This window comes from Haliotis cracherodii, unplaced genomic scaffold (genome assembly GCF_022045235.1).
Source record: "Haliotis cracherodii isolate W230 unplaced genomic scaffold, xgHalCrac1.p SCAF_36, whole genome shotgun sequence".
In the NCBI taxonomy this organism is placed as follows: Eukaryota; Metazoa; Mollusca; class Gastropoda; order Lepetellida; family Haliotidae; genus Haliotis; species Haliotis cracherodii.
Genome location: NW_027266293.1, coordinates 425,171 through 532,327, shown reverse-complemented (window position 1 = coordinate 532,327; position 107,157 = coordinate 425,171). Strand labels below are relative to the sequence as shown.

The following is a 107,157-nucleotide window of genomic DNA, read 5'->3' as shown; positions in this document are numbered from 1 at the left end:
ATCCAGTGATTGACATGATGAGCATCGACCCACTCATCTGTTTATATTTTCCATTATCCGGATTCCATTTGGACGTGTGGGTATGAGGGGTATATCAAAGGGTGTCAATTCCGGCACATGAAACGGTGAAATAGACAGCTTGTCACCACATCTGAAGAAGAAACACAATTTTGTTAATTTCAGAGACATTCAATACCCTTTATAAACGACCATGACGATAATTTCACATGTGTGTGTCCTTTTATTTGGTCGAAGGTGGAAATAAAGTATAAAAGGCATGAATATGTAAGAAACCTGTTGAATTTTAATTCCAACTATGATTACTCATGACCATGAGTGAGTGAATATGGTTTTATGCCGCTTTTAGCAATATTCCAGCAATATCACGCGGGGACACCAGAAATGGGCTTCACACATTGTACCCATGTTGGGAATCGAACCCGGGTCTTCGGCGTGACGATCGAACGCTTTAACCACTAGGCTACCCGACCGCCCCTGATTGCTCTCATGGCATATGGGTTGATACAGATACTGATGCAGACAATAATGACTATATTGGGAATTATATGAACCTTTTACACAAGAAGATGAAGTGTTTCCAGTTTAAGAAATATTAAAAATGGCAAATCAGCTGGTCAGGTTGGTTTAGCATGTGGATTTTTTAATCAACAAGGAACTATATAGCCCTTGTATAAACCAAGCTATATAAAAAACTGGTGACGTATTACCTCAGAGGTGGGGAAGAAACATTATTTGCCCTCTGTATAAATCTGGCACTAACCTTGGAGGCTTTAACGTTTGATTAAACAAGAACTGAAGAATCCCAAACATGCTGCGTTAAGGTTGAGGATTTATATATTACAATAAATCTGGAAAGGTTTGTTGACAGGAAAGTATTGCGACCACTGTGAGGTCGTTTGATGGTTAACATTGGAATCCCAGTGTAAACAGGGCAGACATATGAAGCTCTCGTACAATGTCTGCGTGCAGCCCTCGGTGGGGGTATCAGCAAACATTGCCTTGGTTGATAACCACAGGGGCCGCCCTAGTCCTGCACCATGACCGTGGAATATATTTATTTTATGAAAAAAAAATAATCTAGAAATGCATACAAAAGCAAGTCTAGCCAGCTCAAGCTAGCTCTATTCCACAGAAATCAGCATAGGGATTTTGTTTTTGTTTTTAGAGTTAAGAAGGAAATTGTGTAATATAATATTTCAGAGACTAAATGTTAGTCTAGGGCCGCCCTTGCATTTAGGCTGGCAAATCCTCAACATGGTAATTGCCGTTGTAAAATGTCCCAATGCAAGTAAACGTCCTGCAAATTGTCCATGAAGCAGCTGTTAGGTGTACAGTCTATAGTCACGAGAACAATGGAGAGCAGCTCTCAGCTTCATGTTGAACACGATGTATGACAAGCCAGTGGTGCCACAAATCGGTGTGCCAGGATACGGTGATCGTGCGTCCAGATACCTGATTACGATCCGTGATTTGTTAGCGCCATACACGTGTTCACGGGCTTCGCCACAGTGGTAAATGGGCCCTTTAAGGTTTTCTTCAGACACTAAGCCGACACGTTGTGATGGATGCTATACAGTCATATATGCGGCGTAAAACACAACTCACTCATTCGCTGAAACACATTGCAACTTGTTTTCGGATCTTGTATAAATAGTTTAGACCTGACTTCTACCAAGCTTTCGTCGTACCCATGAACATTTTGTAAGTTTATTAACGCAGATATGTGGCGGTCGGGTAGCCTAGTGGTTAAAGCGTTCGCTCGTCACGCCGAAGACCCGGGTTCGAATCCCGACATGGGTACAATGTGTGAAGCCCATTTCTGGTGTCCCCCGCCGTGATATTGCTGGAATATTGCTAAAAGCGGCGTTAAACCAAACTCAATCACTCACTAACGCAGATAGACCTCTTTTCAGGATGATGAAAATCTGTAAAAAGTCGATTTTGACGCCCACATAACCCATCTTATTTCGGGACCGCCTCCGTGGCGTTGTGGATAGTGCGTCTTTCAGGAGAGTGAAAGGTCGGGGTTCGATCCCCTTGCCGCGTCATATCAGACATCATAAGACGGTACTTGTTGTTACCCTGCCTGGCGTTCGGCATTAAAGACCAGCATCCAGATTATAATTATATCAGCACCATTATACGTTTTGGGAATTGAGCAAACAAGACAAACAAATGTGTTCAAACCACGCCTCATCAACGAAATGGGTGTGGGTGTGGATGTAGGTGTGGGTGTGGATGTAGGTGTGGGGTTGGTCACATCCACTATTGGGGCGGTCGGGTAGTCTACTGGTTAAAGCGTTCGCTCGTCACGCCGAAGACGCGGGTTCGATTCCCGACATTGGTACAATGTGTGAAGACGATTTCTGGTGTCCCCCGCCGTGATATTGCCGGAATATTGCTAGAAGCGGCATAAAACCATACTCACTCACCTGGCTGGTGTATGTCATCCTATCCCAATTACGTAGATCGATGCTCATGATGTCAACCAATGGACTGTCAGGTTCAGAATCGATTATTTACAGACGACCGTCATATGGCTGAAATATTGGTGACTGCGGCGTTAAACAACAAACAAATAAACAAAAACAAAACAAAAATGGCGTGAGGCTTTTGCCGATAGAAGGCAAGAACACCAGGACGTTTTACAAAGGGGAGAATTGAAAAAACAACTATTGTATATATATATATATAATATAATATAATATATATATATGATTAAATTTATAAAATTTATAAAATTAAATAATATTAATTAATATATATTGCGGTCGAAGGTGGTCAGTTGATCCAATTAAGTTAGACAAACAAGGGAGATAGTTCAATGGATATACAACTTCTTTATTACAATGAAGGAGACGTTTCGGTGTAGATACTAACACCGTTATCCAACATGTGATACAGAGAAATGTGAAGTAGCAAAGTTTCATACAGTGGATAATTAATGTTTGTACAATGATAATAGTGAGTGAGTTTGATTTTACAATATTCCATTGATATTTAGCAATGTTCCAGAAATATCACGGCGGGGGACATCTGAAATTAGCTTCACACATTGTACCCATGTCGGGAATAGAACCCGGGTTTTCGGCGTGACGAGCGAACGCTTTAACCACCAGGTTACCCGACTACCCCTGAATGATATTAGATTGATGTACACAACATACTAAGGTTGAACTATGAAGCCTGATGATGTACATGTATACTAATTAGAGTAGTAGAGTAGACAAATAGTAAAACAATACATTGATTGGTATGGACAAGTTTATTGGAAGCCGGTTTTGAAATGAGAAAGATATAATATCATAATATTTTTATAAGATAATATTAAGTTAAAAGAAATAGTTTATTTATGAATTGACTTCCATATTTTTACGTTTAACGAGATGAAACGTGAGACCATACAATTATGGTCTCTGGTGATCCCCCCCCCCCCCCCCCCCCTGGATTTTTATAGAAAACAGTTTTATTTAAATCATGAAAATACAAGTTGGGGACAAGAATAACGATGTTGTCGATGAAACCGTACACGAGTACAGACGAGGTACATTCTTCGTTTTAAATTAACCTCCACAAGTAATTGTTGCTGTTATTTTTCTTGTTTGTCGGTTTATAACGCCGAGCACAGTGATTAATGCACAGATTCCAAAGTCTGTTTTCTTGATCATGCATTCGTGAACCGGTGATTCACATCCCACGTGCGTTCGTCAATATCATATGACAGATGCTAGATAGGTTAAATAAGGTCACTTCGATCAATGTTCGCCTGAAAACAGCACACAAACGTTTGTCCATCACCGCGAACTTGTCAAGATCTCGCCCTCCGTGGTTCTGCTGTTGTCGGCAAGTGGTGCAACTCCGCTGCCAAAACTTACCAGAGCAGGCACCTGGCAGCCCTGACGTCACCGTGACGTCACGCATACCACCAACATGGCGTCATGAATGAAATCGGAAATACGAGGCAGGTCCATTCATAGTTAGCTCGCCTCGCGGACAGGATTAGGTTTTACTGGCTTGGGCTGTTGTCATCACATCGAAACACGGTAAATATTGTTTATCGCATGCTGTAGATGATTGTCGACAGTGCAAACAACCACAAGCGCTGTCTATGAACTGCAGACCAAGTTAACAGTTTTCAGTGTTTGGCTTATTTCGCATGACTGCACTCGTATTCACTCGCGGATGCGGGGCGAACCGTTGAGATGTACAACATCAGCATCTCATGCCAGATCTTGTGATCTGTTTTCATCTCATTCGTGATGCAGAAAGTCTGGATTGTTTTTCAGATTTATTTATATCTTTCAAGGAAATTCGTGTAACAAGTTAGCTTGACCTACAGTTAGGCGTAGTAATGACTCACAGCTGCTAAATGCGGTATACTACAATCCCGTCAACTGTTTTGGATGTAATTATTCCTTGTAGACGTCTGTCGGAAACTTCAGCAGTTGTATTTTCTTTTCAAAATGCGAGGTGAGTGGATGTGTTTTGATAAACATTGATTTTTTTGCAAAGAAAGGTGCAGTGTTTATTATTTAAAAATGATTGTGCAAATGATAAAATGTTTACGTGCTTATCTTTACATGCTTAAAAATAAATGCAGCAAAATTGTGTTCAGTTATCTAGTTCGGATTAAAATGATAACAGCACCACATTATCAGACTATAACAACAGAACTACCTTATTCGATGCAATAAGCCCCCCCCCCCCGCACTAATAAGAGCCCACGGCAATATTTGCTAATATTTTGGCTAGTGAACAATCCCAATTAGCACCCCTTCCGACTGATCAATGTACACAGACTTATTTATTCTTGTATAATATGCACTCGTGTGTTATATGAACCGTTAATTATGGGCAATTAAATTCTAGAAAAATATATCTGTCGTATATACTGTAAACAGGGATTTTTTTGCGACGGTTTTATTATTGCGAGTTTTGCGAACAAGACTCAATCGCAAAAATTAAAAACGCAAAAATAAGTATAAATAATACATACATACTTTATTCATTGCAACACGTCATCAAATGTTGAAATCATCAACCAGAACCACAAGTTACTCAAAAAAGTTAAAAACACAAATGAATGCAGAATGGTCACACAATAGATCACAAATGACAGTGTAAACAGACCAGTCAGTGTGAAGCCCATTTCTGGTGTCCCCCGCCGTGATATTGCTGGAATAATTGCTAAAAGCGGCGTAAAACCACATTCACTCACTCACTCACTCTTCCAACCTCGCTTGATTGCGTCAGTGTCCTTTGCAATTTTGTCCACAATTTTGTTTGCATTCAAACTCACAGTCATGACACTGAGTTGAGTCAATTATCGTATTTGATAATTGGTCGCAATCCCTACCGGTCAACTTTCCGGCCAACTCAGATTAACTAGCTTCGTAGAGAAGCTGTCTATTGTTTGGTAATCGAGGGGTCATCTCAACACGGCAACTCGCAAAAATATCTCGTCGCAGTATTGTCTTTAGTGTGGTATTCGCAATATTTTAACGGCGCAGAAATAAAGCTGTTTACAGTAAACATTTCAGGCTGTCAGCATAAACCACGAACATTTACGGTCTTTCAAATCAGTTTTTATCACCAAAATAATATTCTAATAAGAGCCCCCTATTTCTAATTATGAGAGCGCCCTGGGCGCTTATTACGTCGAAAACAGTATTCGAAAAGTAAGCCTCTACTGATTGGTGTATTGACTCTTTTCAGTGTTCAAAACTAAGTATGAGAGTCAAGGCAGTGGAAGAAATGTATGGTCCTCCCTGTTTAAATTATAATGCCACCTTTCGTCCAGTGGAAATTATGGCATTATAACCAGGTCGGCATTATAACCAGGTCGGCATAATAACCAGGTAGTAGAAAATCAGACCTTACTGACATAATATACAGACATATAAATAAGAACCAACATAATATACAGACAAATAAATAAGAACCAACATAATATACAGACAAATAAATACGAACCAACATAATATACAGACAAATAAATAAGAACCAACATAATATACAGACAAATAAATACGAACCAACATAATATACAGACAAATAAATAAGAACCAACATAATATACAGACAAATAAATAAGAACCAAGATACATCATATCAAAAGGATAATATCATTAACATCAAACTAATTTGTCAGTTATTTTAAGAAAGTGAATGGTTCTTTGTGTGAATATAAGCTGTGAAAATAACGGAGATCAATGCAATTAGTTTGTAGATTTAGAGGGATCTGTCTCCAAAAGATTAACTACATTGCCATTGTTTTTTGTCAAAATTAAAAAACAAAGTGGCGTTATAACCATGGAATTTGAATGTTCTGAAAAGAACATTGGCATTGGCATTATTACGAGGGTGGCATTATTACCATGGTATTTTGACTGTGGAATCTGTTCTAAGAAAAACATGGCATTATAACAAGGGTGGCATTAACCAAATTAACCCTTTGAAATTAAGACATGCCAACCAGGACAATACTTTTTATCCTTCAAACTTGGTAAATGTAATTTCACAAGGCTCGATTATTAGCAGTATCATTTTACCCCTTCCTTTTAGACTGATACCACCCAGAGTTATTTTGTGAATTTTATCCTGTGCATTAAGCACTCCCATATGGCCATTATTTTCCATGTGTTTGTCACATCCATTTGTGTGAAAGTACATTTATTGTTTCCTGTAATAATATTTGAAGTGTTACTTTCAGTTTCTGGTACCGGGAACATTAACCATGCTAGTACGATTTTAACTGCGCCATGTCCCATAGGCACGAAAGAGTGAGTGAGTGAGTTCGGTTTAACGCCGCTTTTAACATTATTCCAGTTATATCACGGCGTGTCAGCTTAATGTGGGAGGAAAGCCTGAAGTGATGCAGGTCTCAGACGTTTACCTCTTCAGTGGACACTAAAGAACAAGGCATTACAAAGGGGTCCTTGTCATGACCACAGTGTTGAAAAATCAATGAATTACGATAGTAGATGGTCCAAATACTAACCTTATGGGCCCTCTTGATTTTGAACACTGCAGATGATGTAGGTCAGCGAGCCTGGCCACCCGATCCCTTTACTCGCCTCTTACCACAAGCATTGTTGCCGTTTATGGCAAGCATGGGTTGCTGAAGACCGATTGTGACCTGGATCTTCACAGGTTCTAACATTGAGATCCCAGTCTATTATAGACTTAACGGCGCCTGAGCCTGTTCGGTGATATGGCATCAGTAAATTTCTTGGAAATCAAGTGAAGGGTGCCACAGGTTGCCAGCATGGAACCACCTTGGTCAAACCTGATACCCCCAAATATTATAACAAATTGATTCTTGGACTCGAAAATAGACCAGCTGGTTTATCTGGTCCAGGGCCCCGTTCCACAAAGAGATCTTAGAGCTACGACTGTCTTAAGCCTATGCTAAAGAATGGGACGAACGCTTTGGGGAACGGTCCCCAGACTTGATCATTTCAAGGCCATTATGAAATGGCTGAAATATTGCCGAGGGCTCTGGTTGGACAGCATTCACTCTCAGGACATACTGAACTTTGCTCTGAATCATCATTCAATATAGCCAGAGTAAATAAGAGCAAGCTGTGGGAGAAGCAGGAAATGAAATTTACCCGTTCTCCAACACAAAGAACATTACAAATATTTAAGTCCATATCGCATGAATAGGCTTTTGCAGGTCATTTATTAATAATGTGCACATTTGCTTTGAGGTATTGCTGTCCTTACTATGGTAATGATGTACCATAGTAACTGTATTAAACGCCCTGCTCTGTTCCTCCACACACACACACACACACACACACACACACACACACACACACACACACACACACACCCCGGACCAACTTCTGGACCAATTTGTAAGTAATCTTTATCATGTTTATAAGCTTCCCCCTACTACAAAGACCAATTTACTTGAATATCCATGTAATGTATATATTACAGATTTTGTTACTACTAACTGGATCGAGTGGTCATGCTTGCTGACTTGGTTGATGCATATCATCGTATCCCAATTGCATGGATCGATGCTCATGTTTGTTTCAATCACTGGATTGCCTGGTCCAGACTCGATTCTTTACAAACTGCTGTCATTTAGCTGGCATATTGCTGAGGCGGCATTAAACAACAAACAAACTTAAAATAACGGGTCAGAAGGGGTATAATAATTACCGTAGTTACTGCCATAATTGTCCCAGACACTTAGAAAGTTTACAAAAGGGATAGCTGTTTTTTTAAAACGTTTTAAGTTTGTTCACCATGTTCACTACTGTTTTATTTCAGTGTGTGATTTTAATAAGAGCCCCTTTTGGGAATTTTCTAAGTGTTCGATGTTGACAGGGTGTCATCATTTGAAGTGATGAATGTCATTGCTGTAACATAGTGAGTGAGTGAGTGAGTGTGGTTTTACGCCGCTTTTAGCAATATTCCAGCAATATCACGGCGGGGGACACCTGAAATGGGCTTCACACATTGTACCCATGTCGGGAATCCAACCCGGGTCTTTGGCGTTACGAGCGAACGCTTTAACCACTAGGCTACCCGACCGCCCCTTGCTGTAACATAACCAACATAGGGGGTTCTAAACTGGATCTAAATTGCTTGTTGATAGGTAAGTAGTTTGTATTTATCTCAGTCCAGGGATTTGCCGGTATCTATTCTTGAGTCAAGGGCGGGGCTTCTTTTCAGACCAAACACATGACACAAGCACAGCGCCAGATAACCTTTTGAGCAATTGAGTTTTTACTCTGGGTTTCTATTTTAATTGGGTTATTACATTTTTCATTGGGTTACCAATATTTTTTCACTCATCTATTCATCACTCTGTTGGGTATTTCCCCAAATTAGCAGTGAGTAGCATGATTAGTGAACATTTTGAGATTTATGAAAAATGAAATGATATTTTAGATGTATATAACTGTTCTAAATATATAGGCTTGACTTGGAAAGTAAATTAGCTTGTAATTGTGTTTTGGAAATTAGCTCCTTTGTACGCATGCTGAAAAAGCTTCATTGGGTATTTACACGAGCTGTTTTTAAACATTTGAGTTTTTCATTTAATGCATGCGTTTCTCTACACAAGTTAATTGAAAGTAATTGGATTTTTAATATTTGGGGGGGAGGGGGGGGTATTTTACGCAAATACGCTGCTTATCTGTAGCTCTGCACAAGTTAAATTTGTTTTTAAATTTCAGAGATCAAGTGATAGTGAACAAACTAAGGTCAAAAGTCGATGAAAATTAAAACATTTTCAACGATAGCTACAAGGCAGTTATTATCCCTTCTATGTTGTGGTTAGAAAATGGGAACTGTCATATGAATGTTCCGTCTTTATTGGGGTTTTGGGGGACACAGGTGGCCCAGTCATCTAAGGCCCCATGATTCGCTGTGCAGAGTTGCATCCCTTGGACAAGCCAGAAACCTATGTTTGTGGGTTCGAATCCAGGTTCGCCCCCATTATGTTTCTAGGTTTGTCAGCACCATACCCGTGCTTGTGGGTTTCACCGATGTGGTAAACGTCTGAGACCTGCATCACTTCGGGCTTTCCTCCCACATTAAGCTGACACGCCGTGATATAACTTGAATATTGTTAAAAGCGGCGTTAAACCAAACTCACTGACTCCTCTTAATTATTGGGGTTTCTCACAGATTGGTCTTGAAGTTGGTCAGGGAGCATTTATTGGAACAGGGTAGAAAATAACAGAATATGGAATGACTAATTACATGTGCATAATGGCGAATCAATTTCATAAGGTTTGCACAAGGGATAGCTGATGAAGATATTCAATAATTCTGTATTTACTGGTTGTCATGGCATCAGTGTAAACATGGTAATGATGCAGTAGTATAGTGTTGTATCATCATGCAAGACTTCTAGCTTGCCCAGATCTTGCTTCTGTCTAGATCTGCATCTGTCTAAGTCTGCAACTGTCTAAATCTGCAACTGTCTGATTTTGCCATGGTACAAAACATACCTTATGGATTTATGCTCAGAGCCCAATTTTCAGGTCCAAGTCTGCAGCAAGTGTCTGACAATTCCCAATTCATCTTAATCTATATTATTGATAACTAGTTTTGGCATTGAAGAGGCAACCTGCATTTCACCGATATGAGGACCAATATATAGGAAGAGGCTTTGTATTAATGCATTCAATAAAGTCTCAAAATACAATGTTAAAAAAAATCTGATTGCAAGAAAAAAGAACTTAAAATTATATCCCAATATTGAGCAAAATAACTGTATATTTTTCCCCAATTTGCCTGCCTGGGAGACTGAGTAAGATCCTGTATAAATCTGTGTACTTTGATCTCAGTCTCACACAGTGCCTCAGCTTCACACAGTGTCTCAGTCTCACACAGTATCTCAGTCTCACACAGTGCCTCAGTCTCACACAGTGTCTCAGTTTCAAACAGCGTTTCAGTCTCACACAGTGTCTCAGTTTCACACAGTGTCTCAGTCTCACACAGTATCTCAGTCTCACACCGTGTCTTAGTTTTACACAGTATCTCAGTTTCACACAGTGTCTCAGTTTCACACTGTGTCTCAGTCCTTCACAAGGTCTCAGTTTCACACAGTGTCTCAGTCTCACACAGTGTCTCAGTTTCAAACAGTGTCTCAGTTACACACGTCTCAGTCTCACACAGTGTCTCAGTTTCACACAGTGTCTGTTTCACACAGTGTCTCAGTCTCACACAGCGTCTCAGTCTCACACAGTGTCTCGGTTTCACACAATGTCTCAGTCTCACACAGTGTCTCAGTTTCACACTGTGTCTCAGTTTCACACTGTGTCTCAGTCTCACACAATGTCTCAGTCTCACACAGTATCTCAGTCTTACACAATATCTTATAGTCTCACACAGTGTCTCAGTCTCACACAGTGTCTCAGTTTCACACAGTATCTCAGTTTCACACAGTGTCTCAGTTTCACACTGTGTCTCAGTCCTTCACAAGGTCTCAGTTTCACAAAGTGTCTTAGTCTCACACAGTGTCTCAGTTTCACACAGTGTCTCAGTTACACACGTCTCAGTCTCACACGGTGTCTCAGTCTCACACAATGTCTCAGTTTCACACAGTGTCTGTTTCACACAGTGTCTCAGTCTCACACAGTGTCTCAGTCTCACACAATGTCTCAGTTTCACACAGTGTCTCAGTTTCACACAGTGTCTCAGTTTCACAGTGTCTCAGTCTCACACAGTGTCTCAGTCTTACACAATGTCTCAGTTTCACACAGTGTCTCAGTTTCACACAGTGTCTCAGTTTCACACAGTGTCTCAGTTTCACAGCGTCTCTGTCTCACACAATGTCTCCGTTTCACACAGTGTCTCAGTTTCACACAGTGTCTCAGTTACACACGTCTCAGTCTCACACGGTGTCTCAGTTTCACACAGTGTCTGTTTCACACAGTGTCTCAGTCTCACACAGTGTCTCAGTCTCACACAATGTCTCAGTTTCACACAGTGTCTCAGTTTCACACAGTGTCTCAGTTTCACAGTGTCTCAGTCTCACACAGTGTCTCAGTCTTACACAATGTCTCAGTTTCACACAGTGTCTCAGTTTCACACAGTGTCTCAGTTTCACACAGTGTCTGAGTTTCACAGCGTCTCTGTCTCACACAATGTCTCCGTTTCACACAGTGTCTCAGTTTCACACAGTGTCTCAGTTTCACACAGTGTCTGAGTTTCACACAGTGTCTCAGTTACACACAGTGTCTCAGTTTCACACAATGTCTCTGTCTCACACAATGTCTCAGTTTCACACATGTCTCAGTCTCACACAATGTCTCTGTTTCACACAGTGTCTCAGTTTCACACAATGTCTCAGTTTCACACAATGTCTCAGTTTCACACAGTATCTCAATTTCACACAGTATCTCAGTTTCACACAGTGTCTCAGTCTCACACAATGTCTCAGTTTCACACAGCGTCTCAGTTTTACACACAGTTCTATGGCATGAGATATCCTGGATCAGCCCTTGTGTAGGTCATGTCATTACATCCCTCGTTCCATGGTATGACATATCCTGGATCGGCCCTTGTGTAGGTCATATCATTACATCCCTAGTTCCATGGTATGACATATCATGCATCGGCCCTTGTGTAGGTCATGTACCAGTATGACGAATGTTCTTCAAGAAGATTCCTTAAGTCCAGCTATTCCACCCCCACGTTGTGATCATGGTGATATGTTTCTTGTGCATAACAATATGGGAGAGACCATAGGGCCATCTTCTATGGTTATTTACAGCACAATTGTTAACGACTGACAAATTTCTAAGATTAACATAAGGAAGTTGCGCACACAGTTTGAACCAAAGCCAAGGGAATGATAACAACAAAGCAGGCTAAGACGGAATAGATTCGACTCCCGGCTTCCCACCAGATTCCATCTCGCCTACTCGCATTCTCATTTGCGCTATTTTGAGACTTTGGGAGGGTGTATACCATGTATACAGTAGTGACACACATCATGCATGTTCATAGGTTAACATCAAACATGATATCCACCAGGGACATGCTACAATCATTATACTATTACCCAGGTCTCAACACAACTGTTCATCACATCCGGCACAAATGTTTGTCTTATTTCTCACTGACCATGCTGGTGCTGTAGAGGAAGCTTGGAAGACTTAGCAGGGTTCAATAAATATGTTATTTCCGGCAGCCAGTGAGGCCACTGCAAGACAAAACATCAGCTGCTCATAGAAAATTTGCTAGGCTGACACCATCCTTTTATTATCCTGTGCGTTATCTCATTTCTATTATCATAAGGGGCGGTCGGGTAGCCAAGTGGTTAAAGCGTTCGCTCGTCATGCCGAAGACCCGGGTTCGATTCCCGACATGGGTACAAGGTGTAAAGCCCATTTTTGGTGTCCCCCCGCCGTGATATTGCTGAAATATTGCTAAAAGCGGCGTTAAACCATTCTCTCTCACTCACTCACTCACTCACTCACTCACTCACTCACTTATTATGAATACCCAGGACCCATTTGCTACCATCAAGTTTCATGTCATGTCATATGGGAAGGGATGTCACAACATCAGCCTCTCAATATCAGTGACTTCCCACAGAATTTATCTTGCACTTGCGTGTAATTTGATTGGATGAGTATTTTTAGCATCATGTCATTCTGATCCAATTTAGTGGATCTATGGTAGCCAGTGGGTACAGGGTATTTATCAGAGTGTCATGCTACTTCTCGTCATGTATCGCGATACTTAATTTACATTATTTTGCATGAAATTCTCCTATTCTGTGTGGGCTGGCTTTTGCTATCAAGCTGATGTTGTGATGAACTGGCGTAGTTAATGCAGGCTCGTTCAAATTTTGTATTACGTAATCAGATTTAGCAGTTTGTTTCATGAAAGGCGAAGGGCTACCAGGAGACACTGTAGGAAACTGACTGTACACATTTCTCAATTACTGGAATGATTGAAGTTTACTGGCATCAAAGCTACAGATAAGCAGAGTAGTTGCGTAAAAAAAACACCAAAATATTCAAAACCCAATTACTTTCAATCAACTTGCGTACAGAAATGCATGCATTAAACGAAAAACTCAAATGTACAAAAACAGCTCCTGTAAATACCCAATGAAGCTTTTTCAGCATGCATACAAAGAAGCGAATTTCCGAAATACAATGACTGGCTAATTTACTTCCTGAGTCAAGCCTATATATTTAGAACAGTTATATACATCTAAAACATTATTTCATTTTTTTTAAATCTTAAAATGTTTACTAATTTTGAGAAAAACCCAACAGAGTGATGAATAGATGAGTGAAAAAATATTGGTTACCCAATAAAAAAAGTAATAACCCAATGAAAATAGAAACCCTAGAGTAAAAACTCAATTGCTCAAAACGTTTTCTGGAGCTCTGTGGCATTCAACCAGTGTATTTTTCAAGTCCTTCATTCAGTTTATTAAAAAAATGTGCTGTTGATGACACACAACAGTGGACAAGTCATAGTCACATTTTGGGCAGCGCTGGTGGAGGAGTCCGTTTCTTGACTATGCTTGTTGTAAACGGCGACTAATGGGATCAGGTGGTCAGGCTCGCTGACTTTGTTGATGCATGTCATCATATCCCAATTATGTGGATCGATGTTCATGATATTGATCACTGGATTGTCTGGTCCAGACTCAATATTTACAGACTGCCGCTATATGGCTAGATTATTGCTGAGTGCGGCGTTAAAACAACAAACCAACCAAACCAACCGTTTCTTTTATGCAGGGGATCTAGATGCTCCATGGTCTGTCGGTGTAGAAGGGCAGCGAAGGGGTAGCCTAGTGGTTAAAGCGTTTGCTTGGCATGCGGAAGACCCGAGTTCGATTCGCCACATTGGTACATTGTGTGAAGCTCATTCCTGGTGTGCCCTGCCATGATATTGCTGGAATACCATATTCAACGTAATAAGCGCCCCGTTCTAATAAACGCCCACGGCGATATTTGCTAATATATTGGCTAGTGAACAATCCCAATTAGCACCCCTTCTGATTGATTGATGTACACAAGACTTATTTATTCGCGTGTAATACGCACTCGTTATATGCACACTTAATTATGGGCAATTAAATTCGGGAAAAATATATAGATTCTGTCGTACATAAACATTTCAGGCTGTCAGCATAAACCACGAAATTAATCTTTCAACTCAACTTTTTTTTCACCAAAATAATATTCTAATTTTGAGAGCGCCCTGGGCGCTTATTACGTCGAATACGGTATTGCTAAAAGTGGCGTAAAAACACTCCGTGGAGAAGGGTCACAGAGAAGTGATCCCACAGATCCTTACCTTGTGTGCTTGCGACGGGTTAACTCTCTTGTCATGTGGACAAGGCATCCAACCTGGGATCAGACTGGATGATGTAACCCAGACATTTTGTGGCCACTACATCCGCCACATTTGTGGCCACTACATCCGCGACATGCTGGTGTGTTACCATGGTTACTAATTCGTGACTGAAGTGACCCTGCACACAGATTTATCATTAATGATTTGCATATGCCTTATTTTCGTGTTGCAGTTTATTGCAATAATGATTCACATGTTAACGCTGCACTCAGCAATATTCCAGCTGTATGACGGCGGTCTGTAAATAATCGAGTCTGGACCAGACAATCCAGTGATCAACATCATGAGCATCGATCCACGCAATTGGGATCGATGACATGCATCAAACAAGTCAGCGAGCCTGACCACCCGATCCCGTTAGTCGCCTCTTACTACAAGCATAGTCGCCTTTAATGGCAAGCATGGGTTGCTGTAGACCTATTCTACCCCGGATCTTCACGGATCCTGTAAATTTGAATCAGAAGTTTCCAAATTCATGTTGATTGTGTCTCAGCTAAACATGTGATGGTGTTGGAGAGGTGACTTGAATTTAACTGACAGGAATCAGGAGCAGGAGGAGGCATTAATTTACAATATTACATTGAATGCAATGCTCAAATACATCTGAACTTAAGAAATAAAACCTTTATTGAATTTCCTATTTCGAACAAAAAAAAGTTTTTTTCTCCAAATATGCCTGTCTAGGGCCCTTGGGATTTTGAAGTGTTCAAGTTGGTTGTTTGTTGTTGAATATTCCAGCCTGTTTATAATAAAAGTGTGAACAAGACTTCTGGTCACTGACAGTCTAAGCAATGATCCATGTTGTTGTGGTTTTATGTGGTATGGACTAGGGCTGGGACGGGTAACTCGGGTACCCGGGTCGGGTGGGTACTGTGAGGACCCGGGTACCCACAGGACTACCCGGACCCGTGGTTAGTGACGTGATGTATTGTTTCATGACAAAAAATCACTATAAAACTACATTGTTACACGACAATTTAAAGTCTCTAATGTTCGCAATTCTTCATGACTATGAACACGTTCCTTCCGACTTATATATGTTTGAACAAAGCTAAAACTTCAGTCAACTTCAGTGTGACCACATCGTTTTATTCGTTTATCTAAAAACATTCTGCCAGGGCTACTGCATGTCATACTATTCCTAATCGACATTTTGTACCTATCTCTTGACACCAACAGCGGGTACCCGGGTAGGGTCGGGTAATAGGGGTGTGGGTACCCGGATAGTAAATTTGCACTCGTCCCAGTATGGACCAGTTACCGTGCCTCTTTTGACCAGCATTGCTGGGGACGTATTCTAACCAAGAATCCCCAGACTATAACCATAATCACTGAAAATGAACATTACGACCCAACACTGAAAGCGTCAGCTGTACCAAGATCTGCTATCAGTGATTGGTGGCTGTAGTATACGATCACTCGTTGCATGTAATGACTAATCAGTAGGTACATTACGGAGGTAAATGGAGTGTGGAGCGTATGTATTGTGGTGTGTCTGGCAGGCTCCCAGGCTGACTTACTACTCACTCCAAGAATGCAGTTACACTCTGCCTGTGGGGAGGCACAACTGCCCAGCGTTGTATGCCAATGAGTCATTCACCAATATGCGTCTTAGTTACCGTAGTAACCATAATAATGTATGTGCTGTGAGACTGTGGCATGGAGTGCTGGGTAAGTACTGTCAGCGATGCAAACAGCAGTAATGGTGGTCAGTCAGGATTACCTCATGGTATTGGATGTGCTGCCTCTCAAGTAGGAAGATTTACATCCCAGAATACAGACAGACGGACAGATAGGTTATTCAGTATGTGAAGCCATATTGCCTATTGTACAGTTCAGTTTAAACAAGTACTTGAAAAGGAAGGGAATTTAATGAAGTCAGCGTCTTTTGGTATGAGGAATACAACTTGTTACTTCATCAGGTGAATGGTGTAAGCAATGGTAAGTATACAGCGATAGTAACTAACAGCGATAGAAACTAACAGTTTTAGTCCACTAGTCCTTATAATGATAACATAAAGCAAAACCCTTAAAAATGGCAAATTTCTACTAGGCATTATGAAAAGGACTGATACCTTAACTTAATTGGGCAGTTTGGCAAGGACTACAGGACTAGTGCCAATTTCTAACGCTGAGTATATACTCGAAACCTTGAATGTTCACCTGATGAAGGAGTAAGTATATACTCCGGGGTTTTAAACACCGCTTTTTACAGTATTCCAGTTATATCATGGCGTGTCAGCTTTATGTGGGAGGAAAGCCCGAAGTGATGCAGGTCTCAGATGTTTACCACTTTGGTGAAACCCACGAGCACGGGTATGGTGCTTACAAACCTAGAAACATAATGGGAGCGAACCGGGTTTCGAACCCACATTCACAGGTTTCTGGCGTGCCCGAGGGACGCAACTCTGCACAGCGCATTGCAGCACTTAGACGACACATGCCACCGAACTCTTTAAGAAGAGTATTGTGATTGGTTGTTGAGAGACAGCCTCTGGCCTACACTGCATTATTAAGGTATTGCGAGTATTCCTGCCTTTGAACTAAAAAAATTAATAATTAAATGATAACACTAGGACTGTTGACATAGAATTCCATGATACAGCATAGGTGATGGCAGCTCAATTGAATAATATCACTTGCTGTCTTGACTCCTTTAACGTTAACTGCTCAAGATGTGATGTAATGCGGGGTAGAATAGGGGCAGCAACCCATGCTTGCCGTAAAAGGCGACTGTGCTTGCCGTAAAAGGCAACTGTGCTTGCTGATCCCAATTGCGTGGATCGATACTCATGATGTCAATCACTGGATTGTCTGGTCCAGACTCGATTATTTACAGACCGCCGTCATATAGCTGGAATATAGCTGATTATACTCAACATATAGCTGAAATATTGCTAAGTGCAGCTTTAAACAACAAACAAAACAAAACAAGAAAAATCAGCTGAGAATATGTCAGTCACTGATGAAGACTGTACAAAGTACAGGTGTTATTTCACGAGTTCGCTGAATCCTTTGAAAGTAAATGACTGGTGTAGTGTATTCATCACGACTGCTGTTTTGGTACTCAACACCTTCACATCGTGGGTATGCAGTGTTTGACTTGTAATTATCAGATTATACACAAGGTTACCAAGAACAAAGATGTCATCAAAGACAGTTGGCCACTGTCACAAGAGCATGGTGTATACATACACCATGTACACAAACTGATCACTCTTGACACGGAAGCGCTGCCTAAATCTAGCACTCAGTTACATTGTTTATTTTGAGCTTTGTTATGTATGTCATTGTTTCTGCTCATGTGGAGTGAACCTGACATGACAATATACTCCCAATATGGCCAGACAAAAATGTGTCACTTGATTAATGTGAGCCAGGGACACTTGCATTTTGCAGATTAATTTCATGGTAAAATGAATTTCTTGAATTATAGTATGGCATAATGGAATGGAGATACTGGAAAATGCAAGATGAGTGCATGCACGTGATTGAATATCTTTGCTGCGATCTTTGTGAAAAAAACATGTAGAAATGCACACTGAACTGTCAACCCGATCAGTGCCTAGATTAACAGTGACAGGCATCAAGATTCATTGAGCAGTGGTTCAAGCACCTGCCACAAGTAGATACCGCCAAGTTCATTGATCATTGATACAAGCACCTGTCCCAAGTATGTACCCTATGTTCATTGACAAGTCCCCCATGTTTGTTTACACACTGGTACAAGCACCTGCCTCAAGTATGTCCCCCATTTTCGTTTAACACACTGGTACAAGCACCTGCCTCAAGTATGTCCCCCATGTTTGTTTACACACTGGTACAAGCACCTGCCTCAAGTATGTCCCCCATTTTCGTTTAACACACTGGTACAAGCACCTGCCTCAAGTATGTACCCCATGTTCGTTTAACACACTGGTACAAGCACCTGCCTCATGTATGTACACTATGTTCATTGACAAGCACCTGCCTCAAATATGTACCCCCATGTTCATTGAGCATTGATACAAGCACCTGCCTCAAGTATGTCCCCCATGTTCATTGAGCATTGATATAAGCACCTGCCTCAAATATGTATCCTATGTTCATTGATCATTGATACAAGCACCTGCCTCAAGTATGTCCCCCATGTTCATTGAGCATTGATACCAGCACCTGCCTCAAGTATGTCCCCCATGTTCATTGAGCATTGATACAAGCACCTGCCTCAAGTATGTACCCTATGTTCATTGACAAGCACCTGCCTCAAATATGTACCCCCAATTTCATTGAGCATTGATACAAGCACCTGCCTCAAGTATGTCCCCCATGTTCATTGAGCATTGATACAAGTACCTGCCTCAAGTATGTACCCCCATTTGCGTTTAACACACTGGTACAAGCACCTGCCTCAAGTATGTACCCTATGTTCATTGACAAGCAACTGCCTCAAATATGTACCTGTCATTGAGCATTGATACAAGCACCTGCCTCAAATATGTACCCCCATGTTTATTGAGCATTGATACAAGTACCTGCCTCAAGTATGTCCCCCATGTTTTTTTAACACTGGTACAAGCACCTGCCTCAAGTATGTCCCCCCATGTTCGTTTAACACATTGATACAAGCACCTGTCTCAAGTATGTACCCTATGTTCATTGATCATTGATACAAGCACCTGCCTCAAGTATGTCCCCCATGTTCGTTTAACACATTGATACAAGCACCTGCCTCAAGTATGTACCCCATGTTCCTTTAACACTGGTACAAGCACCTGCATCAAGTATGTCCCCTATGTTCGTTTAACACACTGGTACAAGCACCTGCCTCAAGTATGTACCCCATGTTCGTTAAACAATGGTACAAGCACCTGCCTCAAGTATGTCCCCAATGTTCATTGAGCATTGATACAAGCACCTGCTTTGAGTTTTTGCAACACATTTTTTTTATTTCATGGTGTGAGATATATTATCGTAACTGTTTCCTTTTCGCTCTTCACACCTATCAGTGAAGATGTAAGGTATTGCGCATCACACGAGAGACCAGGAAATTCCTCACTCACATCAGGAAAGCCCCTACATTGTCAGCACTCTGCTACATCCTGGACACTGACTCCAGCAGCCCCAGGAAGAGGTGACTCACAGTCATTGCCAGATCCCCTGTGGACTATGCAGCTATATTCTAGCCGATGTATGCGTTATTTAGACAAGTACAGTAACTCCCAGCTTGCAGTGGAGGTGTAGAATCAGCTCGGTCTATATATACCTAGTGTAGATAGATGCTGGCCTTCCTTATCACTCCCTGTAGTCAGAGGAACGGATTCCTTCATGTGAGTAACTAGATGCTCTGTGTGTCGTGTTGTGGCTTGAGGATCTCCTGGTTGCGGAGGCAGGCATCTGTGTACACTGACTGGCTCAGGTGAGGCATGAATTAATGAAGAATTAGGCCATAAGGTGATAATGCCTTACTTTGTTGATGGCTGTGACCTGGTGATGTTAACTTATTGCTGACTTACATGATAGGATTCTTGTTGATGAATGTCGTAGGGTATTTGATATGTTGTGTTATTGTGTTTCATTGGTTGTAATGAGGGTAGTAAGAATTCTGATTTGTGTCATCATTGATTTGTTGTGTTATTTTGTTTGATTGGTTATTAAGAATCTTTGATTTGTGTCATCTTTGTGTCATAGAATCTTGATTTGTTTGATTTATTTTGTTACATTGTTTTATGCTTTTGCATTGTTTAGTTTTTTGGGTAAATGATCTTGAGCTTATGATGTATTCATGATTTTGATAAAAAAAAATTAAAAATAGAACTATAATTATTTCCAGTATGATCAGTTACCGTGGTGATTGTTACTTTATTTCAAAAATGAAAAAAATTCAAGTTGAAAGGTACTTTATAAACACTGGATTTATGAGTACCAAAATTGTAAAAAAACATTTATGACCCGTATTTAATGATGAGGAAAGCTTGAGAAAGTTGGAGAAAGTAGGAACTATGGCCACTTGACATGTAAACCGACACAGGTCAGGATGTGCCCACTATGAAGTAACAAAGTGCAAGTGTGCCAACTTGTAAACTTCCGCCAGTCTGCTTATGTTTCAACACAGCTTCATCTACTCCCTGCTAGACATACCTCCACATCCTGGCCTCATGATGCCTTCATTAACAGGTCCTCCATCTTAAATTGTATATCATGTACCGTATTCGACGTAATAAGCGCCCCGCTCGAATAACGGCCCACAGCGATTTTTGCTAATATATTGGCTAGTGAACAATCCCAATTAGCACCCCTTCCGATTGATCAATGTACAGAAGACGTATTTATTCGCGTATAATACGCACTCGCGTGTTATATGCACCGTTAATTATGGGGAATTGAATTCTGGAAACTTAAACATTTCAGGCTGTCAGCATAAACCACAAAATTTATCTTTCACCAAAATAATATTCTAATTTTGAGAGCCCCCTGGGCGCTTATTATGTTGAATACGATATATATGAAGACATGTTGAGATATTGCTAGACTAACATGTAGTCTCTGAAATGAATACATCTTACAGAGAAAAAAAGTTGTTAAATTATCTTACTAAATATATTATTAAAAGGAACCCAGAGACCCTTCATTTTCAGAATGATACTGCAGTAAGCTAGACTTGGCAAACATTATAGACTTGCATGGGTTGTATTTGGTATCTTTGTTTCAGGGTCTGTATGACAGACTAAGATATTGCATTGATGTGTAGTAATTTGCTAGTGTTTTATGAATTGAACACGCTTATAACTAAGTGATGGATATTACAAACTGTTTTTTTTGTTTTGGCCATTTGCTGTATATGTTGTATATGCTTATAATGAACTTTGGTTAAAACGAACTAAAATAACAGTCCCTATGAGTTTGTTATAATTGTAGTATACTGTAGTGATGATGATGATGATGATGATGATGGGTGATGGGTGGAGCACGGGTGGCCCAAATGTCTTTAACTCTTTGTATTATCAACACTTCAAAGTCCTACCTGACACTCAATAACTTGAGGGGGGCACAGGTGTGATTTGCTGTGCAGAGTTGCGTCCCTTGGGCACGCCAGAAACCTATGATTATGCGTTTGAATCATGGTGCGCCCCGATTATGTTTCTAGGTTTGTCAGCACCGTACCCGTGCTCGTGGGTTTCACCTCGGGCTTTCCTCCCATTTTAAGATGACATGCAGTGATATAACTGGAATACTGTTAAAATCGAAGTTAAACCCTACTCACTCATCGGTCACTGCTTTCTGTGCATTACCATGAAGACATGATTACTTGGTGAAGACATGATTACCTGGAGAAGACTTGATTACCTGGTGAAGACTTGATTACCTGGTGAAGATCGCTATATAAGCGCAATAATCTTGGACGCGATGTTAAACCCCATTTCACCTCACCTCACCTCACCTCACCTGGTGTAGACTTGATTACCTGGTGAAGACATGATTGTTGACACGCCTCCATCACATAGCAGGCTTGTTCAACAACAAAATACACAGTAATTACCATGATAACTTTGTTTGTTTCTTTATGATTTCAGATGATGTGGACTGTGAGAGGGAGGAGCCCTCTGCACCCCTCAGCTCGTGAGTGTCGGCCAGCTGCAGTCCGCCACCGCCCTCATCGCCCCCCCACCACCTACTAATCAGTGAGTCACTACGGCTCATGTTGGAGCAGGGTTTTACACGATGCAGAAATGTGTGTCCAGTCCGCACAAATATATAGAATGGATGCAGAAATGTGTGTCCAGTCCGCACAAATATATAGAATGGATGCAGAAGTGTGTGTCAAGTCCGCACAAATATATAGAATGGATGCAGAAATGTGTTTCCAGTCCGCACAAATATATAGAATGGATGCAGAAGTGTGTGTCCAGTCCGCACAAATATATAGAATGGATGCAGAAATGTGTGTCCAGTCCTCACAAATATATAGAATGGATGCAGAAATGTGTGTCAAGTCCGCACAAATATATAGAATGGATGCAGAAATGTGTGTCCAGTCCGCACAAATATATAGAATGGATGCAGAAATGTGTGTCCAGTCTGCACAAATATATAGAATGGATGCAGAAATGTGTGTCCAGTCTGCACAAATATATAGAATGGATGCAGAAATGTATGTCCAGTCCGCACAAATATATAGAATGGATGCAGAAATGTGTGTCCAGTCCGCACAAATATATAGAATGGATGCAGAAATGTGTGTCCAGTCTGCACAAATATATAGAATGGATGCAGAAATGTGTGTCCAGTCCGCACAAATATATAGAATGGATGCAGAAATGTGTGTCCAGTCCGCACAAATATATAGAATGGATGCAGAAACAAATATATATTGCATCCCAATCTTGACAAGAAATATAAAGTTCCTGTAATACAAGTAAATATTAAATCTTGTAGTACACTATTTCATTAGTTTACAACCCGTGAAGATCCGGGGTAGAATAGGTCTTCAGGAACCCAAGCTTGCCGTAAAAGGTGACTATGCTTGTCGTAAGAGGCGACTAACGGGATCGGGTGGTCAGGCTCGCTGACTTTGTTGATTGCATGTCATCGATCCCAATTGCGTGGATTGATGCTCATGATATCAATCACTGGATTGTCTGGTCCAGACTTGATTATTCACAGACCGCCGTCATTTAGCTGGAATATGGCTGAGTGCGGCGTTAAACAACAAACAAACAAAAACATTACTTTACAGGACCCTCATATTTTCGGTAAGGACCTTTGAAATTAGTAATTGGGGGGTCATCTGGACCCCTAGTTTTGTAGGTGGAGCTGAAACCCTGCAGTAATTCTAAGTAAGCTCCCTCCCTCTTCTTGTCAAGCACCTGCTGAACGGACACCATTACTGGAGTATATATACATGTATATCATTAGGTATTAACCATTAAATAATCTGTCTGAAGGAGGCATGGGATTTTTCTGTGAGAAAAAAATATTTTTCTCGGCCAATGCTTCATATTTTTTTCTCCGAACTTGTGAAAGGAGATGTCGAGCAATTGCAATCTTTTGCAGAACACACCAGCATGCCCAGAGAACACTTATTTTTGTTATACCCGAGGCAAAATCAATTTTTTTCTATGATTTTCTGAAACATTATTTTTATAAAGAATCCCAGGCTTCTCTATGTCAAATCAAGCACTGCATGTCCACAGTGTTAGAAATTGGTCCTGTAGTCCTGTAGTCCTTGCCAAAGTGCCCAATAGTTAAGGTATCATAAGGACAAGAAGAAATTTGCCATGTTTAAGGGTTTTACTATGTGTTTTAATTGTAAGGACTAGTGGACTCAAAATGTTAGTTTCTACCGCTGTGTCCAGGACATCGAGTGGAAGGTTTATATAATGTCATTTGTTGAAGTTTTTTGCCCCCCTCCCTTCTCCCAAGGTTTATAGACCCGTGAAGATTCCAGGGTAGAATAGGTCTTCAGCAACCCATGTCTGCCGTAAAAGGTGACTATGCTTGTCGTAAAAGGCGACTAACGAGATCGGGTGGTCAGGCTTACTGACTTGGTTGATGCATGTCATCGTATCCCAGTTGAGTGGATCGATGTTCATGATATTAATCACTGGATTGTCTGGTCCAGACTCGATTATTTACAGACCGCGGTCATATAGCTGGAATGTTGCTGAGTGCGGCGTTAACCAACAAACCAACCAACCAACCCAAGGTTTATATAATGTCATAAGTTGAAGCTTTTTGTCCCCCCCCTTCTCCCAATCTTAGCATCAGAATGCTCACTATGGCTGACTGAGGTTGACTGTGGAGCGGACACATACATTATGTAACGTTGTTCACAGACTGGTTTGAAATCATAAACACAGAGGGGATTCCTTCCATCAGGGTGTGTTTGTTTCAATTTATTGCGTGAACAATTGCTCACAGCCGCAGGAAAATCTGTTTATTTTTTTGTTCAATTCTATAAAGTGTATGTGCTTACTAAGCTAGAAAGTTAACCCTATCGCTTTCATTGAGTTTTGTCATTTATTCTCTACTTCTACTTCAAACTCATCGTGCACTGTTCTGCAGAGTTGGTTTTTTAATTGTTTTGTGGTCTCACTATCGAAGAGACCGAAGACAAAGTCTCCGCTTAGGCAAAGGGAGGCAGTTATGGCTTATGATCTTGATTGGATTCAAGTGGAAAATTAATTTGTGGTCTGGTCCCTGGCAATTTAGTAACACTGTGACCTTTGGCTGCCTATGCTCCTCCCTGTAAACAATTTTGATACAGACTTTTGAGATGCTCCCTCTTTTATTTTTTTTATATCTTTATCGGTGTAGCGTCAAGTTGATATGAAAATTGTTTACAGGGAGCAGCACGGAGATATGGTTACCACAGCTGACCTTTGATCTGCTGACCTGTAACTGTATAAAGTTAAACGACCTCCATTTCAAAGTGCGTCAGCTCATCAAACTGAAATGTTATCAGTTCATATACAAGCCCAAATATCTTTTTGATCGACTGTAACAGAAAGTTGTCACCTGGTTATTAAGCAGTGAGACCCGTGAAGATCCGGGATAGAATAGGTCTGCAGCAACCCATGATTGCCGTAAAAGGCGACTATGCTTGTCGCAAGAGGCGACTAACGGGATAGGGTGGTCAGGCTCGCTGACTTGGTTGATGCATGTCAACGATCCCAATTGTGTGGATCGATGCTCATGATATCAATCACTGAATTGTCTGGTCCAGACTCCATGATTTACAGACCGTCGTCATAAAGCTGGAATATTGCTGAGTGTGGTGTTAAACAACTATTAAGCAGTGACCTTGACACAAAATTCTGTATATAAGTCAATGACTTGGACCCAAAAAATGTAAAAAATGTCATGGCAAAAGTCATTTAGTCAAATTAACAAAGTGGTGGAAGGACCATAGCAACAAATCAATGCAATACTTCTCCTGATTGGATGAATGTATACAATCTGGCCAATGAACGTCGCGATAAGAAAAACGCTTGACAAAGTCACTACAGCTCATTAAAGCGTTTCCCCATGATGCAGAAAGTAATGCAAAAACACAGAAAGTATGATGTAAAGACATCCGGTGCTTAGAATTTCAGGGGCGGCCGGGTAGCCTAGTGGTTACAGCGTTAGCTCGTCATGCCAAAGACCCGGGTTCAGTTCCCGACATGGGTACAATGTGTGAAGCCATTTCTGATGTCCCCCGCCGTGATATTGCTGGAATATTGCTAAAAAGTGGTGTAAAACCATACTCACTCACTCACTCACTCACTTAGAATTTCAATTACGATCTCTGACGGCTGTGCATTATTAGCATTTCTATCAGTCAAAAGTCTGACTACTTAAACAAACCATCTACCAAATTGAAATTTTATCTGTGACCAGTGACCGACGGCCATCTGGAACTCTGTTAAGGACTGATCATCACCAAGTTTGGGCACTTTTCTGCATTTTTTCATGCCATGTAATCGTTGCGGATGTAACTATTGGGATCAGTGTGATATTTTTTATATCAAATTTCAGATTATGGGTGCCACAACAAGCAAGAGAAGGAAAAACAAGAAAAGAAGGAAAGAAGACGATGACCTTGACCTTGACACATCACCTTATCAGGACCTTGAACGTCTGAGGACTTTGTCAAAAACCCGACTGAACAGACTATCGGCTGAAATGGACCGCCTGTCAGTCCCCACAAGCCAGTATTACTCCAGCGATTCCCTGCTCATCCAGGACACACAGAGAAGCACCATGTCTCTGAACAGGAATCTCATTGGACATCCAACATATCATGTGAAGGGGTCATTCAGTGCCGATAACCTAATTCTGGATGACCATCCTGTCCTTACGAAACTTCAAAACGAACAGAACGCTCGACTCGAGCACATGGAACAGAGGATCACGAAGATCCGTACAAACGCCATGCAGGCAGCTGAACGGAGAAAGTATGCTCACATGTTCCGCGCAAAGTCAGACGACTCAAGAACTGCTAAGCTTCTTAAAGAGGCAAGTGAGGCGCTTGAGGCATTAAAACGTGAGAAGAAATCTCAAACAACTCTCAGTGAGGAGAATGACAAAGGGGAGATAATCCCTGTCAGAATTTTGTGTGAAGAGCAGCAGAGGGAAAAGGAAGACTCCAAACAAACAGCGAAAGCATCAAAAAAGGAAGAACTGTGGCCGGCTCAACTACAAGCCTTGAACTTTGGTATGTGTCATGTTGCTCTGTATGTGTGGTGAGGGAGTTAGTTTTTGTGATGGTTTTAGCTACTGATTCAGACATTGTTGCAGGTTACATGGATTTGATACCTGTGAAGATCCGGGATAGAATAGGTTTTCAGCAACATATTTGCCATTAAAGGCGACTATGCTTGTCGTAAGAGGCGACTAACAGGATCAGGTGGTCAGGCTCGCTGACATGGTTGATTCATGTCATCGTATCCCAATTGCGTGGATCAATGCTCATGATGTCAGTCTCTGGATTGTCTGTTCCAGACTCGATTATTTACAGACCGCTGTCATATAGCTGGAATATTGCTGAGTGTGGCATTAAACAACAAACAAAGAAACAAAACATTTATTTGATGACGGCCTCCATTCACCCACACAACCCATCCTATCCACTCTTGCGTGCTTCCATGGTCTAGTGGATAGAGCATCTGTCTATGCAGGGAGCAGGTCGGTGGTTCGATCCCAGCCTGAGTCGTATCAAAAGACGTTAAGGTGTTACCCTGCCTGGCGCTCAGCCTTAAGGGTATAAGACAAGGACTGGTTGGCTTGGAGTCGACTGGTCGGTATGCTGTGCCTGAGTGCCTGTGCCTTGTTATTCTGTGGCATGGTATCTCAGTGGGCTAGCACTACAAAACAGGCATTAGCCTGTACTTGAAAACAAGCAGACAGGCACATGAACATTGCTATATACCGTACTCGACGTTATAAGCGCCCAGGGCGCTCTCAATATTAGGATTGGGGGGCTCGTATTAGAATATTATTTTGGTGAAAAAAAACAGAGTTGAAAGATAGGTTTCATGGTTATGCTGACAGCCTGAAATGTTTATGTACGACAGACATATTTTTCCATAATTTTATTGCCCATAATTAAGGGTGCATATTATACGCGAATAAATAAGTCTTGTGTACATTGATCAATCGGAAGGGGAGCTAATTAGGATTGTTCACCAGCGTCACCGTGGGCGCTTATTAGAGTGGGGCCCTTATTACGTCAAATACGGTAAGTGCAATAATGGATGTGAGATGTGAGAGGGTGTGGGGTTCTAGTTAGGGGGCAAATATCCACAGAGGTTTTGGGGTTTCTGCAGTCGGACCGGGGATCATTTGAGAACCTGGAAGGGCTGGATTTGCGTGTAGTGTTAACAATCTCACTTATTCCTTAACACTGTGTGTGATTCAATGGGTGATTCAATGGGGTTTTTTCTGATTCAGGTGAACCGGTCACATGGCTTCTGCTTCCATTTCTTCTTCCCCTTCTGCTCGTCATCTACCTCATCAGATCAGTGGGTAACCATGGCAACGGCAGACAAAAGAAGAGACAATGACAACTACTTAAGATCAAGACTTTGTGCCTTAAGTCAACCTTAAGACAACTCAACTCTCACCATGCACACGGCTAGTTCTGTTCTTCTCAAACATGGAATTGATACATTCACAGCTGTCGACGTAAAAACCTTCCTAAAATATTTCGAAGATGGTGGAAAATGGATATGCCAAGTTTTTAATTCTTTTGGAGACAAACCTTATATGATTCACAGCTCTGCAGCCCTTGTGCGTCATTACATCGAGGTGGTTGTGTTTAGTCATATCTTCACAGACAACACATCACCATGGATTCCATGCCAACAATGTAGAACCACACTCAGTTCTTCCAAAGCAAGAAGCATCCAAACAGGTGCTGTACAACCCAAGGATAAGCTTCTCAAAGGAAGGAATATATTGAACAAGTTGAAGGAATATAGTATTCAAGCAGATTGCGTTCATCAATGCTGAATACTTGGATATATAGTCTGTGATTCAGCACCTTCTGTGTCAAAATATCACATGGTGACATGAAAGTCTTTATACTGATGAAAAAAATTGTCAACAAATTTAGATTTAATTGACAAAATTTTAAATTTTCATTTTTTTAATTTCAGCATGCTTCTACCTTTCGTTTAATCACACTACTCATGGTTATCACCGATTTAAAAAAGAATAAATAATTCTTGTCCGTTTGTAGCATCCGACTACTTAAGGTCACATGACACGGCATGAAGGCTATACTTATACTGGGACGTGCTATCAGTTGATATGAACCAGGGATGAAGAGAGATCCCACGCCTATACACCACGGACATCTTGGAAGACGGACTGAAAAAGAAGTGTTATTCGAGACAAAACCATAGTGATATGAATGTCTTCACAGTTCATGGATATGATGTGTGATGAAGAGTGTGCATGAGAGTGGAAGTAGGGAACTAGCAGACAACCTGCTACTCTGCTGGTTGTTGTAATGAATGAAGGGATGACGATTGTCAGAATATATCGCCAGACATTGATATTCAAAATACTTCTTAAGGTAAACAATTCCAGGGTTAAAATGTCAACTTTGTTGGACACATTGGTATAGCAGTGTCGAGGTGGACGAGGTCCCTAAGGTTTGTTGGTATTGTATATGACTCTAGGGACACACTAAATGTGATCTTCCTGAGGCAAGCGTGTCCACTAGCTAATATCAAAGCCTAGTTTCTACCCTTGCCACATCAAGGCCACTCGGCTCGACCCTGGCGCCACCTCGCATACATCACAAGATGTGTCCCTTGTAATGAAAATGCGATATCCAATTAGATCGCTGTTCTTATCTCGTATTGCTTCACAAACATGGCGACTACCGTAGGTGACGACCTCGTCGATCAGATAACGAAAATATTCGTGAAACATCTGATTGGACTATCGATATGTGCGATAGTCCAATCATATTTAGCACAGGAAAGTGTTCTTGATGTGGCAAGAGTGGAAACAGGACTTTGATAAAAAGGCTAGTGGATGCTCTTGTCTCGGGAAGATGACTAAATGTCTACTTTAAAAATTCATGTTTCGACAATAATCCTGACATTCGTGCTAAGCTTCAGTCACTGTAAAGGACCTGTGTTTACATGGTGAAGAAAAGAGAGGTTTCCTTTCCTTTCATGTCTTCTTTTATAAGGCTTAAGAAAACAAAAGAATTGGTTCTCGGGCAATGATTTTTGAAAATATAGTGCGGGCGGGCGGTCGGTGCCTTTTTTTTGGGGTGGGGGGGTATGTAAGTATGTAACCAATAAACAGTTGTGTAATCAATAAGCAATCGTGTACAATCAGTCTGGGAAAGGCCTCCCTACATAAATGTATTCCTTGGTGAGTAAAATACTGGAATACAGTATTTGACAACTGTTGGACGTATGTTTATGGATGTATGGTGGGGTTTTAAAATGGAATTAAAAACGAAGCGTGCAGCGATGTTTATGATGATGCAGGCAGTGGTGCCTGAGAACCAATACAAGACTATTAGTTTTTTTAGCCTAAATGTGGACTTTTACAAAAGGATACTCAGGATTCTGAAAAGCTAGTCTCTGTATCGGAGTGTGGTGAGTGAATGCTGAATTGTCAGCCTAACTGTGTGCCTATCAGCACCTGATGACTACCAGACATAATACCTGATTTGTGATACTCTAACATGTGTTGACACCAGCCACAGTTAGGATCCTTCTGAGCGCATGTCCACAAATAATCTGCCTCTGTGGGTGTGGAAAATTGACAATCGCTCTGAAATCACTTGATCATGTTCGCGTCTTTATCCACGGCTGTGGACCAGATTATGTACCACTGGAAATTTACGATGTCATGTTACGATATGATGCTTATCATGATACAATGCTTGTCATGATATGATGTTTGTCATGATACAATGCTTTTCATGATGCAGTGCTTGTCATGATACAATGCTTGTCATGATACAAATGCTTGTCATGATACAATACTTGTCATGATACAATGCTTGTCATGATACAACGCTTGTCATGATACAATGCTTGTCTTGATACAAGGCTTGTCATGATACAAGGCTTGTCATGATAGGCGTTGTGAGTCTATTACCATTATGGCACATGCCTTTGGATCTGTACAAGAATTACATATGCATGATACTTGCATGGCGCCTAAAGGCACCATGTGTACTCCAAGATATTTACCGTTATTACACATGCCTTTGAATCAGACCAGGAACGGTATATGCATGAAACATGCATAGTTCCTGCCGCTAAGCACTGAGAGTACTCAGTAACTGGATATATAAACGTTATAACACGTACCTTCGGATCAGTGCAAGCAGTACGTTGTATATGCATGAAACATGCATAGTTCCTGCCGCTAAGCACTGAGAGTACTCAGTAACTGGATATATAAACGTTATAACACATACCTTCGGATCAGTGCAAGCAGTATGTTGTATATGCATGAAACATGCATAGTTCCTGACGCCAAGCACTGAGAGTACTCAGTAACTGGATATATAAACGTTATAACACATACCTTCGGATCAGTGCAAGCAGTATGTTGTATATGCATGAAACATGCATAGTTCCTGCCGCCAAGCACTGAGAGTACTCAGTAACTGGATATATAAACGTTATAACACATACCTTCGGATCAGTGCAAGCAGTACGTTGTATATGCATGGTGCCAAGTCACATGACTTACGCTGTACAACCGGAGGCAGTATGGACTGTAATTCCCCATGAACCATGTCGATATTCATTTTAATCAGCAAGTTAGGAACAGGACTTGATACAAGTCAAACACACAGTATTTAGAAAAAAGGGTTGGCGATGTTGCACCTATGTCACGTAGATGATCATAGGAATCAAACCTGATGATGTGTCTTGTGCCTCATCCAAGGGGCCACCCTGCCTCCTCTTTGTATAATATGCATGTAGTGTTGTTTTTATATACGAATCTTGATTTTTGTATTACCATGGTATTGAACTGATATTCAAGTGTATTGTACCAGTACCGTATGTTTCCAAAATAATGTCAACCAGTGGCTTTTGTGTCCATACATGACTCAGCTGAGAGTGACAAAATGTCCGACCACTTTCAACAGAAATCTGTGATTGCCAAAGATTTGTATTGTGATGACCCCCGTCTAGTCAGTGCTATATATTCATCACTGTTATACATTATACTTTATACTATAGCAGATATATCTACATTGTAGTTGGAACCAGTTTTGATGAAAAAATCAATCAAATTACTGTATTCAACGTAATAAGCACCCAGGCCACTCTCAAAATTAGTAATATTAGAATATTATTTTGGTGAAAAAAAATTGAAAGATAAATTTCGTGGTTTATGCTGACAGCCTGAAATGTTTATGTACGGAAGATATATTTAAGGTTGCCTATAACACACGAGTGCGTATTATACGCGAATAAATAAATCTTGTGTTCATTGATCAATCGGAAGGGGTGCTAATTGGTATTGTTCACTAGCCAATATATTAGCAAATATCACCGTGGGCGCTTATTACATTGAGTACGGTACTGTAGTGCTGTGGGCTTTGGTCCATCTTCCAGCACCAGCTCATTCAGGGTATTTTGTTTTGAACAGATGATTTTACAAGTTTATAAAATATTCAGATAATTGGTAGTTCAGGCTTCTCTTGATATTACTGTATTCACTGTAATGAGCACCCTGGGGGATTAGATTGTTGACAAGGGGCCCTTATTGAAACCATACATGAAAGTTCAATTTGTTTTCAGAGAAAGAGTGGTAGTGAACTGTAAACACTGTGGGGCAGTTTGGTAGCATAGCTACAGTGTTTGCTCGTCACATTGAAAACCGGGTTCGATTCCCAATATTGGTACAATGTGTGAAGCTTATTTCTGCTGTGGTATTGCTGGAATATTGCTTAAGGCAGTTTTAAACCGCCAAATTCATTCACTGAAGGCATTGTGTATTATGTAAACATGAGCAAATATGGACTGTCATGTATTGTTTTCAATCTTAGTAGGGGGCGCGGGTGGCCCAGTCGTCTAAGGCACCGCGATTTGCTGTGCAGAGTTGCGTCCCTTGGGCACGGCTGAAACCTATGATTGTGGGTTTGAATCCCGGTTCACCCCGATTATGTTTCTAGGTTTGTCAGCAACATACCCGTGCTCGTGGGTTTCACCGAAGTGGTAAACGTCTAAGACCTGCATCACTTTGGGGTTTCCTCCCACATTAAGCTGACATGCCGCGATATAACTGGAATACTGATAAAAGCGGCCTTAAACCCAACTCACTCACTCACAATTCAATCTTAGTAGCGGGTGCTTATAGAGATTATTTACGGATTGATCTAGAAGTTGATCGGGGTATGTTATTGGAACATCTTGTCTAATACAGTGACTACAGAAGATGTTTATCTTGTTTTTTCATCTCATACACAAAATGATCAGTATAGTTTTATAGAATATATAGAGTAACAAATTATAAAGTCTGTTATAGTATTCACCTCATCTGCAATCCATGGAAATAGAAAGATAAACACTGTTATGCAGCAATCTTTTATTTCTGATGTGTGGAATTTCTGAAAGCATTACATCACGTTATATTAGAATGTGTACAAGGTTTGACAGTATTGTGATCCTGCATTCAATATCTGACTGTATACACCATCAATATAAGGGTAACGTTATTTTTCAGGGCATTATCATTTGCAGAAGCCTGAGGTCTTCTATTAACTGCCCGTTGAAGGAGTGCAGTTGAAAAGACCGAGGGCTTCTGCAAATGATAATGCCCTGAAAAATAGCGTTACCGTTATTATAGCTAAAATGGATGGAATTTGTTATCCAATAAAGAGAAACAACAGTATTGGTTTTGAAACATTTACTGCAATCACGGACCTATATAAGTTATACAAGTCTGTGCTGCAATCAACACAAATGTCACTGACCTACTTTTACAAATATGGAAACGTCATAGAACAAACCGAATGACGTCACGTCACCTATCCCTTTCCTATGACGTCACCTAACAACGGGCGGGATAATGGCCAGTATTGTGATCCTGCAGTCAATATCTGACTGTATACACCATCCATGTGTGTTATACCACTTAGGTTATGGCACTGCTGAAAGGTTATACTAGAATATGTACAAGGTTTGACAGTATTGTGATCCTGCAGTCAATATCTGACTGTATACACCATCCATGTGTGTTATACCACTTAGGTTATGGCACTGCTGAAAGGTTATACTAGAATGTGTACAAGGTTTGACAGTATTGTGATCCTGCAGTCAGTATCTGACTGTATACACCATCCATGTGTGTTATACCACTTAGGTTATGGTACTGCTGAAAGGTAATATAATATTAGTAGTGAAATTATCTTCAGTTGTGCCTCATTTGACAGGTGATAACAGCAATGTTGTCTACTTCGACTGTGCCATTAGCCAGCTAGGGGAAATGGGTTGTGGGTGAGGTCATTCAGTACAGCTCAGGGGGAGATGAGTCACTCTCACTACTTTCCTTATCACTGGTTGAGAGTTGTGAGAAGTCTGCAGTGCAGATACGACATGCGTCATATCAGGCAGGAGCCTGCAGCTGGACACAGCTTGCCTCCTCCTCCTCCTCCTCCTCCTCCCATCCAGCGGGATACAATCACTGGCTTGTTATGTACACTATGAATCATCTAAGTATGGTGGCTCAGTCATAGTCAAGGTGATGTGTTAGACATGCAGGGTTCGAATTTAAGGATGTCCTGGCCTTGATGATTGCTAGTTTTTGTGCACCTTAAAGGGCAAGTTCACACGGAAATGAACCATTTTTTCTTGTACTTTTTCCACATTAAAAATGTTAACATAGAAGTGTCATAGACAAAAATATAAAAACATCATATTTAATTAACATATTTATTGCACTTAAACGATTTATATTTTTCACATTTACCAAGTGTTCTATTTCCATAACAAAAACACCATGGCTTATGCCCCTTGCAATATGACGTCATTGGTGCCAATTGATAAACATTATGACGTCATCATGCTTTGTTAGAGCCGCTTCACGTGGTGTAGGTACAGTTTTGTGATTCTATTATCTCAGATGCCAGCCAGAATTGTGTTATGCTGAGTCACCACTGCGCCGGAGTGTGTCGTAGACCATGTTGTTTTTACCGCAAACTGGTCCTTGATATCTTTTACGTTGAGAATAGACAGGGACCCAGTTGAATTGGCACCAATTACGTCATAATCTAAGGGGGATAACTCAGGCCTATTTCGCTCGTAAAACGAAGGCCTCATAATGGCATATCACTTTCACACTATTGTGAGCTTCCTACTTTCACTGTGAAAAAAATGAGTGTATATTTTCAAACACAGATACTAACTAATTCTAAAATTGCGTTTTGTTTAGAAAAAGAAAGAAAGTGACTTTTGCGTGTACACTTCCCCTTTAAGTATTTTTAACATTAGGCTTATGACATTTAGAACCCCTTGACTTCGATGCTTAATTTCGAACACTAGACATGCTAGTGTTGTTAGTCGTCAGTGTTGGAAAGTAAGGGAGGTCCTGGTTCCTTGAAATTTGTGCTTCTTTTGTAATCCTTGATGTCCTAAATTTGTAACTTTTACATTCAGGAACCCTCGACTTCCATGCTTAATTTCGAACACTAGACATGCTAGTGTTGTTAGTCGTCAGTGTTGGAAAGTAAGGGAGGTCCTGGTTCCTTGAGATTTGTGCTTATGTAGTAATCCCGGATCTCCTAAATTTGTATTCTTTTACATTCATGACCCTCGACTTCCATGCTTAATTTCGAAACAACCAGGTGTTTATACAGGGGATCTGAAATATCAAAATAGTTTGTGTATCAAGTGAATTTTTCAATTAATCAATATTGATGTTATAATAGTTTTTGTTGATTAGAGATTCTGTTTGACATAGGATATGTTTGCAGGAAGTTAAAGTATCAATATTATCAATTTTGTCTGTTTGATGTTTAAAATAGACTGGTACACATTGAAAAATGACATTCATGAGTTATATTTTCTTGACACAAAGTGTCTTACCTGTTCAAATAAGTATTCAAATTGTTATACATTATGCCATTTTCATGCGACATGTGACAATCTACTGATGCCTGAAGTTTCAAAAATAATATATTTTCATATATATATATAAGTGTACAGATAACAATGATGAAGAGAGGAAATGTCCATGAATTTAGTCTTTCACTTTTCCTTACATTTGAAGGTTCTGTCAACACCTTGTCATCCTCGATTCTCCAGCGTATTATTCCTCCACTTTCAAGTGATCAATGCCCCGGGCCCTGTTCCTCAAAGCGATCTTAGCACTAGGGTGATCGTAAGTCCCATACTTTAACATGGGCTTACGATCATCGCCGCGCTAAGATCGCTTTGAGGAACGGGGCCCTGGGCCCATTCACCACCATAGCTTTGTGTTGGAACAACTACATCATCTCCATCTGGGGGGCGGGGCGGTCGGGTAGCCTACTGGTTAAAGCGTTCGCTCGTTACGCCGAAGACCCGGGTTCGAATCCCAACATGGGTACAATGTGTGAGGCCCATTTCCAGTGTCCCCCGCCGTGATATTGCTGGTATATTGCTAAAAGCGGCGTAAAACCGTACTCACTCTCATCGGGGGGGCACGGGTGTCTAGGATTTTAGTCGTCTAACTCGCCGGGATTTGCTGTGAATCGTTCCGTCCCTTGGGCACACCAGAAACCTTTGATTGTGGGTTAGAATCCTGATTCATCCCGATAATGTTTCTAGGTTTGTCAGCATCATACCCGTGCTCGTGGGTTTCACCGAAATGATAAACGTCTGAAACCTGCATCACTTCGGGCTTTCCTCCCATATTAAGATGACACGCCGCGATATAACTGAAATACTGTTAAAAGCGGCGTTAAACCCAACTGTCTTATCACTAATTGAGAACAAAGTTCATAAGTTTGAAATCGACTATCAATGAAAATGCCCTTCTGTACGCGAGTTCAGCACAGATGTACACAGATGTAATGCTGCTTGTCGAAACAATCCCTTGATATATTTAATGGAACAAGAAAACTGACATGATCGAACCGTCAGCTCACAAACATGTTTCCTGAATACTAAGTCATGAGAGTTAAAATCCATTTGCTATGAGACGTTCTGGTTGAGACAGCATGCTAAAGTCCAATCGGACTCGGATGATAGTATTGATACTGCCCCTTGTTCAGTTTTGTTTGTTTGTTTGTTGTATAACGCCGCACTCAGCAATATTCCAGCTATATAACGGCAGTCTGTAAATAATCAAGTCTGGACCACACAATCAGGTGATTGACATCATGAACATCGATCCACGCAATTGAGATCGATGACATGCATCAACCAAGTCAGCAAGGCTGACCACCCGATCCCGTTAGTCGGCTCTTACAACAAGCATAGTCGCCTTTTACTGCAAGCACAGGTTGCTGAAGACTTATTCTACCCCGGATCTTCACGGGTCCCCCTTGTTCAGTAATAAAAGAACAATGTAAATTGATTGATGTAAATATAAGCATGGAGTGATTGGGTATATGAAAATGGAATTGGCACATGCTCGACTGGATCATCGAGGATGACAACATGTTTTCACAGTTCGTATCCTGCGAGAACCTCCACTACAGTAAACTGATATCTCTTCCAGGTGTCAAAGGGGGTGTCATGCGTGTGGTTATTACCTCAGATAAGCGGTTTATTTTACAGATAAAACCATAGCTGTAGCAATGCATGCTCTATGTGATATACCTGTCCATCAAAACCTGTACAGTTTGTCCCTAAACCACAGTATTCATGTAATACTTATAAATACTTCAATATAGGGCAGCAGCAAGACTATCAACTTTGCATTGTAAACCAGTCTTATTGAGTGTGATTTAGTGGTCACGCTGATTCTGTCTGCAATTATCAAGGTGCCACATGTTATATTGTAAAATTAAATCTTTGTTCTGCTTCATGTATTAATGCACCTCAAATTTCTATTTTTGAAATAGAATTATGTTATTTATATATGTTTATATGTGAAAGAACTATATGTAAATACATTAAATCATTGTGACATTTAAAGAATGTTTAGCTATTTGATAAGGCGATACTCAAACAAATACTAGTCACTCACAAACTGGAATACCGCATTTTGCTGAATCATAGCAGATGGAAACTTGTACATATATCGCAACAGAGGACATAAACTATTCTCCTCACAACTTATGATGGTACTTCTATTGTCATGAACCTCAGCCGAATGTGATGTTAATAGCTAGCTAATGAAAAGTATTGAATTTTTAGTCGGTACAGTATTCATGAATGTATTTTATTAGACATATTAGTCTAAATACTGCATGTGTATTGTGTCAATGTATCCTCTCGGACACCAATATGTCTATATTGTGCCAAATACTAGTCAAGATGTCACAAAATACTCATGAACCCATTATGTCTGTTTTTACTATCAGTGATATAACCTTGTATTTCATTTCATGCATTTATTTAAAACCGAGGATCAATATTGTGGGTGGAGAGGTAAGCTTTGGATGAGCATGGTATACAGCTGAGAAAAATTTGATTTCTTTGCTTAAAAAAATACTGCAAGCTTGCCATTGTCTGACAGTGAAACAAATGTTCAATTTCTTTTTTACATGACAGTTTTATGCGCTGTGGTAGAATCGTAATTGTTAGCCACATGAGGAGGCATTCATTTTGAAATATTATTGTTGTGATATTTTGAAACATCAATAGCCATGCCAATTTTGCAAATTGTAAAGGTCTTTTGGCCACGATGCAGGAAGCAAGTAAATAGAAAACAAATATTTAAGGTGCCCTGAAAACACCTTGAAATAATTAATGAAAAAACATTTCTGAATCAAACAGCATTCTTTCAATTTTGATGTATTTTCTTTTTAGAATTTGACTGAGGCTTTTTGGTAAAACAGGAAATGACATGGGTCAGGTGCCGCCATTGATCGACTTGGACATCTGTTTGATCAATGACAATTCTTTTGACTATTGAAGAATTTCTTTTCTTTGAATTTAATTTTTTGAAACTGAAGTCATGTTATAGTCTTTACATGTGATTGTGTCACTGTATCATATTTAGAAACAACTGTGTGTAAAGCTCATACCTAGGGCTTGCATCATTTAATTGTGAACATAGTTTTAACCAATGAATGAATTTTAGTGACCTCGAACAGATTGGCCCAGTGCATCTTAGACAACTGGCCCTGAACACTTTGGCCCAGAGCTTCTTGACTCATATGTCGGCCAGTCTGTGAACACTTTGGCCCAGTGCTTCTAGACTCGTGTGTCGGCCAGTCTGTGAACACTTTGGCCCAGTGCTTCTAGACTCGTGTGTAGGCCAACATCTGTGAACACTTTGGCCCAGTGCTTCTTGACTCGTATGTAGGCCAACGTCTGTGAACACTTTGGCCCAGTGCTTGACTCGTGTATAGGCCAACGTCTGTTAACACTTTGGCCCAGTGCATCTAGACTTGTGTATAGGCCACTATCCTTGACTAGATTTGCCTATTGTATCCAGCTGTTTTGTATGTGTTGACTGAAGGTGTTTTGCTGATGTGTGAGGTAGATCCCTGTAGCCATGATGCTACTTGTCATGCATAATATTGTAATAAGTTTTATTTTCATGCATAAAAATAAAGAAATATTAATCAATGATGTGTTTGTAATCATCATTTGGGTGTTGAATTGTCAACTCTTTGAATTATCAAGACTTCAAAGTCCCACCTGACACTCAATAACTTGAGGGGGGCACGAGTGGATTTGCTGTGCAGAGTTGCGTCCCTTGGGCACGCAAGAAACCTATCATTATGCGTTCGAATCCTTGTTCGCCCCGATTATGTTTCTAGGTTTGTCAGCACCATACCCGTGCTCGTGGGTTTCACGGAAGAGGTTAACGTCTGAGACCTGCATCACTTTGGGCTTTCCTCCCACATTAAGCAGACATGCCGTGATATAACTGGAATACTGTTAAAAGCGGCGTTATTCAGCGACATTTTTCGGTGAGAAGTACTCTCAGTATGGTATGGAGATTTAACATTTGTAGCACAAGCGACGTTTGCAACAAGCAGTGTAATCACATGCTATTAGATGGCATCGGTCAAGGTCACTCAATGTGAATTAGTCATCACAAAGCTTTACACACCGACTTTCATTAAGCCCCTCCTGACCAAATTCAATCTGAAAGTAATCTTTATAAGCACTCCCGACTAAGACAGAAAACCATCATATAACAGTCTGTATTTTATGTGCCTATTACAGAAAACAGTAGCGTAAAAGGCCGAATCAACTCTTATTGAAAATGTTTTAGTTTTACTTAAGTTTGTTCACTACCGCTCGATCTCTGGAAACAAATTGTGTATGGTTTTAATAAGCAGTGCTGTAAATTTTCTTCGTACCTTGGTGCGTATTACAGTATTATGATTGAAATTTGATGCAACTTAATATACAATATTCCTACAGTGGAATCTCAAAAGCATCGAATTTTGGCCTCAGTCCTTGTGAAACCCTCCATTGCTGAAGCCACACAAGCAGATATAGGAGGGAGGGAGAAAGTGTTGTTTAACACCTCAGTCCTTGTGAAACCCTCCTTTGCTGGAGCCACACACTTGTGTGAGTGAGTGAGTGAGTGAGTTGGGTTTAACCCGTTTAATGCCGCTTTTAACAGTATTCCAGTTATATCGTGACAGCTTAATGTGGGAGGAAAGCCCAAAGTGATGCAGGTCTCAGACGTTTAACACTTCGATGAAACCCACGAGCACGGGTATGGTGCTGACAAACCTAGAAACAAAATCGGGGCGAACCGGGATTCGAACCCAAAATCATAGGTTTCTGGCGTGCCCAAGGGACGCAACTCTGCTCAGCGAATCACGGCGCCTTTGACGACTGGGCCACCGGTGCCCCCCAACTTGTGTGAATGACATACAGATATGCCCAGTAATTTTCGAGAACATACCCTTAAGCCACACATTTTTTATAATTTTCGTTTCACGGCCCGCTGCCCCTACTGTGAAAAGCAGCCGGTCTGAGAAATAAGTTAAACATGAAAATATTTATTATTATTATGTCTCCTGCTACTAATATCATGAATATAGACCCACTTACACAATATAAAATGTCATATATAGATTTCATGTCTACATCACTATCAGTGATTCAAGAGGACACCTGCAACTCCACAGCATATTTTCCTATAAATAAATAATTGACATTTATTTTGATTTTGATTTGGACCGAAATTGTGTGGCAAAGCCGGAAAAAATCTGTGAAACATAAGATTAAAAAAGTGTGGCCTTATGAAGAGAGTTCACATCACAGACCAGCAAGGTGAAGACATCACAGACCAACAAGGTGCAGACATCACAGAACAGCAAGGTGAAGACATCACAGACCAGCAAGGTGCAGACATCACAGACCAGCAAGGTGCAGACATCACAGACCAGCAAGGTGAAGACATCACAGACCAGCAAGGTGCAGACATCACAGACCAACAAGGTGCAGACATCACAGACCAGCAAGGTGAAGACATCACAGACCAGCAAGGTGCAGACATCACAGACCAGCAAGGTGCAGACATCACAGACCAGCAAGGTGCAGACATCACAGACCAGCAGGATGCAGACATCACAGACCAGCAAGGTGAAGACATCACAGACCAGCAAGGTGCAGACATCACAGACCAGCAAGGTGCAGACATCACAGACCAGCAAGGTGCAGACATCACAGACCAGCAAGGTGCAGACATCACAGACCAGCAAGATGAAGACATCACAGACCAGCAAGGTGCAGACATCACATACCAGCAGGGTGCAGACATCACAGACCAGCAAGGTGCAGACATCACAGACCAGCAAGGTGCAGACATCACAGACCAGCAAGGTGCAGACATCACAGACCAGCAAGGTGCAGACATCACAGACCAACAAGGTGAAGACATCACAGACCAGCAAGGTGCAGACATCACAGACCAGCAAGGTGAAGACATCACAGACCAGCAAGGTGCAGACATCACAGACCAGCAAGGTGCAGACATCACAGACCAACAAGGTGCAGACATCACAGACCAGCAAGGTGCAGACATCACAGACCAACAAGGTGCAGACATCACAGACCAGCAAGGTGCAGACATCACAGACCAACAAGGTGCAGACATCACAGACCAGCAAGGTGCAGACATCACAGACCAACAAGGTGCAGACATCACAGACCAGCAGGGTGCAGACATCACAGACCAGCAAGGTGCAGACATCACAGACCAGCAGGGTGCAGACATCACAGACCAGCAAGGTGAAGACATCACAGACCAGCAAGGTGCAGACATCACAGACCAGCAAGGTGCAGACATCACAGACCAGCAAGGTGCAGACATCACAGACCAGCAAGGTGCAGACATCACAGACCAACAAGGTGCAGACATCACAGACCAGCAGGGTGCAGACATCACAGACCAGCAAGGTGCAGACATCACAGACCAGCAAGGTGCAGACATCACAGACCAACAAGGTGAAGACATCACAGACCAGCAAGGTGCAGACATCACAGACCAACAAGGTGCAGACATCACAGACCAGCAAGGTGCAGACATCACAGACCAGCAAGGTGAAGACATCACAGACCAGCAAGTTGCAGACATCACAGACCAGCAAGGTGCAGACATCACAGACCAGCAAGGTGCAGACATCACAGACCAGCAAGGTGAAGACATCACAGACCAGCAAGGTGCAGACATCACTTTCTTATGACAAGGACTCCTTGACTGTCATGCGTAACTTCTAACATTGGTCATGACAAGGACTCCTTTTATAACTACCAAATGTCGGGAATCCCAATATAACAGTCGAGGGAATTCCCTTTCTGCTCATGTGTATCATCATGCACAGGGCATTTAGTGAAATTCATGCATATTCATTGTCCAAACAACCCTTTGAAAGCGATAGCCGAGAAGGAATGAAACAGCAAACGTGCAGGCTCACTCGACTGTTTTTTCCCGCTTCGGGTTTCATTTCTAACTAGCATTTTTCCAACTGTGTCTTCTCATTCTCAGGGAACTAATGTTCAAATCTGGCGGCAACTGACCATGTCATTTGAAACAGCCGCCTTCTCCCAGACATATTTCTTCCGGTTCGTCAAGTCTGACTGTTGCAGTTCTTCTCGCCTCTTGCCTTGATTGACAGGTCCAATGAAATTTGTTTTGATTCTACTGTTTTGATTCTATGTGCATAAATTAAACAATCACCTGATTCATGTCAAGCCACAGTATGTATTCCAACACCGATAAATATTTATCAATCTCGTCATTTTTGACTGCTTTGATATAAACAACTTTTTTTTATTAAAGCTTCAGTCAACTTCAGTGTATGCATGACAAAAGGGCCTAGTTTATTTAAGTTTTTTCGAAACTATGTAAAACAGATTGTTAGATCGTGACTGTAGATACAGGGAACTGAAGAAAGAGTAATTCCTTAACCCTGACTAGAAGAATGAAATGAATAAACAAAATGTGGAAAGTGAAAATGTGAATACATAGAGTAACACGTTTGAATTCCTGATGGACAGTAAATAAGGTAACATTATGTAAGTTTTATGTCATATTCAAAAATATTTGTGTCCCCTGGTTTCATCAAACGTCCCCAACTCTTAGAAAGGTAGGGGTCATTGGTCCTGTTTCTTAAATTGAACACTGACCTAATGAGGACACGCTATCAGCGCCAGTAAGAAGTCCCCCCGAAACATACTGATTTGAGGACACGCTATCATCACCACAAAGAAGGAAGTACCCCCAACACATCACCAATTTGAGGACACTCTACAAGCACCATACAGCAGTCTCCCGACACATCACTGATTTCAGGACATGCTAACAGCACCATACAGCAGTGCCCCCTGCCCCCCCGACACATCACTGATTTGAGGACACGCTATCAGCACCATACAGCAAGCTCCCCGACACATCACTGATTTGAGGACACGCTATCAGCACCATACAGCAGTCTCCCGACACATCACTGATTTGAGGACACGCTATCAGCACCATACAGCAGTGCCCCCGGACACATCAACGATTTGAGGACACGCTATCAGCACCATACAGCAGTGCCCCCGACACATCACCGATTTGAGGACACGCTATCAGCTCCATACAGCAGTCCCCCGACAACATCACCGATTTGAGGACACACTATCAGCACCATACAGCAGTCCCCCCGACACATCACTGATTTGAGGACACACTACAGGCACCATACAGCAGTCCCCCCGACAACATCACCGATTTGAGGACACACTATCATCACTATACAGCAGTCCCCCCCAACACATCACTGATTTGAGGACACACTATCATCACCATACAGCAGTCCCCCCCAACACATCACTGATTTGAGGACACACTACAAGCACCATACAGCAGTCCCCCGACAACATCACCGATTTGAGGACACACTATCATCACCATACAGCAGTCTCCTGACACATCACTGATTTGAGGACACACTATCAGCACCATACAGCAGTCCCCCCCAACACATCACCGATTTGAGGACACACTATCATCACCATACAGCAGTCCCCCCCAACACATCACTGATTTGAGGACACACTACAAGCACCATACAGCAGTCCCCCCCAACACATCACTGATTTGAGGACACACTACAAGCACCATACAGCAGTCCCCCTCAACACATCACTGATTTGAGGACACACTACAAGCACCATACAGCAGTCCCCCCAACACATCACCGATTTGAGGACACACTACAAGCACCATACAGCAGTCCCCCCCAACACATCACTGATTTGAGGACACACTACAAGCACCATACAGCAGTCCCCCCGACAACATCACCGATTTGAGGACACACTATCAGCACCATACAGCAGTCCCCCCGACACATCACTGATTTGAGGACACACTACAGGCACCATACAGCAGTCCCCCCGACAACATCACCGATTTGAGGACACACTACAAGCACCAAACAGCAGTCCCCCCGACAACATCACCGATTTGAGGACACACTACAAGCACCAAACAGCAGTCCCCTACTGTACCAAAACCTAAAGAGTACAAGTTCTGGTTTCATGTGCAATTGTGAGAACACGATGTTCGTTTATTGTCATATCTAATACGGACAAAGCCAAGCTACACTATCTGCTGAATGACCATGTTCACTATTGTTGTGGCACAACATTACATGCTGTGTGGTGGTCACAGTTCATATGTACAAAAGAATAGGATAGTCACTGTTGCTCCAATTGCACAACCTCGTCACTGGCTCGGTAAATCGGGCACAGTACAAAATGTTCTTCTTCACAATTTCATTATAGCCTCAATATTGATAAATGGTTTCACTGAACATTGAGAGTTCAAACTGACACAATAAACTAAAGTTGAAAGTTTGTACAGTTCTGAAGCCTTAGGCAAGGCAAGGGTTATCTGCCCTTTGTCTGTTTCAGGTGTGTGGTCTTGAGACATCTGCTCTCAAGTGGTCTTGAGGCGTCTGCTCTCAAGTGCTCAACAAGTTGGTTCCCTGGAAGCCTCTCTCTGGTTTGGATGACCCTGCAACAAGAACCATGGTTGAGATACAGCTATAAACCACTGATGACATCACACTACAGTAGGCGAGGTGAGGTGAAATAGGGATTAACGTCGCGTCCAGGATTATTGCACTTATATAGTGACGTGCATACACATGTCTGTGTGTGTGTGTGTGTGTGTGTGTGTGTGTGTGTGTGGCTGCTTGTACTAGTCCGGACTGATGCCGATTTATAGTGCTAGCTCACTGAGATACCATGATGCAGATTAACATGAATACCCCACTCAGACACAGTATACTGACTCCAAGCCGACCAGTCCTTGTTTTAGCCCCTTGATGCCGGGCGCCAGACAGGGTAACAACAAGTACCATCTTTTAACGTCTTTTGGTATGACGCAGTCGGGATCGAACCCCGGACCTTCCGCTCTCCGGGGGGACGCTCTACCACTATAGACCACAGAGGCGGTCTCCACACTACAGTAACAAAAGGTCATTGCAAATGTTGGTCAACTTCCAAGGCAGGCAATTACAACAATACCCGGGGCGTTCCAGCAGAATGCCCGGGAATGACCGAATGAATACATTTCAATTGTAATTCTTAGGTTTTAAAATTAATATTTTCTAAACTTACCTCTTGATGTGAACACAGTTGTGTTTGAGGATTGGCTAAAAGTCAAATTTTCTTTTTTAACATGAAAATGCCATGACATGAATCGAACCTGCAACCTCACATATTGTGTTAACTTTTGTAACCCACTGTTTTCCCACTGAGCTACCGAGGCAGGTGATGAGAAGTTGTTCAGTTTATCATGTCATGACTCCAACCAGTCCATGCTGCACATGTTTTTTCTCTACAACGCTTTGTGAGAATTCCTTTTATTCCACAATACACTGTATTGTTTCACTATATAAGGTATGTCAATGTTTTCTTATTTTTTCTGGTATTTCTTGCATTTAAACGGTTCATAAGTTAGATAACACACACGTCCTCGGTTTTGGGTTTGGGTTGAAAATGTAAAACCTTGAGCTTGGGAAAAGCTCGCTCGCGTTTTTACATTTTCAACCAAAACCGAAGAGGTGTGTTTTATCCTATACAGAAGCTTCAAGGACGAGGATTCACTCATGTGAGACACTGCGTCTGAACCTGGGTTATGTTTTGCTTTGTTTGTTACAGAAGGAACCCGATGCTGGAGTCCTATCTTCTAACCCAGAATCCCCATGGACATTTCGCAAACATGATTAAAAGACAAAATGATGCTTTCTTCAGAAGATATTATTTCACCAATGTACTTGGTAAACTATAAGGAAAAAAAGGAAGTCTCTAAACAATTGACATCTATCCACATACATTAACTAAATAGATCTTATCTGATTGAGTAAACATCAAAATACCAAAAGTCATCCTTCCTTGACCCGTGAAGATTCCGGCGTAGAATAGGTCTTCAGCAACCCATGATTGCCGTAACATGTGACTATGCTTGTCGTAAAAGGCGACTAACGGGATCAGGTGGTCAGGTTCGCTGACTTGGTTGATGCATATCATCGATCCCAATTGCGTGGATTGAAGCTCATGAAGTCAATCACTGAATTGTCTGGCCCAGACTTGATTATTTACAGAACGCCGTCATATAGCTGGAATACTGCTGAGTGCGGCGTTAAACAACAAACCAACCAACCAATCATTTGACCACTAGGGATGACAACATGTCTAAAAGTATGTCTGTGCATTCACAATGCAATGGGAATGATCTGAACACTAATACCAACGGAGTTATGTCCCTTGTATGCATTCTGCTTTGTGTTGTGGCATAAGTGCCAGATGGAAGCAGGGTTTCATGCGATACATATGTGCGTCACAGAAAAGGAATGTACTGCATCCTGAGGGACGCACAATAGAATTAATTGTACCTACAGCACAACAAGGTGAATCGAGGGTGTCTATTTGTATTATTTCATCCATTAGTGATAACAATTGTCTACTTGATCACTGATTCCTGCCGGGTTCTAAAGTAATTACCTTAATGTACATACACTATATAATTTCATTACTTTACAGGACCCACATATTGCCTGCACAGACCCTTGAAATTAATTACTGGGGGTCCCCCAGCCCCGTTTTTTGTAAAGATAAAAGGTCAAGGTTAAGGCCTGCGGAAGTATCACAAAAGGAAGAGTGAGTGAGTGAGTGAGTGAGTGAGTGAGTGAGTGAGTTTGGTTTTACGCAGCTTTTAGCAATATTCCAGCAATATCACGGCGGGGGACACCAGAAATGGGCTTCACACAATGTACCCATGTCGGGAATCGAACCCGGGTCTTCGGCGTGACGAGCGAATGCTTTAACCACTAGGCTACCCGACTGCCCCCACTAAAGGAAGAGGACAGGAAGAAAAGGTGTATGCAAGAATATGGGTGGAGACAGAGTGAAAGCATGAGAGAGGAGTAGTGTTATAAAGAGAAAGAACATAAGACATGCATACTGTGCTACAGAGATTGAAGGGAGTAACATCAGGGTGAGGTCTAGCGCTACAGAGGGAAAGTGGTAGGATTAGGGATAGTGTCAGCATCTGATCGTATTCTCACTCAACCTAGGAACTGCCATGCTTAGATAATGGGACTGGTTGGGACTCCAAAAAGAGAAGAAAAAGAGTTGTAGCATAAGGTAAAAACGTCAAGTGGGGAAGAGAGATGGTGGAGTGAGTGAGTTGGGTTTAACACCGCTTTGAACAGCTTTCCAGTCATATCACAACGTGTCAGCTTAATGTGGGAGGAAAGCCCGAAGTGATGCAGGTGGCAGAGACATGAAAGACATGGGTATCACAAGAGAGGATGGGTGACAAAATGTCTCACCTCTATAAATTTCCTCAATGGGATAAGCTTCTTCAGATGGCTCGTCAGCCTAGAACAAAGTAATATACATGACAGAATGAAAATGCCATTCACTATCATTTTAACAAATCTTTACTTCAAATCACTACTTCCTCTTAGAATGATGACAAAAACACTTTTGACTGAACACTGTTCATAGCACTATAGCACACAAACTAACTTAAGACACAGCACATCCTTTGCATCCTTTGGTGAGTATGTATTAGGATGACATCTATGGACCATGTGGTTGTCTCACCTGAATTAGGATGACATATCTATGGGTGAAGCAGCTGACTCACCTGTTGAAGTGTGACACATCCAAGGAAGAAGCAGCAGACTCACCTGTTGTATTGTTATACATCCAAGGACGAAGCAGCAGACTCACCTGTTGTAGTGTGACACATGAAAAGATGAAGCAGCTGACTCACCTGTTGAAGTGTGACACATCCACTGATGAAGCAGCCGTTTCACCTGTTGTAGTGTGACACATCCAAGGATGACTCACCTGTTGTAGTGTTATACATCCAAGGATGAAGCAGCAGACTCACCTGTTGTAAAGTGACACATCCAAGGATGAAGCAGCATACTCACCTGTTGTAGTGTGACACACCCAAGGATGAAGCAGCTGACTCACCTGTTGTAGTGTGACACATCCAAGGATAAAGCAGCCGACTCACCTGTTGTAGTGTGTACATGAAAGGATGAAGCAGCAGACTCACCTGTTGTAGTGTGACACATCCAAGGATGAAGCAGCAGACTCACCTGTTGTAGTGTGACACATCCAAGGATGAAGCAGCGGACTCACCTGTTGTAGTGTGACACATCCACTGATGAAGCAGCTCACTCACCTGTTGTAGTGTGACACATCCAAGGATAAAGCAGCCGACTCACCTGTTGTAGTGTGACACATCCACTGATGAAGAAGCGGGCTCACCTGTTGTAGTGTTAAACATCCAAGAATGAAGCAGCCAACTCACCTGTTGTAGTGTGACACATCCAAGGATGAAGCAGCCGACTCACCTGTTGTAGTGTGACACATCCACTGATGAAGCAGCGGACTCACCTGTTGTAGCGTTAAACATCCAAGAATGAAGCAGCCAACTCACCTGTTGTAGTGTTATACATCCAAGGATGAAGCAGCTGACTCACCTGTTGTAGTGTGACACATCAACTGATGAAGCAGCTAACTTACCTGCAGTAGAATGACAGCACCAGGAGACACCTTTAAATCTTGTAGTGTGCGAGAGTCGTCACTTAAGTTCACTCCATCGAGAGACAGATTCTGGTCAAATGGTGGCACGGAGAACTGCTTCATTATCTGACAACAACGTAAAAATAGAAGATTACAACACAAAATACTTGATCAGATAACTGTCACTACATGCTGTCTGGTTATTTCTTCGAAAAACAAAGACAAAAGTATCAATGTCAGACAAAATCTTTCATCTTCTGCACATGGACTGACCTTTATTTTCAAGTCTTTGAGGGTCAGATCAGATGACACAAGCACCTCCTTCTCTCCACGCGTCTTCCGATGTCTCTGACTCTTCCTCCTGAGAGATCCCACCTCCTCCATCCTCACCATCTTCTCCATCGTCAACTCCTCATCCAACTTTTTCTTCTTGGCCTGGGACTGATGGAGAGAAGAGAATAATGTACATAAATAAGTAGGTCCCCTGTAACACCAGTGCTGCTGTTGTTTTAGTTTTAAGATCAGACACGGCATCTTAAATTGACATAATTGCTTCATTATGTCGAAATCGAGATTTTGGTTTTTTTTAGCATATATGACACATGTACTTAGTGATGCAACATGTTTTTTACAACATCGTGTACTTTTGCTGAATAAAAATCAATATTAAAATCATAATATGTGTTATAATATCTAAATATGTTCACAATCAAAATGGAAAAACCTGAACTTTCACCCAAGACGCCTCCTCAACTGTAACGAACCCTTTAATGTTATACATCGATAGAAGGCTAATTGTTTCCGCCATGTTTCTGCGCAAAAACATTCTAAAATAGGTATTCCACTTGAGGATATCGTCGCTTTTTCCCGCTAGTCATTCTGTACGAAAACTCCCATGTAAGGAAAAATATCCCCTAATGCCACATTCGGGAATATACGCTCAAAAAAAATAAAGTACAACATATCCCACAATGCACCATTCAGCTTAACAACGAAACTTCGTCCTTTTTCGGTCGGTATTCAAAATGGCGGCTGTCTAGCGAAAAGATTGACAGGTAAACATCGTTTTTATTATTTTCTTGACTGAAAATTGTTGTATTTTTTTATAATGAGGTCAAAACACAGGTCGAAACACCCCTATGGGAAGAATACAAGGCGAAGGACAAGGCAGTTGCAGCAGTTCAAAATGCGGTGTTAGAGTTACGACACGTGCTGACAGCACGATCAACCCTGCGTCAGATTCTGACAGCTTGGATGTTTCAGATTCATCGGAATCATCTGGGGACCACGCTGTTGAGGAAAACATCCCTGCTGGAGTCAATGAAGGTGAAATGTGAGTGGTGGTGTGTGTGTCATTGATGTGTGAGTGGTTGTGTATGTATCACTGGTGTGTGAGTGGTTGTGTGTGTATCACTGATGTGTGAGTGGTTGTGTGTGTGTGTCATTGATGTGTGAGTGGTGGTGTGTGTGTCATTGATGTGTGAGTGGTTGTGTGTGTATCACTAATGTGTGAGTGGTTGTGTGTGTGTGTGTCATTGATGTGTGAGTGGTGGTGTGTGTGTCATTGATGTGTGAGTGGTTGTGTGTGTATCACTGGTGTGTGAGTGGTTGTGTGTGTGTGTCATTGATTGGTGAGTGGTTGTGTGTGTGGTGTGTGAGTGGTTGTGTATGTATCACTGATGTGTGAGTGAGATGTGTGGTTGAGTGTGTGGTCTATGTGTGGCTGTGTAATGTGTGTGTGAGATGTGTGTGAGATGTGTGTGAAATGTGTGTGTGAGATGTGTGTGAGTGAGTGAGTGAGTGAGTGTGTGAGTGTGTGTGTGTGTGTGTGTGTGTGTGTGTGTGTGTGTGTGTGTGTGTGTGTGTGTGTGTGTGTGTGTGTGTGTGTGTGTGAGATGTGTGTGTAATGTGTGTGTGAGATGTGTGTGTGTGTGCGTGTGCGTGTGCGTGTGTGTATTACCTGTAGATAGTCAGGGTCCTCAGCTCTCTCCATGTTGCTGTTCTCTCCGTTCCCCAGCCCCCCTGGCATGATCTTCTCCACCGGTGCAGGACCCACCCCATTCTTCTTCTCAGGGGCTATCTTCCGGACATACACCACACAGTCTTTGAAAATAAACCGGTTGGATTCTTCTGTTGCTAATCTAAGAGACAGACAGTCCTGGCAGATTTCTGGAACAGAATGTTTGTCATTTTGTATCTACCTGCCAATTTTAAGAAGTACATCTACCTGGCACAGTAACAAGATTTATTCTGCCTCAAAGTCAGATTGACCAATCAGAGAGCAGAACTACTAACCCCATACGAGCCCGTATACCATCAGTAAAAATCCATGATGGTTGTTACTGACCTAATATGAGACCATATACCATCAGTAACAGCCATTTTGGATTTTGCAACTCACCTCACATATTTCACTTGAAAATTCTGGTACAGACATTCGTTTTCCGGCACTCTTTTGTGTCTTAATATAATTAAATGTGATGTGCAAAGAAATGAATTATTAAAGAAACCACGTTTGAGACTTTTTAGATAAAAAATATAGTGAGTGTGAGTGAGTTTGGTTTAACGCAGCTTTTAACAGTATTCCAGTTATATCGCGGCGTGTCAGCTTAATGTGGGAGGAAAGCCCGAAGTGATGCAGGTCACAGACGTTTACCACTTCGGTGAAACCCATGAGCACGGGTATGGTGCTGACAAACCTAGAAACATAATCGGGGCGAACCGGGATTCGAACCCACAATCATAGGTTTCTGGCTGGCCCAAGGGACGCAACCCTGCGCAGCGAATCGCGGCACCTTAGACGACTGGGCCACCCGTGCCCCCGATAAAAAATATAGAGAAAAAAAAGCTTACAACGGAGCTCACTGATTTACAAATAGCAATTCGTTGGACATAATATAGGATGACGTCACAAAGAAATTTGACGCCAATGACGTCACATAGCAATAGAATAGATAACAGCCCGTCGTTCAGGAAAAGCGGACTGCTATCAAGTTACAGTGGCCCACAGATTTACGATAACATGCTAGCAATTTTATGATAATTATATCCATTTAGCTATGATACTTGTTTTAACTTCCATATTTAATGCATTATGTATTCCACTGTTAACGTTTGTGTTTAAACCAAAGCATTGTATAGGAAACATATGTACTGGTCCTGACATTTATACTGGTTGTAAGTGTCACGTTTTCATATTGACATCACATGTGCGATGAAGATACCAAATAGTGTACACTTTTCGGCATAATAAATTCGTTATGGTGTCTTTAGTTATGGTGTCATATTAGGTTAGCCCAATATTTCTCTGTATAAGGCAGCTAAAGACACCATAGCTAAAGTTCAATATGGTTGTGAGTGAGTGAGTGAGTGAGTTTGATTTTACGCCGCTTTTAGCAATATTCCAGCAATATCACGGCGAGGGACACCAGAAATAGGCTTCACACATTGTACCCATGTCGGGAATCGAACCCGGGTCTTCGGCGTGACGAGCGAACGCTTTAACCACTAGGCTACCCGACCGCCCCTCAATATGGTTGTAACTCCAACCGTATACCATCAGTAACAACCATCTTGGATTTTCCAACACCCACCTCACATATTTCTCATGAAAATTTTGGTACAGAAAACTTTTATTCCACACTGTTTTGTGTTTTTCTATCATAAATTGTGATGTACAAGAACATTAATGTTTCTAGAAATCACGTTTGTAACATTGTTAATAAAAATTACAGGCATAAATTATAAACTGTATATCTACCTGGCAATGTAACAAGACTCCTGGAGCCATCAGCCTCCTCCAGCTGAACGGCAGTAATCTCCACATCAAACCCCATGTGTTGTGTTAACATCACCCACTCCGATGGCCACAGCAAACAAACACTACAACACAAGACACGAACAAAGCAGGGTTAGAATTTACCACTAGCCTGCTAGCCCGGGGCTAGTACAAACTCCTGAGGGCTAGACCCTACCCGGGCACCCATTCCCCTATTACTCGACCCTACCCGGGTTCACATCACCCTATTACCCGACCCTACCCGGGTACCCATTCCCCTATTACCCGACCCTACCCGGGTACCCATTCCCCTTTTACCCGACCCTACCCGGGTACCCATTCCCCTTTTACCCGACCCTACCCGGGTACCCATTCCCCTTTTACCCGACCCTACCCGGGTACCCATTCCCCTATTACCCGACCCTACCCAGGTACACATTCCCCGACCCTACCCGGGTACCCATTCCCCTATTACCCGACCCTACCTGGGTACCCATTCCCCTATTACCCGACACTACCCGGGTACCCATTCCCCTATTACCCGACCCTACCCGGGTACCCATTCCCCTATTACCCGACACTACCCGGGTACCCATTCCCCTATTACCCGACCCTACCCGGGTACCCATTCCCCTATTACCCGACCCTACCCGGGTACCCATTCCCCTATTACCCGACACTACCCGGGTACACATTGCCCTATTACCCGCCCCTACCTGGGTACACATCACCCTATTACCCGACACTACCCGGGTATCCATCCCCCTATTACCCGACCCTACCCGGGTACACATTGCCCTATTACCCGACCCTACCTGGGTACACATCACCCTATTACCCGACACTACCCGGGTATCCATCCCCCTATTACCCGACCCTACCCGGGTACACATTGCCCTATTACCCGACCCTACCTGGGTACACATCACCCTATTACCCGACACTACCCGGGTATCCATCCCCCTATTACCCGACCCTACCCGGGTACACATTGCCCTATTACCCGCCCCTACCTGGGTACACATCACCCTATTACCCGCCCCTACCCGGGTACCAATCCCCTATTACCCGCCCCTACCCGGGTTCACATCACCCTATTACCCGACCCTACCCGGGTACCCATTCCCCTATTACCTGACCCTACCCGGGTACCCATTCCCCTATTACCCGACCCTACCCGGGTACCCATTCCCCTATTACCCGACCCTACCCGGTACACATTCCCCTATTACCCGACCCTACCCGGGTACCCATTCCCCTATTACCCGACCCTACCCGGGTACACATTCCCCTATTACCCGACCCTACCCGGGTACACATTCCCCTATTACCCGACCCTACCCGGGTACCCATTCCCCTATTACCCGACCCTACCCTGATACCCATTCCCCGACCCTACCCGGGTACACATTCCCCTATTACCTGACCCTACCCGGGTACACATTGCCCTATTACCCGACCCTACCTGGGTACACATCACCCTATTACCCGACCCTACCCGGGTACCCATTCCCCTATTACCTGACCCTACCCTGGTACACATTCCCCTATTACCCGACCCTACCCTGGTACCCATTCCCCTATTACCCGACCCTACCCGGGTACCCATTCCACTATTACCCGACCCTACCCGGGTACCCACTCCTCTATTACCCGACCCTACCCGGATACCCACTATAGGTCTCAAGAGATACAAAATGTCCGTTGGAATTTCTTTTTACCACAGCACTTGCAAAACGTATTTAGATACATGTATTAAACGATCTGGTCATGCACACACTGAAGTTGACTTAAGTTATATCTTTATTCAAAGATATGAAAAGTCAGAAGGAATGGGTGCATAGTCATAAAGAAATGTGAACATTTATAGTGACTTGTAGTGTAACCATAGAGTTCTAAATAATTTTTGTCATTAAACAATATGTCACGTGACTAACCACGGGTCCGGGTAGTCCTGTGGGTACCCGGGTCCTACTCAGTACCCACCCGACCCAGCTAACCGAGTTACCCGTCCCAACCCTAGCTTCAACAGATATACACAAGTTTCCACTGCTTCTGTTTTATTCTCAGTCATGAGAAGATGTCAAACCTCTCTGATTTCAGTTGTTGAATGTCATATTATAGGCACCGATATATACGATAATGAAATATTTCATAATGAAAAATATAAGGACAGGCCTCAAAGTTTAAATTTTTACCAAGTAGCCATATGGCTACAAGTATTGTTTCCAGGTAGCCAGAGGTAAAATCAAGAAGTCAAGCCAATATTTTAGGTATCCAAAAACATTTGAACTTATCTTTTATCAAATAACTAATATATGTACAAGTCATTGCACTAGTCTTGGAATTGTATATTAGTGGAAACTGTACTTGATTTTTGTTACTTGTAACTCGAACAATGATGCAAATTATGCTACAAGATTATATAGGTATATCCTTGCTTATCCAATGAGCATTGTCAACTGAAATAAAATTCTAATAACTTTAATATATCTGTATTTCTGTTCATTGACTACTTAAGGGGGAATTATTTGCTAGTACAATTATCAACAGTGTCTTCCAAGATCAGCTGTTATTTATTTTTTTGTCTACCTATGTGTGGTAATAGAATTTAGTCGCCACAAGATATTTTTCAAGGTAGTCATTTGGCTACCTCTGAATTTTAGACAGTAGACAAATTGAAACTTAGGTCACATTGGCGACCGTTTTAGTTGCAACATTGTCATGCTCAGTTGCTTTAGCAAGCAAATCGACTCACAGCAGCTAGTGAGCCCCAGCGGCCAGTGTCAGACAGCCAAGAAGAAGCCAGAGATTAGTGCCCCTTTAAACAAAGAGGACATGTGTTTACGACTTAGCAGAAAGATCAGCTGCAGTATGATCATTGGTCATGTACAGACAGATTGTCACAAAGGAGCTCTGGCGTTCTTAAAGACCCTGAAGGATGACAACTGAACAATAACAGACAACAGATGCGAGATCTCTGATTTTCATTGACTATTCACATCTTCCCGAGGCAAGAGAGTTAACTGACTTTAAAAGTCCAGTTTCCATCCTTGGCGAACCAGGCTGGAATTACTGGGCTCGTTTGTAGAGCCACCAGTGGCTATTATCAGTTATGTCCCTTCTAAGCCTCTCCTATTGACCAATCAGATTCCACCTCTCATATCACTTGCATTTGTTTCAAACAAAATGGCGGCGCCCAGTCAAGACGATCTGATCGATAATTAAGATCTATATTGTGATGAAACGGGTCTTACATAGCGAAGTGCATCAAATCAAGAGAGCACATTGATTAAAAACATGAAAAGACTTGGAAAATATCTGTTGACGAGTTGGCGGTGCACATGCTTTGCAAATCCTGCAATCGACCGAAATCTGCATGACATTTCACGAACCGGATTTCAATATCGGTGCATGATTTTGATTGGACTATGCATAGATTCGTTACTCCAGCCAAAACTTCATAGTACCAGCCTAGTTCGGCAAGGGTGGAAACTGGACTTTTAAAGTCAGTTAACTCCCTTGCCTCGGGAAGATGGACTATTCAGTGCGATGTCCACCACTAGCAAGCAAGACCACAAATGTGTTTTCAAGTCAATCAGGAAGGACTAAATGGTTTCGTTACGGCCAATACTGCTACCTGAGTTTGAGATCACTCAGGGTCTTTAAGAATGTCAGAGCTCTTGTGTGACAATCTGTATATGACCAAGGCTTGTACTGCAGCTGATCTTACTGCTAAATCATAAACACATGTTCTCTATGTTTGAGCATTTAATGTTTGTTTGTTTTTTTGTTTAACGCCACACTCAGCAATATTTCATATCTATGATGGCAATCTGTAAATTATCGAGTCTGGACCACACAATCCAGTGATTGACATCATGAGCATTGATCCACACAATTGGGATAGGATGACATGCATCAACCAAGTCAGGGAGCCTGACCACCCAATCCTGTTAGTCGCCTCTTACAACAAGCATAGTCGGTTTTTACGGCAAGCATGGGTTGCTGAAGACCTTTTCTAACCCGGATCTTCACAGGTGGCATTTAATGAAGAACAGACTGAAGATATAACCACAGGGCATAAGCTATACATCAACATCGTCAATACTCTACAGGTAGCATGACACAAGCTTACATTTGTCGCCATTGGTAATAAAAACATGGGCATGGCTCTCTAATGACATATGAAGCTGACTAACCAATCTTGCAGTTCACCGTGGCCGTTGCATGTTGGGGGGTAGAGGAGACCTCCATGCTCGCACAGCAGAACAGAGTTAGTGATGGATGTGACTGGCTCTCGTCTACCGTTGTCTCTGGACACAACATATAACACACATGGCAAGTGATTCACACAAAGTTAGTTAGAATAATTCCACAGCCCTTCAGCATTGCTGCCTAAATGTAGACTCTGTTATTGATGTAATACAGATGCCATTGGTTCAAAATAGAAGACATATTCTTTAATGAAGGATGATAATAAAGTTTGGATATCAAGAAGTTGTTGACCGCCCGATATCCATCTGGTAAACTCTATCAACCAGCATAGATTGCTGGGCCCTATTCTAACCAGGAACCCCACAATAAGACCAGTGTAGGTTGCTGTGGACCTATTCTAACCCAGAACTCCACAGTGAGACCAATGTAGGTTGCTGTGGACCTATTCTAACCCACAACCCCACAGTGAGACCAGTGTAGGTTGCCGGGGCCCTATTCTAACCAGGAACCCCACAGTGAGACCAGTGTAGGTTGCCGGGGCCCTATTCTAACCAGGAACCCCACACTGAGACCAGTGTAGGTTGCTGGGGTCCTATTCTAACCCGGCACCCCACAGTGAGACCAATGTAGGTTGCTGGGGTCCTATTCTAACCAGGAACCCCACAGTGAGACCAGTGTAGTGTGCTGGGCCCTATTCTAACCAGGAACCCCACAGTGAGACCAGTGTAGGTTGCTGGGGTCCTATTCTAACCAGGAACCCCACAGTGAGACCAATGTAGGTTGCCGGGGTCCTATTCTAACCCAGAACCCCACAGTGAGACCAGTGTAGGTTGCTGGGGCCCTATTCTAACCAGGAACTCCACAGTGAGACCAGTGTAGGTTGCTGGGGCTCTATTCTAACCTGGAATCAAGGCAAGAGGTGAGTGTACCCCAACAGACTGATTAAGATTCAGCTCCTGCTCCCGGCACTCACTTGATGAACTTCCTCCACTCCTCCATGAACGCTGCACTGACCACGTTCGTCTGCATGCTCACATCTAACTTGGGACGGTTCCTCCCCGCGAATAGGTCAGCCAGCACAGACTTCTGTGTGAGAGCACTCTGTCGGTACAGTCCCTTGGTGTGCTCCTCCTCCGCTGTTAGTTGCTGCAACAAAAAAGGTTCAATTTGTTTGTTGTTTAACACTGCACACAGCAATATTCCAGCTATCTGCTGTCTGCAAATTATCACATGACTGACATCATGAGCATCGATCTATACAATTGAGACATGGTGACAATCATGCATCATAAAAGTCGGGGGCACGGGTGGCCCAGTCGTCTAAGGTGCCACGATTCGATGGCAGAGTTGCGTTCCTTGGGCACGCCAGAATCCTATGATTGTGGGTTCGAATCCCGGTTCACCCCGATTTTGTTTCTTGCTTTGTCAGCACCATACCCGTGCTCGTTGGTTTCACCGAAGTGGCAAATGTCTGAGACCTGCATCACTTAGGGCTTTCCTCCCACATTAAGCTGACACGCCGTGATATAACTGGAATACTGTTAAAAGCGGAGTTAAACCCAACTCAGTCAGTCCTAAAAATCACAGAGTCTGACCTCAAAGTCGCTTCACATATACATATAGATAGGAAGTAAATGATTGAAAAGGTGCCGCTGGAACAAGGGCTGATGATCAATATTACCAGGCATTTCTCACACACAGCATCGTCTCTCCTGTACTGGGGACACGTTGGAAAATATGTCTTCAACCGCTGCCATATTTCTTCAGGGATGAGACGACGACAGCTTTTGTCAGGATTGAGACAACCTGAAAACACAAGGGGTATGACACAAGGGGTATGACACAAGGGGTATGACACAAGGGGTATGACACAAGGGGTATGGTAGAGAAATGTCAGACAAAATCTGCAATTTTGTTTTCATGCATCACACAAACCGAGACATAACCATCGACACTTCCTCCTGCCGTCTTCACCTGCAATGTGAACAAAGCCTCTAATCTGTCACTTGTGTGTTCACTGTACAGGCTACCGACTTTGCAGTGTTTTTTTTACTTTCACTTCCTGGTTCGGCTTACCTGGGGGTCATATCCTTTTCTTTTGTATTTCAATGGTCAAGTTAATACCTCGGCTTATCTACGGGGTCGGCTTATCCTCGGTCATATATGGTAGTTGAAATGGGGTTCCACAACGCCTTCAAGGAATTGCACTTACATAGCAGCATGTGTGGCTGCTTGTACTAGTAAAAAATTATGCCAGATTTATAGTTCTAGCCCACTGAGATACCATGACACACATTAACATGGTTATCCCTTTCAGGTTTCTAGACAAACACTCTATCCACTTGACCTGAGCCACGTTTCACACAGTGATCATACCTCTATCACTGTCGTAAGAGTATGTTGAAGTTTTGGAGTTACAATCGTCTCCCTGCTACAATCTCTTCGTCAAATGGGAGCCAGGGAGGCGGTCTCACTGTATGGGATTAAGGAGGAATGCAAATTTTGAATTGGGTGATTAGAAGGCAATCAAAATCTACTGCTGAACAAACTTTAGAAAAAGCATTTTGAGACTTTTGAGCAATTGAGCTTTTACTCGAAGGTTTCTATTTTAATTGGGTTATTACATTTTTCATTGGGTAACCAATGTTTTTTCACTCATCTATTCGTCACTCTATTGGGTTATTCACAAAAAGAGTAAACGTTTTGAGATTTTTAAAAAAGTATGAAATAATGTTTTAGATAAAGGCTTGACTCGGGAAGTAAATTAGCTCATAATTGTGTTTCAGAAATTAGCTCCTTTGTACGCATGCTGAAAAAGTTTCATTGGGTATTTTAGCGTGCTGTTTCAAACAATTGAGATTTTCATTTAGTGCACGCATTTCTAATTGAAAGTAATTGGGTTTTGAATAGTTTTGGGGGGGTATGTTATGCAAATACGCAGCTTATCTGTAGCTCTGGAGGAGGCATTCGTTGAACTGGGAACTGGTGGACTGCCCATGTGGGTCATGCTGGAGGTCATGCTGGAGGTCATGCTGGAGGTCATGCTGTAGGTCATGCTGTAGGTCATGCTGTAGGTCATGTTTTCGTCAACACGCCACATCAACTCAACATCTGCCCTCTAGCATCTTCCCGGGGCAAGAGAGTTAACTGACTTTAAAAAAACAGTTTCCAGCCTTGGCGAACTAGGCTGGAATTACTGGGCTCGATTGTAGCGCCACCAGTGGCTATTACCAGCTATGTGCCTTCTAAGCCTCTCCTATGGACCAAACAGATTCCGCCCGGTCAGGACGATCTGATCAATAATCAAGATTCTTTTTTTGATAAAACGGGTCTTACATCACGAAATGCATCAAATCACGTGAGCACCTTGGTTAAAACATGAAAAGATTTGGAAACTATCTGCTGACAACGAGTTGGTGGTGCCCATGCTTTGCAAATCCTGCAATCAACCGAAATCTGCACGACAGTTTACGAACCGGATTTAGATTTCGGTGCGCGATTTTGATTGGACTATGCATAGACTTGTTAGTCCAGCCGAAATGTAACTCCATAATACCAGCCTAGTTCGGCAAGGGTGGAAACTGGACTTTCATAGTCAGTTAACTACCTTGCCTTGGGAAGATGGCTCTCTAGCTGTTCAAATTGGTGAAATGATTGAAAAGGTTTGCTGTCTGACAGTAATCGTCCTCGGAAGTTAAAGAAATGTCAAACCCTGAAACCTCGAACCCAAACCAGGGAAACCCTCCACCCCAGCTGTTTCTATCAGATCACATATAATGCAGATCCTCAGGTTCAGATATGATGTCACTGTGTTTCTTTATGTTTGCTAATCAGCAGAGATGACTATCAAATCATCTTCACTTCACATAACAGATGACAGCTTGTCATTAACATTAACGGGGGCACAGGTGGCCCAGTCATCTAAGGCGCCGCAATTCGCTGTGCAGAGTTGCCTCTCTTGGGTATGCCAGAAACCTATGATTGAGGATTTGAATCCCAGTTCGTGCCGATGATGTTTCTAGGTTTGTTAGCACCATACCCGTGCTCGTGGGTTTCACCGAAGTGATAAACATCTGAGACCTGCATCACTTCAGGCTTTCCTCCCACATTAAGCTGACAGGTTGTGATATAACTGGAATACTGTTAAAAGAGGCGTTAACATTAACTCAATATCTTCAAACGCATACTAAAATTTGATACTAATATTGTTAGGTGAGGTGAAATGGGTTTAACGTCGCACCCAAGATTACTGCAATCATATAGTGACGTGCATGTACGTGTGTGCGTTTGTGTGGCTGCTTGTACTAGTCTGGACTGATGCTGATTTATAGTGCTAGCCCACTGAGATACCATTTCGCAGTTTAACATTAATACCCCACTAAGACACAGTATACCGACTCCGAGCTGACCAGTCCTTGCTTTAGCCCCTTAATGCCGAGCGCCAGACAGGGTAACAACAAGTACCATCTTTTAACGTCTTTTGATATGACGCGTCTGGGGATCGAACCCTGGATCCTTCCGCTCTCCGTAATGTTGTCAGGAGACATATCGGAGACAATTACATACATGCAAATAAACTCTAAAACTCTCATAATCTTTAAATTAATCAATCCATGTTCTATGCACTGTAAATTGATCAATACTTTGCCTTGAAAGTAACAACTGTCCTTTTTACAATCAAGTTGGAGGTGGTGAGGTGAAATAGGGTTTAATGTCATGTCCAAGATTATTGCCCTTTTACAGCGACGTGCATGCACGTGTGTGTGTGGCTGCTTGTACTAGTCTGGACTAATGCCGATTTGTTAGTGCTAGCCCACTGAGATACCATGATGTAGTTTAACATGAATAGACCACTGAGACACAATATAGTAACTCTGAGCAGACCAGTCCTTGTTTTAGCCTCTAGATGCCATGCGCAAGGCAAGGTAACAACAAATACCATCTTTTTAAGATCTCTAGGTTTGATGCGGCTGGGGTTCGAACCCTGGACCTTCCACTCTCCGGGCGGATGCTCTACTACTAGACCACGGAGGCGGTCTCATCAAGTTTGAAGATGCAAAAAGGAATTACAATAGAGGCTAGTTTATTGCCATGGGAGCCTCACCGTGATCACAGAGCAGGTCTGTGTTAAACTGTAGTTCGCACTTCTGATCATCATCGTCATCTTGTTCCCCACTGTCTTCCTTGTCTGGGGATGGCTTCTGTTGCTCATCACCTGGCTTGTCTTTGGCCTCATCACCTGGCTTGTCCCCACCCTCATCACTTGGCTTGTCTTTGGCCTCATCAACTGGCTTCTCTTTTGCCTCATCACTTTGCTCATCCCCTAAAGAAGCAAAGACATCACAGCTGTACCAGAATGCCAAGTATAGCAAGGCCTTTATATTAGATCTCTGAGCATCTTCCCAAGGCAAGTGAGTTAACTGACAATATAAGAACAGTTTCCACTCTTGCCGAACTACGCTTGAAAAATGGAGTATTATTTTAGCTGGACTAACGAGGATATACATAGTCCAATCAAAATTGTGTAACGAAAGCAAATGCAAGTGATATGAGAGGTGGTATCTTGAATGGTCAACAGGAGGGACATATAAGGGACATAACTCATGATAGTCACTGGTAGCGCTACGATTGAGCTCAGAAATTCCAGTCTAGTTCGGCAAGGGGGGCAACTGGACTTTTGCAATCAGTTAACTCCCTTGCATCGGGAAGAAGATCTCTGAGTGGCATGATAGAAGTCGAACATGTAACCAAGGATATTGTTACTGGTTCGATAACTGTTAGAATCAACATGTCAGTACTCTTGTCATTAGTTGCCTTTGTACGACATGGTTCACAGAGCTGAGATTCATTGAAAGAATCTGTTTGTTTTCAAGTGTTATTAACATGAAATGAAAGTTTGTACCCACCATCCTCCTCCTCCCCCTCGTCTGTGACTTGGTGCGTGACCTGCTGTGAGTCTTGATGGAAGGTGGAGAGAGCCAGTTTCTTCCAGCTCCTCAGTGACGACCTCCCCACCCAGTAGCACAGCTCACTGCAACATACAGACATGACAGGGGGTGAGGCACAGCTCACTGTAACATACAGACATGACAGGGGGGTGAAGCACAGCTCACTGTAACATACAGACATGACAGGGGGGTGAAGCACAGCTCACTGTAACATACAGACATGACAGGGGGTGGAGCACAGCTCACTGTAACATACAGACATGACTGGGGGGTGTAGTGACCTCCCGCCCCAGTAGCACAGCTCACTGTAACATACAGACATGACTGGGAGGTGTAGTGACCTCCCGCCCCAGTAGCACAGCTCACTGTAACATACAGACATGACAGGGGGTGAAGCACAGCTCACTGTAACATACAGACATGACAGGGGGTGAAGCACAGCTCACTGTAACATACAGACATGACAGGGGGGTGTAGTGACCTCCTGCCCCAGTAGCACAGCTTGCTGTAACATACAGACATGACAGGGGCGAGGGTAGTGACATCCCTACCGAGTAACACAGGTCACTGTAACATACAGACATGACAGGGGCGAGGGTAGTGACATCCCTCACCAGTAGCACAGCTCACTGTAACATACAAACATGAGAGGGGCTGTAGTGACCTCCCCACCCAGTAGCACAGCTCACTGTAACATACAGACATGACAGGGGGTGTAGTGACCTCCCTCACCAGTAGCACAGCTAGCTGTAACATACAGACATGGCAGGGGGGTGTAGTGACGTCCCTCCCCAGTAGCACAGCTTTCTGTAACACACAGACATGGCAGGGGGGTGTAGTGACCTCCCTCCCCAGTAGCACAGCTTTCTGTAACACACAGACATGGCAGGGGGGTGTAGTGACCTCCCCACCCAGTAGCACAGCTCACTGTAACATACAGACATGACAGGGGGGTGTAGTGACCTCCCCACCCAGTAGCACAGCTTGCTGTAACATACAGACATGTCAGGGGGTGTAGTGACCTCCCTCCCCAGTAGCACAGCTCACTGTAACATACAGACATGACAGGGGGTGTAGTGACCTCCCTCCCCAGTAGCACAGCTCACTGTAACATACAGACATGACAGGGGGTGTAGTGACCTCCCCACCCAGTAGCACAGCTTGCTGTAACATACAGACATGTCAGGGGGTGTAGTGACCTCCCTCCCCAGTAGCACAGCTCACTGTAACATACAGACATGTCAGGGGGTGTAGTGACCTCCCTCCCCAGTAGCACAGCTTGCTGTAACATACAGACATGTCAGGGGGTGTAGTGACCTCCCTCCCCAGTAGCACAGCTCACTGTAACATACAGACATGTCAGGGGGTGTAGTGACCTCCCTCCCCAGTAGCACAGGTTGCTGTAACATACAGACATGTCAGGGGGTGTAGTGACCTCCCTCCCCAGTAGCACAGCTCACTGTAACATACAGACATGACAGGGGGTGTAGTGACCTCCCTCCCCAGTAGCACAGCTCACTGTAACATACAGACATGACAGGGGGTGTAGTGACCTCCCCACCCAGTAGCACAGCTTGCTGTAACATAAAGACATGACAGGGGGGTGAAGTGACCCAGTATCTGCTCAAATGCGGTTTTACTTGTTCCCTGACCAGTTGATCCTTTCAATGTAACAATACCAGAAACGTGTGGCTACATACCTATCATACGTAAACTTGGAGACAACGTTCACAGCTTTCTCATCACTGACCATCTGCTGCTTCATCCTCGTCACTCGACATCGGTTCCGCACACACTTCCAGCACAATGTCCCCTCCCTACAGGTACAAACAGCGGAGTCGATGTAGATGTACTGGCCAAATTCCAAAGACAGTTCACATGTTTGCTAAACAACATAACGCCACAATTCACACACTAGTACCCATGACTAGGTATGAGTGAGATGGGTTTAATGGAACTTTGAACAAAATTTAAGTCAAATAGCACTGTATCAGCTTGATGTGGGAGGAAAGCCCGAATTGATGCAGGCCTTAGACGTCTTAGACCTAAAAAAGTATCAGGCAGAACAGAGATTCAAACACACCATCAAAGGTTTCTTCTGGCACAACTCTTTTCTGGCTGACTCGACTCTGCACAGTGAATTCAGGAGCCTTAGATAACTGAGGCACCTTAGAGGACTGGGCACCTTAGAGATATGGGCACCTTCGACATCTGGACACCTTAGAGGACTGGGCACCTCAGACAACTGGGCACAGATGACAGGGCACCTTAGATGACTGGGCACCTTAGACAACTGGGCACCTTACACAACTGGGCACCTTAGAGGACAGGGCTCCTTAGACAACTTGGCACCCTCGACGACAGGGCACGTTAGAGGACTGGGCACCTTAGAGGACTGGGCACCTTAGAGGATAGGGCACCTTAGACAACTGGGCACCTTAGAGGACTGGGCACCTTAGACGACTGGGCACCTTAGAGGACTGGGCACCTTAGACAACTGGGCACATTAGAGGACTGGGCACCTTAGACAAACCTCAGGCTTTCTCATGCTTTACGGCACTATTTTCAAATTGGTGACAACACTTCGAAACATATTTTGACAAATTCTCCATTAAAAATTTGAAACCTGAACGAAAGAACATTCTGATATCGCTAATAGATGGTCTAGATTGTATGGATTCAGTCGTTAAACCCGTAAATTATCGTTTGGAACACCCCGTGTTAAAGTTTTCCAGGATGCATGATTAGAAATAACATTCCAACTGTCACCTTCATGATCTGGTAAGCGACGCTCGGATGAAAGGTCTTTCTGATGTGACCTCTACTGGGATGTCCTCAGATCTTTGTTTAGCAGTAGCGAGAACTAAGGTCTGATTTTAATGAGATTGAAGGTCATCTTACCCCTGTAGCCTCACGTCAGGCTTGTGTTTCTCTATCACTCTGGCTGCCTACAACACAAAAGTAACACTTACTTAATACACAACGATTAAAACAACAGGGCTCGGATGAAACATCAGCTATGCGATCCAATACTCATCACGATACCTTGTTCACGATCTGATACGTATCACGATACTATCTGTGGTGTGTAAGCCATCTTTTTCATAGACAGGATAGTCAAATACCTGGCACACTGACGATTTACAGTTGGCAGTGTCAAATATGGCACAGTGGATGAAAATATTTACTTTTTCACAACTAATTTTCACAACTAATTAGTGTTTGGTGTAACAGCCATTGAAGAGAACATTTAAGGTATGAATCTATATTTTTTACTTAGTGTGCGACTGTGATCGATACTTGAATTGGGAAGTTAAAAATCGCAATCAACCGACGCATCGGTGTATCGTCCCACGACTAAAAAAAATAAGTGTTTCCCATACACTGGTCTAAGGAAAGGACAAGGTACCGTGATGGTAGTTAAGGTCCCAGAACATGTATAATTCAAGAAATGTGCAAAATGTTAAGAATTCTAATGAGGAGAGGTGAATTAGGGTTTAACGTTGCGTCCAAGATTATTGCACTTATATAGCGACGTGCAGGCACGTATGTGTGGCTGCTTGTACTAGTCCCGACTGATGCCGATTTATAGTGCTAGCCCACTGAGATACCATGCCGCAGTTTAACATGGATACTCCACTCAGACACAGTATACTGATTCCGAGCCGACCAGTCCTTGTTTAAGATCCTTAATGCCGAGCGCCAGGCAGGGTAACAACAAATACCATCTTTTAACGTCTTTTGGTATGACGCGGCCGGGGATCGAACCCTGGACCTTCTCAAGACAATTTCTACATATTTTCCTAATTTCTTAAATCAGGCATATCCTGTTGGCCAAAAACTTGTTTATCTTGTTCTGCAAAGTATGTTTTATAAGTAGAGACTGACAAATAATCTACCGACAGAATTTCAATGCACTAAGTGTACAGCCTTCGACTACCGTGGTCAACTCACCCCTTGAGACCGGACACACTTCAACTTGGGCACCACATCAGGATCTAGCCTACAAGATACAGCTGACATATTGAGGGCATCTACACAGTGTTCAAAGTAGACATTGGCTCGTAGGCCTGCAATTGAGGCCGACAGATTTGTTCTCAGGCTGATAGTTATAAATTTTAGCAGGCTCTTACGGCCTGCAGTTTCTTCAAGTAATTATTTATTAAACATTTTTTAAGTAATGTGATAAACATAAATTTCATATCTATAAACAGTAGGATAAGAGCATTTAAAAATGTGTATGTTTTACAAGATGATAATTTCCTGATAAATGTAGGCCTCATCTATCACTGCCAAGTCTCTGGCAACTCGGTCAGATGGCTGCAAAAGATTCTGGTTGTGTTTTGTAGTTTATATTGCAAGAGTAGTCTCCCTGATTCAGCTAAAATGTTTTGGCCAACAGATTCTCCACAAGGCCTACAGTTTTTTCAGTGTGCCGGCCCATAAGGCTCTCAGTTTTCAGACTCTGCATCTACAATACATCCAGGCACTGTGATATGATGCATGTGATGAGTGAGTGAGTGAGTAAGTTGGGTCTAACGCCGCTTTTAACAGTATTCCAGTTACATCACGGCGTGTCGGCTTAATGTGGGAGGAAAGCCCGAAGTGATGCAGGTCTCAGACGTTTACCACTTCGGTGAAACCCACGAGCATGGGTATGGTGCTGACAAACCTAGAAAAATAATCGGGCGAACCGGGATTCGAACCCACAATCATAGGTTTATGGCGTGCCCAAGGGATGCAACTCTGCACAGCGAATCGCGGTGCCTTAGACAACTGGGCCACCCGTGCCCCCTGCATGTGATGAAGTAACTTTGGAAACTATGCACTTCTTACCAAACAACTTGGAATTTCCACATGTTCTCTAGAATACAAAGCATTGCGTCATCGGAGTTAGAATCTACACAAACACAGTGCTGTCATTGCAATGATGAAAGGAGTCAAATGGATTATCTCTAACTTACAACACTCTCAGAGCTCCAGATAAGTTTTTGGTATTGTGGGTATTTCACCCATGCATTTTAAAATCATTGGGTATCAGTAATTTTATCTGAGTATTCAAATTTCTGTTACCCACTAGTTTTTACACATGTGGGTATTTAAGTTAAATATTTAAAAACATTATTCATCTAGTCCCTGCAAACTGGTGTCATGTGGGTTCGAGAGCTTTATAGGACTCAAAATACCACGATACTTCCACAAGAAAGTGTGATGGCAAATGATCATGATGTAACTGTCATTGTGGAGTTTGGCAAGGTTGACGGAATGTCCGTTTATAATTTCAAAATAAGTTGCTGATTTGCTAATTGAATACCCAGGTTACTTCACAATATTTTGATGATACGCACAAGTATTTATTTTTGTAGCGTATCTGTAATGTTCGTTGCGTATTTAATACTCTTGGATTTGATTTTACTGCATATTTCTGCATTTTGTATGTGTATTTTACGCAGATACGCAGCTTATCTGAAGCTCTGACTCTTACCACTTACGTGTAGTTAACTATGGTGAGTCAAAATGACCTACTTTTGGTGCTGACACAAATATTGCTGGTTCTTGACTTTAGGAACTTTTGCTGGATCAGCCAGCCATTTGCTGATCCAGTCTATGCTCAGCCACTCATAATCACAGCCTGAAACAATGTACATATATCGTGAGTTTACAAGAGTCAAAGGCAATGGGACATTTTCACGATATTGTTCCATATCATTATCAAATTAATAAAAATTCTGAAGGACATCTTGAAGGACAATCAGTGAATGTCCAAGAAAATAAACTGATCTAAAACCATGTATTGTATTATCAAACATACTTGAAACATGATCACAGCAGAGGACAGATGCTCAACTGTCAGCGTCACTTGCCGAGGCCCAGGGTGACGTGATACAAAACAAACTTAGCGCTACGACTGTCGTAAGTCTATGTTAAGGTTGGGGAGTTACAATCACCTTAGCGCTAAGATCGCTTTGTACAATGGCACCCTGGTCTTCCAAGATGTCACACTCCTGGATCCTCTGGCACAAAGCGGTCTTAGTGCCAAGACCATCGTAACTCCCATGAGCTAACCGAGACTTACGCTAGCCGTAGCGCTAAGATCGCTTTGTACAACGGCACCCTGGTCTTCCAAGATGTCACACTCCTGGATCCTCTGGCACAAAGCAGTCTTAGTGCCAAGACCATCGTAACTCCCATGAGCTAACCGAGACTTACGTTAGCCGTAGCGCTAAGATCGCTTTGTACAACGGCAACCTGGTCTTCCAAGATGTCACACTCTTGGATCCTCTTGCACAAAGCGATCTTAGCGCTAAGACCATCCTAACTCCCATGCGTTAACATAAGACTTACTCATACAAGAGTAACCTCCCCTTAAATTGTCTCCCTTTATCGCAAGTGTCAAGCCGGTACACAAACTGTTGACTTTTTTTTCACACTAGTTTAACATTAGCAAGACAAAATATTGACATATGGTCATTTATGGAGTTAATATCACTTCATTGTAAACTGTAAATTTAGAGACTGTTCGTTTCTCAAAGCGCCATCTTTGTTACTTGATAATAGCATATTCTTTCGCTTCCAACAGCGGTCTTCTAGTTTTCAAGAATAATTTTGTCAAAGTTGATTTTGTATTTAATCATATCTAAATGTATGATAAAGAATTTTCGAGACCCTAAATACTTTTTGATAATTTTGTTTATATTGTTTAAGATTGTGCAAACACAGAACTACTTTTTAAGTCACAATTACAAGGGGTGGTGAACCGTCACTGTGTGTTCGGTAGGGAGAATTTACGTTTCAAGGTTATACATTTTTATAGCTAAAATGGATAGAATTATCATTAAACCGCCCGCACGTTATCAGAAATGAGCGGGCCACTGTATTTTGATAATGCCCTCATATTGCTTGACGACGGGCCATTATCAAGCCAGTTGTTAGGTGACGTCATAGGGTAGAGAAAATGACGTCACGTATTATAGTGACGTCATCTGGTTTGTTCTATGACGTTTCCATATTTGTAAAATGTGGTCAGTGACATTCGTGTTGATTGCAGTAAATGTTTCAAAACCGATGTTGTTTTTCTTTTTATTTGATAACAAATTCCATCCATTTTAGCTATAATAACGGTAACCCTCTTTTTCAGGGCATTATCATTTGCAGAAGCCCTCGGACTTTTCAACTGCCCTCCTTCGTCGGGCAGTTAATGGAAGACCTAGGGCTTCTGCAAATGATAATGCCCTGAAAAATAGCATTACCCTAATAGTAATGACATACAACGCCGGTACAAGATGACCCCCTAAAGCCACAGAGCACTCACTAGACATGGGACAGAAATACTCCCAACTTACCTGATTCATAAAACAGAGACAAGTATTTCTCTTTGACTTCTTCTTGTTCAAACTTCCCACTCAGAATTTTGTTTTCCTATTAAAAATAGATGCATTCACACAATGAGATGAAGTTATAAATAGTTTCTTGAAAAACCACAACAGATTTCATTCCGCCTCTCGAAAACAAACATCCACCAAATTAAAAAGGTTATTCATGCAGTAAAATAGGAAACATGGAATACTGTGACCAGCACATTGGGCATCTTCCTGAGGCAAGGGAGTTTACTGACTATAAAAGTCCATCTTCCCGAGGCAAGAGAGTTAACTGACTATAAAAGTCCATCTTCCCGAGGCAAGGGAGTTAACTGACTATAAAAGTCCATCTTCCCGAGGCAAGGGAGTTAACTGACTATAAAAGTCCATCTTCCCGAGGCAAGGGAGTTAACTGACTATAAAAGTCCATCTTCCCGAGGCAAGGGAGTTAACTGACTATAAAAGTCCATCTTCCCGAGGCAAGGGAGTTAACTGACTATAAAAGTCCATCTTCCCTAGGCAAGGGAGTTAACTGACTATAAAAGTCCATCTTCCCGAGGCAAGGGAGTTAGCTGACTATAAAAGTCCTGTTTCCACCCTTGCCGAACTAGGCTGGTATTATGGAGTTACATTTTGTCTGGACTAACGAGTCTATGCATAGTCCAATCAAAATCGCGCACCGAAATCAAAATCCGGTTCGTAAACTGTCGTGTAGATTTCGATCGATTGCAGGATTTGCAAAGCATGTGCACCGCTAATTCGTTGTCAACAGATATTTTCCAAATCTTTTCATGTTTTGAATCAAGGTGCTCACGTGATTTGATGCATTTCGCGATGTAAGACCCGTTTTATCAGAATATAGATCTTGCTTATCGATCAGATCGTCCTGACTGAGCGCCACCATTTTGTGTGAAGCAAAAGTAAGTGATAAGAGAAATGGAATCTGATTGGTCCATAGGAGAGGCTTAGAAGGGACATAATTGGTAATAGCCACTGGTGCCGCAACGATCGAGCCCAGCAATTCCAGCCTATTTCGGCAAGGGTGGAAACTGGACTTTTAAAGTCAGTTAACTCCTTTGCCTCGGGAAGATGCACATTGTGTGACCAATCCAAATATGGTCAGCTCTTGTATCTATGATGTTAAGCCTTAGAAATCAAATCACAAATAAACTGTTATCATGAATTTCTCAGCATGCTCAGTGTGAGAAGTGAAACGTAGTTTATGCTGACATATTTGATCACACCTTGGAGGCCAAATGCAACATCTCTCAGAATGGTGCTTAAATTGTACTTAAAGGTACTAAATTGACAAATGTAGCATATGTATGTTAGTGTTGTTAAATAAAACAAGACAAAAAGTGAGCGGGGCTCACTAATACCAACGACTTCGACTTCTAAGTTCAAAACATGAAAAAAGCAATATTTTCTCAGAAAATCAACTTATTGAAACCAAACTTTACACTGCATCTCTCCTATTGGTATAGAAACTGTAACCCCTATTGGAAAAGAATCCACAAAGTAGTTTTCAAATTATAGGTCGCACAAATGTTGAAGTAAAAAAAATATTCTACGTTCAAAACATGAAAAACATGATATTTTTTCAGAAAATAAACATATCACAATTAAACTTTGCACCGCACCTCTCCTTTTAGTAGAGAAACTGTTCCCTAAATTTGGAGTAAAAAACAGGTAGTAGCTTTCAAGTTATAGCACACACAAATTTTTAAGTAAAATCCTTCTAAGTCAAAAAATGAAAAAAAAACCAGCTGAATTTTATTTAGAAAATTCAAATACTGAAATCAGTCTTCACACTGCACCTCTCTTATAGGTATAATAAGTGTTCAACAAGTTTGAAAAGAATTTATGTATGTTGTGTCCTCGGAAGGACGGAGAGACAGACGGACGGAGTTCCTTGGTATAACTATATACCACCGCAGGGTTAGAAACTAACAGTTTCTGTCCACTAGTCCTTATAATGATAACATATAGCAAAACCCCTAAAATGGGCCAATTTCTACTAGTCCTTATGATCCCTTAACTATTGGGTAGTTTGGTAAGGACTACAGGACTAGTGCCAATTTTTCTAACGCTGCACCACCCTTTCAGGTTGGGGGTATAATAAATGTTTTCTTTGTGATCATTTGTACATCGCTGAAATTGCCTAATTCATATGTATTTGTAGGCACTGGTAAACATTTCATTTTCAGCTGCCTTCACATAGCATCTTACCCGGGCTGCGATCAAGTCTGTGATCCAGTCTTCAAACTTGTCATTATCTCGGAGGACATATTGCTGCACTCCTGGAGGAAGGAGGCCCTCCAGACTGCTGCACACCTCCTGGGGAGCTGAAACATGTGTCACACGTGTGATTCTCTCACACAACACCCTCACAGACCATAGGCGGATCCAGAATTTGGGTCCAGGGGGTCCGGACACCACATTTTGAAAACCGAATGTAGTATGTTTTGGCACTAAAATTATCTCAGATAGGATTTTGATACTTTGGACCCCTCCCCTTAAAAAAGCTGGATCTGCCCTTGCGGACACTCATGTTGTAGGTTGGTTTGTTGTTTTACGCCGCACTCAGCATTATTCTAGCTATATGACCGCGATCTATAAATAATTGAGTCTGGATCCAGTGATTGATATCATGAGCATCGGCCGATGCAATTGGGATAGATGACATGCTTCAACCAAGTCTACGAGCCTGACACCCAATCCCATTAGTCGCCTCTTATGACAAGCATAGTCGCCTTTTACGGCAAGTGTGTGTGAGTGAGTGAGTGAGTGAGTGAGTGAGTGAGTGAGTGAGTGTGTGTCTGTCTATGACTGAGGGAATAGTGAGTGTGTCTGTCTATGATTGAGGGAATAGTGAGTGTGTCTGTCTATGACTGAGGGAATAGTGAGTGTGTCTGTCTATGACTGAGGGAATACTGACTGTCTGTCTATGACTGAGGGAATACTGACTGTGTCTGTCTATGACTGAGGGAATAGTGAGTGTGTCTGTCTATGACTGAGGGTATAGTGAGTGTGTCTGTCTATGGCTGAGGGAATAGTGAGTGTGTCCGTCTATGACTGAGGTAATACTGACTGTGTCTGTCTATGACTGAGGGAATAGTGAGTGTGTCTGTCTATGAGTGAGGGAATAGTGAGTGAGTCGGTCTATGACTGAGGGAATAGTGAGTGTGTCTGTCTTTGACTGATGGAATAGTGAGTGTGTCGGTCTTTGACTGGGGTAATACTGACTGTGTCTGTCTATGACTGAGGGAATAGTGAGTGTGTCGGTCTATGACTGAGGGAATAGTGAGTGTGTCTGTCTTTGACTGATGGCATAGTGAGTGTGTCGGTCTTTGACTGGGGGAATACTGACTGTGTCTGTCTATGAGTGAGGGAATAGTGAGTGTGTCCATCTATGACTGAGGGAATAGTGAGTGTGTCTGTCTATGAGTGAGGGAATAGTGAATGTGTCTGTCTATGGCTGAGGGAATAGTGAATGTGTCTGTCTTTGACTGAGGGAATAGTGAATGTGTCTGTCTATAACTGAGGGAATAGTGAATGTGTTTCTCTATGACTGGGGGAATACTGACTGTGTCTGTCTATGGCTGAGGGAATAGTGAATGTGTCTGTCTATAACTGAGGGAATAGTGAGTGTGTCCATCTATGACTGAGGGAATAGTGAGTGTGTCGGTCTATGACTGAGGGAATAGTGAGTGTGTCGGTCTATGACTGAGGTAATAGTGAGTGTGTCTGTCTATGACTGAGGGAATAGTGAGTGTGTCTGTCTATGACCAAGGGAATAGTGAGTGTGTCTGTCTATGAGTGAGTGAATAGTGAGTGTGTTTGTCTATGACTGAGTGAATAGTGAGTGTGTCTGTCTATGATTGAGGGAATAGTGAGTGTGTCTGTCTATGAGGAGTGAGGGAATAGTGAGTGTGTCCGTCTATGACTGAGGGAATAGTGAGTGTGTCTGTCTATGAGTGAGAGAATAGTGAATGTGTCCGTCTATGACTGAGGGAATAGTGAGTGTGTCTGTCTTTTACTGAGGGAATAGTGAGTGTGTCCGTCTATGACTGAGGGAATAGTGAGTGTGTCTGTCTATGAGTGAGGGAATAGTGAGTGTGTCGGTCTATGACTGAGGGAATAGTGAGTGTGTCTGTCTATGAGTGAGGGAATAGTGAATGTGTCCGTCTATGACTGAGGGAATAGTGAGTGTGTCTGTCTTTTACTGAGGGAATAGTGAGTGTGTCCGTCTATGACTGAGGGTATAGTGAGTTTGTCTGTCTCTGCAGGGGGGAAGTAGTGCCAAGTGTTCACTGCAGGGTGCACAGAGGACAAGCTAAGCATCTTGTACCTCTAAGGTATCTCCTGTGTCTATCTCTGCAGTATGTAAGTAGAGCTGTAGGTGTTCACTGCAGGGGGCGCAGAGGAAAGGCTGAGCGTCTTGTACCTGTATCTCCTTCATACTATTGCACAGGACAAGGAAACGCACAAACCAGTGAGCATGAGCCGACCACCTTCAATCACACCAACTGTTATCCAGTCAGTGCTCACTGACAGTAAAGGTCAAGACACCACCATGTAGATTATTATTATCAGTATTTTTCTCCTGTTCTGTGCAATCATCACTTTCAAATATTTACATTATTTTCAGTTTGAATCCCTATTTGCCCAGACTAAGATCCAAGGTTGGTCATTACAACACCTGTGTTTGTGGAGTTAGTGTCCACACCATGCATAATTTCTTTACACATTCCAGAGCTCCAGATAAGCTTTTGGTGTTGTGGGTATTTTACCCATGCATTTTAAAATCATTGGGTATGAGTAATTCTATCTGGGTATTCAAATTTCTGTTACCCTCTACTTTTTACACATGTGGGTATTTAAGTTAAATATTTAAAAACACTATTCATCTAGTCCCTGCAAACTGGTGTCATGTGGGTTCGAGAGCTTTATAGGACCCAAAAATACCACGATACTTCCACAAGAAAGTGTGTTGGCAAATGATCATGATGTAACTGTCATCGTGGAGTTTGGCAAGGTTGACGGAATGCCTGTTTAAAAATTTGAAATAAGTTGCTGATTTGCTAATCGAATACGCAGGGTTAATTCACAATATTTTGATGATACGCACAAGTTTTATTTTTGTAGCGTATCTGTAATGTTCATTGCGTATTTGATACGCTTGGATTTTATTTTACTGCGTATTTCTGCATTTCTGATGCATATTTTACGCAGATACGCAGCTTATCTGGAGCTCTGACATTCAGATACAAGAAGTAGAAACCCACCTTCCGTCAATGTGCCTTGCCTCGTGTAGACCAACATGTAGGCATTCTTGGAAGAGTGGCAACCTTTAGCTACCCTGCCCTTCTTTTCCTTTGAGTTCTCTGATAACAGATAGGATATTTATGACACACAATCAGAGCTTGACACACAGACCTTGACACACAATCAGAGCTTGACACACAGACTTTGACACACAATCAGAGCTTGACACACAGACCTTGACACACAATCAGAGCTTGACACACAGACTTTGACACACAATCAGAGCTTGACACACAGACCTTGACGTGCATTTAGAGCTTGACACACAGACCTTGACACACAATCAGAGCTTGACACACAGACCTTGACCAACAATCAGAGCTTGACACACAGACCTTGACACACAATCAGAGCTTGACACACAGGCCTTGACCAACAATCAGAGCTTGACACACAGACCTTGACACACAATCAGAGCTTGACACACAGACTTTGACACACAATCAGAGCTTGACACACAGACCTTGACACACATCAGAGATTGACACACAGACCTTGACACACAATCAGATCTTGACACACAGACCTTGACACACAATTAGAGCTTGACACACTGGCCTTGACACACAATCAGAGCTTGACACACAGACCTTGACACACAATCAGAGCTTGACACACAGACCTTGACACACAATCAGAACTTGACACACAGACTTTGACACACAATCAGAGCTTGACACACAGACCTTGACACACAATTAGAGCTTGACACACAGATCTTGACACACAATTAGAACTTGACACACAGACCTTGACACACAATCATGACAATTAGAGCTTGAAAATATGCCACCAAATGGGTGATTCATAGTGTTGTTTTACCGTATTTTGAGTTTGACGTGTCAGGGTAAGTTTTCATATTTTTAACTCTTGGGATTCTAAACTGAGTTCGAGAAAACTGGAAATTTGACACATCCAAGAAAATATAGTGAATATAGAAAGAGTTTGCCAGGACCTGGCTGTGAGTTTGACACAACCGAGGATTCCACAAATCTGATGTTGAGACAATGGGGTTTGACTGAGGCTCACCCTGAATCTCTTCCTCGGACCCCAGGTGAAGGTTCCGTCCCTTCATCTCCTCGATGTCCTCATCATTAAACTTGTACCACGGATGCTGCTGACCCTTCCTGATGTGGGCGACATAGTGACCACTGTAGGCGCTGGGGCCGCGGTGTATCAACACAGCCGTCAGGTCGTACACGGCGGTGTTCTCTGCAATCAGAGCAGACTCACGAATCCATATCCTGATGAGTGAGTGAGTGAGTTGTGTTTAACGCCACTTTTAACAGTATTCCAGTTATATCACGGCATGTCAGCTTAATGTGGGAGGAAAGCCCGAAATGATGTCAGACGTTTACCACTTCTGTGAAACCCACGAGCATGGGTATGGTGCTGACAAACCAAGCAACATAATCGGGGCGAACTGGGATTCGAACCCACAATCATAGGTTTCTGGCATACCCAAGAGACGCAACTCTGCACAGCGAATCGTGGCGCCTTAGATGACTGGGCCACCCGTGCCCCCCATATCTTGATGAAGACATGAGTGAGTTGGGTTAAGAACACTCTGAGCAGTATTTCAGTCATATCAAATGATAGTGAGCCAGCAGTTGGGAAGAAATATAATATGTTGATATTTAACACTTTGTTGAACTAAATTGCATGGTGCTGACAAACCAAGGATGAAAAGAAAGACGATTTCGGGATTCAAACACACAAGAAGCAGATCCTGGCATTAGAAATGGCCATAACACTTCATGCATACTGATGAAATAAAAGGAATGGCTAATAAAGGAATTGTTTGTTTGTTTGTTTATTTGTTTGTTTGTTGTGTTGCACTAAGAAATATTCCAGCTATATGACGACAGTCTGAAAATAATGGAACAGACAATACAGTGACAGATATCGTGAACAATATCCAGGCCATCAGGGTACAATGGCACGCTATCAACCAAGTCACTGAGGTGAGGTGAGGTGAGGTGAAATGGGTTTTACTGTCGCATCCAAGATTGATGCACTTACATGGCGACGTGCATGGATGAGTGTGTGTGTGTGTGTGTCTGTTCGTACTAGTCCGGACTAATACTGATTTCTATAGTGCTATCCCACTGAGATGCCATGCCACAGTTCAACATGAATACCCACTAGACACAGTATACTGACTCCGATCCAACCAGTCCTTGTTTTAGCCCCTTGATGCCGAACCCCAGCCAGAGTAACAAGTACCAACTTTTCACTTCCTTAGCTATGACGTGTCCGAGGATCGAACCCCCGACCTTCCCCTCTCCGGACAGATGCCCTGACTAGACCACGGAGGAGGTCCAAGCCACAGAGTCTGACCACCCAATCAATTTGGTCACCTTTTATGACCAGAATAGGTTGCATAGGACCAGTTCTAACCTGTATTTCCCACAGAGGGAAGTGTGTGTTTGGTATGAAGTTTTGTATGTAACCATGGTAACCCAGAGAATTACAGTGACTATTTGGCAATGGAGTCAACAAATATGATTATCACACATAAAATTGGGAAATATTTTGTTGCCTGAACTTTAATCTTTAATATTTCTATATTTTCTTAATTTTGTTCTTTTTGTCAAAAGGTAATTGTATAAATCCACCACAGAAGCAAAATGGCCGCCTACCTGGTTTACGAAGATACCTGCTCATGTCCAGGGCTTCAGGGAACTGGACAAAACTGTTGATCTTCTTCTTGTGTCCTGTGTGTCTGACAAACATGAGGGAGGCAAACCGTCAACAAACATTCACAAACAAATTTTCAATATATATATGTTTCCGGTTTCATGCAGATAAATGGATTAACTTATGTGCATATTCAAATTTTTCAATTCGTTAGTTTTTATTATAACCCATGCTTGCCGTAAAAGGCGACTATGCTTGCCGTAAAAGGCGACTATGCTTGCCGTAAAAGGCGACTATGCTTGTCGTAAGAGGCAACTAACGGGATCGGGTGGTCAGGCTCGCTGACATGGTTGATGCATGTCATTGATCCCAATTGCATGGATCGATGACATGATATCAATCAATCACTGGATTGTCTGGTCCAGACTCGATTACAAACACTATCTATCTATATTCACAAACACTTCACAAACACAATGAGCAGGCCTGGAAGCCAATGTTCTCTCCGGGGAATCAAAGTGATGCTGCTTGAATGGGGGCCATTTTTGATTTTTCATGTTTGAGAATTTTGAAACGACACAACATGGAATAGTGTTGGTCATCCTGAAACTCTTACAAAGATGTAACAGGGATGCCAAGATTTGTGTCCACGTCATATTTACTGGGGTCTTCAGCATCTACTTCATCCCCATCAACAACAGTCATTGATCTATCATCTCTACATGCGATGTCACTGAATAAGCCCAGCCATGTTGAGAGTTTTCAGTATTTGTGGTGGCATATTTCATAGCAAGCGCCAGTTTATGAAAGCATTTGGATTTTCAATACATATATTTTTCCGTTTTCATGCAGATAAACGGATTAACTTATGTGCATATTCAAATTTTTCAATTCGTTAGTTCTTATTATTATTAACGGCCCCTGTGGCTCGCGGTAGAATAGGTCTTCAGTAACCCATGCTTGCCGTAAAAGGCGACTATGCTTGGTGTACGAGGCAACTAATGGGATTGAGTGGTCAGGCACGCTGACTTTGTTGATGCATGTCATTGATCCCAATTGCATGGATTGATGCTCATGATATCAATCACTGGATTGTCTGGTCCAGACTCGATTACTTACAGTCAGCCGTCATATAGCTGGAATAATGCTGAGTGCAGCGTAAAACAACAAACCAACCAACAAACAAATAAACAAACATTATTATTCACATGAATGCAGTTTATCATGTATTTATTTATTGATCATGCATGCATGTAAATGTTGCCGGTCAAACACTATCTATCTACCATGGGACTTATTTTGCAATAAGTCGATAAGATTTGTAATGACAAGGATGGATAGAAGGCCTTATGAGCTGTGTAGGGAGTCTAACAGGCTTGTAGACCCCCCTAATGCATTTTAGAGCATGGGAGCCAAAGACACGAAGCGTGTATAATGATGTGCAATCAACCAAGCACTAAAAGATTGTCATTAGTAAACAGTTATCAGTGAAGGTGAGGTGAGGTGAAATGGGGTTTAACGTCGCGTCCAAGATTATTGCACTTATATAGCAACGTACACGCGCGCGTGCGTGCCCGTGTGCGTGCGTGTGGCTGCTTGTACTAGTCCGGACTGATGCCGATTTATAGTGCTAGCCCACTGAGATACCATGCCGCAGTTCAACATGAATACCCCACTCAGACACAGTATACTGACTCCGAGCCGACCAGTCCTTGTTTTAGCCCCTTAATGCCGAGCGCCAGACAGGGTAACAACAAGTACCATCTTTTAACGTCTTCTGGTATGACGCGGCCGGGGATCGAACCCCGGACCTTAGGCCCTCCGGGCGAGCCCCCAATTGGTCTAAGGGGTCCTATTCTGTCCTGTAATATCCCTCAATGTGATAATACTAATACCAATCCTACTGTACTTTGTGCTGGCCATCTTGTTTGTAGGGCAGTACATTTACAGAAAGGACTACCAATGTAGGAACAGCAAAGTCAACTGAAGTACATGATGTCCCTGAAGATGAAGAGTCAGCTCACTTGTCAAACACAAATCTGAGCAGCTGAATGTTGAGGACAGGCGGCAAGGACTGTAGATGGATAGCCCTGGTGGCATTCTGCTTGCTCTCACATGACTCGCACATGTACTGGTTCTCCCCCTCCAGTTTCTCCTCCTGCAGACACACAAGTGTAGAACACATCAGACACACAACAGAACACATCAGACACACAACAGACCACACCAGACACACAACAGAACACATCAGACACACAACAGAACACATCAGACACACAACAGACACACATCAGACACACAAGTGTAGAATACATCAGACACACAACAGAACACATCAGACACACATCAGACACACTAGAAGAACAAATCAGACACACAACAGTAGAATACATCAGACACACAACAGAACACATCAGACACACAACAGAACACATCAGACACACAGCAGAACACATCAGACACACAACAGTAGAATACATCAGACACACAACACATCAGCTTACATAAGAATAGAACACATCAAACACACAACAGAACACATCAGACACACAACAGACCACATCAGACACACAACAGTAGAATACATCAGACACACAACAGAACACATCAGCTTACATAAGAATAGAACACATCAGACACACAACAATAAATCCCCTCATATATACTTCAACAAATAGCACAGAGGAACGCAACACTTGAACATGTACTACATCTGTCTGCAGAATGATGAATGTGTCTCTTGTACAAAAGATTATTAACATGTTAAAATAAACATAAATCTTCATGTGCTGGATTTTAACTTTTTTAAAGATTTTTAACTTTATTATGTTAACATCTGACAGTGAACAATGCCTAACCGCCTCGGGAAATACCATAAATCCGATTCACATACACCATGTATTGAGTAAGGTTTTTTCCCGTATATATTGTAAGCAATACATACATGTGTACAACGTGTTCAACTGACCTTGAGAAAATCCTCAATGCACTCTTTCAGTAACTTGTGTCCCTTGATATTCAAATCCAGCTCATAGAACATTGACCCCGTTCTTGACTCATTGCCACAGTTCTTGCATCTGACCAGAGAAGCCAAATTATATGTCAACACTTGAAGAAGTCAGTACAAAACAGAACACTCAACCAGAAAACCTCTAACATCAGAAGGTCTGACTGCATGGGAACTATACACACTACACAAGGGACTAAACTAAGACATACCGAGGACATACCTGAGACTTACAGGGACATACCTGAGACATACTTGGGTCTTACCCGAGACATACCCGGGTCTTGACTGAGACATACCTGGGTCTTACCTGAGACATACTTGGGACATACCTGAGTCATACCTTAGTCTTACCTGAGACATACCTGGATCTCACCTGAGACATACTTGGGACATACCTGAGTCATACCTTAGTCTTACCTGAGACATACCTGGATCTCACCTGAGACATACTTGGGACATACCTGAGTCATACCTTAGTCTTACCTGAGACATACCTGGATCTCACCTGAGACATACCTGGGACATGCCTGAGTCATACCTTAGTCTTACCTGAGACATACCTGGATCTCACCTGAGACATACTTGGGACATACCTGAGTCATACCTTAGTCTTACCTGAGACATACCTGGATCTCACCTGAGACATACCTGGGACATGCCTGAGTCATACCTTAGTCTTACCTGAGACATACCTGGATCTCACCTGAGACATACTTGGGACATACTTGGGACATACCTGAGTCATACCTTAGTCTTACCTGAGACATACCTGGATCTCACCTGAGACATACCTGGGACATGCCTGAGTCATACCTTAGTCTTACCTGAGATATACCCGAGACATACCAGGGACATACCTGAGTCATACCTTGGTCTTACCTGAGTCATACCTTGGTCTCACCTGAGACATACCTGGGTCTTACCTGAGACATACCTGGGTCTTACCCGAGACATACCAGGGACATACCTGAGTCATACCTTGGTCTCACCTGGACAGGTCTTATCTAGAACCTACCCGGGACCAGAGAGTTACCTGGGACTTACCTGGGACATAGCTGGGACATTCCTGGGACCTACCTAGGACTTACCTGGAACCTACCTGGAACCTACCCAGGACATTCCTGGGACATTACTAGGACTTACCTGGGACCTACCCGGGAGCTGGGACATACCTGGGACATTTTTGAAGTTCTTAGTCTCAAAATTCAAATCTATCTTAACATTCAAACTTAATACAAGTTGACTGTATTAGTCTTGTTATCAGAGATTTGCAAAACATAAACATGACTCCTAAATAATAACTTGAGTTGGCATACTTTTGATTCCCATGTTGGAATTTCCACTGACATTGTAGCAGACCTGGGGCTCGAACATTGGAATCTAAGAAAGCCCATATAAATATCGGTATGCACATACTGAGATTTTCAATCAAGCAGATTCAAAGTACGTAGAGCAACTCATGTGCATTCAAACGCCAAAGAAGCATTTACACTGTACACGGCTAAGACACCAGCTTTGTGGGAGGTTCACCTTGTGACGTAGCAGTACTCCCCGCGGAACTGTTCCTGCACGATGTTGGAGCTGCCGTGCGGCGCCTGGGCAGACATAGCATCCTCCAGCAGGGACAGGAACAACTTGGAGAACTCCTGGGCATCCTGCAACATCCCGACATACTCCTCTATGTATCTCGAAAGTTTTGTGCCATGAAATTACTGCTAGTGTCTAACACTAACCATGCTAACCTCAACTGTGTCTGGAAGCTTTTGCGACACCCTGTCAAGATTATCAAAGATACAAATGCACAAGTAGGATGCAGGTGCATAGTCACATGCATCTTCTTGAGGCAAGGGAGTTAACTGACTATAAAAGTCCAGTTTCCACCCTTGCCGAACTAGGCAGGAATTCTGGAGTTACATTTCGGCTGGACTAACGAGTCTATGACTAGTCCAATAAAAATTGCGTAACAAACTAGATGTCCAGTTTGTAAACAACATGGATTTTAAAATGCAGATTTCGGTCAACTGCAGTATTTGCAAAGCATGTGTACTGTCATCTGGGCGTAGAGAGATATTTTGCCAATCTTTTTAATATTTTTAATCAAGGTGCTAAAGTGATTTCAGGCACTTCGCGGCATAAGACCCGTTTCATTACAAAAAAGATCTTGATTATCGATGGAATCTAATTGGTCAATAGGAGGGATATAGAAGGGACATAACTCAAAATAGCCACTGGTGGCGCTACAATCGAGCCTTGAAATTCCAGCGTAATTCGGCAGGGGTGGAAACTGGACTTTTATAGTCAGTTAACGCCCTTGCCTCAGGAAGATGGTTCATATGAAAAGCTAGCAGCACCTGACAAAACCAGGCTGCACCCTGGTCCCACCAATGTATCAGTTGAAACACAGATCCATAAACGTGTCTAGACAAGTACAATCCTAGAGCTCTGATGACTGTGTCATGTGTCATGTGTCATGTGTCATGAATTACACACAACACAGGGAGTAGTGATGTAGTATGGTACACAATGCTTCAGAGCTCCAGATAACTTTTGAGCAATTGAGTTTTTACTCAAAGGTTTCTTTTTTAATTGTTATTACATTTTTCATTGGGGAACCAATATTTTTTCACTCATCTATTCATCACTCTGGTGGGTTTTCCCCCCAAATGAGCACAACTTTTTAGATTTAAATGATAAATAATGTGTTTTAGATATATATAACGGTTCTAAATATAGGCTTGACTCAGAAAATAACTCAGCTCGTAATTCTTTTTCGGAAATTAGCTCTGTTGTACGCATGCTGAAAAATCTTCATTGTGAATTTACGCATGCTGTTTTTATATTCGAGTTTTTCATTTAATGTATGCGTTTCCGTACACAAGTTTATTGAAAATAATTGGGTTTTGAATATTATTGGGGGGTATTTTAAGCAAATACGCAGCTTATCTGTAGCTCTGAAGCTTAAGTATTGAGTGTGCTCATAGATCAATGTCATGTGGACAAGTACCATATTTTCTTGAGTATAGTGTGCACCCATGTATAATGCGCACCCCACTCTAGCGGATTCAGTATTTCGAAGAAAAAAAAATTCAAATACCAAGCGCAGAAAAAAATTACACCGTGCCCCTTCAGCGAAGTCCGGCAAACGAACTGGTGAATTTGAGAAAAAAATTTTTGATTTACTATTTAAATAGTATTTTTTGTTCTGCTTGGCATTGTTTTATATCCAGGGATTAAGATTACCTTGTGAATTATCTTGTAAACTAAGCCGGACACAGCAATCAGCTGTACACACGTTTTCTTGGAATCTACTGGTGATTTCGGTCAAGACACACCCAATGATATAACTTTACAGGATTTTAATGCAAAGATCAGCAAAATTTGTATCTGAAACTATTTTTTTTATCAGGAATAATATATTCCAATATCTGTTTAATTTAGATGCAGCTTTTACTAAACATATTTAAAATAATAATAACCCTAAGCGAAGCAGCTGATTGCTATTCCCGGGTATTATTTTTTACATGGAACCAGTCTGACCAGTCACCGTCAAGGCTCCTGTGCACGTGATCGCGAGAATTACGTGTTGACATAGAATCGTAAAAAAAACCAAATATGACTTTTAATGAGTCAAAGTATGGCATTTATGATATATGTATCCATTCTCTATCAACTAAAGTTAGTTTCAAGGCGTCAATAGCAGTAATCTGACCGTGGTTGCTGTTAATAATGGTGAGTTGTGCGATCTTCCGATCGCTTCACACACGATTTCGCCGAAATTAATTAAAACAATATTAAAAGGAATTTTGAATAAAATTAATGAAATAAGTTACAAACATAAGTCCAGATATACAAAGAACGCTTTTTTGTAGCCAGACAGTGTAATTACATGATTAATTTGCGTACTTCAGTATGGATTTGTTGACATGGTATTTCCGGTGTTACGTGCTCACGGTAATGTCTTTCCATGGCTGAAAAAAACCATCAAAACTCATAATTCGGGTATAATGCGTACCCCCTCCTACACAGCTGTGTTTTTTGGAAAAAAAAGTGCGCACTATACACAAGAAAATATGGTAAGGGTGTTTTTTTACTTGAACTTGGTGCATGTGGACATAAATATTAGGTTGCAATTTTTCAATAATAGGTATCACTGGTCCAAAAAAGCTAAATCGAGCCCTGTTATTACTTCGCCAAGTGTGGCTACTATATGTCCCTTCTATCACATCGTTCTACCCCAGTGGAGTATAGAGGTGCCAGACCTTCCCAGGAGTGTGATACCTGACACATGGCTGGTCATTACCTGTTGTTGACCAGCGTCCAGGCCCAGGTGGTTGATGAACGAACTGGGATCAATGTATCTGGAGAAAACATGATTGCAAGCTATTACATCTTCCTTATGGAAAACAAACATGTTGCTGTTATACCTGTATATGACACATCCACTTTCATCTATTACTAAGATCTACCTGTAATTACACGCAAACTTTTATCTATTACTAAGATCTATCTGTAATGACACGCCAAAATTTCCTCTATTACTAAGATCTACCTATAGTGACACGCCCACTTTCATCTAATACTAAGATCTACCTGTAATGACACGCCCACTTTCATCTATTACTAAAGTCTACCTGTAGTGACACATCCACTTTCATCTAATACTAAGATCTACCTATAATGACACACCCACTTTCATCTAATACTAAGATCTACCTATAATGACACACCCACTTTCATCTATTACTAAGATCTACCTATAATGACACACCCACTTTCATCTATTACTAAGATCTACCTATAATGACACACCCACGTTCATCTATTACTAAGATCTACCTATAATGACACACCCACTTTCATCTATTACTAAGATCTACCTGCAGTGACACACCTACCTTCTAATACTGTACTGAAGCAGGGCAAAGATGACCTGAAGATGCCCACAGATTGTTGAAGGAGTCCAGTCATCACCTTCAGATAAAGAAACAGGATGAAGATCGATAAAAAACAAACAGTGACACATGGACAACTGACTCGGCTTTTAGACATGTGTCTGCTACTGCAATGACATTTATGATTGTAAACACACAAAAAAATTCCTAGTTCTAGTGCATGCAGTACTGTCTTAAGTCTGTATTAAAATCTTAGACCTACCTCTGTCTCAAGTCTAGGTTACATCTGATGTAAAAATAAAGATTTCTGAAACACAGCTGCAAACATGCAAAACATGAAAAACTTGAACTGGACACCCACACATCCAACACCTAGACAACTTGAACTGGACACCCACACATCCAACACCTAGACAACTTGAACTAGACACCCACACATCCAACACCTAGACAACTTGAACTAGACACCCACACATCCAACACCTGGACAACTTGAACTAGACACCCACACATCCAACACCTAGACAACTTGAACTAGACACCCACACATCCAACACCTAGACAACTTGAACTAGACACCCACACATCCAACACCTGGACAACTTGAACTAGACACCCACACATCCAACACCTAGACAACTTGAACTAGACACCCACACATCCAACACCTAGACAACTTGAACTAGACACCCACACATCCAACACCTGGACAACTTGAACTAGACACCCACACATCCAACACCTAGACAACTTGAACTAGACACCCACACATCCAACACCTAGACAACTTGAACTAGACACCCACACATCCAACACCTGGACAACTTGAACTAGACACCCACACATCCAACACCTAGACAACTTGAACTAGACACCCACACATCCAACACCTGGACAACTTGAACTAGACATCCACACATCCAACACCTCGACAACTTGAACTAGACACCCACACATCCAACACCTGGACAACTTGAACTAGACACCCACACATCCAACACCTGGACAACTTGAACTAGACACCCACACATCCAACACCTGGACAACTTGAACTAGACACCCACACATCCAACACCTAGACAACTTGAACTAGACACCCACACATCCAACACCTGGACAACTTGAACTAGACATCCACACATCCAACACCTCGACAACTTGAACTAGACACCCACACATCCAACACCTGGACAACTTGAACTAGACACCCACACATCCAACACCTGGACAACTTGAACTAGACACCCACACATCCAACACCTAGACAACTTGAACTACACACCCACACATCCAACACCTACACAACTTGAACTAGACACACACACATCCAACACCTAGACAACTTGAACTAGACACCCACACATCCAACACCTCGACAACTTGAACTACACACCCACACATCCAACACCTCGACAACTTGAACTAGACACCCACACATCCAACACCTAGACAACTTGAACTAGACACCCACACCTCCAACACCTAGACAACTTGAACTACACACCCACACATCCAACACCTAGACAACTTGAACTAGACACCCACACATCCAACACCTACACAACTTAAACTACACACCCACACATCCAACACCTAGACAACTTGAACTAGACACCCACACATCCAACACCTACACAACTTGAACTAGACACCCACACATCCAACACCTCGACAACTTGAACTAGACACCCACACATCCAACACCTAGACAACTTGAACTAGACACCCACACATCCAACACCTCGACAACTTGAACTAGACACCCACACATCCAACACCTAGACAACTTGAACTAGACACCCACACATCCAACACCTAGACAACTTGAACTAGACACCCACACATCCAACACCTTGACAACTTGAACTAGACACCCACACATCCAACACCTGGACAACTTGAACTAGACACCCACACATCCAACACCTAGACAACTTGAACTAGACACCCACACATCCAACACCTAGACAACTTGAACTACACACCCACACATCCAACACCTGGACAACTTGAACTAGACACCCACACATCCAACACCTGGACAACTTGAACTAGACACCCACACATCCAACACCTAGACAACTTGAACTAGACACCCACACATCCAACACCTAGACAACTTGAACTAGACACCCACACATCCAACACCTTGACAACTTGAACTAGACACCCACACATCCAACACCTGGACAACTTGAACTAGACACCCACACATCCAACACCTAGACAACTTGAACTAGACACCCACACATCCAACACCTAGACAACTTGAACTACACACCCACACATCCAACACCTGGACAACTTGAACTAGACACCCACACATCCAACACCTGGACAACTTGAACTAGACACCCACACATCCAACACCTGGACAACTTGAACTAGACACCCACACATCCAACACCTGGACAACTTGAACTAGACACCCACACATCCAACACCTACACAACTTGAACTAGACACCCACACATCCAATACCTAGACAACTTGAACTAGAAACCCACACATCCAACACCTAGACAACTTGAACTAGACACCCACACATCCAACACCTGGACAACTTGAACTAGACACCCACACATCCAACACCTGGACAACTTGAACTAGACACCCACACATCCAACACCATGACAACTTGAACTAGACACCCACACATCCAACACCTGGACAACTTGAACTAGACACCCACACATCCAACACCTAGACAACTTGAACTAGACACCCACACATCCAACACCTAGACAACTTGAACTAGACACCCACACATCCAACACCTAGACAACTTGAACTAGACACCCACACATCCAACACCTGGACAACTTGAACTAGACACCCACACATCCAACACCTGGACAACTTGAACTAGACACCCACACATCCAACACCTAGACAACTTGAACTACACACCCACACATCCAACACCTGGACAACTTGAACTAGACACCCACACATCCAACACCTGGACAACTTGAACTAGACACCCACACATCCAACACCTAGACAACTTGAACTAGACACCCACACATCCAACACCTGGACAACTTGAACTAGACACCCACACATCCAACACCTGGACAACTTGAACTAGACACCCACACATCCTACACCTAGACAACTTGAACTAGACACCCACACATCCAGCACCTGGACAACTTGAACTAGACACCCACACATCCAACACCTGGACAACTTGAACTAAACACCCACACATCCAACACCTGGACAACTTGAACTAGACACCCACACATCCAACACCTGGACAACTTGAACTAGACACCCACACATCCAACACCATGACAACTTGAACTAGACACCCACACATCCAACACCTGGACAACTTGAACTAGACACCCACACATCCAACACCTGGACAACTTGAACTAGACACCCACACATCCAACACCTGGACAACTTGAACTAGACACCTACACATCCAACACCTAGACAACTTGAACTAGACACCCACACATCCAACACCTGGACAACTTGAACTAGACACCCACACATCCAACACCATGACAACTAGAACTAGACACCCACACATCCAACACCTGGACAACTTGAACTAGACACCCACACATCCAACACCTAGACAACTTGAACTAGACACCCACACATCCAACACCTAGACAACTTGAACTAGACACCCACACATCCAACACCTGGACAGCTTAAACTAGACAGCCAGGTCCCAACATCCGACATCTAGAGAGGTTGAACCATACAACCAAAATCCAGGCAATTTGATGTCGTGGAGGTTGCCCTGACCATACATACTCAGGACATCGGGCATGTGGGTCTCCCTCCACTGGTACAGAGCTCTCCTCACAGGGAGGTTGTGGAACCACAGCTGCAGGAAGGTGTTCACATAGCAGGTGGCGCCAAGATTCTTCAGACCCACATAAGAACCCTGTCAAACATAAAACATGTGTTATGCTATCAAGCCATGAAACAGAACCAACATTCATGACACACATTAGTGAATGCTTCTCGTATCTGAATCTCAGCTTCTTCACTAGTGAGTGAGTGAGTTGCGTGAAATGCTCCTTTGATCAGTATTCCAGTCATATCACAGAGTGTCAGCTTGATGTGAGATGTGAGTGAGTTGGGTTTAACGCCGCTTTTAACAGTATTCCAGTTATATCACGGCGTGTCAGCTTAATGTGGGAGGAAAGCCTGAAGTGATGCAGGTCTCAGACGCTTACCACTTCGGTGAAACCCATGAGTACGGGTATGGTGCTGACAAACCTAGAAACATAATCAGGGCTAACAGGGATTCGAACCCACAATCATAGGTTTCTGGCTTGCCAAAGGGACGCAACTGTGCACAGGGAATCGCGGCGCCTTAGACGACTGGGTAACCCATGGCCCTCTTGGATATTGACTGATTGTAATTCATTTGGTAATCATTCAGAGGAATGTTCTATCATATAGTGGGAAAATCATTGAAATGTCTATGCCATGTGCCTCATACCTTGTCCCTCCTCTCTGTCTGGGGGTCGAAGTCATGCCATCGTCTCTCATCCAGCTTTGCAAACCAAGACTTTTCTCCTAATGCATTCAAACAAAATGGGTTTCCCCTACAGTTCCTCCTGAAACAAAAAGCTGAGGTGCAATTACTATGGCCAATGTCTTCAGAAATCTATCCAGGTGAAAATTTCAATTCAGTTTGGTTTTACAATATGTTGTACATATTAATCAGTTGAACCCGTTAAGATCCGGGGTAGACTAGGTCTTCAGCAACCCATGCTTGTCGTAAGAGGCGACTAATGGGATCGGGTGGTCCCAGTGGTCAGGCTCGCTGACTTGGTTGATGCATGTCATCGATCCCAAATGCATAGATCGATGCTCATGATATTAATCACTGGATTTTCTGGTCCAGACTCGATTATTTACAGGCCGCCGTCATATAGCTGGAATATTGCCGAGTGCAGAGTTAAACAACAAACCAACAACCAACTAATCAGTTGATACCATGACTATCTGGCTCAAGAGGTTTTCTACTGATTTCTTGTGTTAGTGATTAAAGAACCAGTCTGCAAGGTTAGCATTTTTTACATGCAGTAAACTATGTTGATAACGAACACTTATTACGAACTGACGGCCATTTGCTGTATGTTTTGTCATATAAAAATCATGGATATAGCGACCACAATTATGACGAAATAACGGATATAGCGAACTCACTTTGAGGTCCCGGGTGTACGCGGTCAACGACAATGTTTAAGTTTATAATAGACTGTAAATCCCTGAGCGAGCTGTTCACGTGTCACCAGTCTGTCTATCAAAAAATCTGCGGGCCTTGCACAGCTGTTCACAGCAGCAATAAACAATTGAAGGCAATTGATTTTCTCTTAAGTACTGACATTGTGTCCTCAAATTACACCCTCAATTAACAATAGTAACACAGTAACTAGGCCGCCACTGGTGGACAACTGCCCCGCCCACCCGGGCAATCTTCCCGAGGCAAGAGAGTTAACTGACTTTAAAAGTCCAGTTTCCACCCTTGCCGAACTAGGCTGGAATACCTGGGCTCGATCATAGCACCACCAGTGGCTATTACGAGGTATGTCCTTTCTATGCCTCTCCTATTGACCAATCAGATTCCACCTCTCGTATCACTTCCATTTGCTTCAAACAAAACGGTGGCGCCCAGTCAAGACGACCTGATCGATAATCAAGATCTATATTGTGATAAAATGAGTGTTACATCGCTAAGTGCATCAAATCATGTGAGCACCTTGATTAAAAACAGGAAAAGATTAAGAAAATATCTGTTGACAACGAGTGACAAATCCTGCAGTCGACCGAAATCTGCATGACACTTTACGAACCGGATTTCGATTTTGGCGTGCTATTTTGATTGGACTATGCATAAACTCGTTAGTCCAGCCAAAATGTAACTCCATAATACCAGCCTAATTCGGCAAGGGTGGAAACTGGACTTTTATAGTCGGTTAACTCTCTTGCCTCGGGAAGATGGCCCGGGTTTAACGAAGGCTCAAAGCAAAATAACAGTTTTCCTGAATGAAGGCAAGTGACACTTGTGTCTGTATGTCATTAAACAGAGTACTTGTTTTGTGCACACCTTTTTTAATTTATCAAGTAAATGATGTGGTCACATGACTTGATCAAAGATGTCTGACAGTCGAAATGCTTATAACAAACTACGGATATAAGAAACTAAAGTTTGTAAGCCCTTTAAGTTTGTATTAACCATAGTTTACTGTATTTATTTATAGGAATTGATTTCACTATATTTTTTGCAATAATTGGAGTTAAAACCACACAAAAACAGAGTGCAGACTTTTCATAAATCAGCTACACCGATTTACAAAGTGAGTGAAACGTGAAGATCCGGGTAAAGAATAGGTCTTCAGCAACCCATACTTGCCGTAAAAGATTACTATGCTTGTCATAAAAGGCGACTTATGGGATCGGGTGGTCAGGCTCGCTGACTTGGTTGATGCATGTCATCATATCCCAACTGCGTAGATCGATGCTCATGATGTCAATCACTGGATTGTCTGGTCCAGACTGAATTATTTCCAGACCGCTGTCATATCGCTGGAATATTGCTGAGTGCAGCGTTAAACAACAAACAAACAAACAAACATATCACAACATGCAGAATGTCAAGCAAACAATAATTAATTAATTAATTAACAAACAAAACAAAACAAACAAATCCAAGTGTGTACATTGGAGTTTCCATAAACGCAAAACCGGTTGGTTGGGTTTATTTGGTTTGTTTGTTGTTAAAGCTGCACTCAGCAATATTAGTTAGTCGCCTCTTACGACAAGCATAGTCGCCTTTTACGGCAAGCATGGGTTGCTGAAACCCTATTCTACCCCAGATAGTCACCAGATGGTCACGGGTCCAACATATTTTGAAGTCAAATCTCAATAATACTTGTACATGTATACTATAATCTGATAATGGCAATAGTTCAGTAGTTTTGTCAGTGAGTGTTGAAATGTTTCAATAATCATATAATTATTGTACCAGATTGTATATTAATTTTTCTCTATTCGTGGTTGCTTATCTTTCCACATCAGTCTGGGACAAACAGGCATTATCTGTGTCACCATATGGACTTCATATGGAGTTCACAGGAACAAACAGCATTTTACAAGACTCCGGCTTTAGACCTGTAAAAATAGGCTTGGACCGGTAATTCATGTGACTGCCAGTCCCTGTGGACGGACAAATAAAGCACCTTATAAATCTTTGTTGTTGAACAAAACATTAGGGATATTCATAAAAGTACATTATTCGAACAAAGTCATCGTCACGATTTGGCTGAAATATTGCCAATGTGACATTTAACTTTATCTCACTCACTCGAACAAAGTCAGCTTGTCTGTTGCCATCAGGGTTTCCCCCTGTCTGTTTCTAGGTTAAATACCCATTTGTAGCGACTTTGTCTCGAAATATTAAAAAAAAGAGAGTAAATTGTGTCTGAAGTTTGTGTAAATGACGTATAGATCTAACTAAGTTACTTCAGAAATAACATCTTTGCACTGAACATGAAGTTGAAAGAATTAAAACCAAATAATTTTCAAACGTTTGTTTATTTGTTGAAAGTTGGGACAGGCAAAAATAAGGGGGACTGGTAATTTTTAGAGTTGCCAGTCCACAAGCGAGCGGGAACTCTGCACGGTGGCGAGCAAAACCAAAGGGAAAACATTGGCGACGACGACCTACTTGCATGTTCCCTGTGAGCATGGCTTCAGATTGAGCCTGTACGCCATGTTCACGTGATCCTGTGTGACATTGTGTGGGTCTGTTGTGTCGGCCCACTGCCAGGCAGCCTTGTCAAGCTGTAACTTGGGGGGCATCCTCACGTCTCGAACAATCTGAAGAATAACAGTGTGTTGGGTTAAAGATATACGTCAACTTGCGTTTCAGTGAACGCTAAGAGTGATGCAAGCCAATAGACATTTACAACTGTTTTGCAAACCATCAACACAATATCTTGATATGTCAAAGCAATTTTGGACCCGTGGAGATCCGAATAGGTCTTCAGCAACCCATGTTTGCCGTAAAAGGTGACTATGCTAGTCGCAAGAGGCTACTTACAGGATAGGGTCAGTTGAATGAATGCTGGGATGCAGACAGGGGTGAAAACAACAAAAGTTATACGATAACAAAAGTGGATGGATATTCTGTAGGTGTTGAGAAAGGTATAAATGGAATGATACTTAGATCCATAACATATAGCAAAACCCTTAAAATGGTCCAATTTCTACTAGTCCTTAGGATACCTTTACTATTGGGCAGTTTGGTAAGGACTACAGGACTAGTGCCAATTTCTAACGCTGTAGATCCATATTTCTTACGCACATAGATTCATTGAAATGTAACCCAAAGAAAAGTCACCCAAGGCGTCAGCATGATAGGTTTTATATTTACCATTGTTTATCATATTATCATAACAACAAACGATTAACGATCCCAAACTTGCATTTGTTTTCTTCATAAAGAACCTTCAAAATAAGAACCCCAATGGAGGATTCATACTATAATTATGGCCGTAATCTTGCATACTGATACACACAGTGTCCGAATTAGACTAACATTTAGTCTCTGAAATCTTATATTACACAATATCCTTCTTGACACTAAAAATAAAAGAAAATCCCTATGCTGTGGAATAGAGCTAGCTTGAGCTGGCTAGACTTGCTTTTGTATGCATTTCTAGATTATTTATTTTTTCATAAAATAAATATATTCCACCGTCATGGTGCAGGACTATGTCCGAATGAGAAACACAGACTGGTAAATCGACCAAATTTGACCACACATATATAGTGAGTACATATGAATGTAAATTGTTGATGCGTTTTGATTCAGACTTGAATTGTTTTACCTACCACACGTAGATATACAGCATGGTCAACCGTTGAAATAAATGAGGGACATTTTGCTGAATAGCGTCCCAGAAAAAAAATACAACTTTCGATTTCGTTCAATTTCTTCGATTGAACTTCGCGCCTCTAGTTCAAGACATCTGTAAGGAAACGACATAAACGATAGCCCGTCCAAAATTACACAGCAACTGCATGAATTCAATACTTACATCTCTAGCTAATACATAACCAGTGTATGATACACACAAAATAGAAATAATGCTATGAAACCATTTCGCACATTCAAAATAATAAACTCTCTGTTGATGTTTGTTAACGTCCTATGCGAAATTACTGTTGAGCCCCTTATAACATGTCGAAGACAATGACACAGTTGTCTAGAGTGACCTCCCTTGCTTTTGCGACGGAACCCAACTTTCATAATTTTATATGTTGACGCTGTTTGTTTCAGGGTTTGGAAAGACCTGTTACGAGGCCATATCGACAGGGCGTATATATATATTGTATAGAAAGTAGTTACTTTTATTATTTCTGCGTTATGGTTGTATGTAGATCTATATGTTTTGCTGATAACAAATTGATTTTTTGATTATGCGTCTGGAACTTTCCCACTCTCCTACCCAGAGTTCCATGCGACCTGCATATAGATGTAGTACTCTGTGTTATGCTAAGTCGCCACTGCGCCGGAGTGTGGATCTTTCTCTTCCACGGGATATGGGGCCCAAAAAGGGTGGCATTTATAAATAAAAACATTTCCACTTTTGTTTTCTAAAAATTGGTCCGTTTTATTTAGGTCTAGACTATTCTTTTGTCATATTTTCAGTGCCTCGTATGAAAATTAGACATCACCTTGACAGGACGAACGGATATGGGTCATTCTCAAAAAAAGTGAGTTTTTTAGTCCGAGTTGAATAACAATTAAAATATTTATTTTAGATATGTTTAAACACAAGTGTTTTTCGTAGAACATACCATGGTGTCTGAAAGTTAAGTTTCAGTATTTCTTATTAGGTATTTTATTTTAATTAATACTGCTTAATTGCAGTTAAATTGAGCTGAAGGGTGTGTCCGTAACCCTGTGTTTGCACATCAACATTGTTTAATGTTGCTAAAAATAAAAAATATTATGTAAATAATGTTTATATATTGTACATTACCTTTCTAACTCATGATATAAAATTATCTTTTGAAGATACACTCTTTTATTTATATTGGTTTTTGGTAAGAAACACTTGTACATAAAATTGTGTCTGTCCTGTTACCGGGATGGATCAAAACTGAAAAATAAATAATCCTTCAAGATTCCCATAATTCAAAATAACAGAAATACAGCTTACTTCCTGTACTATCATGGCAGCAGTGTCCTGCAAGTGAGAGAAGACCTTGGATAATTTTGCTTGACAGGGAAGTTTAGTCCTATCATGAATACTCTTTTCTTATGTCTGTGCTGTTACTGCTCATTTTTGCCAAAACAAATATTTTTTTCTAAAACCATTTTTTCAGAATATTAGAAAATATGAACTGTTCACAATGCCATGTGGTCTTTTCATTTCAAGGGAGGTCTCATTAAAAAACCCTGTAATTAAAGTCAATTTGTCTATGCTGTTACTGTCTGTGCTGTTACCTTCAAACATGTAACAGGACAGACATTCCGTGGTAACAGCACAGACTTATCATCATCTTAAACTGTCTTTCCTTGTTTAACCAATCAATAATATAATTACCATAATAACTCAAATAATTCCTTTTGAAATAACACAGACATTCAAAAGGCTATAGTTGTACAAATCTTCCAAGCTGAATAAAAACAAGTTGCTCAAGACTTAAAAGTAACAGCAGAGACAAATATTGGTAACAGCACAGACATATGGTCAGCTTTGTCTAACTATTCTTATCCAATCACTCAATATTCAAATTTTATGAAACATTAAGACATATGTTTTCAAATTTATCACAGTTTAGAAGAAAACATATACATAAAACATAGACTACTTTGTTGAAGATAGTTATCTGATGAAAAAGTAACAGCACAGACATTCCGTGGTAACAGCACAGACTTATCATCACCTTAAACTGTCTTTCCTAGTATAACCAATCAATAATATAATTACCATATTAACACAAATAATTCTTTTGAAATAACACAGGCATTCAAGAGGCTATGGCTGAACAAATCTTCCAAGCTAAATAAAAAAAATTGGTTAAGACTTAAAAGTAACAGCACAGACATTTGGTCATCTTTATCTAACGTTTCTTATCCAATCACTAAATATTCTAATTTTATGAAACATTAAGAGATATGTTTTCAAATTTATCACAGTTTAGAAAACATATATATACATAAAAAATAGACTACTTTGTTGAAGATAGTTATCTGATGAAAAAACAACAGAAGGGTGGAGAAGACAGGTGGTGTGGTGGAAAAGGGTGAGGTTGTGAAAAGTGTGGAGAGGACAGATGGTGTGGTGGAGAAGGGTGAGGTTGAGAAAAAGGTGGAGAGGACAGGTGGTGTGGTGGAGAAGGGTGAGGTTGAGAAAAGTGAGAGTGACATTTTACTATCCGTTCCAGATGATACAGAAGAGTGTCTTGGAAAATGTGTGGTTGTGTTATATGATGGTTTTCCATATCCTGGATACATAGATGTTTCTACCTATGATATATATGTGGAATGCATGCACATGCCTGGCAAAAAATGGGATCAAAAATGATTCTTTTGGCCAAGACTCCTGCTGGACAAATGCTGGTACAAGCACGAGGACATTATTACCATCATTCCTGAACGAAAGAAGATTGAAGGCACTGCTTCCCACTTCAGTGTTGAAAACATTTACTGGGAAGCTATTACAGATATGATAAAACAGAAACAATAAACAACCTGTGGTTTCTGGGTGAATGAAAGGCACCATTTAATTCTAGCACTAATCAAATAATCATAGATACAAGTGAATTGTACTTTTAAGGAAACTATAATTCACCTTTTCAGACCGTTTATTTGAGTATTTGCGAATACAATTGCAAAAGAATACAGCTTCAACAGGAAATCTTCTGACAAGTTTTTTTTCTCCAGATTATGTTGATGTTTGACATGGATAAAGTTGGTTATTGTGTTGTTGCTTCATGACAAAAACTGTCACATGACTATTTAGTGTAAGTTTAAATCAATTTAAATTCTTTGTAATTCTAGGGATTAACCCAAAATGCAAAAGTTATTGTCTTTGGCGTTACTTCCGTCTGTGCTGTTACCTACCAGTATCCTACATTCAGATTACATAGAAGAACATTCAGTTAATAACATCCATATGATCAGATACTGTTAATTAAGCAAAACATTTTCTTATTTGTCAGAGTTCAAAACTTTGAACTTCTGAACAGGATAGTTGACTGCAAACATAAGTTTGTCCGTCCTGTTACTTTCAATTGTCCGTCCTGTTACCGACCGGTTTCTATAGTTCAGATTACATACAAGAATATTCAGTTAATTACACCTTATATGTTCAGGTGTAATCAATTGCACATACTTTTTTCGTATTTGTCAGATATTTCAAAATCTTGAAACTCCTGAACATTATAGTTATCTGCAATCAAAGCCGATTGTCCATCCTGTTACTTTCAATTGTCTGTCCTGTTACTACGTTATCTGTCCTGTTACCAGCACTTAAAATAGAAATATACTGATTATTTATTTTTATTTTTCAGAAGAACATATTTGAATTCAAACATATATCATCTAATGAAATATATGTGTCAAATATAAGATGCAATAATCAGGGTATGTTTGTCATATTGGATTTGAATGAATTCAAATGTTTTCATTTGACTCAAATGCTGGACAAATCTGTCCATAAAATAATGTATCCAATCTCTTTTTAATTGTACTCATTGAAATATTAAACAATACATTTAACAACAAGAACTGACATGATTTGTGTTGAACTTTGAAAAATATTGTTACAGAAAATATAATTGTTAAAATGGTAACAGGACAGACATATTTTTCCTATTCAGTGTTAATTAATTATCATAATTAGGACATCATTGATTATTAAGGTGTCATTTTGCTTAACATTATTATTCAGAAGTTACTTTGTGTACTGAGTCAATAAAAAAGGAATTTTACAAAAGACAATTTTGATGTTTTTGCTTAGTTGAAATTCTGACATTTTTTGAGAATGACCCATATAGGCGTGAAAAGAGGAAGCGCGTTAGATGTGTCTTTAGAAGCTATAAAGCCTTCCTCAAGAAATACAGAATTGTCCCATTGTCTCATTGACTTCCCAAGCAGCGTGATTTGCTCCGAGATCATAATAATATAATGATAATAATAGCTCGGCCACACAAATACTGGTTTGTATCGCCCAGACTTGATATTTACAGGCCGTCGTGTAGAGTGGAGGCGTTTCGTGTATGATTTAAACAAAATTTATTTTGAAAAATAGCTAATATTTTTGTCCTCTTCCCAGATGTTCCGAATGCATGATATAACCACTGGAACCATGTTTCTCTTTGTTTCTGCTTAAATTTTGTTTTATTGCTTTTTTAAAGTTGTTTAATTGATGCACCATTTACATACGATATTTTATTATAATAGACTGCTCAAGTCTCCAATATTGTTGACTGCCCCTTGACCAGGGTTAGGTTTTTGATCCAGTAGAAACACTTATTTTGTCCACCGTAAATCTGTGAATAGACACCCGCCACAGATATATACAAACAGGCAGTGGCAGACTTACTGGCGAAATGAATAAACGCTTGCCTTTAATAGACCCAAGGTCAAATGGAACAATTGGTTTATGGAAGTGAGAATGACCAGTCGGAGTGGAATGATTCAGATGTTATGGAGAATGGTGAGGTTAAACTGGTACAACTCCTTATTTAAACAATATTCAAAGAAAGAAGTTTGGTGGCTCATGTCATTGTTCTAGTTCGTTTCTTTGAGTGACCCAAACGACTTGTCTTCAAATGGAACTAATAGCTCATATTTGTGAAATATGCATATTTGTGAGTTAACAAAGGATTTGAAGGAGTGATTGAAAAACAAACTCGCCAAACTAGTGAGTGAGTTGGGTTTAACGCAGCTTTTAACAGTATTCCAGTTATATCGCGGCGTGTCAGCTTAATGTGGGAGGAAAGCCCGAAGTGATGCAGGTCTCAGACGTTTATCACTTCGGTGAAACCCACGAGCATAGGTATGCTGACAAACCTAGAAACATAACAGGGGCGAACCGGGATTCGAACCCGCAATCATTGGTTTCTGGCTTGCCCAAGGGACGCAACTCTGCACAGCGAATCGCGGCGCCTTAGACGACTCTGCCAGCCGTGCCCCCCTTGGTAACTAAACTCGAATGTTTTAAATTGGATTTAATCGGTATTGTTACAGTTTGACGTTTCTAGTACATATGATGGTATTGTCAAAGTATGATGTTAGCAATACAGTTAATACGCAGATGTGCGACCTGGAGTTATTCTATGTGACAGGTTCTCAATTAAAATATGTTGAAATAACTTCTCTTAATTGAGTGGAAATCATGTGTCGATAGGACCGTTAAACGCGAATCTCAACACATGGATGTTTCTTTTAGATGCTCAGTAAAGTCTTATTGAAACGAAAGCCGATGTCATGCTAAGAGCACACCACACACGTTCTATTCTTCAAATTACGCGTCCCTTCTTCATCTAAATTAAGAATGTTCCATGTAATGTAAAAATAGAAGTTTGGCTTGAATAGAATATCGGCTCTACAGGTTTTCCATCCGACAAAATACACTTTCTCAGTATTGTTTTATTGTAACTAAGCTGAGTTTTGTTTGTTTGTCTGTTCGTTGTTTAACGCCGCACTCAGCAATTTTCCAGCTATAGACGGCGGTCTGTAAATAATCGAGTCTGGACCAGACAATCCAATGATTGACATGAGCATCGTTCCGCGCAATTGGGATCGATGACATGTATCAACCAAGTCAGCGAGCCTGACCACCCGATCCCGTTAGTCGCCTTTTACAACAAGCATAGTCGCCTTTTACGGCAAGTATGGGTTGCTGAAGACCTATTCTATCCGGGAATCTTCACGGGTATAACAAAGTTGAACCGACCCTATATCGCACTTTATATGATTTTTATTATGAAGACATATTTAGCGTCCATTTCAAAAGTGCGATAACTAAGCTGAACCGACCCTATATCGCACTTTTGAAGTGGTCGCTAAGTATGTCTTAATAATAAAAGTCATATTGATGATAATATTGATAATGCGCCATTCAATTCTCCATGTGACTGCACACGGCACTACATTATAATCACTCCGATCATTTGATCAGTGTGCACTGAAAGTTCATGCTCAGCTTCCTGGGGAGAATACAACCCATGCTGCCATTTGAGGCGCTGGCAGGTTTACGCCGAGTACGGTCACCGATTCGTCCACTAAAGTTACCTTCGAGACCCATGAAGATTCCGGGGTAGAATAGGTCTTCAGCAACCCATGCTTGCCGTAAAATAAAAGGCAACTATGCTTGTCGTAAAAGGCGATAACGGGATCGGGTGGTCAGGCTCGCTGACTTGGTTGATGCATGTCATCGATCCCAATTGCGTGGATCGATGCTCATGATATCAATCACTGGATTGTCGGGTCCAGACTCGATTATTTACAGACCGCCGTCATGTAGCTGGACTATTGCTGAGTGCGGCGTTAAACAACAAACAAACAAACATACAAACCTTACTTCGCCTGATTTGTGGGGTGAGGGGAGGTGAAATTGGATTTAACGATGCGTCCAAGATTTTTGCACTTATATAGCGGCGCGCATGCACGTGTGTGTGTGGCTGCTTGTACTAGTCCGGACTAATGCCGATTTATAGTGCTAGCCCACTGAGATACCATGCCGCAGTTTAACATGAATACCCCACTCAGGCACAGTATACTGACTTCCAGCCGACCAGTCCTTGTTCTACCCCCTTAATGCCACCTACTCAGATAATACAAATCAGTGGCCATAGACATGTGCAGAATGTCAATAACAATTCACAAATTTCTGAAGAGCAGCACAAACACATCAGTAAATTGACTGACAGGTCTAGTGATTCGATTCTTGCACTTCACAATCACTGCTCTGTGTTCCGACTTGCCAACTGTCGACCGTCTCTGCTCCATCCCAAACTTTCAATGTGACAGCTGGCCAGTCTCGCACACTCAGCACTGTCTTTGCCGGTACAACCACCAATTCTGTAAAATGGAAATTGTAAATTGTAAATTTTCTAAACCAGAGCACTGACATGTCATCAGACAGGAATCGCCAGTGATAGAAAGTTTGAAAACAGTCTGTCATCGGGGGAATCTCTCTGCCTGCGGTCATCTGACGCTGTGACCTTGGCCTTGTCAACGAACGATTAAACTTGTTTTGTTATTGTTTTCGAAACATTTCCGCAGTTTCGCAGGAAGTTCATTAAAGTAGATATGTTGTAGAAAAAAAGATTGTTCGCCTGTTTTTTTCCATTGGAATTGCTAAAAAAAATTATATTATAGTTGCACTTGACGATGACTATTTACATGACTGTATTCATACGCATGACCTGATTTGAACTCTGGAAACGACTTACGGAGTCAATCAGCTGATTTTTACGTAGGTACAAATGACGAGTAATAAATAAAATATTGAACTCGCTCCCGTGTAATACCAATTTCATGGTATTGGTATTACACAGGGGCTCGTTTAGTATTCTATATTTATCTATGTTAAAGACTAGTCACTAAAGTACTTAATCTATATATTAAAACATGCTATACAGGTCTCCATTAATGTCTTTTGCCTTGATTGTAATGTACTTGCCCACTCTATATATTCCTCTCACCTTTGAGAACTAATTGGCTGGAGAAACGTTTAGTTTTTCTATGTATGGATATAATTTGTAAAGCCCGTTTCTGGTGTGCCCGCCATGATATTAGTGGAAGTGTGCTGAAAGCGACGTAATACCAAAAACAAGCACTTAATGAAATCGCAACCTTCTAATTCTAGCATAGTACTTATTGTTCATTTTGTAAAGTTACAGCGAGGAAAACTACGCCCGTAACTTTGGATATTTGAAGAATGACATTACAGTAAACTACGGTTATAACGAACACGCTTATAACGAACTGACGGATATAACGAACTTACTTTTTTGGTACCGACTATTTGCTGTTGTAATGCTGTATATATGCTTATAACGAACTACGGTTATAACGAACCAAAATTAGTAGTCCCTTTGAGTTCGTTATAACCGTAATTTACTGTATATGATAAATGAGTTATGAGTTATAACCTCCGTGTGTTTCTGTATGGTTAATGGACAGAAATGAATAGAAGGTTGTGTCATACCAGATCTTAAGACGTTAAAAGATGGTACTTATTGTTACCCTGTCTGGCGCTCGGCATTAAGGGGCTAAAACAAGACTGGTCGGCTCGGAGTCAGTATACTGTGTCTGAGTTGGTTATTCATGTTAAACTGCGGCATGGTATATCAGCACTATAAATCGGCATCAGTCCGGACTAGTACAAGCAGCTATACACACACGTGCATGCACGTCGCTATATATGTGTAATAATCTTGGACGCGACGTTAAACCCAATTTCACCTCACCTAACCTCCGCTCACACAGAAGCAGACAAGACCCGTGAAGATTCCGGGTTAGAATAGGTCTTAGCAACCCATGCTTGCCGTTAAGAGGTGACTATGCTTGTCGTAAAAGGCGACTAACGGGATCGGGTGGTCAGGCTCGCTGACTTGGTTGATGCATGGCATCGATCCCAATTGCGTGGATCGATGCTCATGATATCAATCACTGGATTGCCTGGTCCAGACTCGATTATTTACAGAGCGCCGTCATATAGCTGGGATATTGTGGCGTTAAACAGCAATGAAACAAACAAACAAAAGTAGCAGACAGTCATAAAGAACATGACACATGGTACCATGAAACCCCAACATCTGACGCTAGAATTTAACATTTAATGGTTTATCTACAGTTCTGTGTTCATTCTTGTTCTTCATCTGCATCCTTGAAGCTTTGTGACTTCTTTTCCCCCTGGTCCTTGCAAACAGCTGACCTTGGGATGTCCGACATCTTTCACGCTTGACCTTGGCTTCCGATCCATATAGTGCTGCAAATACTGAAATCCAGGGATCAAACCACATAACTTTCAATTAAACAGAAACTGGACCCATACCTCCATTTCCCCCGAATAAGTCCCCATTAGGACTGACCATTTTATATTCTGTGGGGACCTGGGATTTAAAAACAAATATGTTAGTAAATGATGAGCAAGAATATCTCTGCCTCAGTTTTTAAACATTAATAAAAATTATTGTTTGCTTGACATTCTGCATGTTGTGATATGTAAGGATAAGAATTTATGGATGAACAACTTCTTTATTACAATTAAGAGCGACGTTTCGGTGTAGGTTCTAACACCGTTATCAAGCAGGTGTTAGAACCTACACCGAAACGTCGCTCTTAATTGTAATAAAGAAGTTGTTCATCCATAAATTCTTATCCGTACTACTCCAACTTCTAAATGCCTATCAAAGAGGTTATGTTGTGATATGTTTGTTTGTTGTTTAACGCCTTACTCAGCAATATTCCAGCTATATCACGGCGGTCTGTAAACAATTGAGTCTGGACCAGACAATGCAGTGATTGACATCATGAGCATCGATCCACGCAATCGATGACATGAATCAACCAAGTCAGCAAGCCTGACCCCCCGATCCCGTTGGTCGCCTCTAACAACATAGTCCCCTTTTACGGCAAGCATGGATTGCTGAAGACCTATTCCACCCAGGATCTTCACGGGGTGCATGATGTGTTGCGAAAATTAAAAATAATTGGTCGCCTCCTCTTTGTCTTGAAGCGGCGACCGAAAACATCCTGTCGCTTACAAAAATCCCATCAACCCTATAGATATACGACAAACGGCATCAGATTCTGTTACACAAGCTATATTCTGGCTTATTTACCCTCCCTTATCTAGCTTGTATAGCGACTAACAACATATGTTACCCTGCCAATACTAACGACTAACGACTACTGCCGACGCTGCCCGGATAACGTCTAACGACCCTCCTTTATGGATAGCTAGCTTGTATAAGGATTAACGGCATATATTACCAAATGTATATCGACCAATTACCCCCTGTTATCCGACCTATATAACGGTTAATTACATTTGTTATCTAGCCTATATAACGACTGAATATATAACGCCAACGCCAGACAATATTTAGTCCCGGTTGTCTGTCAAAACAGATTCCAATGGGCTGCAAGGGCAAAGCAAAACAGTGCTGAAAATTATAGGACAGACATTTGTTATCCAGTCTATATAACGGCTAGCGACTATCTGTTATCCAGCTTATTAAACGGTTAACGACTATCTGTTATAAAGCCTATATGACGACGAAAGAAACTTGATATCCTTCCTATATACCGACCATTGTTTTTTCCAGCCTGTATTTGTCCCTGCCCCTGTGTTCGTTGTTTTATTTCAAAATTTCGCGAATGTTGTACAAAAAGCAATTTCAAAGTCAAATCATTTCTGATTCGTTTTCTATTACTTGTCAATTCTAGTTGGTCAAAAACTACCTTGTCACACCCCACCCTTTAAAACATTGCTTATATATTTACAAAATCATATGAGATGAGACATGTTCAGCCAACTCGGCACATTTCATGTCACCTAGTATCCCGCACCATCAACAAAAATATGACCCAACTGACTTTACCTATGTTTTCAACCTACCTGTTAGGACCAGACAGGTGGACTTGATAAATCGCAGATGATCGCTTGGCTGATACATTGACCTGCGCTCGGCCTGGCCTACACTGATTAAGTGTTTCGTCGCCGATTAAGTGAATAACAGAACCCCATTGGTGGTCCTGCAAAGTCACCATGTCTCAGCTTAGCTCATTCGCTAGCTACGTCCTCTTGTATGAGATGTCTGGTATATAGTATAATGTCATAAACCGCACGTACTGGCTAATTCATGTCTTACCTGTTGTCTTCTTTATAGTGTGATGTCATTAAGCTTCGTACTGGCTAATTCATGTCTTACCTGTTGTCTACTTTATAGTGTAATGTCATTAAGCTACGTACTGGCTAATTCATGCTGTACCTGTTGTCTACTTTATAGTGTGATGTCATTAAGCTACGTACTGGCTAATTCATGCTGTACCTGTTGTCTACTTTATAGTGTGATGTCATTAAGCTACGTACTGGCTAATTCATGTCTTACCTGTTGTCTACTTTATAGTGTAATGTCATTAAGCTACGTACTGGCTAATTCATGCTGTACCTGTTGTCTACTTTATAGTGTGATGTCATTAAGCTACGTACTGGCTAATTCATGTCTTACCTGTTGTCTACTTTATAGTGTAATGTCATTAAGCTACGTACTGGCTAATTCATGTCTTACCTGTTGTCTACTTTATAGTGTAATGTCATTAAGCTACGTACTGGCTAATTCATGTCTTGCCTGTTGTCTACTTTATAGTGTAATGTCATTAAGCTACGTACTGGCTAATTCATGTCTTACCTGTTGTCTACTTTATAGTGTAATGTCATTAAGCTACGTACTGG

The 107,157-nt window shown here is 41.8% G+C and overlaps 3 protein-coding genes across 7 annotated transcripts; 2 read left to right on the top strand and 1 right to left on the bottom strand.

Moving 5' to 3' along the window:
• The first annotated feature begins 3,858 nt into the window (after nt 1-3,858).
• LOC139477846 (uncharacterized) lies at nt 3,859-39,566 on the top strand. Of its 5 annotated transcripts, none has more exons than XM_071260275.1 (5): nt 3,859-4,064; nt 22,437-22,544; nt 26,383-27,061; nt 28,297-30,109; nt 30,172-39,566. In XM_071260275.1, exons 3-4 carry the CDS (start codon nt 26,386-26,388, stop codon nt 28,407-28,409), a joined length of 789 nt encoding a protein of 262 aa, XP_071116376.1. In that variant the 5' UTR covers nt 3,859-4,064; nt 22,437-22,544; nt 26,383-26,385; the 3' UTR covers nt 28,410-30,109; nt 30,172-39,566. The 5 variants fall into 5 exon arrangements, with proteins under 5 accessions (XP_071116376.1, XP_071116381.1, XP_071116378.1 ...); XM_071260280.1 differs by lacking the exon at nt 3,859-4,064 and adding an exon at nt 4,469-4,491; XM_071260277.1 differs by lacking the exon at nt 3,859-4,064 and adding an exon at nt 16,561-16,687.
• Nucleotides 31,964-42,686, top strand: LOC139477807 (serine-rich adhesin for platelets-like). Its single transcript, XM_071260222.1, has 2 exons — nt 31,964-32,029; nt 41,229-42,686. The coding sequence occupies exons 1-2, from the start codon at nt 31,964-31,966 to the stop codon at nt 42,684-42,686; spliced, it is 1,524 nt and encodes a 507-aa protein (XP_071116323.1).
• Nucleotides 42,687-44,998: 2,312 nt separating this feature from the next.
• On the bottom strand, nt 44,999-95,865 carry LOC139477831 (ubiquitin carboxyl-terminal hydrolase 48-like). Its single transcript, XM_071260248.1, has 29 exons — nt 95,767-95,865; nt 94,392-94,543; nt 91,158-91,275; nt 90,461-90,593; nt 86,684-86,759; nt 86,089-86,146; nt 83,319-83,443; nt 81,747-81,855; nt 80,803-80,936; nt 78,781-78,863; nt 77,168-77,350; nt 76,099-76,197; nt 73,040-73,155; nt 70,796-70,871; nt 68,979-69,084; nt 67,407-67,455; nt 66,354-66,400; nt 65,153-65,269; nt 63,411-63,535; nt 62,609-62,827; nt 59,186-59,310; nt 58,478-58,650; nt 57,489-57,602; nt 53,269-53,390; nt 51,469-51,677; nt 49,782-49,949; nt 49,509-49,634; nt 48,296-48,344; nt 44,999-45,471 (listed from the first exon to the last, which is right to left on the bottom strand). Exons 2-29 carry the CDS (start codon nt 94,523-94,525, stop codon nt 45,419-45,421), a joined length of 3,246 nt encoding a protein of 1,081 aa, XP_071116349.1. The 5' UTR covers nt 94,526-94,543; nt 95,767-95,865; the 3' UTR covers nt 44,999-45,418.
• Between the last annotated feature and the right edge of the window lie 11,292 nt (nt 95,866-107,157).

Coding starts and splice junctions, on each gene's coding strand:
- LOC139477846 (XM_071260275.1), top strand. CDS start 26,386: ATGGGTGCCACAACAAGCAAGAGAAGGAAAAACAAGAAAAGAAGGAAA. Junction 27,062..28,296: donor ACTACAAGCCTTGAACTTTG/GTATGTGTCATG, acceptor TTTCTGATTCAG/GTGAACCGGTCACATGGCTT.
- LOC139477807 (XM_071260222.1), top strand. CDS start 31,964: ATGTCCGACCACTTTCAACAGAAATCTGTGATTGCCAAAGATTTGTAT. Junction 32,030..41,228: donor ATTGTGATGACCCCCGTCTA/GTCAGTGCTATA, acceptor TTCACATCACAG/ACCAGCAAGGTGAAGACATC.
- LOC139477831 (XM_071260248.1), bottom strand. CDS start 94,525: ATGCCCCCCAAGTTACAGCTTGACAAGGCTGCCTGGCAGTGGGCCGAC. Junction 78,864..80,802: donor CTCAGATTTGTGTTTGACAA/GTGAGCTGACTC, acceptor CATGTTTGTCAG/ACACACAGGACACAAGAAGA. Junction 45,472..48,295: donor CATTGAGGAAATTTATAGAG/GTGAGACATTTT, acceptor TTCTTGTTGCAG/GGTCATCCAAACCAGAGAGA.